This window comes from Salvelinus alpinus, chromosome 3 (assembly GCF_045679555.1).
Source record: "Salvelinus alpinus chromosome 3, SLU_Salpinus.1, whole genome shotgun sequence".
In the NCBI taxonomy this organism is placed as follows: Eukaryota; Metazoa; Chordata; class Actinopteri; order Salmoniformes; family Salmonidae; genus Salvelinus; species Salvelinus alpinus.
In genome coordinates, this window is record NC_092088.1 from 9170818 (window position 1) to 9272556 (window position 101739).

A 101739-nucleotide genomic window follows, 5' to 3' on the forward strand; every position below is an offset into this window, starting at 1 on the left:
GAGGTCAGAGACCTGACCATGTGGTGCAAGGACAACAACCTGTCCCTCAACGTGATCAAGACAAAGGAGATGATTGTGGACTACAGGAAAAGGAGGACCGAGCACGCCCCCATTCTCATCGACGGGGCTGCAGTGGAGCAGGTTGAGAGCTTCAAGGTCCTTGACATCCACATCACCAACAAACTAACATGGTCCAAGCACACCAAGACAGTCGTGAAGAGGGCACGACAAAACCTATTCCCCCTCAGGAGACTGAAAAGATTTGGCATAGGTCCTCAGATCCTCAAAAGGTTTTACAGCTGCACCATCGAGAGCATCCTGACGGGTTGCATCACTGCCTGGTATGGCAACTGCTCGGCCTCCGACCGCAAGGCACTACAGAACGTAGTGCGTACGGCCCAGTACATCACCGGGGCCAAGCTTCCTGCCATCCAGGACCTCTATACCAGGCGGTGTCAGAGGAAGGCCCTAAAAATTGTCAAAGACTCCAGCCACCCCAGTCATAGACTGTTCTCTCTGCTACCGCACAGCAAGCGGTACCGGAGCGCCAAGTCTAGGTCCAAGAGGTACCCCCTGTATATAGCCCCACTATTGTTATTTACTGCTGTGCCAGGGAGAGAGTCCAAACCCCTCCTCTGGTTCTCTGGTGTACATAATCAGAAGTATACTTGTTGAATCACACAAAATGTTAATAATCATTTTTAGTTATATGACATATGGTATGTAGGTTTAAGTGGAAGAATGACACCTCCTCTCCAACTCTACATGTACAGAATGTCTCCCTGGATACGTGTTGCCATGTAGAGGTCACTGGAGGTCACTGGTGGTTGAATCTACATAGCTGACATCAGACAGACTCGTAACTCTTCCCTCTTCCCTCTTCCTGTTAACTCCCACTGTGGAGGTTGTGGTTTGCACCTTCGGCATAATAATCACTACCCACTGGGCACATACGCCAATTCAACGTCTATTCCACTTTGGTTCAACGTAATTTCATTGAAATGACGTGGAAACAACGTTTATTCAACCAGTGGGTAGAGTTAACAATTTGTACAAAATATAAAACGAATAGCTTGATGAGTTGTTTTTGTTGTTCCAGCTTTGCTGACTTTTCAGTTGAAGTGTGCAAAGGGATTTTTTGTTATTGCTGAGCCTCCCCTTCATTCGCCATGCTCTACAGAGCGCGAATGGGGATAACTGGTCCCGTGTGGCTCAGTTGGTAGAGCATGGCGCTTGCAACGCCAGGGTTGTGGGTTCATTCCCCACGGGGGGACCAGGATGAAAATGTATGAACTTTCCAATTTGTAAGTCGCTCTGGATAAGAGCGTCAGCTAAATGACTTAAATGTAAATGTAAATGTAACTATTCGATACAGGCAATTTATGCCCTTATATGGTGTTTTCTTAAGGTCAAACAATAAAAAGCTCATATGGAATTCCTGTTATAAGGGGAAGGGCTTAAGGTGCAGACAGGAAGGGGGAGGCGGGGTTGGACTGCTCTATGGAAACCAAGCACCATGGCAACAGACGTGGGGTCAAAATGCCCTGTGATATTACAAACTTCAATTAAATTTGGTTCACTTTTCAAGTGTGATGGTTTTTACGACACTATTGTCACCGCTCTCTTAGCAAAGGCAATAAAACCTCTTAAACCAACCCTCAAAGCAAGCCTTGGTCAACAATGGCAAGGATATCTCATCTAATGAACAGAATAATATATTTTGTCTAATGAATAGAATAATATATCTCATCTAATGAATAGAATAATATATCTCATCTAATGAACAGAAAGGGGGCTCTTGTCTTTGAGTGCTGACAAGGCTGAGAAGAGGACAGGTCCATGAATGTTAAAGGAGATTTTCAGGTGTGGGCTTTTAAGTCATTAACTTCCAGACAGCCACAGCATTCATCATGCTGTGAAGACTGGAAATGTAATTCTGCACAAGAATCCATAAAATATAATTTTAATGCTAAATTGTATCAAATAAATAAGCTCTCTGTAAATTATATTTGAACATTTTGCTATTGCAGTCACATCCCCTTTCTGACATCCTGGAGAAATAGCCTATTATTGTGCATCACTTAGCTAACCCACCATCACTTAGCAAACCCACAATCACTTACCAAACCCACCATCACTTAGCAAACCCACCATCACTTACCAAGCCCACCATCACTTAGAAAACCCACCATCACTTACCAAACCCACCATCACTTAGCAAACCCACCATCACTTACCAAACCCACCATCACTTAGCAAACCCACCATCACCTAGAAAACCCACCATCACTTAGCAAACCCACCATCACTTACCGAACCCACCATCACTTAGCAAACCCACCATCACTTAGCAAACCAACCACCACTTAGCAAACCAACCATCACTTAGCAAACCTACCATCACTTAGCAAACCCACCAACACCTAGTAAACCCACCAACACTTATACTTTTATGTGGATGATGTTAAAAATATTTGTTGGTCTGATGTGATTAATGAGGAGCATCCAGACGCTGCACTTGATGAATTATTGAAATTGCTTCTTCCAATTATTGATGAACATGCACCTGTTAAAAAAATTACTTTTAGAACTGTTAAGGCTCCATGGATTGATGAGGAATTGAAAACTGTATGGTTGAAAGAGATTGGGCAAAGGAGTGGCTAATAAGTCTGGCTGCGCATCTGACTGGCTGACTTACTGCAAATTGAGAAATGATGTGACTAAACTCAACAAAAAGAAGAAGAAACTTTATTATGAAGCCAAGATCAATGATATAAAGAATGATGGGAAAAAAACTTTGGAGTACTTTAAATTAAATTGAATTATGATCAGAAAGACATATTCAACTCCATCTTTCATCGAATCAGATGACTTATTCATCACAAAACCATTTCATGTTGCCAATTCTTTTCATGGTTATTTCATAGGCAAAGTGGGCAAACTTAGGCAGGAAATGCCCACGACAAACAGTGAGCAATTAAATTATATATATAAAAAAACAAATAATGAAAGATAAGCAGTGCAAGTTAGAATTTTGTAAAATTAGTGTGGGAGAGGTGGGAAAATTATTGTTAACGATCAATAATGACAAACCTCCTGGCATTGACAACTTAGATGGAAAGCTACTGAGGATGGTAGCTGACTCTATAGCCACTCCTATCTGTCATATTTGTAATCTGAGCCTAGAGGAAAGTCTTTGTCCTCAGGCCTGGAGGGAAGCCAAAGTAATTCCGCTACCCAAGAGTGGTAAAGCGGACTTTACTGGTTCTAACAGCAGACCTATAAGCTTGCTGCCAGCTCTTAGCAAACTATTGGGTAAAATTGCGTTTGACTAAACACAATGCTCTTTCTCTGTAAACAAATTAACAACAGATTTTCAGCATGCTTATAGAGAAGGGCACTCAACATGTACTGCACTGACACAAATGACTGATGATTGGTTGAAGGAAATTGATAATAAGAAGATTGTGGGAGCTGTACTGTTAGATTTCAGTGTAGCCTTTGATATTATTGACCATAACCTTTTGTTGAAAAAACTTAAGTGCTATGGCTTTCAACCTCTGGCATATCGTGGATTCAGAGCTATCTCTCTAATAGAACTCAACGGGGTTTCCTTAATGGAAGCGTCTCTAATGTCAAACATGTAAAGTGTGGTGTACCGCAGGGCAGCTCTCTAGGCCCTCTACTCTTTTCTATTTTACCAATGACCTGCCACTGGCATTAAACAAAGCATGTGTGTCCATGTATGCGGATGATTCAACCATATACGCATCAGCAACAACAGCTAATGAAGTCACTGAAACCCTTAACAAAGAGTTGCAGTCTGTTTTGGAATGGGTGGCCAGTAATAAACTGGTCCTGAACATCTCTAAAACTAAGAGCATTGGATTTGGTACAAATCATTCCTTAAGTGCTAGACCTCAGCTGAAGCTGGTAATGAATGGTGTGGCTGTTGAACAAGTTGAGGAGACTAAATTACTTGGCGTTACCTTAGATTGTAAACTGTCATTGTCAAAACATATACAGTGGGGCAAAAAAGTATTTAGTCAGCCACCAATTGTGCAAGTTCTCCCACTTAAAAAGATGAGAGAGGCCTGTAATTTTCATCATAGGTACACTTCAACTATGACAGACAAAATGAGAGAAAAAAAATCCAGAAAATCACATTGTAGGATTTTTAATGAATTTATTTGCAAATTATGGTGGAAAATAAGTATTTGGTCAATAACAAAAGTTTCTCAATACTTTGTTATATACCCTTTGTTGGCAATGACAGAGGTCAAACGTTTTCTGTAAGTCTTCACAAGGTTTTCACACACTGTTGCTGGTATTTTGGCCCTTTCCTCCATGCAGATCTCCTCTAGAGCAGTGATGTTTTGGGGCTGTTGCTGGGCAACACGGACTTTCAACTCCCTCCAAAGATTTTCTATGGGGTTGAGATCTGGAGACTGGCTAGGCCACTCCAGGACCTTGAAATGCTTCTTACGAAGCCACTCCTTCGTTGCCCGGGCGGTGTGTTTGGGATCATTGTCATGCTGAAAGACCCAGCCACGTTTCATCTTCAATGCCCTTGCTGATGGAAGGAGGTTTTCACTCAAAATCTCACGATACATGGCCCCATTCATTCTGTCCTTTACACGGATCAGTCGTCCTGGTCCCTTTGCAGAAAAACAGCCCCAAAGCATGATGTTTCCATCCCCATGCTTCACAGTAGGTATGGTGTTCTTTGGATGCAACTCAGCATTCTTTGTCCTCCAAACACGACGAGTTGAGTTTTTACCAAAAAGTTCTATTTTGGTTTCATCTGACCATATGACATTCTCCCAATCTTCCTTCTGGATCCCCCAAATGCTCTCTAGCAAACTTCAGACGGGCCTGGACATGTACTGGCTTAAGCAGGGGGACACGTCTGGCACTGCAGGATTTGAGTCCCTGGCGGCGTAGTGTGTTACTGATGGTAGGCTTTGTTACTTTGGTCCCAGCTCTCTGCAGGTCATTCACTAGGTCCCCCCGTGTGGTTCTGGGATTTTTGCTCACCGTTCTTGTGATCATTTTGACCCCACGGGGTGAGATCTTGCGTGGAGCCCCAGATCGAGGGAGAAATGTCAGTGGTCTTGTATGTCTTCCATTTCCTAATAATTGCTCCCACAGTTGATTTCTTCAAACCAAGCTGCTTACCTATTGCAGATTCAGTCTTCCCAGCCTGGTGCAGGTCTACAATTTTGTTTCTGGTGTCCTTTGACAGCTCTTTGGTCTTGGCCATAGTGGAGTTTGGAGTGTGACTGTTTGAGGTTGTGGACAGGTGTCTTTTATACTGATAATGCTGCTGGTGATTCTCTGATCCACCTCTACGCAGACGACACTATTCTGTATACTTCTGGCCCTTCTTTTGACACTGTGTTAACAACCCTCCAGGCGAGCTTCAATGCCATACAACTCTCCTTCCGTGGCCTCCAATTGCTCTTAAATACAAGTAAAACTAAATGCATGCTCTTCAACCGATCGCTGCCTGCACCTGCCCGCCTGTCCAACATCACTACTCTGGACGGCTCTGACCTAGAATATGTGGACAACTACAAATACCTAGGTGTCTGGTTAGACTGTAAACTCTCCTTCCAGACTCACATCAAACATCTCCAATCCAAAGTTAAATCTAGAATTGGCTTCCTATTCCGCAACAAAGCATCCTTCACTCATGCTGCCAAACATACCCTTGTAAAACTGACCATCCTACCAATCCTCGACTTCGGTGATGTCATTTACAAAATAGCCTCCAAAACCCTACTCAATAAATTGGATGCAGTCTATCACAGTGCCATCCGTTTTGTCACCAAAGCCCCATATACTACCCACCACTGCGACCTGTACACTCTCGTTGGCTGGCCCTCGCTTCATACTCGTCGCCAAACCCACTGGTTCCAGGTCATCTACAAGACCCTGCTAGGTAAAGTCCCCCCTTATCTCAGCTCGCTGGTCACCATAGCAACACCTACCTGTAGCACGCGCTCCAGCAGGTTTATCTCTCTGGTCACCCCCAAAACCAATTCTTCCTTTGGCCGCCTCTCCTTCCAGTTCTCTGCTGCCAATGACTGGAACGAACTACAAAAATCTCTGAAACTGGAAACACTTATCTCCCTCACTAGCTTTAAGCACCAGCTGTCAGAGCAGCTCATAGATTACTGCACCTGTACATAGCCCATCTATAATTTTAGCCCAAACAACTACCTCTTTACCTACTGTATTTATTTATTTATTTTGCTCCTTTGCACCCCATTATTTCTGTCTCTACTTTGCGCTTTCTTCCACTGCAAACCAACCATTCCAGTGTTTTAAGTTTTATTTTACTTGCTGTGTTGTATTTACTTCGCCACCATGGCCTTTTTATATTTTTATTTATTTATACATATATTTGTTTGCCTTCACCTCCCTTATCTCACCTCACTTGCTCACATTGTATATAGACTTATTTTTTTTTCACTGTATCATTGACTATATGTTTGTTTTACTCCATGTGTAACTATGTGTTGTTGTATGTGTCGAACTGCCTTGCTTTATCTTGGCCAGGTCGCAATTGTAAATGAGAACGTGTTCTCAATTTGCCTACCTGGTTAAATAAAGGTTAAATAAAAATAAATAAAAAATAACAAGTTCAAACAGGTGCCATTAATACAGGTAACGAGTGGAGGACAGAGGAGCCTCTTAAAGAAGAAGTTACAGGTCTGTGAAAGCCAGAAATCTTGCTTGTTTGTAGGTGACCAAATACTTATTTTCCACCATAATTTGCAAATAAATTCATTAAAAATCCTACAATGTGATTTTCTGGATTTTTTTTTCTCATTTTGTCTGTCATAGTTGAAGTGTACCTATGATGAAAATTACAGGCCTCTCTCATCTTTTTAAGTGGGAGAACTTCCAAATTGGTGGCTGACTAAATACTTTTTTGCCCCACTGTACATCTGAAATTGCGCCCCTAGGAAGCTTGTTCAGCTCCGAGATGCTCTCTATAGCTGTATTCGCAGGCCTATGGGGAAATTCAGAGTTCCTAGTCTGGAGATAACAAAAAAAGTGTGATTGGGGTAGGTTGAACTTTTCCTGTAGCTGAGCAAAAGAGGCAAATGTATCATCAAAGAATAATTGGGCTAGTGAGGAGAGGCCTAGTGAGTGCCAGATGCCAAAAGCCCCATCATTCAAAGATGGAGGAAATAAAATTTTCTGATTGATTGGAACTGATAGAGAATAGCCTCGGAGGCTAAGGGCTAAACGGAACTGATTCCAAATTTTAAGAGACTGCTTTACAATTGGGTTGACACACCTTTTGCCTAGGGACACTGGGAGAGACGAGCACAACACAGAAGAAAGTGCAGCAGGTTTACACGATTCAGACTCCATCTGGACCCAGAGTGGTCTAGGGCCAGTAGGATCAGTCTGCAGCCAGTACAGAAGGGCTCTGAAATTTGCAGCCCAATAGTATGTCTGAAAATTTGGTAGAGCTAAACCCCCCAATGACCTAGGCTTCTGTAAATGTTTTCTACCAATCCGTGGTACCTTGCCATCCCAAATAAAATGCATGAATGTTTGATCCAGTGAAATAAAAAAAGATTTTGGAATAAAATGGGTAAACATTGAAATAAATATACAAATTTGGGCAACACACTCATTTTAATGACATTAATCCTTCCAATAAGAGAAAGAGGTAGCGAATTCCAAAAAGTAAAAGATTGTTTTAAACTGTCTGCTAGAGCAACAAAGTTTTCCTGAAACAAATTTGAATATTTCCTTGTCACTTTAACTCCCAAGTAGGTGAATTGATCCCGGACAATCCTAAACTGAGAACTTGTAAAAGAGCACTTTAAAGCAGCCTTGTTTACAGGAAAAAGCTCACTCTTGCCTAGATTCAGCTTGTACCCTGAGATTGATCCAAACGTTTTAAGAACAGATAAGGTGCGTGGCAATGAGGTATCAGGGTTAGAGATAAACAAAAGGAGGTCGTCCGCATATAGCGAGACTTTCTGCTCTAAGCCTGTCCTGATTATTCCTTGAATGGCATCATTAGAGCGTAGTGCAATGGCGAGAGGCTCGATTGCCAAAGCAAACAACAAGGGGGAGAGTGGACAACCCTGTCTAGATCCGCGGTGCAAGGGAAAATAGTCAGAGGACAAGTTGTTAGTCCGTACCGAAGCCATGGGGGGAAAATAAAGAATCTTTATCCACGCAATGAATTTGGGGCCAAAGCCAAATCTATAAAGGGCAGCTGTTAGGTAATCCCACTCAACGCGGTCAAACGCTTTTTCCGCATCAAGTGAGACCACCACCTCCGGGTCCTCCGACGCTGGGGAGTACAGTATATTCATAAGGCGCCTAATATTGAAAAACAAATGCCTATTTCTCACAAAGCCAGTCTGGTCAGAGTGTATTACTTGGTGCAGCGAGCCTTCCATACGGATGGCTAAAAGCTTGGCTAGGATTTTGTAATCACAGTTTAAAAGCGAGATTGGGCGATAGGATCCACATTCCAGGGGGTCTTTGTTTTTCTTTAATAGTAATGAAATTGAAGCCTGATAAAGACTAGGCGGTAGCTTGAGGTATTAAGGCACTCTGCAAATAGTCGAGACAAGAATGGACAAAGCAGACCAGAAACCGTCCTGTAAAATTCGGTTGGAAAACCGTCCGGACCCGGTGATTTACCACTTTTCATTGCGGATACTGCTGTTGCAATCTCCTCAGGTGTAAATTCTTCTTCTAGACAGTCATGGGAGTCTGTATCAATTGAAGGCATATTCAGGCCATTAAAGAATGAATCAATCAGCAAAGGGTCTTGAGGAGATTCAGAGGTGTATAGCGCAGAGCAAAATTGTTTGAATTGATCATTAATCTCTTTATGTATAACTGTGGTGGCACCAGACGGGGTCCTTATTTGTGGGATTAAACGTGAGGCCTCAGATTTACGGATCTGATGTGCAAGGAGTTTACTGGCCTTGTCGCCTTATTCATACACTCTGTACCGAGCTCGCAAGAGTAACTCTTCAGCTTGCCTGGTAGAAAGCTCATCAAATTCAGATTGGAGTAGTTGGCGCTCTTTATGTAGATCAGAGGAAGGATCCGTAGCATACTTCTCATCCAATGTGGCTATGGACTGGCTCAGGTCCCGAAGTCGCTGAGAGCGAACTCTGTTTTGGTTGGCTGTATAAGAAATAATTTGGCCACGTAGGTATGCTTTGAGAGACTCCCATATGGTAGAGCAGGATATACCTGGTGTTGAATTAGTTTCTAGGAATAAGGTGATTTCAGAAGAAATGAAATTGACAAACTCCTTATCTGAGAGAGAGTAAAATGGGGTTAAGACGCCATTGATAACACATAGGAGGTCGCTGGGGAAACTCTAGTTCAAGCACTAATGGTGAATGGTCAGAAATAACAATACTAACAATAAATAACAATAAAGTACACTGCCGAAGGTTAGGCAGAAGTTTTTTGTACAAAAAGAAGTAATCAATCCGGGAGTATGTTTAATGAACATGAGAATAAAAGGAATACTGTCTATATGTAGGATGTAAGAAACGCCAGGCCTCAAACATAGCATATTTCTGAAGAAAGGATTGAATAAGTAGGGCACATTTAGATGGGTCTGTAGTTGTTCGTGAGGACTTGTCAAGAACTGGGGACATTTTACAGTTGAAATCCCCCCCTAAAATCAACAAATGAGAATCTAAATTGGGTATAGCAGACAAAAAGGAAGAAATTAAACTTGTGTCATCCCAATTGGGAGCATAAACACTAGCCAAAACAAGAGGGGTAGAAAACAGTTTACCGGTTACTATGACGTATCGTCCCTTAGGATCAGCAATGACCTCAGAAGCTATCAACCAAAATGGCAGCACCTCTTGATTTACTATGAAAGTTAGAGTGGAACACTTGACCAAGCCAGTCCCTACGCATCCTAAAATGCTCACCAGTCCTCAAGTGAGTCTCTTGTAGAAATGCAACATTTGCATTCAAACCCTTTAAGTGTGTCAACACCCTCTTATGCTTCACCGGGTTATTAACCCCTTTGATGTTCCACGAAATGTACTTGATCGCATTATTTAGGCCCCTCTGGGCATTCCCGTTATACAACCCTGTCATTAGAGCATAGAATGGAAAAGCAATAAGCACCCAAAAACCCCAGAATAACTTGTCTCAGAGTAATAATGTACGGTGGTAGATGTTTGGAAAAAGTACAGGAAAAAAAACTAAAAAGACAGAATGACAACATTAGAACTGAACAATTCAACCCCCCCCCCCCAACCCCATCCCCCATCCCAGACAATACCTCCCCAAACGAGGTACAAGCCTAAATAGAACATGTTCTCTTCGCACAGTATGTCTGTGAGAGTGCGGTCTTAAACCTAAACCCACAGTCCCGCTCTTTAAAGTCGCGTTTTGTTAGTGGATCAAACAGCAAAAAGAGATGATATATATATATTTTTTATAAATAAAAGTGAATCCCTTGTGCAAACGAAATTACAGAAGCACCACTTGTAGATGTATATAATTATATTCCCAGTCTTATAACAGGCATTGAGAGAGAAAATAAATAAAATGTATAAAGGCTCTCAGCCAAAAACCTAATTTGAAGTAAGGAAATCGTAGTAAGACAATCAAAAATAATAATTATAATAATTATAATAGTTGTCTAGTTGACGCTGAGACAGCTTACAACCAAGACCAAAAAACTATGTGTGCGCAACGTTGAACGTTTGCTGGGCATAAATGACGCTCAAAACTTTTAAAATTGAAGTGAAGACCCCAAAAAACGTGTAGCCTCGGGAAACATTTACTGTTTACTGGGTCAATGCAAACGGATGCAGTAAACAAATAACCAAAAATATTTTGAGTCACTGAGACACTATGTAAACATACTGAATAGGTGAGCGAGACAGCCTAGAAACACAGGAGTTAAGTAAAACCTTAATACAATGAAATTAAAATGACTGAATGCTTGTAAGGCAAGCACACTAGATGATCAAAACATTAGATCACATCAAATAAGCCTGAATGGGTTCGCCAACTCCCCAACTATACAAGACAAGCATGTTATAACTAAACATAATTGTACCACAGGTGGGTTACTTACTATCCACAGTTCGCAAGCAACAGTTGCTGACCTGTGAGCAAGTTCAAGACTTCTTGATGTGACGTTGAATGTGAGACATAGCCTCATCCGGAGACTCAAATGTGTAGTCTTTACCATCATGAGATAGCCATAAACGGGCCGGGAATCGCAGTCCATACTTCACACCTGGATGGTCCCGAAGTAGTCATTTGGCCTGTCCGAAAGCTGCGGGCTGCCTGGAAATAGTGGGGGAGTAGTCCTGGTAGATGGAGAAGCTCTGTCCTTGAAAGCTCAGAGTGGTATTGCGGGCTCGTCGGAGAATCTCCATCTTCTCATGGAAAAAGTGCACTCGAAGAATTATGTCACGGGGCCTCTCACCATCCTGGGGCTTTGGGCGCAGCGACCGGTGGGCACGATTAATCAGGGGCTTTTCATCTAAGGCAAGAACATCCTTCAGCAGCCCAGAAACGAAATCCGTGGCGCGAGGCATTTCCGCCGACTCTGGGACCGATACAAGTCTCAGGTTGTTGCGGCGAGAGAATCCCTCTAAACTCACACAGCTCTCCTTCACCTTTTTCAAATCCGCAGCTAGGCGTTTCACGTCAGCCTCCAGGGATGTAGTTAAGTCGGAGACATTGGTAGCGGAGGTCTCCAGTGCTTCAATCGTTGTAGTGTGCAACTCTGTTGTTGTTTTGAGTGATGTGATTGCTGGCACCGTCTCGTTCAGCAGGATGGTTAGATCTGCTTTTAAAGTATCAGAAACCTCCTGTATTCGGGCCTCAATCGTAGCAACCACCTCCGTTTTCATTTCAACTATCTCAGAGCGTAGTAGTTTGATGGCCTTGAGAATGTTCATTTCAGTGCCGCCAGGCCAAGCCGCACCCCCGGGTAAAGTGTGAGTCCCTGGGCCCTCAGACTCAGGAGAGGGCGGTGATGAGAGTGGGTCTTGTAGGCCCGGGTTTTCTCAAAGTCATGCTTTTGGCCTTACGTTTCGTCGACATGCTGACATTCGGAAGCAAAGTAGTCTTGGTTTTTACGGAAAGGGATCACCAAACTAATATTTGAAAATAAATACGGTTCTGCTGCAAAATTCACACAAACTTTAAGAATACCGCGGGAGCAAACGGAAAACACGTCAGTCGCACATGGCGTCCCTCCAATCCCCCCTTGGGTCTTACTTTTATCCTGATAATATGAACTGGCCATGACTGACCCAGCAGACCCGGGCCAGCTGCGCGACACCATCTCCTCCCAAGGAGCCACCATTGGGAGGGACGAGGAACTGCTTCGTGGCCTCATGGAGGATGTCCAAACGTTGGCTGAACGCCATGACCGGGCATTGGACAGTTTGCTGGAGCAATTCTGCGGGTTGTCTGGGAGGTAGCCTACCAAGGTGGTAACCCCACAGCCCCTCAGTAACTCAGGGGTTCGCAGCGCCGTCTCATCGGCCACTCCACCTTCTCGGGAGCCCTGTTTACCACCCCCGGAATGCTTCAATGGAGAGTCGAGCACCTGTCGGGCGTTTGTAGCTCAGTGTGCCCTCATTTACGAGCTTCAGCCCTCCTCCTTCCCCTCGGATCGCTCCAAGATAGCCTACCTCATCACGCTGATATCTGGGAGGGCTCTCACCTGGACTACTGCTGTATGGGAACAGCAGCCGGCCATATGCGTTAGTCTGGAGCAGTTCATGGGAGAGGTGAAGAAGGTTTTTTACGCCCCGTTCTCCGGGAGAGAATGTGCCCGGAAGCTAATCCAGCTTCAGCAGGACTCCTGCAGTGACTATGCGGCTGACAATGCGGTGGATTTCCGCACACTGACAGCAGAGAGAGCTTGGACCCAGGAATAACTGTTCGATATGTTCCTGTACAGCGTCTCGGAGGAGGGCAAGGGGCGAGCTTGCTGCTCGGGGGTTACCTACGGATCTCGATTCCCTCATCACTTTGACCATCCGAATGGGCGACTACGGGAACGACGGAGGGAGAGGAAATTTGACTTCGCTCGCACGTCCAGGGCTTCCACCTTGCCTCCGAGTCATCCCGGAAGTCCCCGATGATCCCGTTGCCAAGAGAACCCGAGGCTTCCCAACCTTCCCCGAGAGTTGCCGAAGGCGACCGAGTCACAGCTTCCCGAGCGTATGCAACTAGGAAGAGCTGGGCTACCACCAGCGGAACGGCAATACAGGATCAACACAAAGAGTTGTATGTATTGCGGGACTCTTGGTCATTTTGTGGCCTCTTGTCCTTTAAAGTGGGTTCCCATGGCCGAGCAGCCAAACACAAGCCTAAGATCACCATGCGCTATGCCAAGCGTCGGCTGGAGTGGTGTAAAGCTCACTGCCATCGGACTCTGGAGCAGTGGAAACATGCTCTGTCAGTCCAACGGACGCATCTGGGTTTGGCGGATGCCAGGAGAATGCTACCTGCCGGAATGCGTAGTGCCAACTGTAAAGTTTGGTGGAGGTTGAATAAAGGTCTGGGGCTGTTTTTCATGGTTCGGGCTAGGCCCCTTAGTTCCAGTGAAGGGAAATCTCAATGCTACATTCAATGACATTCTAGACGATTCTGTGCTTCCAACTTTGTGGCAACAGAAGGCCCTTTCCTGTTTCAGCATGACAGTGCCCTCCGTGCACAAAGCGAGGTCCATACATAAATCGTTTGTTGAGATCGGTGTGGAAGAACTTGACGTCTAGAATGACTTAAATGACTTAAATGTAGAGGAAAGCCTTCCCAGACGAGTGGAGACTGTTATAGCAGCAAAGGGGAGTACCAACTCCATATTCATGCCCATGATTTTGGAATGAGATGTTCATCAAACTGTTGTCCACATACATTTGGTAATGTAGTGTAAATCATAAGGAATAAGGTTTTGAAGTGTCTGTCCTATATATAGGAGATATAAGAAAGCTACATAAGAAATACACATATTTAACCCTTTATTTTTGTTGGCACAAAACTACTTCCATACTTCATTCATTTTTTATACCGGTTACCTTCAGACGAGTCCTTTGAATAGCAAAACGGAGAACACCATTGTGTTCGTGAGAGTCTCATCTTTCCATAGAGTCTCATCTTTCCATAGAGTCTCATCTTTCCATAGAGTCTCATCTTTCCATAGAGTCTCATCTTTCCATAGAGTCTCATCTTTCCATAGAGTCTCATCTTTCCATAGAGTCTCATCTTTCCATAGAGTCTCATCTTTCCATAGAGTCTCATCTTTCCATAGAGTCTCATCTTTCCATAGAGTCTCATCTTTCCATAGAGTCTCATCTTTCCGTGTGAGTTTGTAGGCCAAACAGACGTTTTCATGAACAGAACGAGATTCGGGATGTCTCCTGGTCTGACTAACATCTCTGTAGCTATGTCACTTTCCACCACAGATGAGGAAAGCCACCCTAGGAGGATGTGGTGGATTGAGACGCAGCCCGTACAAAGAAAAAACTATATCGCTAGCTTAAACAAATGGATTTTAATGGGGATTTATTATGTTAAATAGATTGACACAGGTGCATCAGTTGACTTTTAAAGATTAATTAAGAAGATTGTATTGATAGGCCATGACGCTTGCAAGGCTGTTTAGTCTCAGCAGCCTGTGATTGGTAATTTCCAGTCATCGTCTCTCTGCTGCCATCCATAGCCCTACAGCAGTCTGACATAGCTTTGCAACCTGGTCTCAGAGCATTTCATATTATTCTGTACGTAAATCCGAGACAATCCATTTAGTATGATATGGTACGTTTGGTATGATTAAATAAGACAGATGGTTACTTAACCCTTTAAGCTAACCCATCCCCTAACCCTAACCTTAACCTAACTCCTAAACTTAACCCCAACCTTAACCCTAAGCCTAACCCTACCCTAGCTAACCTTAGTGAGCTAGCTAACGTTAGCCACCTGGCTAGAACTCATAACATTTCATATGTTTTGCAAATTTGTAATACCTCCTGAGTGGTGCAGAGGTCTAAGGCACTGCATCGCAGTGTGTCACTACAGCCTCGGGTTCGATCCCAGGCTGTGTCACAGCCAGCTGTGACCGGGAGACCTAGGAGGCAGCACACAATTGGCCCAGCGTCGTCCGGATTAGGAGAGGGTTTGGCCAGACGGAATTTCCCTGTCTCATTGTGCTCTAGTGACTCCTACTCCTCGAATTGTAATTCGTAACATATAATAAGAAATGGGTGATGGACATCCACAGATTAATACATACCATACGAAACGTAACATATCCTACTAAATAGAGTGTCTCGGATTTACGTACATAATAATGCAAAAAATGTTCTGAGACCAGGTTGAGCTGTTCGAGCGGATGTGTTATGAAATGACATAACACAGAGCCTTGTGGACCGCTGGTGCTAATAGCTCATTTAGATCTGTGTGGTTGATAATCCACCACTGGATTTGTCACATTCCGTCGCAGTAATTCATTTAAAAGACGTGTTTTACCGCTGGTCACGTGACCTGTCATGGCGGTACGTCCTGGTCACGTGACCTGTCAGGGCGGTACGTCCTGGTCACGTGACCTGTCAGGGCGGTACGTCCTGGTCACGTGACCTGTCAGGGCGGTACGTCCTGGTCACGAAGACACTGGACATCTGGACACTCACACACACACATTCGTGTTGTGTGTGTGTGTGTGTGTGTGTGTGTGTGTGTGTGTGTGTGTGTGTGTGTGTGTGTGTGTGTGTGTGTGTGTGTGTGTGTGTGTGTGTGTGTGTGTGTGTGTGTGTGTGTGTGTGTTGGGAGCTGTGGGGACTGGTCAGGGAGGATAGAGATAGCTAAGAAATGTATTTAATTCTGATAGAGAATTAAGGAACGCTACAAACAGGAAAGACCCTTTTCATACAGTTACAAAAGATGTTTGAGGACAGACAATATCCGTTTTTATATATAGCTAACTGACTCGTTTTCCCATAACGTGTTGTTTTATATTATAACCAATAATCTATAGCCTATAGTGTTCTGTATTTTTTTTCTCCGATTTTGCTAAGTGAGTGACTGGCTAAATGTTGGATTTAGATCAGAAATAGAAAGCCAGCCTAATCCCCTTTCCTCCTTCAGCTGTCTTGGTTTTGACTCATAATCAGACTAATGATGCCTTTGTGACGTATGATTCAGGGGTGTTAATAAGTGCGTGTGACTGCCTACACCCCTACGCTTTCCTGTACTTCTCTGGGCATTCATGACTGAGAGAATACTGACATTTTAGTCAAGAAAATGTCAAACACAAATTATGACAACTGTAAATATTTAATAAATAAAAAAAAGATTCATAACGCTATGTAAATTAAAGAATGTTATCGCCATTCTATAAAAACTATTAATGGTTAACAGAATACCCTCGGATTATATTTACACTTTGAATCTTTATACCATTATTATCAAAACCATGCAATTCTGTCTGTTTAATCATTTAAAAAAGTACATAATAACTTGTCAATCACATTTATATGCTGCCATTCAACAAACATACATTGAACATAAATTAACAGAGATTCAAAAATGTCTTTATACACTTGAATGGGCGTACATACTCGCAGTAAGTAACATATCAGGTGTAGGTTGTCTTGTTCATTGGTTATGACCCATGTCCAACACATCACAATGTCAACTTTTGCATTTAGAGTCTGCATTAACTGTAGTTAAAAAGACGTCTGAAAGTCAAACGCATAAACATGGTACAACATCAACACACCATCGTTGATTTTTCACCGAGCCACAAAATTGTTGCAGTGACATTCAGAAAATGTTCATTTCCAACTCTTGAGGGGGAAAATTGCAGTTTATAACATCAACAAAGCTCACCCACCCCACTTTTTAATAAACAGCTGAGGGATGGGGTTGGAGAAATGTAACCACTCTCAAATTCATAGACAGAGCTATGGATGCAAGGACTGACCATCCATTATATCAACATTAGTTTTACCTATGTTTTGGGACTAAATAGGGTTTGTTTACATTTACTTTGCTTACAATAATTGGACAATTATATTTTGGGTTCTCGTGGTGTGTGACAGTTGAACTAAGCTCATGATGGATTTCTAAGTTATATCATTCAAGAATCAATGGGTATATCTTTAATTTAAGTACAAAAATGGATGTAGCAACTGCTGATTGCCCCTTTAAGCAACACCTAACCATCATTCATTGTTCTGAGGGGTCATGTTTGGGCAACCATAGCACAACTAGCACAACCATAGAACTAACCATAGAACCATAGCATAACTAACCATAGAACTAACCATAGAACCATAGCATAACTAACCATAGAACTAACCATAGAACCATAGCATAACTAACCTTCAGACGAGCTTCAATGCCATACAACTCTCCTTCCGTGGCCTCCAACTGCTCTTAAATGCAAGTAAAACTAAATGCATGCTCTTCAACCGATCGCTGCCCACACCCACCCGCCAGTCTAGCATCACTACTCTGGACGGTTCTGACTTAGAATATGTGGACAACTACAAATACCTAGGTTTCTGGTTAGACTGTAAACTCTCCTTCCAGACTGACATTAAGCATCTCCAATCCAAAATTAAATCTAGAATCGGCTTCCTATTTCGTAACAAAGCCTCCTTCACTCATGCTGCCAAACATACCCTCGTAGAACTGACTATCCTACCGATCCTTGACTTCGGCGATGGCATTTACAGAATAGCCTCCAACACTCTACTCAGCAAATTAGATGCAGTCTATCACTGTGCCATCTGTTTTGTCACCAAAGCCCCATATACTACCCACCACTGCGACCTGTATGCTCTCGTTGGCTGGTCCTCGCTTCATATTCAAACACACTTCCTCCAGGTCATCTATAAGTCTTTGCTAGGTAAAGCCCCGCCTTTCCTCAGCTCACTGGTCACCATAGCAGCACCCACCTGTAGCACGCGCTCCAGCAGGTATATTTCACTGGTCACCCCCAAAGCCAATTCCTCCTCCTCCTCCTCTCCTTCCAGTTCTCTGCTGCCAATGATTGGAACGAACTGCAAAAATCACTGAAGCTGGAGACTCATATCTCCCTTACTAACTTTAAGCACCAGCTGTCAGAGCAGCTCACAGATCACTGCACCTGTACATAGCCCATCTGTAAATAGCCCATCCAACTACCTCATCCCCATACTGTTATTTATTTTGCTCCTTTGCACCCCAGTATCTCTACTTGCACGTTCATCTTCTGCACATCTATCACTCCAGTGTTTAATTGCTATATTGTAATTATTTTGCCACTACGGCCTATTTATTGCCTTACCTCCCTTATCCTACCTCATTTGCACATGCTGTATATAGACTTTTTCTATTGTATTATTGACTGTATGTTTGTTTACTCCATGTGTAACTCTGTGTTGTTGTTTGTGACGCACTGCTTTGCTTTATCTTGGCCAGGTCGCAGTTGTAAATGAGAACTTGTTCTCAACTAGCCTACCTGGTTAAATAAAGGTTAAATAAAAATGAAATTAAAAAATTAAAACTGGAAAATGCAACACCCCATAGTTGATTTTTGACAGAGCCACACCATTGTTGTAGTGACATTCTGTACAGGAATGTTTTAGTTCCATGCAACAGCTAACCACCATTGATTGCAGTGACATTCTGTACAGAAATGTTTTTGTTCCATGCAACAGCTAACCATCATTGTTGTAGTGACATTCTGTACAGAAATGTTTTTGTTCCATGCAACAGCTAACCATCATTGTTGTAGTGACATTCTGTACAGAAATGTTTTTTTTCCATGCAACAGCTAACCATCATTGTTGTAGTGACATTCTGTACAGAAATGTTTTTGTTCCATGCAACAGCTAACCATCATTGTTGTAGTGACATTCTGTACAGAAATGTTTTTGTTCCATGCAACAGCTAACCATCATTGTTGTAGTGACATTCTGTACAGAAATGTTTTTGTTCCATGCAACAGCTAACCACCATTGATTGCTGTGAGACATCATCACAAATAGCACAACTGGGAAAAGCCCAGAAGAAGAACCATATGGTCACGGACACAAAGCCAGTGACCATGGACTCACATTCAGATGGAAAGAGTGCTTCATATTTGTTTCATAATCAGACCTCTCCAATACCGTACCAGGGCTCTCCAACACAGATCCTGGAGAGCTGTAGGTTTTCCCTCCAACCCCAGTTGTAACTAACCTGATTCAGATTTTTCAACCAGCTAATTATTAGAATCAGGTGGCTAGATTAGGGTTGGAGCGAAAACCTACAGGAGGGTTACCCTCCAGTAACAGGGTTGGATTTAAAACCTACAGGAGGGTATCTCTCCAAGAACAGGGTTGGAGTTAAAACCTACAGGAGGGTGACTCTCCGGGAACAGGGTTGGAGTTAACTTACAGGAGGGTGACTCTCCGGGAACAGGGTTGGAGTTAAAACCTTACTGGAGGGTATCTCTCCAGGAACAGGGTTGGAGTTCAAACCTACAGGAGGGTTACCCTCCAGTAACAGGGTTGGAGTTAAAACCTACAGGAGGGTGTCTCTCCAAGAACAGGGTTGGAGTTAAAACCTACAGGAGGGTCTCTCTCCAGGAACAGGGCTGGAGTTAAAACCTACCGGAGGGTTACCCTCCAGTAACAGGGTTAGAGTTAAAACCTACAGGAGGGTGATTCTCCGGGAACAGGGTTGGAGTTAAAACCTACAGGAGGGTAGCTCTCCAGGAACAGGGTTGGAGTTAAAATCTACAGGAGGGTTTCTCTCCAGGAACAGGGTTGGAGTTAAAACCTACAGGAGGGTGACTCTCCGGGAACAGGGTTGGAGTTAACATACAGGAGGGTGACTCTCCAGGAACAGGGTTGGAGTTAAAACCTACAGGAGGGTATCTCTCCAGGAACAGGGTTGGAGTCCAAACCTACAGGAGGATTACCCTCCAGTAACAGGGTTGGAGTTCAAACCTACAGGAGGGTATCTCTCCAGGAACAGGGTTGGAGTTCAAACCTACAGGAGGGAGACTCTCCAGGAACAGGGTTGGAGAGCCCTGGTTTAGACTGTCTGAACATGCAAGATCTTGAGTAGAGGACCAGGCAAGCAGATACCATTGACCTAAGACTTTCTCAGTGTGGCAACTTCCACAATACCACAACAATAACACCATTTAGATGGCAACTCCCACAAAACCACAACAATAACACCATTTAGATGGCAACTCCCACAATACCACAACAATAACACCATTTAGATGGCAACTCCCACAAAACCACAACAATAACACCATTTAGATGGCAACTTCCACAATACCACAACAATAACACCATTTAGATGGCAACTCCCACAAAACCACAACAATAACACCATTTAGATGGCAACTCCCACAAAACCACAACAATAACACCATTTAGATGGCAACTCCCACAAAACCACAACAATAACACCATTTAGATGGCAACTCCCACAAAACCACAACAATAACACCATTTAGATGGCAACTCCCACAAAACCACAACAATAACACCATTTAGATGGCAACTTCCACAATACCACAACAATAACACCATTTAGATGGCAACTCCCACAAAACCACAACAATAACACCATTTAGATGGCAACTTCCACAATACCACAACAATAACACCATTTAGATGGCAACTTCCACAATACCACAACAATAACACCATTTAGATGGCAACTCCCACAAAACCACAACAATAACACCATTTAGATGGCAACTCCCACAATACCACAACAATAACACCATTTAGATGGCAACTCCCACAATACCACAACAATAACACCATTTAAATGGCAACTCCCAGAATACCACAACAATAACACCATTTAGATGGCAACTCCCACAATACCACAACAATAACACCATTTAAATGGCAACTCCCAGAATACCACAACAATAACACCATTTAGATGGCAACTCCCACAATACCACAACAATAACACCATTTAGATGGCAACTCCCACAATACCACAACAATAACACCATTTAGATGGCAACTCCCACAATACCACAACAATAACACCATTGTCACATTTAGATAACAGAGTGAGTCTTTTCAACCAGTTTGAGGGCCTGGTGCATCCCGTCGGCAGACAGCTTGCGGTTGATATTGCGGTAACGGCAGCGCAGCAGGTTGCTGTAGGTGGTCCTCAGGTCCCTGTTGAAGAAGGCGTAGATGAAAGGGTTGAGGAGGGAGTTGGCGTAGCCCAGCCACAACAGGGTCCTCTCCACCCACAAGGGCACACAGCTAGGGCAGTCCGCCCTGCAGATGAAGGGTCTGGCCGTGGACAGTAAGAAGAAAGGCATCCAGCAGACACTGAAGGCCCCTACCACGATCCCCAGGGTGGCTGCTGCCTTCTGCTCCCGCTTGAAGATGGACATGTTCCTCCGGTTGCTCCTCATGAGGCGCGAGAATCGCGTGCACTCCTCCACCTCCCTGTGGAGCCTCAGGGCGGCCGACACACAGTCCACGTTGTCCTCTTCCTCCTCCTGTTCCTCCATGGCTTCCTCCTCTTCCCCCCGCGCCTCCTCCTCCCTGACCCGCGGAAAGCCCGTGATGGTGTGCTTGGCGGCGCTGAGCTTGGCGGCGCGGTAGATGCGGTAGTACATAATGAGCATGACGGATACGGGGATGTAGAACGCCACTGAGGTGGAGTAGATGGTGTAACCAAAGTCCTGGCTGATCAGACACACCTTGTTGTCGTTTACGTTCTGGGCCCAGCCGAAGAGGGGGGGCAGGGTGATGGAGGCGGAGAGGAGCCACACGCACAGCACCATCTTGGCCATGCAACAGCCATTCTGCCTCATAGGGTAGGTCAGAGGCTTGGTTATGCCCAGGTACCTCAGAAAAAACAAACAAAAATACATATCATTAATTAGCTGCTAAACATAAACTGTTTATACATACAGAACATACTACTGTAAATACATTACATGAACAGAAAACAACTTCCAACAGAAAACAAACACTGGGGAGTTATTCACCCCAAATGAACTATAGCAATTATAATAAGATACTGTATAACAATGTTATTATAATGTAGCCTACTACTACAGCTAGGCTATACTTTTGAGAATGGAATTCTGAACACCTCACCCGCTTGTATTAATATTATTACAACAGGATAGGAGCCGAGTAGAGGGAGCAGCAGAGACAGGAGAGGAGCAGAGTAGAGGGAGCAGCAGAGACAGGAGAGGAGCAGAAGCAGGGGGGGGGGGTAGAGGGAGCAGCAGAGACAGGAGAGGAGCAGAAGCAGGGGGGGGAGTAGAGGGAGCAGCAGAGACAGGATAGGAGCCGAGTAGAGGGAGCAGCAGAGACAGGAGAGGAGCAGAAGCAGGGGGGGGGAGTAGAGGGAGCAGCAGAGACAGGATAGGAGCAGAAGCAGGGAGACAGAGTAGAGGGAGCAGCAGAGACAGGATAGGAGCAGAAGCAGGGAGACAAAGTAGAGGGAGCAGCAGAGACAGGAGAGGAGCAGAAGCAGGGAGACAGAGTAGAGGGAGCAGCAGAGACAGGATAGGAGCAGAAGCAGGGAGACAAAGTAGAGGGAGCAGCAGAGACAGGAGAGGAGCAGAAGCAGGGAGACAGAGTAGAGGGAGCAGCAGAGACAGGAGAGGAGCAGAGTAGAGGGAGCAGCAGAGACAGGAGAGGAGCAGAAGCAGGGAGACAGAGTAGAGGGAGCAGCAGAGACAGGATAGGAGCAGAAGCAGGGAGACAGAGTAGAGGGAGCAGCAGAGACAGGAGAGGAGCAGAGTAGAGGGAGCAGCAGAGACAGGAGAGGAGCAGAAGCAGGGAGACAGAGTAGAGGGAGCAGCAGAGACATAAAGGGCTCGATCCCGCTGCAGGGGGAAAATATGGTTCTGGAAGCGAAAGTGTTACCCACTCATTTTACTATGTAAATATGTATGATAGATTTTTTAAATATATATTTATTTATTTATTACATGAATTGGTGCACAACCCGTATGGGAATATTAACACACAATTTCATCAAGTAGCCTATGTGTGCACAAAACACAATTTTTATTTAACAAATTCAATGCAATTAACAATTAAATGCATAATTAACAATCATAACCAAACGGATTTAACCTTGTCAAACAACACAAAGAATGCACTTGTCCTTCTATGTAGGTAATAGCAGTGCTTCACCGGAGCTGGAGCAGAATACCGGCACTTCGAATGTTCTACTGCTTGAGCTCCTGTCCCTCTTATAGAATATCAGCTCAAAAGTATTGTGGAGCTCCTGCACCTAAATATAAACAGTACTGGCACCCAAAATCAGTACCCCTGTTGTGCCGAACATCTCCCCCCTGTCAGAACCCCCCCCCCCCCCCCCTTCGCGTTCTTCATTGCTGCGACTTGCTTGCTAGTTGAGATTTCTGCTCTTCGCTCCGTTGTCAGTTTAGCCTACATTACACTGATCTTAGTAGCAGAAAGCATTTTTGTCTGCAGTTTTCGGTTTGGCTATTTGTTTCAATATGCCCCCCCCCCCCCTTCAGCGCCCGTCCGCACCCGGGGGCGCCCCGTGCCATAGTTGTTCTGAAATGTTTATTGCTTGCCAACATTTTACTCCCTCCTCTGTTTAATATAACACACATGCCTTAATTATTAATTTCGGTTACCTATCCTGACGTGAAGTTTGTTCTCTAGAAAGTATTTGACTCTGATGTGTGCCATAGAGGGTATTTGACTCAAGCCACAAAATGAAGGAAATTAGAAGGGGTGGGTGATTCTGGCAGGAGGGATATTTTCGGCACGACACCCGCACCTATTTCAGTCCGTCAATCAAATCAAATCAAATGTTATTTGTCACATACACATGGTTAGCAGATGTTAATGCGAGTGTAGCGAAATGCTTGTGCTTCTAGTTCCGACCGTGCAGTAATATCTAACAAGTAATCTAACAATTTCACAACTACTACCTTATACACACACACGTGTAAAGGAATTAATAAGAATATGTACATAAAAATATATGAATGAGCGATGGTATAGAACGGCATAGGCAAGATGCAGTAGATGGTATAGAGTACAGTATATACATATGAGATGAGTAATGTAGGGTATGTAAACATTATATAAAGTGGCATTGTTTAAAGTGGCTAGTGATACATTTATTCACTGGGCAATAGGAGTTGGAACGGCACTTACCTGTCTATACTAATTACGCACAGCGTCATTATAGATGCAGTGCAACACATCACGTCCATGGCAATAAAAACATTGCAGAAGACTTGGCCAAAAACCCATTGCCCCCCAATAAGGTCCGTTATACTGACAAATGGCATAACTGCCAGCGCGATTGAAAGGTCGGCAACCGCCAGAGACACGATCAGATAGTTGGACGGCTGCCGCAACTTTTTCACGAAACACACCGAAATCACCACCAGCAAGTTCCCGCAGATAGTAAACAGCGTGAGCGTGCTGAGGATCGCTCCAATAAATACTTTCTCCACCTTGTCGTAGTTCCGAATTTGTTCCCCGCACATGGTGCCATTATCCATCAGCAGAGTTGAAGACTGCGAAGTGGCGGACACCGCCTCCACCGCCTCTTGAACAATCTTCAGCAAGTGTGGAACGAGCGCCTCCGAAATCATGTTAGTTGCACCAGGCTCTTCCGCTCTCTCTGTCGCGTAAGATCTCATGTTGCTGTGGTTTAAAGTTCCATTTGCATCCACGACCATGCTGGTTGATTTTTATCCATGAACATGCAACCCCGTAAAATGCCTACTCACAGACGTGCATGTGTGATGCAAATTGCTCTATTTTATGGACATTACTGAAAACGCACGGCGGAAAAATGTATACAAAATGTTTCTGCGGACATCTCTCACCTCTGGACGCCACCTAGAAATAACAGCTCCTGGGGGCATGTCAGCGCAATTATAGCTGAGTAACAAATGACATCCGAAACACCCTGAATATTGGAGTACTAGCAAATATATTTAAAACAATTTCAAATCTATCAATGATTTATTAGGGACATTAAATAAATATGTCATTGTCTGAATAGTCAACCAATCCAATGCGGCCACGGACAATTACGCATGGAGACACGGGGAACTGTATCCAAATACCTAATTTTATTGGCTGTAATAGAGTTTCAAAGTAGGCCTAATAAATGTGTAGGCTGCAATATGGCCACAAGAAATGCATATATAGCCTACTGTAGAACTTATTGGAGCGGTCGTGGTTAGCAGGTCTGGGAGACCCTGGATCGAGACCCCCGGCGTTACACTGTCGCTGTTCGCATATAATCGCTACGTTGGTGTCATAAGTAGGATGGAGCCCGTGAGGCCATGGTATGTACACGTCCATTTGAATTCGGATCACTTTTTGACAGCACCCCTTTTCATTTGAACCAAACCTTCCATACACATGTGCCCATTGTAGAAGTGGTGACTTTTTGTATGGCAAAACATCCAACAGATAAATGTGTTCAAAGTTGACTTTTTTTGAAAACCCCACCTGTAAAAAAAATAAAAATTGACTTATTGTATTTCTTTTTACCTTTAAAACGTCAATTAGGCCTATCTAAAAACGCGCAAACTCAGTTATTTTTTCATATTCGCAAATGTTGTAGCTTAAACCCTATTTTACACCATCTGAGGTTTTTCTGTCGTGCCCGCCATGGGTTGAGACACAACATGCTCTTGAATACAGGGTGGGTGTAATATTCTAACTGATAAACGTACTAAAATGGGAATAAATTGAAATGTGGCCTTTCAAATGGTACCACAAAGATGGTTGGAGGTGCACACATCAGAGAATTTTGACATGAATGGGAAAATATGTTGTTTTAAATCATACTGTCAATCCGCTGTTCCCAGCCTGTGAGGTTGGGTACTGGAACAGCAAAATAAATAATATTCGTGTAAATGTGCAAATATAGTACTGTAATCTGATCGACACCTGGTCACAGCCAAGTATGTCATGGGGTTATCATGTACTGACGTGTGTTTATATGACCTGTCCTGTATTATTCATAAGACTAAAGTCAAATCGGCCGATGTCTTACAATACCCAAGATTATACGTAGATGCTTTTTGGAGTCACTTTTCTATTATCCTCTCCACCTTGAGAAGTGCAAAACTATACATTTAGGGAAGGTATTCCCAAACAGGGATACGCGCAATGCCGTTGGGGGTACGCCAAATAAAAATGTGATTCACATTTTTTTTTTTATCATAATAATACATTTTTAAAATTGTCATTTTTTTCTTCTTCGCATTTTCAAAACATTTCATTTATATTTTACAACGGGGCTATACATTTTGGTGAGTTTTTTTTCTCGCCTGAGTAGCCTCGTTTCACTGCCAACAATACAATTAAACCATCTAGTGTTCAGCGAAATAATGACTCAATGTCATATGCAGGTAACCTAGTCAAATAATTAACATCCAATCACATTAACCTTTACTCTCTCGCGGGAATTACACTAACTGTCCGTATGTAGCCAAACGTAGCTGCTGCTCATGTTGGTATCTGTACTGATGGCGGAAAAGCCATGACAGGGAGACATACCGGAGTGGTAACGAGCTTGCAAGCAGTTGCTCCTGACACCACTTAGGTACACTGCAGCATCCACCGAGAGGCTCTTTCTGCCAAGGGAATGCCTGACAGCTTGAACAACGTTTTGAACACTACAGTGAAAATGGTTAACTTTGTTAAAGCAAGGCCCTTGAACTCTCGTGTATTTTCTGCAATGATATGGGCAGCGACCATGTAACGCTTTTACAACATACAGAAGTCCGCTGGTTATCAAGGGGCAAAGTATTGACACATTTTTTGAATTGAGAGACAAGCTTAAAGTTTTCTTTACTGACCATAATTTTCATTTGTCTGACCACTTGCATGATGACAAGTTTCTCACACGACTGGTCTATCTGGGTGATGTTTTTTCTCGTCTGAATGACTTGAATCTAGGATTACAGGTGTAACAGGGTTATATTGGTGATTCCCCTTGCCACTTTATTGTTAAGCCAATGGGTTTTTGGTTTTAGTTTTGTCTTGCCTTCAGCTACTCAACATGGCATCTTATTGGCTGGTTTGCGTAGCTTGCTTACGAGGGAGGATGTTTCAGTTAGAATCGTCCCAGTAAACAAGCACCAAACCAGCGGTAAGTTGTTGGTTGCAAAGCACTGTACGTCAAAAGTGATTTTTATACTCCCAAGGGATGATTTAAATGTACAATTTATATCAATTTGTTTGTAAATGTTATTCGAACATCACACATAAGATGCAGCGTTTTTTGGTGAATATTTGTTGTGCGTTTTGTTGTAGAGAATTCCCGCTAATACTAGCTAGCAACTTACTGTGTCTGGTGGGGGCGTTCGTATATTTGGTACAGTGCATGATTGCAGAGTTGGATGGTGAGCCGTGCATTGCATGACGTGCAATTTTGTGCTGTTTCTATCAGGTACATTGTTCAAAATATTATATTGTATATTGTAATTGTTGTATTATTTTGGTAACTACATTGCCCAATGAACAAGCACCAAACCAGGGTGCGTGAGTGCAGAGTTGGATGGTGAGCCGTGCATTGCATGACGTGCAATTTTGTGCTGTTCCTATCAGAATAAAGCTCCATGACTGGTGCTACAAGTTGGAGTTCGTGTCGATGATTAATTGTACACAACGCAAGAAGAGTACTGCTACACAGGGACTCTCCGTAACTATATTACATGTGTGGTACAAAATTGAGGCTATGATTAATAAGTTGGAGCTCTTCACTGTCTGCATTAACAAGGTCAGGTCTTTCCATCATTGTATGATTTTTTGTGTGCAAATAAACTCAAGCTTACGGACAATGTCAAAAGCGAAGCACCTGAGTGAGTTGGGTGCTCAATTACGCAGGTACTTTACAGAAACGGATGACACAAACAACTGGATTCGTTATCCCTTTCATGCCCTGCCTCCAGTCCACCTACCGATATCTGAACAAGAGCCTCATCAAATTGCAACAAGCGGTTCTGTGAAAATGTAATTTAATCAGAAACCACTGCCAGATTTCTGGAATGGGCTGCGCTCAGAGAAGCCTGCCTTGGCAAATTGTGTTGTTAAGACACTGATGCCCTTTGCAACCACATTCCTATGTGAGAGTGGATTCTCGGCCCTCACTAGCATGAAAACTAAATACAGGCACAGACTGTGTGTGGAAAAGGATTTAAGACTGAGACTCTCTCCAATACAACCCAACATTGCAGAGTTATGTGCATCCTTTCAAGCACACCCTTCTCATTAACCTGTGGTGAGTTATTCACTATTTTCGATTAACAAATAAGGTTTTATATGTAAGATGGTTAAATAAAGAGCAAAATTACTGATTATTATATTATTATTTGTGCCCTGGTCCTATAAGAGCTCTTTGTCACTTCCCACGAGCTGGGTTGTGACAAAAACTCACACTCATTCTTGTGTTTAATAAATGTATCGTATAGTGTGTGTGTGTGTGTGTGTGTGGCAGGCTTACAATGATGGCAAAAAACAACATTTGAGAGTGCGCTGACCCTGGTGCCAGAGGGGGTACGGCAGCTGGAGGTTGAATGTTTGAAGGGGTACGGGACTATAAAAAGTTTGGGAACCACTGATTTAGGAGATTATCACCAGATATAGGCAGTGACCATGGACCATTCAGCAGAATAGTTTTTGTTGAGGACAGTATATTACATAGTGCTATCATGTGGTCTTATTGGGTATCAATATTTGTCCTCGTGGCAAAGCTGTGATCAACTCTAAAGTCTATAGCTTGAGGGTATTTTGAAGACACTAATGACTACTCAAACCAACCATCATCTTCAATTTTAATACACTATTATCACTCCTGTGTTGGCTGGGGCTGCAGAGCAGAGCATCTTCCCAAATAAGATGCCAAGTGATGCTATATGAATTGTAACATTGTTACGTAGGACCCTTACACAGTGTTACATAGGACCTTGCTAGGGTATCAAGTTTCACCAGTTTAATCAGAAGGGCTACACAAAAAAGCTGACACAGAAGTTTTAAATGGAAAAAAAATCCCCACACAATAATAGGATATACATTTAATGTTATTTTATACTATAAAACATTATAACGTGTTTTAGATTTTTAAAAAGTATAATTTGCTTTTAATTAGGCTAAAGAACCGTAGGTTAAAGGAAAGGTTCACTCAATTTGAATATTATATTGTTTTTTGTGCATCTCTGAGTGATGTTCTATCGATTCCCTGGGTCATTTCATGTTTTCATGTGTATCTGAGTTATTGGCGTTCAAGCAGGCAGAGATCCGTCCGGTATGACGTAGCACTGTGATGAAGTAGATCTCACTACATTGGAAGTTAATAGGAATACGACTTTTAGATAGTTAAAGCATCTATCATACATAATACTGGCAGATGTTATAACGCAATCGGTTGTCTTCTCTCGAATGAGCCATTGATCATATTTTTTGCGATTATTCCTACCTTGAGAAATGTGTAATTTAATTGAGGGTCTAGCACATTTTTCTTATAGACTCCTTTCCAGTACAGTACACACGCACAGATGCACGCTACTCTTGGCGGCAGTAAGAAAGCCATCGCCAACTGCACCCATTCAACATAATCTAGATTAACGTTTTTATTACTTCTAAACTAAATAACTTTTTGGGGGGTTCTCAGCCACTTACAATGATATTTTGATTCTTGCTTGAACAGTCGCTAAGATTATACAGTGCCAGTCAAAAGTTTGGACACACCTACTCATTCAACGTTTTTTCTTAATTTTTTACTATTTTCTACATTGTAGAATAATAAACACATATGGAATCATGTAACAACCAAAAAAGTGTTAAACAAATCAAAATATGTGTTATATTTTAGATTCTTCAAAGTAGCCACCCTTTGCCTTGATGATAGCTTTGCACACTCTTGGCATTATCTCAACCAGCTTCACCTGGAATTCTTTTCCAACAGTCTTGAAGGAGTTAGCCCTTACACAGCCTTGAGGTGTGTTGGGTCATTGTCCTGTTGAAAAACAAATGATAGTCCCACTAAGCGCAAACCAGATAGGACGGCGTATTGCTGCAGAATGCTGTGGTAGCCATGCTGGTTAAGTGTGCCTTGAATTCTAAATAAATCACTGACAGTGTCACCAGCAAAGCACCCCCACACCATCACACCTCTTCCTCCATGATTCATGGTGGGAACCATACATGCGGAAATCATCCGTTCACCTACTCTGTGTCTCATAAAGACACGGCAGTTGGAATCAAAAAGCTCAAATTTGGACTCATCAGACCAAAGGACAGATTTCCACCAGTATAATGTCCATTGCTCGTGTTTCTTGGCCCAAGCAAGTCTCTTCTTACTGGTGTCCTTTAGTAGTGGTTTCTTTGCAGCAATTCAACCACGAAGGCCTAAATCACGCAGTCTCCTCTGAACAGTTGATGTTGAGATGTATGTTACTTGAACTCTGTGAAGCACTTATTTGGGCTGCAATCTGAGGCTGGCAACTCTAACTTCTCCTCTGCAGCAGAGGTAATTCTAGGTCTTCCTTTCCTGTGGTGGTCCTCGTGAGAGCCAGTTTCATCATAGCGCTTGATGGTTTTTGTGACTGCACTTGAAGAAACTTTCAAAGTTCTCAAAATGTTCCGCATTGGCTGACCTTCATGTCTTAAAGTAATGAGGGACTGTCATTTATCTTTGCTTATTTGAGCTGTTCTTGCCATAATATGGACTTGGTCTTTTACCAAATAGGGCTATCTGCAGTATACCACCCTTATTCCACAAATTCCACAAATGAACTTTTAACAAGGCACACCTGTTAATTGAAATGCATTCCAGGTGACTACATCATGAGCTGGTTGAGAGAATGCCAAGAGTGTGCAAAGCTGTCATCAAGGCAAAGTGTGGCTACTTTGAAGAATCTCAAAAATAAAATACATTTTGATTTGTTTAACACTTTTTTGGTTACTACATGATTCCATATGTGTTATTTCATAGTTTTGATGTCTTCACTATTATTCTACAATGTAGAAAATAGTAAAAAATTAGAAAATAATAAATAAAAAAATGACCTGGAACGAGCAGGTGTGTCCAAACTTTTGACTGGTACTGTATGTGGCAGGGTCTACAGACAACCTCGGATTACAAAGGGAAACACCTTCTTTGCCCGCTTTAAGGACAACACAGTACCATTGATGCGGCCCGCTCCCAAGGACTGTGGGCTCTCGCTTTCCGTGGCCGACGTAAGACATTTAAGCGTGTTAACCCTCGCAAGGCTGCCGGCCCAGACGACATCCCTAGCCACGTCCTCAGAGCATGCGCAGAACAGCTAGCTGGAGTGTTTACCGATATATTACATCTCTCCCTATCCCAGTCTGCTGTCCCCACTTGCTTCAAGACGTCCACCATTGTTCCTGAACCCAAGAAAGCAAAGGCAACTGAACTAAATTACTATCGCCCCGTAGCACTCAATTCTGTCATCATGAAATGCTTTGAGAGGCTAGTTAAGGATTATATCACCCCTACCTTACCTGACACCCTAGACCCACTTCAATTTGCTTACCGCCCCAATACATCCACAGACGATGCAATCACCATTGCACTGCACACTGCCCTATCCCATCTGGACAAGAGGAATACCTAGGTAAGAATGTTGTTCATTGACTACAGCTCAGCCTTCAACACCATAGTACCCTCCAAGCTCATCATCAAGCTTTGGGCCCTTGGTCTGAACCCCGCCCCGTGAAACTGGGTCCTGGAATTCCTGATGGGCCTCCCCCAGGTGGTGAAGGTAGGAAGGGTGCGTGCTCAGCCCCCTCCGGTACTCCCTGTTCACCCATGACCGAGAGGCCACACACGCCTCCAACTCAATCATCAAGTTTGCAGACGACACAACAGTAGTAGGCCTGATTACAAACAATGACGAGACAGCCTATGGGGAGGAGGAGAGGGCCCTGGCGGAGTGGTGCCAGGAAAATAACCACTCCCTTTACGTCAACAAAAAGAAGGAGCTGATCGTGGACTTCAGGAAAAAGCAGAGGGCGCATGCCCCTATCCACATCGACGGGACTGCAGTGGAGAAGGTGGAAAGCTTCAAGGTCCTCGGCATACACATCACTGACGATCTGAAATGGTCCACCCACACAGACAGTGTGGTGAAGAAGGCGCAACAGCGCTTCTTCAACCTCAGGAGGCTGAAGAAATGTGGCTTGGCCCTTAAGACCCTCACAAACTTATACAGATGCACAACTGAGAGCATTCTGTCGGGCTGTATCACCGCCTGGTACGACAACTGCACAGCCCGCAACCGCAAGGCTTACCAGACGGTGGTGCGGTCTGCCCAACGCATCTCCGGGGGCACACTGCCTGCCCTCCAGGACACCTAAAGCACCCGATGTCACAGGAAGGCCAAAAATATCATCAAGGACATCAACCACTCGAGCCACGGCCTGTTCATCCCGTTATCATGCAGAAGGTGAGGTCAGTACAGGTGCATCAAAGCTGGGACCGAGAGACTGAAAAACAACTTCAAGTCCAACAAACTGTTAAATAGCCATCACTAGCAGCTACCACCCGGTTACCCGACCCTGCACTTTAGAGGCTGCTGCCCTATATATATATATATATATATATATATATATATATAGACATGGAATCACTGGTCACTTTATTAATAATGGAACACTAGTCACTTTAATAATGTTTACATACTGCTTTACTCATCTCATATGTATATACTGTATTCTATTCTACTGTATTTTAGTCAATGCCACTCCGACATTGCTCGTCCTAATATTTATATATTTCTTAATTCCATTATTTTACTTTTAGATTTGTGTGTATTGTTGTGAATTGTTAGATATTACTTCACTGTTGGATCTAGTGTCACAAGCATGTTGATACACCCGCAATAACATCTTCTAAATTTGGTTATGTGACCAATAACATTTGATTTGATTATGGCAAAATCTACATTTAAGATGTTTAAAGTGTAATGCAGTTGATTCGCGATGATGACGAAACATTATATTTAAACAGGACATTCATACGCGCCTTAAAATCCAATTGTATTCCAAAAGTAGTGTGAAATGCACTGATAAGCAACATGTAAATAGAGACTAAGAACTCTACCCTGTTCCTCCACTAATTTGCTGCAATCGCAAACACAGAAAGGAGTATATTTGGCTGTCACTTTAGTCCAGGGTGCATTGCATGGTGCAGATGCCAGAGATATTATAGAAAGGAGATAAGAATTCAATGAATTATTGGAATTTGTAACGCCCTTCCCAGCAGACTGTTAACCACTCCTTGAAGGACAGTGCTCGTTGTCCCAGAATCGTAATGAAAGCACCGTCACCGTGCAGCCCATTGACGTAAAATGGGCAACGTTTCCTATCTCCTCAAAAGTATCTCTGCAGTTGCGAACGTCAAACTCAATTTGCAGGTTGAACATGGTGAGATTGTAGACGTCTAAATTAATAGTGCAGTTTGTTTAGGACATTTTATATCTAACGAGCTACGTTACATGCTGATATTGTCTTTGGTATTATTGTGTGTAGCTACGTTTGCTAGCTTTCTAACCAGTCAGCCCATAGAGCATTGCATTGTGGATGTTGTAGACGACTTGAGCTGTAACATATTTTCCACAATGATTTTCCATGTTGATACCAACCTTATTATAACTCCAAAATGAAACGTTTGTTCACAAAAAAAATATTGTTCTCACATATTAGTGTTATTGAACACTGTAAATTAAAGGGATTATTGGTTTGGGGTGGATTTTTCCTGTAATGGTTGTGTTAACATGGACTATATGGAATACAGTTTCGTGATATTAGAAGGGTATATAATGTTAAGGTCACAAAGGGCCTAGATCTCATTAATTCACCAGTGATGTTTGCTATTCAAATTAATGGCAGAGAGTTGACATGACAGCGCTAACAGAAAGGCGCTAGCTAGACTGAGTGTTCGTTACAAAACAAAATTACTTTGGGTTGTGTAAGTTTCTTTCTCTACGACCCACAGAGGGCGTTGCTGTGGCTTCATCACATTCACTTCTGTCATGGCTGCCGTAGCACTGGTACAGGGTGCGAGTAGGGGACTGGGACTCGAATTTTGCAGAAATATCTTAATAAACAAAGCCCCAGGAGCATTGATCGCGACATGCAGAAATCCGGACAATGCCGCGGAGTTGATGAGCTTAGTTGCGCAACACCCGGGAAAAGTGACAGTTCTGAAATTGGACGTAAACAGAGAAGATGACATCCAACGCGCGGCTGAACATGTTAAAAAGACATTCGGTAAAGTTGACCTGATCATCAACTCCTCAGCGATGCTTCATCCCTCTGGTAAAGGCGAGACCAGCCTGAAGGATGTTTCTGCACAGGTAAGCTAGCTAAATCGAGTCATGCGACGATCAGTGATGGAGCTGGTGAAAAGTGAAGCAAACGGCTTGTTGAACAGTTTAAGCTAAATCTGTGATTGGTAAATAGCTGGGCTATATTGGTAAATACATTTTTGAGAATTTGAAATCAATGACAGTTATTTTCTTGAAGAAAATTGTACAACTTTAATAGCCCATCAGAACCCATACTATATTTACTTATTGATTGTAAACAATGTCATTCAACATTCTTTACAACATGGTTAAAACTATCATGTGGATGTCACGGACTGGCAGTCCTTATATTGAGAATACTGTCTATGGATTTGAGAGGTGTTACATTTTTCCTAGCCCCATCCCTCAACTGTCTACTAAAACTGGTGTTTTTTTCAAATGTCAGACTCATTCATTGTTGTGTTTTTAGGGAATAATCTCAACGTTGACAACAAACACTGTGGGACCATTGGTGATGGCCAAGTACTTCGCTCCGCTATTGCAGAAGGGTAGTGGTGCATTTGGCCAGCAGCCGCCAGAGAAAGCCAAACAGCATAGTGGGATCATTGTCAACATCACTGCAAAAGTCGGATCCATTGGTGATAACGGTATGCATCATATGTATAATTTTGGAAGTCAATCCCATCAATCATAGATAGACTCATCTTAATTGATCGACATTTTAAAATATTAAACAAATCAAATACAAATCAAAAATCAAATGTTATTTGTCACATGCGTCGATTACAACAGGTGTAGACCTTACAGTGAGATGCTTACTTACAAGACCTTAACTAACAATGCAGTTTTAAGAAAATCCCCCAAAAAGTAAGAGATAAGAATAACTAGTAATTAAAGAGCAATAGCGGAGCTATATACAGGGGGTACCGGTACAGAGTCAATGTGTCAACGTGCGGGGGGCACCGGTGTCGAGGTAATTATGTACATGTAGGTAGAGTTATTAAAGTGGCTATGTATAGATAATAACAGAGAGTAGCAGCAGCGGGGTGGGGGGGGGGGGCACGGCAAATAGTCTGGGTAGCCATTTGATTAGCTGTTCAGGAGTCTTATGCCTTGGGGGTAGAAGCTGTTTAGAAGCCTCTTGGACCTAGACTTGGCGCTCCGGTACTGCTTGTCGTGCGGTAGCAGAGAGAACAGTCTATGACTAAGGTGGCTGGAGTCTTTGACCATTTTTAAGGCCTTCCTCTGACACCGCCTGGTATAGAGGTCCTGGATGGCAGGAAGCTTGGCCCCAGTGATGTACTGGGCCGTACGCTTGCGGTCGGAGGCCGAGCAGTTGCCATACCAGGCAGTGATGCAACCCGTCAGGATGCTCTCGATGGTGCAGCTGTAAAACCTTTTGAGGATCTGAGGACCCATGACAAATCTTTTCAGTCTCCTGAGGTGTAATAGGTTTTGTCGTGCACTCTTCACGACTGTCTTGGTGTGCTTGGACCATGTTAGTTTGTTGGTGATGTGGACACCAAGGAACTTGAAGCTCTCAACCTGCTCCACTACAGCCCCGTCGATGAGAATGGGGGCGTGCTCGGTCCTCCTTTTCCTTATGAATCATCCTTATGACTGATTTAAGTGTCTAATGGCTTCTATTTGACTTTCAAATTTGACTATTTCAAATGGAGTGCATTGATGTAGGCTAATATAATTTGACAGTTTTATCGACTTAAGTTTGTGGTTACACATTCACACATCAAGCAGTCTATACGTTTAAAAGCGAGGGGCATTATGTAACCTGCACATGGGCGTGGCCATTCAACTTGTAAGTTGAACAATTTCAGAATAAGTCTGTCTTGTCTGTCCATCTAGGTCTTGGCGGGTGGTACAGCTATAGGATGTCCAAAGCAGCACTCAACATGGCCACGCGTAACCTGTCCATCGAACTGGGGAGGAGCAGGCCCAGAGTGGTGTGTGTGTCCATGCATCCTGGCACAGTGAATACGGATTTGTCTCGCCCCTATCACAAGAATGTGCCCAAGGACAAGCTCTTCAGCACGGGCCACTCTGTGCACTGCCTCATGAGCATCATAGATAGCCTGAATATTGACAAAACAGGGAAAGCCTACAACTGGAATGGTTCAGAGCTGCCCTGGTGAAAAACAACAGTACGCATATTCCTCGACAAAGCTTACCAACCTCAGTCAACTCAGGTTTATCTTATATTCTGACCAACTGTACCAACTGTTAAATAAAGGTTAAATGTAAAAATCTAAATAAACTGTACCCAAAATAATGAGTTTCCGCAAATGGGGCTTTCCAAGAATGATGGTGGTATATTGTGTCCTAGAAGCTAGCATGAGAAAATAAAGAGATACTTTAGTGCTATTGTTTTACTTATATTACAATGTAATTATCTGTGTAAGATTCTTGGTAAAAAAGTGACAGTTAATACAGACACCTTCCTTCAACCCTTCAAATGGGGCTTCTTTTTTGTTGAAACAACGAAAGCAATAAAGAGAGATGTTAAAGAGTACTGTCAAATCCTTTTGAAAACGTGATCTGTTGCATTCTATGGGTGATGTGACACTTTGGAATGTTGCATTCTATGGGTGATGTGACACTTTGGAATGTTGCATTCTATGGGTGATGTGACACTTTGGAATGTTGCATTCTATGGGTGATGTGACACTTTGGAATAACTTTTTTTGTTAGTTCTGTGAGTTTGTTCAGGAGCTGCTGGTTATCAGGGTAATTAAACATCAAAGACAACATATCCTACTTGTTCCAAATATAAAGAACAGGCCAGTTGTTCCCAGGTCTCTCTACTACTTCATGCTTCTGGCCACTAGATGGTGTTAATATTCCAGTTTCTCCCAACACAAGTCACAATTCAGTTTACCAGGTGAAAGCCTACTCTACACCAAGCCTATTTGATACTCCAATCCTCATAGGCTACATGCTTATAGAGTCTCATTCACAAGACATTTGTGACGCAAATATGACAGGAACAGCACATACTGGTGGACATGTACACAACCGTTCAAAAGTTTGGGGTCACTAAGAAATGTCTTTGACAGAAAAACACATTTTTTGTCCATTAAAATAACATCAAATTGATCAGAAATACAGTGTAGACATTGTTAATGTTGTAAATGACTATTGTAGCTGTAAGTAAGTTTGTAAGTGACCCCAAACTTTTGAACAGTAGTGTAAATCCTACAAAGATTACGGACATGGACAAGACAAAGATAACATCTCTCCTAGGGTGAAAGTGATGATTAGAGTAAAACAAACTTTTTGATTTCAGCAGACACAAATAATAACCTTTCAGGCACATGTTACATAGTGCAGACAGAGCAATCCGATTATCACACACTGGTGTGCATATAGGCCGAGGGTCATTATAGCTTAAAAAAGAAAGAAAGTGGACTCGATGTACACGCCCCCGTGAAAATCAAATTAGGATAATAATAACAAATCCCCATTAAAAAAAAATCTGTCAGTTTAAGCTAGACATGAGCCCTATCTGCAGTGAAAGACAGAGTTAGAGCAGTGTTTGTCAGACCAGTAGGCATCCCGAAAATCGGTCTTCTCACGAACAATGTCTGTATCGCATAATATTATTATGACCTTGCTATGGAAAGACGAGACTGTCAAGAACACGATGATGTTCTCCGTTTTGATCTACGACCTCCACAAGTGTCAGGAGACTCTTCTGAAGTCGCCGATCTGCCAACCTCTGTCTGTAGTGTCCCAACAGTTTGGGCTACACACTAATATGTCCCCTCTTGTGGAAAGGTGAGACTAGAATGTCCACAGGCCTCACAAGACTCTCTAAAAGTCCCGCCCCCCCACCAGTTGTACAAATGTACAGAAGTATATATGGAGACTGTATAAGGGGTTAAATACATGTAATATAAAAAAATAAATCCTGATCTTTCTTATATCTCTCAGATATAGGACAGACACCAGAACAAACTTCCTTTAGATTTTTTTGGGGGGGACTATCTGTTGTTCCATATAGTGAATCTGTTAATCAATGCGTTTGTATGGGCTAATAGCAGTAAAGTAATTTTTCATCAAATAATTGTTATGGATTTTAAAGTCAATGTTCCCACGTTTCAGAGTAAACGCTGTAGTGTAGCCAAGGCTATATGTCGGCTCAATCGGAAATTGCCTTTAAAAACCTCAATGCCCATAATCTGTGATTAGATTAAAACCTGGCCCTTGTTTGGTTATTTCGTATTAGTAGCCTACACACAATTGCCGCTAAAAGATTCATTTGTAGGCAGAAGGCCTACAAAACATTTATAGTCTGCTAAATAAATAAACAACTGATTGAAATACTAAATGAACACTACTTTAAAATACATAATTTAACTACACAGTAATTAATCAGTCTCACAAACTACTGAAACTAGGGTATAGAGGGCTTTAGGACTTGGAACAGTTTCACTCATGAACCTGAGTAGCCTGTCCTCAGTAGCCTAGTTCTAATCATGACGCAAGTATATGAACAACAGGTTGGTCTGCAAGGCTATTACGCAACCATTTCCACTCTGAATATTTGACTGTACTGTCTGTTCACAGTAGACCTACGGCAAAAGTATAATAACTTCTTATAAATAGATATTCTGAAAATCATATCAACCTCGCCAGACCAAATGTTAGTGTGTGCCTAGATAAGAACCACCTAAAAGTAAATGTGAGGAACAATCCCATCAGTTTGTCCTAGGATAGTTTGTGCCAGAACAAAACAGAAGGTAATGATGACAACACCCAAAGATACACTGACAGTTTCGTCACTATATAGATTACAAAGTATCAATAACTCACCATTTACCTCTGACCCACAGAGATGCACAGGTGTAAACAAAAGCTTCATAATCACATGTGAAAAGCAAGATTTGGGAAAAACAACATGACATAGCGAGAAGTAAACAGCTTCTCCATCGGAGTCAGTTTTGACACATATAGGAAAATGTTCATCACAGCCGGTCATGCCCTCCACTTGGCTGTGTTTGTGTGTTATAAATCATGTCGACATTACTGTCTAGGCTACTAACAGCACTCATGACCATTGCTTAATGCATACCTATAAATATGGCAGAGCCATGGCTGAACGTTGCATCCAGAGGGAATAACATTTAATAATCAAACAATAATTAGATTATCCATTGCCTGGGCGACTGTTCTACTTTTTATGCATGTAAACCTGAATGCTTGGTTGTATTTTCTGTATAGAACAGGAGCGCATTGCCTGTGTCCCCTGGAGGGTAAACGGGTTCGAGGAGCCATTGTGTGTGACGTAACTAGCTAGCTAACAACCTGGCAGTTTGACTCCGACAGCGGACTGTAAAGTGGGAAAATGACCGACAGTGACCTAGACCAAACCGTGTTTTAGCGGATAGGTCTTCACACTTTTTATCAACAGAATAAAAGTTATCGGTACCAAGAGCGGATAAATATTTTCTACCATTTAAGAGCAATTTCATATGAAACACTTTTTTTTTTTATTGAGCGTGCGCACAGGGTTGCATTTTATCGCATGAGCGAATGTCAGCTATAGTGATAGCAGCTCGTTTCCTTTAGCTTGGTATCATCTTCTATCATACGTAGCTAGTTAGCTGCAACAATGGATAAAGCCAAATCAATTATCGATAAAAATGGGTCGGGATTGTGTTACGCCAATGGACTGCAAAGGGGGTTTCATTCTCAGGCTAGCAAAGGTGGATGCAATGCATACAATTCAAGTGGAAACTGTAGTGGCGGTACTAGCAACGTTGAACACTACCATTATCTGCATACCGATGACGTCGAAGCCAATGGGTCCTCCCCTGCGAAAAGATGCAGGTTACGAAGAAGAGTTGAATCAGTGAAGAAGAACAGACCACGTAAGTGTCGCTGTCAATGGGTTTTACAGGTGTAGATTTTGCATTTAGTAATTTTTGGGTTTACTCATCAAATGACACAATTACAATATGTTACATTAGGCTACATCAGGGGTTTTCAAATATTTTCCTCGGTTACCCCCCCCCCCAAGCCATTCCATCTATTTGAACTATTCCACTGCTATCACATTCACACCTGGTGCAACTTGTCAACTACTCAGCTAGCACTTAAATAGGTGAGCTAGTTCAGGGCAATAACATTGTGAACCGCCTGGGTGTCCCCGGGGAGATGTTTGAAAACCACTAGGTTACACGGGGTGGGTATAATTTGTGGAACGTTCCAACAATGTATGCAAAGTAGCATGATCAATTCACCTAGTTAGCTGACGAATAGGCATCAACTCACCACGTAGATTATTCTTAATGATTGTCCATAGGATACCAGAGTGAGGATAGACATTGTTCGGGAAAAACGTTACCAAATTGCCCACTCCCCAGTATCTTATTCTGCCGCTATACAACTTTGTATGCGTTGCATGTTGGCATGTAAATTATACCCACCCGGTTACACTGCATGCTGCAGGTAGTTGAATGTAGAGACGTTGCATAAGTCAGCTGGCCATAGCTATACAAGGAAGATACTGACATCTTGTATAATCATGTGTTTGCAAGGCAGCCACGGGGTATTGTACAGTATATACTGTAGGCCTATATTTTGTCTATCGCTAGGTAGTTGATGGAATCAAACGGTTTAAATAATCAGCTGTAGCCTACATTGTTGGCATTGTAATCGATGTGAAATGGCTAGCTAGTTAGCGGGGTGCGCGCTAATAGCGTTTCATTCGGTGACGTCTCGCTCTGAGACCTTGAAGTAGTTGTTCCCCTTGTTAGGCACGGGTCGTGGCTTTTGTGGAGCGATGGGTAACGATGCTTCGAGGGTGGCTGTTGTCGATGTGTGCAGAGGGTCCCTGCTTCGGGGCGAGGAGAGGTACTGTTATAGCAGCACAAGTTAACCAAGTCAAATTCCGGGTAGGCACTTCCGTGTAACCCATTGTAAATGTGCTTGGCGAATAAAGGCGATTCTGATTCAAGGGACTGCGACTATCATGACTGCTTTTGTCTGTCAGCAAACCATTCTATTAAACTATTTTTTTCTCATCTTAAGGAACATGTCCTGGATATTAGCTATTGTTAGTTCCAGCTACGTTGTTTTAGAAACTATGTGACTCCTTTTGTTTTTGCAATGGGTGCACCGTGATTGGTGTCTTCTCAGTCAGAAGTTGTGCTGAAATGGCTCCTGATAAGAAGGCTTGGCGTACTTCGGCCAATTAGCGGCCGCCCTCTGTCTCCGCAAGGCTGGGTTAAAGAGCCAGGACACCGCCCCCAAATGTACAAAATTCCCTTCCCTGGTTTCTAGGATGCTGTTCAAGAAGTTCAAACTTTTAGTCGAAGTCACAGTGCAAAAAAGTTGCATTTTCTTTGCTGTATAAACTGGGGAATCTAAAATATTTGTAAACACTGATCTTAACTTTGCATGCCTGTATTTTTTCGGGTATTAATAAGTGTTTTTGAATGCACCTGCGTGCATCACTATGAAGCTGAGAAATGTAAAGAAGCCAGGTAAGTTGTTTGCTATTGTTTACATGACAGTGGAATGTCAGACTCACGAAACTAGAACATTTGATGGGAATCGTGTAAAGTGTTAATTTGTCATCGTAGATTACACTTGTCACAAGTAGGGTACTTCTGAACTGCCATTATTGAACAACAATCTCTGTGACATTGTGAAACATTCTCTTCGGCGTTGTTGAGCTGAGTTTCTTTCTAGAAAAGACCTAGGGCAAGTTCAGCGGTCCACTGGCTTAGCATGCTAGTCGGCATTCCTCTGCTCCATCTCTAATTGTGTTAGACCTGAGAGAGAGAATTGTCTGCTGTGCCCTAGTTGTCGCGCCAGCCTGGTCTCATAGACTAGACGTAACATAGTAAATATAAATCCGAGATACTCAAATTAGTATGATATGTTACCTTTACATAAGACAAAAGGTTAATTAAGGCAAAAACGAAAGTAGGGTGGTTGGTCGAGAAGGGTACAATTGCGGTGCCCAATTCGAGGCATTCCTGCATCTGCAGCAACCCCTCATTATACTTTCATTGATCCATTTGTAAGTTAGCACAGGTGGGAGGTGGGGGCGCTCCAGTGAAGTAGGGGTCATTAATGCACAATCATGTTGGATGCCAGCTGTCAATAAACTCCACAGAAGAATGGGCGGGGGTGACAACAGTAGCGAGCCCTACACTGGTAGACAGTGTCCTTCACCCCCAACTGCCAGGTACTGTTTTCCCGCAATTCTCTTAACGGTGATGGCAGGTGTTTGGCAGGCGGCAGCGAATTACACAGTGTGTTAGCTTAGCCAGCTAGTCCAAAGGAGGACACTGGCAGGTGGGAGGCGGGGGTGACATAGTGTCGCTAACTATCAAGCTAGCTAGTACACCGTTTCGCTAACTATCAAGTGAGCGAATGCATTGTGTCGCTAGCTAGCACACAGTGTCGCTAATGATCACGCTAGCTAGCACACTGTGTCGCTAACTATCAAGCTAGCTAGCACACTGTGTCGCTAACTATCAAGCTAGCTAGCACACTGTCACCCTTGCCTCCCGTCTGCTGTGGTATTGAGAAGGGGGGGACAATGGGGTGCTGGGGGGGGGGCATTCATTCAGGAACCAATGGGATGGTCGAAGGGGTGGAGGGGTGTACTTGAAGGAACTAATGGGATGCTCGAGAGCGTTCCTGCAGATGCTTGATGCCCACATGCAGGAACGCCCTGAATTGCAGGCTGCAGTTGCACAAAATTGGGTTGGTCAGGAGTATAGCGCGAACGTCTAGCAACCCAAAGGTTGCATGTTTGAGTCTCATCATGGGGAAATTTAGGATTTTAGATGATTAGTAACTTTGCAACTATTTACTACTTTTGAGCTACTTTGCAAATACTTAGCATGTTAGCTAACCCTACCCCGAACCTTAACACTTTAGCCTAACTCTAACCTTAACCCCTAGCCTAGCTAATGTTAGCCACCTAGCTAACATCAAATTAAAATTTGTAACATATCATACATTTTGCAAATTTGTAGCATATTAATACATACAATATGAATTGTAACATATCATACTAATTGGAGTGTTCTCGGATTTCCATGTACTATGTTACGTCTACCCCTGAGTCCAGGTTGGTTGCAAGTCCCCCCTCTGTTTTTAGAGGAGGGGTTCCCAAACTTCCCAAACCTTCTAGCATTGGAAAACAACCCGCACCCCATGTCTATTTCTATGGGCACAAGCACTGCTCATGACACAAACTATTACCACCCGTCTTGTTGGCGAAGAAAAAATTTAGCAGGTTTTTAAAGCTTATTTTCTGCAATTCTAGAAATTTTGTCATGAGGTGCAGAGAACATTTAGCCGTTTTAAAGCTAATTTTGTTACAATTCTATACATTTTGCCATGTCTAATGTGTATTATGTGATATTTGAGTGGCTCAAACATTACAACAAAATCTATGGTCTAAAAAACTAGCGGTCGACCGATTATGATTTTTCAACGCCGATACCGATTATTGGAGGACCAAAAAAAAGCCGATACCGATTAATCGGCCGAATAAAAAAAAATAAAAAAAAAATAAAAAAAAATAATAATAAATGTTTATTTTTATTTTTTATAAATGTATTTTTTATTTGTAATAATGACAATTACAACAATACTGAATGAACACTTATTTTAACTTAATATAATACATCAATAAAATCAATTTAGCCTCAAATAAATAATGAAACATGTTCAATTTGGTTTAAATAATGCAAAAACAAAGTGTTGGAGAAGAAAGTAAAAGTGCAATATGTGCCATGTAAAAAAGCTAACGTTTAAGTTCCTTGCTCAGAACATGAGAACATATGAAAGCTGGTGGTTCCTTTTAACATGAGTCTTCAATATTCCCAGGTAAGAAGTTTTAGGTTGTAGTTATTATAGGAATTATAGGACTATTTCTCTCTATTTGACTATTGGATGTTCTTATAGGCACTTTAGTATTGCCAGTGTAACAGTATAGCTTCCGTCCCTCTCCTCGCTTCTACCTGGGCTCGAACCAGGAGCACATTGACAACAGCCACCCTCGAAGCAGCGTTACCCATGCAGAGCAAGGCGAATAACTACTCCAAGTCTCAGAGCGAGTGACGTTTGAAACGCTATTAGCGCGCACCCCGCTAACTAGCTAGCCATTTCACATCGGGTTACACCAGCCTAATCTCGGGAGTTGATAGGCTTGAAGTCATAAACAGCGCAATGCTTGAAGCATTGCGAAGAGCTGCTGGCAAAACGCACGAAAGTGCTGTTTGAATGAATGCTTACGAGCCTGCTGGTGTCTACCATCGCTCAGTCAGACTGCTCTATCAAATCATAGACTTAATTATAACATAATAACACACAGAAATACGAGCCTTAGGTCATTAATACGGTCGAATCCGGAAACTATCATCTCGAAAACAAAACATTTATTCTTTCAGTGAAATACAGAACCGTTCCGTATTTTATCTAACGGGTGGCATCCATAAGTCTAAATATTCCTGTTACATTGCACAACCTTCAATGTTATGTCATAATTACCTTCAATGTTATGTAAAACCTTCAATGTTATTTAAAATTCTGGCAAATTAATTTGCAATGAGCCAGGCGGCCCAAACTGTTGCATATACACTGACTCTGCGTGCAATGAACGCAAGAGAAGTGACACAATTTCACCTGGTTAATATCGCCTGCTAACCTGGATTTCTTTTAGCTAAATATGCAGGTTTAAAAATATATACTTCTGTGTATTGATTTTAAGAAAGGCATTGATATTTATGGTTAGGTACGCGTTGGAGCAACGCAGGACACGCTAGATAAACTAGTAATATCATCAACTATGTGTAGTTATAACTAGTGATTTTGATTGATTGTTTTTTTTAAAGATAAGTTTAATGCTAGCTAGCAACTTACCTTGGCTTCTTACTGCATTTGCGTAACAGGCAGGCTCCTCGTAAGGCAGGTGGTTAGAGCGTTGCACTAGTTAACCGTAAGGTTGCAAGATTGAATCCCTGAGCTGACAAGGTAAAAATCTGTCGTTCTGCCCCTGAACAAGGCAGTTAACCCACCGTTTCTAGGCCGTCATTGTAAAATAAGAATGTGTTCTTAACTGACTTGCCTAATTAAATAAAGGTGTAAACAAAAACAAAAAATCGATTTCCGATTAATCGGTCGACCTCTATAAAAAAACGTTAGCTGACATTGGCTAGTTGATTTTTGGTAAGTTATACATAGCTCTCTTAAGGTATGCAATTACTGACATGACAAGAGGATTCTACTGTTACAACTTTCAAGTGTAAATTGAAAGCCGGACTGAGTTCATTTAATGGGCGCGCCCCACAGTTTGGGAACCACTATTTTAGAGGTACCTCAATGAGATTTCAAGTGGAAGCTCCAATCCACACCAGCAGTTAATGTCTTGGTCTTTTCCAGTGTGTTATGGTATCAGTATTCCGATTAGGTTTTTGGAAAGAGCCTAATGTTCACAACAAAGCCTATATGTTGGTTAATAATTAATCCGGTGTTTCAAATCTCAATGGTGATCTTTGGTGCCATTTGATGGGTCTGACCCTGAGATTTTTCACATGCTGATGTTGTAATGCATACTTCAAGTTCACTGAAGCCATTTAAACCATCAACTATATTATTTTAACCACTAACTTTGTCTAATGCCATGCAGCATGTAGTCACATAAAAGGCATACGGGGTGGCAGGTAGTCTAGTGGTTAAGAGCGTTGCTGGTTGGAATCAACTAGTTGAAAAGTGTGTTGATGTGCCTGTGAGCAAGGCACATAATTCTAATAGCTCCTGTAAGTCGCTCTGGATAAGTGTCTGCTAAATTACTAAAATGTAAATACAAACTGAGGCTATAGATGACAATATCCGTAACACAAAATTTACCTGAATGGTGTGATCAATATCAGTGTAATTATAGAGATTTGAAATCAGCCCTGATTGACCTGAAGTGGTGTAGCCTATTACACAAGATTAAAATTGCACATTCAGCTTGGCAATGCCCTCAACATTCTTGCTGAGCTGTCATTTGGATAACCTCAAGTCTTAACATTTACCATTGATTATTATAGCTATAGGTTATCTTCCCCAGGGATATTGCATGAAGTACTGCATCAGTTGGTTAAAGAAAACACTCTTACAATTTGCCTACATCTCAGCTGGTAATGAATTGAACAATAAGCTACTTAAATATGCTGTAACTTTTTAGTATCAATGAATCATAACACCACAGCAGGTTATTTGGCAGCCACTGCAGAAAAATTCAAAATTAGACGCGTTTGGAAAACGTTTTGCTATAACCACAGAGTAGGCTAACCAATATAAAGGCTTTCTATAGAGCATCCAGGGAGTAGTGTGAAGTGGACACTGATCAGTTTAGCATTTTCCACACTAATGGTTAAGGTTAGGATTGGGTTTGGGGAAGCTGATCCTAGATCTGTAGTTAGGGGAAACTTCACCCAGGAGTGTGTATCTGACACAGTCAGTGAAGGAAGTGAGGGTGAACAGCCTGTTTTGAAAATGTGGTTATCTTTGTTTGCACAGAACAGCTCTCATAAAGAGAGATCCCAGATTAGAGACCAGGTACCATCGGTCAGGTACATTTTCTACCACTAGTTACAGTTCACAGATAGGTAACATGTTTTGTGGACACTGACACAGGTTTCACTGCTATGTGTAGGTCAATTTTACTTCGATTTTTTTTTATTTAACCTTTATTCACCAGGAAAAGCCCATTGAGAGGCACTGTTTTGAGACCTGTCCAAGAAGGCATTAGCAATCAAAACAACATTACACAATACAATCAACACAACAATATGATCCGGTGAAGGTTGGGTTCTGGTCTCTTGGTTTATAATGGAAATGAAGAGGAAGGTTGGAGTGTGGTGGACTACACCAGGGTTGAACTCCATTTAAATTCCAGTCAATTAAGAAAGTAAACCAAATTCCAACTCTTTTCTCACTCAGTCACTCACACAAAAGTCCTACAGCTGGACAGGGCAGGAGTCTCACTGGTGAGGTGACTTTCATGTGCTCCCTGAAAAAGTATGATTCTACTACCCCACCTGCCCCTAGCCCTGATAAAGAATGATTCTACTGCCCCTAGCCCTGATAAGGAATGATTCTACTACCCCACCTGCCCCTAGCCCTGATAAAGAATGATTCTACTGCCCCTAGCCCTGATAAGGAATGATTCTACTACCCCACCTGCCCCTAGCCCTGATAAAGATTGATTCTACTGCCCCTAGTCCTGATAAAGAATGATTCTACTACCCCACCTGCCCCTAGCCCTCATAAAGATTGATTATACTGCCCCTAGCCCTCATAAAGAATGATTCTACTACCCCACCTGCCCCTAGCCCTCATAAAGAATGATTCTACTGCCCCTAGCCCTGATAAAGAATGATTATACTACCCCACCTGCCCCTAGCCCTGATAAAGAATGATTCTACTACCCCACCTGCCCCTAGCCCTCATAAAGAATGATTCTACTACCCCACCTGCCCCTAGCCCTCATAAAGAATGATTCTACTACCCCACCTGCCCCTAGCCCTGATAAAGAATGATTCTACTACCCCACCTGCCCCTAGCCCTTCTCCCTGATAAAGAATGATTCCTCTACTCGGGAGGCTGGTTTGCCTCTCATCTAGTAATCCATCAAGCTAAGGAATGCTAGGTAGGCCCTGGTCTCATTCAGTCAGTTGTTAGGGTTATGTCCTTCAACCTAAGGAAAGCCCTAGTCTCATTCAGTCAGTTGTTAGGGTTATGTCCTTCAACCTAAGGAATGGTTGTAGCAGTAGACCTTGGTGTCACTATCAGTTGAAGGTTCACTTCCCAGATATGGCATAACCAGTTCTAGCAGATTGTTATATAATCACTTTATAGAGGTCTTGCACACTAATAAACTCTGAGAGTCATAATCTCAACGTGGACTTTGCCTCTTGTCAGGCAGTGACTCTCCTAAACCTAGATATGACATTTGACCAGCGAAGAGGCTGCTTTACAACAGAATAACTAGTCTACCAGCAAAGAGACCTCATTCTATGATGCATCTCAATGTAGGTTAGTCCCTGAAATATTTTTTATTTTACCTTTATTTAACTAGGCATGTCAGTTAAGAACAAATTCTCATTTTACAATGACGGCCTAGGAACAGTGGGCTAACTGCCTTGTTCAGGGGCAGAACGACAGCTCGGGGATTCGAACCTGCAACCTTTCGGTTACTAGTCCAACTCTCTAACCACTAGGCTACCCTAGGTAACCCTGTAATGCGCCCCCCCCCCCCCCCCGCCAAAAAAGAAAAACACAGCCGCTTCAGGCAAACTAGAAAATATTCATCTTGAAATAAGGTTTCCATGGAAACTTGAGCTCTCTCTGTTGTAGCTGTGGATTTAGCCTACGGTGGCTGGGTAGGCTACATGTGTTTTAAAAATCAAACATTTACTCCACCTATCTGCCTGGTCTGCATGCGTAAGCGGACAGATGTACAAATAACCTACTTAAAATGGCACCACCAGTCACTGAAATATCTCAAATAAGATGATGGGACACAATGTAGAGGCAAAATTAAAAAATACTGTCGCTGTCTTGCTTTCCAACTAAGTACATGGACAATTGGCGCAAACCTGGGCCTATCTATACCCTAGGGCCTTTGTCACAGTAAAGCTAATATTGATGATAGATCTAAGGCTAACCTAAGAAGACAGATATTGGACCCATTCCACCACCATGACTGGACTTGCCAGGAACAAGGAAATCTTCTCTCTCTTACGCAGAACTAGTTCACATCAGTCACATGGCCATCTGACCTGTGAAATAGGCCGGGTCACAGCTTCCTTGTGAGAGTATCATTGGATGGAAATCTCAAGTGTATTCCTATGACAACAGTTTCCTATTATGCGTGGTATTTTAGCTGACATTTAAATGCAGACAGACGGGTTATTTGCTGATGACTGGGTTGATGCTTTGACTCTTAGTAACACTTCAGTTTGCTGAAACAACAGGGAAACGACGTGGTAATAACACCTTCAATGATTTATGTATCAAATCAAATGTATCTCATGCTTTGCCTTGACAGCCTTCCCCTGGTTCGGGATGGACATCGGCGGTACTCTGGTGAAGCTGGTCTACTTCGAGCCTAAGGACATCACGGTGGAGGAGGAACAGGAAGAAGTGGAAAACCTGAAGAGCATCCGCCGCTACTTGACCTCCAACACGGCGTACGGGAAGACGGGTGTCCGAGACGTCCACCTGGAACTGAAGAACCTGACCATGTGTGGCCGGACGGGCAACCTGCACTTCATCCGTTTCCCCACGCAGGCCATGCACCGCTTCATCCAGATGGGAAGCGACAAGAACTTCTCCAGCCTTCACACCACGCTCTGCGCCACTGGCGGAGGGGCCTACAAGTTTGAGAATGACTTCAGAACGGTGAGTGATCGGGAGAATCTCCTTTTGGGCAAAAGACCGTCCTCGACTTCTCTGTCCTCTCTCCTCTGTGACACGGAGGCCGGTAAGTGGGGAAGGAGAGTGTCAATACGTTAGTTTAAAACAGTGGGCTCTGGACTTTTTGAGCCCTGTGCTTTACTGTACCAGTGTTGCAGAAACATGGTGTGCTGTCATAAACTTCACTGTGGTTCACTGTGCTTCTCTGTGGCCCCAGACCTGCTTTGTTATATAACCAGTCATTAACCCTGACTGCTGTTTGCTTTATGCACATGCTGAGATTTTACTCTGCATGATTTGCCTCACACCACTTTCTGTCTTTCTTTCACTCTCCCTACCATATTCCCACCTCCTCCCCCTCTACAGATGGCTGATTTAGAGCTGTTGAAGCTGGATGAGCTTGACTGTCTGATTCATGGCCTGCTCTATGTGGACTCCGTGAGCTTCAACGGCCACCCTCAATGTTACTACTTGGAGAACCCGTCAGACACCCAGAACAGTGTGAAGACACCGTGCAGTCTGGCCGACCCGTTCCCTATGCTGCTGGTCAACATTGGATCTGGGGTTAGCATCCTGGCTGTGTACTCCAAAGATGACTACAAACGGGTCACCGGTACCAGGTAAAGCACAGAGCAAAAAACAGACAGGGATTATATGTGACATTTTTAAAAGCCTTGAAGGTCAGCATTTATGGTAGTGTTTAAAATATGAAATGTTTAGGCTATTAAGGACAGTGCTGTTCACCAGTGCCAATTCAAAATCAATGTTATTTATCAGCAGTGAACTGGGTTTTCCCAGGTGAATGACCCAAATAAAGAGTTTTAAAGCATGGCGGGTGTCATTGCACAGAAAGGAACTGTAAAATCTTCATAAGAAGAGAGAATCATCAACAGAGATTACAGAGAAAAGCAATAATTTACCACTGCTGTGCGTCATTCGTCTTAAGCTTCTTTTTTTTTTTGTAGTTGAATAATAGTTAGACTACTTTATTGTTATTAGCAAGCCAGGTTGAACAACGTCTACGTCAGAATACGAAGTGCTTTATGTGCACCTTGTTCCCCAGACAGTAGGTACTGTCTGTCTGCTCGTTGCACAAGGACAGTCTATATTTACACCAGTTCAACCTTGGAACGTCTCTAAATAGAAAACGGTACTGGGGTGAACCAGAGCTCATGCTGGTATTTACAGTGCCTACAGATAATATTCATACCCCTTGACTTATTCCACGTTTTGTTGTGTTACAGCCTTGCCCATCTACACACAAATACCGCATAATAACAGTGAAAACAAGTTTTTAGAATTTTCTTTAGGATAATTTATTGAAAATGAAATACAGAGTATTCACACCCCTGAGTCAATACTTTGAGTCAACTTAGGTATGTCTGTATCAGCTTTGAGTCAGCTTAGGTATGTCTGCATCAGCTTTGAGTCAGCTTAGGTATGTCTGCATCAGCTTTGAGTCAGCTTAGGTATGTCTGTATCAGCTTTGAAACAGCTTAGGTATGTCTGTATCAGCTTTGCACATCTGGATTTGGGTATTTTCTCCCATTCTTCCTTGCAGATTTTATCAAGCTCTGTTAAGTTAGCTGGGGAGCGGGTGTGAACAGCAATCTTCAAGTCTTTCCACAGATTTTCAATGGGATTTTTTAGCTTTCAGTTAAAACGCCTTATGAAAGTATCCAGACGCCTTGACTTATTCCACATTTTGTTACAGCCTGTATTCAAAATGGATTAAATATATTTTTGTAATCTCACCCATCTACACACAATATCCCATAATGACTAAGTGAAAACATGTTTTAAAAATGTTAGCACATTTAAAAAAAATAATAATAATGAAATACAGATATATCTAATTTACATACGTATTATACACCCCTGAGTCAATACTTTGTAGAAGCACCTTATTGCAGCGACTACAGCTGTGAGTCTATCTGGGTAAGTCTCTAAGAGCTTTCCACACCTGGGTTGTGCAACATTGCCCATTTTTCTTTTCAAAATTCTTTAAGCGCTTTCAAATTGGTTGTTGATCATTGCTAGACAACCATTTTCAGGTCTTGCCATAGATTTTCAAGCAGATTTAAGTCAATACTGTAACTCGGACGCTCAGGACCATTTACTGTCATCTTGTAGATTTGGCCTTGTGTTTTAGGTTATTTTCCTGCTGAAATGTGAATTAATCTCCCAATGTCTGGTGGAAAGCACACTGAACCAGGTTTTCCTCTGTGATTTAGCCTATGCTTAGCTCCATTCCGTTCATTTCTTTTATCCTGAAAAACTCCCCAGTCCGATTATGAGCATACCCATAACATGATGCAACCACCACTATGGAAAGTGGTACACGGTAATGTGTTTTTTTGGATTTGCCCCAAACATAACACTTTGTATTCAGGACAAAAAGTTAGTTGCTTTTACACATTTTCTTGCAGTATTACTTTAGTGCCTTGTTGCAAATAGGATGCATTTTTTTGAATATTTGTACTCTGAACAGGTTTCTTTCTTTTCACTCTTTCATTTAGGTTAATATTGTGGAGTAGGTACAATGTTGTTGATCCATCCTCAGTTTTCTCCTATCACAGCCATTAAACTCTGTAACTGTTTATTAAAGTCACCATTGGCCTCATGGTGAAATCCATGAGCGGTTTCCTTCCTCTCCGGCAACTGAGTTAGAAAGGATGCCTGTATCTTTGTATTGACTGGGTCTATTGATTAGGGATGCAACGGTACAGTGGGCCCACGGTTCGGTATGTATCATGGTTTGTGGGCCACGGTACGGTTTCGGTGTCTTTATATTTAAGAAAAGTGTGCGCTTGTATGACTCGCATACAGAGGACGAGTTTGCAACACAGCTCTTCATCTCCCAATCCAGTACATAGCGAACCGTCACAGAGAGGTAGCTTCCAGTACATAGTGAACCGTCACAGAGAGGTAGCTTCCAGTACATAGTGAACCGTCAGAGAGAGGTAGCTTCCAGTACATAGTGAACCGTCACAGAGAGGTAGCTTCCAGTACATAGTGAACCGTCACAGAGAGGTAGCTTCCAGTACATAGTGAACCGGCACAGTGGGGTAGCTTCCACTACATAGTGAACCATCACAGAGAGGTAGCTTCCACTACATAGCGAACCGTCACAGAGAGGTAGCTTCCAGAACATAGTGAACCGTCACAGAGAGGTAGCTTCCAGTACATAGTGAACCGTCAGAGAGGTATCTTCCAGTACATAGTGAACCGTCAGAGAGGTAGCTTCCAGAACATAGTGAACCGTCACAGAGAGGTAGCTTCCAGTACATAGTGAACCGTCACAGAGAGGTAGCTTCCAGTACATAGTGAACCGTCACAGAGAGGTAGCTTCCACTACATAGCGAACCGTCACAGTGGGGTAGCTTCCAGTACATAGTGAACCATCACAGAGAGGTAGCTTCCAGTACATAGTGAACCGTCAGAGAGGTAGCTTCCAGTACGTAGTGAACCGTCACAGAGAGGTAGCTTCCAGTACATAGTGAACCATCACAGAGAGGTAGCTTCCAGTACATAGTGAACCGTCAGAGAGGTAGCTTCCAGAACATAGTGAACCGTCACAGTGAGGTAGCTTCCAGTACATAGTGAACCGTCAGAGAGGTAGCTTCCAGAACATAGTGAACCGTCACAGTGAGGTAGCTTCCAGTACATAGTGAACCGTCAGAGAGGTAGCTTCCAGTACATAGTGAACCGTCACAGTGAGGTAGCTTCCAGTACATAGTGAACCGTCAGAGAGGTAGCTTCCAGTACATAGTGAACCGTCACAGAGAGGTAGCTTCCAGTACATAGTGAACCGTCACAGTGGGGTAGCTTCCAGTACATAGTGAACCGTCAGAGAGGTAGCTTCCAGTACATAGTGAACCGTCAGAGAGGTAGCTTCCAGAACATAGTGAACCGTCACAGAGAGGTAGCTTCCAGTACATAGTGAACCGTCACAGAGAGGTAGCTTCCAGAACATAGTGAACCGTCACAGTGAGGTAGCTTCCAGTACATAGTGAACCGTCACAGAGAGGTAGCTTCCACTACATAGTGAACCGTAACATAGTGAACAAGAGGTAGCTTCCAGTACATAGTGAACCGTCACAGTGAGGTAGCTTCCAGTACATAGTGAACCGTCACAGAGAGGTAGCTTCCAGTACATAGTGAACCGTCACAGTGAGGTAGCTTTGAGTTGCTCTGGAGGTCCAACTATCAGTGGAGAGCGCTAGATAGGGTGTCTGTGTCAATTCCTTTTCAATGTCTCTCTGTGATGTTTCATAGAGTTTGGGAATTACTTTGCTGCTGAATTATGTGCGGGAGGGGACATTGTAACCCGGTTTAAAAAAGAAATCATCAAGTGACGAAATCCCGAGTCAGTCACCACCGAACAGGGCTGCAAATCTTTGGCTATGTATACTCCCACTGCTTTCGATTATTTCTTTATGTTTTTCTGAATTTGTAGCAAATTGTTGATGGAAGGCAGCAGGGAGAGATTGTTGTGTTTTGGCTAACGAGTGGACTCTCCTTGCTCCAGTTCCAGCTCCACCTGCAAGGGATACGGCCGGGTGAGGGCCACGTAAATGACATGTTAGAAGTGTTTCCACTCGAGTAGCCGACAGTGGCAAAGTAACGCTTGCAGACTGTACTTTGTTTGTTTACGGTCTTCTTACCCTCGTCGTCGTATTGAACGCTGAATCCAAAATGTTCCCACACAGTGGATTTGAAAGACGGAGGTGACTCTTCAAATGTGCTTCTCTCCATTGTCACGTTGGAGCTGAGAGAATATTTGTTTTTAGTTTCTTCATGGGGCCCCTTTAGGGAGGTTTCCTCATGAGATGTCATTGCAAATCGTCCATTGGTTGTTTAATGGGGAGCGGGTTGCGGTCACTGTGGTTGCCACATTTTGAGACATTGCTGTGGAGTAAAGTTTGTCAGCCCTCAGGAGCTCCCTAACGGCCTGGGGCCCCAAACAGTTGCCTGCCAAGCCTGTTCACAAGCTGCGCGTCTGGTTCTGTGGATCTGAATATACAACGTGTATTCAGAGTCCATGCAACTTATTATGTGACTTGTTAAGCACATTTTTACTCCTGAACTTATTAAGGCTTTCCATAACTTTAGGGGTTGAATACTTATTGACTCAAGACATTTCAGCTTTTAATTTGTAATGAATTCCACTTTGACATTATGGGGTATTGTGTGTAGGCCAGTGATGAAAAAAATCTCAATTGAATCCATTTTAAATTCAGGCTGTAACACGACATGTGGACAATCATTTCTGAAGGCACTGTAGCTCTTTTAAAGAAGGATAACTTGGCTGGATTGGTAAAAGTGTTTGGGTAACCAAGGAGAGCCGACCCAGGTCATTGTGACAGTTCCTGGTGGCCTTGTGACAGTTCCTGGTGGCCTTGTGACAGTTCCTGGTGGCCTTGTGACCGTTCCTGAGGCCTTGTGACAGTTCCTGGTGGCCTTGTGACCGTTCCTGAGGCCTTGTGACCGTTCCTGAGGCCTTGTGACCGTTCCTGGTGGCCTTGGGGTCAGCTTATGGGACCTGTTCTGCCTACCTCCACTAACTCTCCCTGTCTCAGGCTGAGAAGAGACTTCTTTTTAGGCCTCTGCTGTAAATTAATTTAGGACCCCTTTCAATGACCCTTCCCCAGCATAAGGGATGAAACCCTAACTTTAAGCACGCATGGGTGTAACTACAAAATGTCACACATTTCCCATTCATGTCAATGCATTCAAGTATAATGTGCATGTCTCAGGTTAGGTTTCAACCTTGAGTGGAAAAATACTTCCTGGTCCTGAGGCTTTTGCTGGAGAGTCTTTTCCATAGAATAAGAAATCAGAATACTTCATTTAATACGATCTCTATGGTCCATTCAGTTTCCTTGAAGCTGCCTCTCCTCTCCCTTTCTTGGCTCTGTTTCAACAATCTCTTCTCTGTGTCCTCCTCTCTGTCTGGGTGGGGGTACGTTCCTGGGCCTAATCCCTTTTCTGTGACCTCCTCTCTGTCTGGGTGGGGGTACGTTTCTGGGCTTAATCCTTTCTCTGTGAGCTCCTCTCTGTCTTGGTGGGGGTACGTTCCTGGGCCTAATCCCTTTTCTGTGTCCTCCTCTCAATCTTGGTGGGGGTACGTTCCTGGGCCTAATCCCTTCTCTGTGTCCTCCTCTCAGTCTTGGTGGGGGTACGTTCCTGGGCCTGTGCTGCTTGCTGACGGGGTGTGAGACGTTTGAAGAGGCACTGGATATGGCTAGCAGAGGGGACAGCAGCAATGTGGACAAGCTGGTGAAGGATATCTACGGAGGAGACTATGAGCGTTTCAGCCTCCAAGGATCTGCTGTGGCCTCAAGGTGAGCAAAGGACCACTCAGTACTGGGGCATTATACTGGATATACCATGATAATATATATACCATTCTATCTACCATGATAATATACACTGAGTGTACAAAACATTAAGAACACCTGCTCTTTCCATAACAGACTGACCAGGTGAATCCAGGTGAACGCTATGATCCCTTATTGATGTGTACTTGTTAAATCCACTTCATCAGTGTAGCTGAAGGAGAGGAGACGGTTTTAAGAAAGATTGTTCCGTTTTAAGACCATTGAGACATGGATTATGTATGTCTACCATTCAGAGGTGAATGGGCAAGGTAAAACATGTAAGTGGTATGGTAGTAGGTGCCAGTCGCACTGGTTCGTGTCAAGAGCTTTAACGCTGCCTCGTTTTTCATGTTCATCAGTTTCCTGTGTTTATCAAGAATGGTCCACCACCCAAAGGACATCCAGCCAACTTGACACAACTGTGGGAAGCAGTGGAGTCCACATGGGCCAGCATCCCTGTGGAACGCTTTCAACACCTTGTAGAGTCCATGTCCTGGTGTATTGAGGCTGTTCTGAGGGCAAAAGGGAGAGGTGCAACTCAATATTAGGAAGGAGTTCCTAATGTTTTTTTACACTCCGTGAATGATGAGCTATATCTACCACTTAATATACACTCGGTGGCCAGTTTATTAGGTACACCCATCTAGTACCGGGTTGGATCCTCCTGTAGCCATGAACGGCTACAGCTGGTCAGAAACAATGTTCAGATACAGTATGACGTTCAAACGTTGCTCAATTGGTATCAAGGGACCTAACTTGTGCCAGGAAAACATTCCTCACACCATTACACCACTGCCACCAGCCTGTACCGTTGACACTAGTCAGGCTGGGTCCATGGACTCACGCTGCTTACGCCAAATACTGACTCTGCCATCAGCATGACGCAACAGGAACCGGGATTCAGCGGATCAGGCGATTGTTTTTCCACTCCTCAGTTGTCCAGTGTTGGTGATCACGTGTCCACTGGAGCCGCTTCTTCTTCTTGTTATTAGCCGATAGGAGTGCAATCCTGTGTGGTCGTCTGCTGCAGTAGCCCATCTGTGACAAGGACTGACAAGTTGTGCATTCCCGAAATGCCGTTTTGCACACCACTGTTGTACTGCGCCGTTATTTACCTGTTTGTTTGTGGCCCGCCTGTTAGCTTACATGATTCTTGCCATTCTTCTCACCAACGAGCTGTTTTCACCCACAGGACTGCTACTGACTGGATGTTTTTTGTTTGTCGCATCATTCTCAGGAAACCCTAGACACGTTGTGCGTGAAAAGCCCAGGATGCCGTCCGTTTCTGAGATACTGGAACCGTCACGTGACTATCGTACCACGCTCAACCGCTTAGTTCACTGGTTTTTCCCCATTCTAACGTTCAGTTGAACAGTAACTGAATGCCTTGATGCCTGTCTGCCTGTAGGAGTGAACCATTGTCATGAACGGGGTGGTGTATCTAATAAACTGCTCACTGAGTGTGTATATATAAAGCAGGCAGACAGGCAGGCATGAAGTCATTCCGTTACGTTAGGTCCATTGATACCATTTGTGCAATGTTTCAATGCCCAGAAGAATTGTCTGGTCTTGGAGGCAAAGGTGGTCCGACCCGGTACTAGCCACTGAGTGTGTATACCATTTATATCTACCATGATTATATATAGATATATCTATATCTACTATGATAATATATATTTATATCTACTATGATAATATATGTTGGGGTTAATTCCATTTAAATTCCAGTAAATTCAGGTAATACACTGAAATTCCACTTCTCTTCAATGCTTCAATGAGGAAAATGTGGTATTGGATTTTGGTTTACTTTCTGAATTTAAATGGGATTGATATGTAATTGACCCCAACCCTGATATGTACCATTATATCATCATTATTAACATAATTATGATGATGAACATTATGCTATATCTACCACGATAAACCGGCCAGTCATGCCTTCACATTTATGTGGAATTATGTAGGCTTTTATTCGTAAGAGGATGGCACATGAAACACACTTTGTAATATAATTTTCAAAGAGCTCATTCTGAAAATATGCCATACTGAGATTGTTTTTTTTGAAATATATACTTATTTTGGGGTATTTAAATTCTTGTTTCTTAGAAATGCAGGGGTATTTTCTAATGGAGCATTGGTACCGAAGAGCTCCGATGAGAAAAGGTGCTCCTACATACAGCCACAATAGTACAGTAATCCTGCAACTAATCCTGAATGAATTCTTGGTAATAATTCAGTATGTGAGAAATCTCATTGTAATTAATTACCAATGGTTACCCAGTATTAAGTGGTTTATTACGGTAGTTAATGAACTGTTAAAGCAGGTACACAGATATAAGGCGCAATGTACAGGTAACTGCCAAAACAATGGACACACTTGAGTAAATGAGGGATCGGTGTATTGAAAGCAGGTGCTTCCACACAGCTGTGATTCCCGAGATTAAACAATTTAAATACCATCACGCTTAGGGGTCATGTGTAACAATGCTGGGCTGGCCATTATTTTGGCTACCATGGTTATGCCCTCATAGGATGACAATCCACGGGGCACGAGTGGTCACTGAATGGTTTGTTGCGCATGAAAAAAAACTATGTAAACCATATGCCCTGGCCGTCTCAGTCGCCAGATCTCAACCTAATTAAAACACTAAATGGGAGATTCTGGAACGGCGCCTGAGGCAGCGTTTTCCACCACCATCAACAAAACACCAAATTATGGAATTTCTGGTGGAAGAATGGCGTTGCATCCCTCCAATAGAGTTTCAGACACTTGTAGAATCTATGCTGAGGTGCTTTGAAGATGTTCTGTCTTGTGGAGGCCCAACACCCTATTCAGAAACTTTATGTTGGTGTTTCCTTTATTTTGGCAGTTACCTGTTGGTGCAGTAACACATCAGTGTCCTTGTCCCAGAAGTGATCTTTATCACCGGCCTCGGCCTTATGGTAGATGTTCAATTCCCTTCAATTTTTAACACAACAATCTTATTTGGTATTAGGGTTGCGAAATTCCTGGAACTACCAATAAATTCCCTGGTTTTCTAGAAATCCTGGTCAGAGAATTACGGATTTGCTGCTTATTCCCTCCTGATTCTGGGAATCGTCCACTTGTGCAACCCTAATTGGTATTGTTTAAATTAAAGACATTTTTGTCGATTTTTCATGTAAGCACCTTTTTTTTAAATAAGAGCTTCCTTTCTGATTCTTCTGTTGTTTTTCTGTTCTGGGGTGACCTTTTAACATACAGCTTTGGCCACATGATGAGCAAAGAGAAACGAGACTCCATCAGCAAAGAGGACCTGGCCCGGGCTATGCTGGTTACCATCACCAATAACATAGGCTCCATCGCACGCATGTGTGCCGTCAACGAGGTAACCAGGCACGCATTCTCCATACAGTTTGCATAATTACATATTAACATTAATTCACTCATTTACACTATATATATAAAAAAGTATGTGGACACGCCTTCAAATGAGTGGATTTGGCTATTTCAGCCACACCCGTTGTTGACATGTGTATAAAATTGACCACACAGTCATGCAATCTCCATAGACAAACATTAGCAGTAGAATGGCCTTACTAAGGAGCTCAGTGACTTTCAACCTGGCACTGTCATAGGATGCCACCTTTCCAACAAGTCAGTTTGTCAAATTTCTGCCCTGCTAGAGCTCCCCAGTCAACTGTAAGTGCTGTTATTGATGAAGTGGAAACGTCTAAGAGCAACAACGGCTCAGCCCCGAAGTGGTAGGCCACACAAGCTCACAGAACGGGACCGCCGAGTGCTGAAGCTCGTAGTAGCATGTGAAAATCGTCTGTCCTCGGTTGCAACACTCACTATTGAGTTCAAAACTGCCTCTGGAAGCAACGTCAGCACATTAACTGTTAGTCGGGAGCTTCATGAAATGGGTTTCCATGGCCGAGCAGCTGCACACAAGCCTAAGATCATCATGCGCAATACCAAGCGTCGGCTGCTGTGGTGTGAAGCTCACCGCTATTGGTCTCTGGAGCAGTGGAAACGTGTTCTCTAGAGTAATGATTCATGCTTCATCATCTGGCAGTCAGACGAACGAATCTGGGTTTGGCATATAGTGCCAACTGTAAAGGTTGGTGGAGGAGGAATAATGGTCTGGGTCTGTTTTTCATGGTTCAGGTTAGGCCCCTTAGATCCAGTGAAGGGAATTCTGAACGCTACAGCATACAATGACATTCTAGATGATTCTGTGCTTCCAACTTTCTGGCAACAGTTTGGGGAAGGCCTTTTCCTGTTTCAGCATGACAATGTCCCCGTGCACAAAGCGAGGTCCATACAGAAATGGTTTGTCAAGACACCTTTGGGATGAATTGGGAACGCCAACTGCGAGCAAGGCCTAATCGCCCAATATCAGTGCCCGACCTCACTAATGCTCTTGTGGCTGAATGCAAGTTCCCACAGCAATGTTCCATCAACTAGTGGGAAGCCTTCCCAGAAGAGTGGAGGCTGTTATAGCAGCAAAGGGGGGACCAACTCCATATTAATGCCCATGGTTTTGGAATGAGAAGTTCGACGAGCAGGTGTCCACATACTTTTGGTCATGTAGTGTATGTTTTCACGAGAAGTAGTTGTTTAAAGGTATTATTTGAATTTCCATGTTTAGTACAATTACCAGAAACTCTTAACCCAGAGCAACCACATATATTAACCACATATATTAGTCATTTGGGTGGTTTTCTGTATGCGCTCAGCTTCTTCACAGTGTTGCCTTGTGGCATGGGGATCAAGCAGCATTGTACAGGGCTATCAAAGAGCACAGATCACCGCCATCAACTGGCCCGTAGACGGTTTCCCAAAGCAGGAACTATAGAATAGTTCATTGCCAAACAACAATGGTTGATAGGAACTTGTTTTTAGCGTCACTGATAGTACAGACAGGACAATCAGTATAAGGCAGCTTAGTTCTACAGGGACACAGCAGTACAGATATACTGTATGTAGCATTTCAAGGTCCATCTGACTTCTCAGCTCTGGCGTTTTGTAAATTGATTCACATTGAGTACAGGGCCGATGACATACAGCGGACTCCTGTCTTTTAGCTCCACCTTGTGGTCATAATGAGTATTTTCCTTGCAATGTTGCTGCAGTATTACGTGAGTGTACTTCTCTGTGTGTTTTGTAATATCAGTTTGTCAAAATAACTTGAATCATCTCAAAGAAAACATGTTGTTAAAATGTTGACCGTTCCTGTTGTTATGATTCAGAACTGTTAATCTGTGTTTTGCAGGATTATTGGTTTTATAATGGGCTTCTTGGTGGAAAACGAATGAATTGGATACGTGAACTATTTTACTACCATGATCTTTTCGCTTTCAGAAAATCGAGAGAGTTGTGTTTGTTGGGAATTTCTTACGGATCAACACCGTGTCTACTAAGCTGCTGGCCTACGCCATGGACTTCTGGTCCAACGGACAACTGAAGGCCTTGTTCTTAGAACACGAGGTACAACACTTGATTTGAGTTGGACTTAAGAGATTCTGTCAGACTGGATGTTAACAAAGCTGTCAACTCTACTCCATAGCTCCCAGATTCCATAATCAATTTCCTTGATTCCATTCATGAGTATTGTAATAGTACTCGTACTGTATTTGAGTAGTCGTAATAATACTATGTTTACCACGTTGTATGTTTTCTGTAGGGCTATTTTGGAGCGGTTGGGGCATTACTGGAGCTGTTGAAGACGTCTGAGGAGCCGTGAAGACATGCCCATGTCGTCTGAGGAGCCGTGAAGACATGCCCATGTCGTCTGAGGAGCCGTGAAGACATGCCCATGTCGTCTGAGGAGCCGTGAAGACATGCCCATGTCGTCTGAGGAGCCGTGAAGACATGCCCATGTCGTCTGAGGAGCCGTGAAGACATGCCCATGTCGTCTGAGGAGCCGTGAAGACATGCCCATGTCGTCTGAGGAGCCGTGAAGACATGCCCATGTCGTCTGAGGAGCCGTGAAGACATGCCCATGTCGTCTGAGGAGCCGTGAAGACATGCCCATGTCGTCTGAGGAGCCGTGAAGACATGCCCATGTCGTCTGAGGAGCCGTGAAGACATGCCCATGTCGTCTGAGGAGCCGTGAAGACATGCCCATGTCGTCTGAGGAGCCGTGAAGACATGCCCATGTCGTCTGAGGAGCCGTGAAGACATGCCCATGTCGTCTGAGGAGCCGTGAAGACATGCCCATGTCGTCTGAGGAGCCGTGAAGACATGCCCATGTCGTCTGAGGAGCCGTGAAGACATGCCCATGTCGTCTGAGGAGCCGTGAAGACATGCCCATGTCGTCTGAGGAGCCGTGAAGACATGCCCATGTCGTCTGAGGAGCCGTGAAGACATGCCCATGTCGTCTGAGGAGCCGTGAAGACATGCCCATGTCGTCTGAGGAGCCGTGAAGACATGCCCATGTCGTCTGAGGAGCCGTGAAGACATGCCCATGTCGTCTGAGGAGCCGTGAAGACATGCCCATGTCGTCTGAGGAGCCGTGAAGACATGCCCATGTCGTCTGAGGAGCCATGAAGACATGCCCATGTTGTCTGTATAGAAGCTGCTGAAAGGTTTTCACGGAAGCCACCACAAGAAACTGGGAAAAAACTGGGAAAAGCCATTTAATAATTTAACTGTAAATATCCTTTCACTCCCTCCCCTAAAGTCCCCTCAAATAGAGGTTTTAATATAACTAATGTAATGTCACATGTCATGAACCCTGGGTGGCAGGTAAATGCTAAGGATCACAGAAACTGTGTTTTGTTTTTAGCACTGTGTGTAAATACCTATTTGTGTAGTTCTAGGGTGCACTAAAGCCAAAACCTGCTGAGATTTGACTTGTGTTGACAGTCCAGTTACGTCTGAGGTATAGAGGAAAATTAGCTTATGTTCTGTCCAGCTATGTACAAAAAACAAAATGGCAGACAGGGGGAAAGGGTTTAGTTTCATTCGTATCAAATGAAGGGACCAAGAGGCTGTTTCATCATCATCATGGGCCGGCCCTTTAATTAAGCGTGTCACACCAAGGCTCCACTCTCCGTTCGCCTGTGGCACACACCCATCATCATAGCTTTATTATCAGCATGGTTAACAGTGATGGGAGTGTTTTTCAAAAAAAAACATTGGTTACACAACCTCCTCAAACTCTCTTTTTAGTGATGGAGTTCTGTGATCTGCTAGTATGACAGTCACTTTTGCAAGATATGTCGTGATCTTGGTACTTTGGTTGTTTTTTCGAAGATGCTGCACTACAGAGCTGAATTATGAGTCTGCCTTTCCTCACTAAGAAAGTGCCTCATCCTCTCCTAACCCTGGCCCATGATGACACACACTCTACAGCCAGTCATGCTGTAGAATTGCCTTGTGTTTGAATTGCCTAGTAAGGACTTTTTGGTGTTTTTTGATCTATTGTAGTTGTAAGAAAGGTACATAACTACTGCCAGCAGTTAATCTATATAGGGATTTAAGAGATTTGTCTTCCTGTGTCTGTGGGAGTTCCTCACCCAGTACAAAGGGTCCATTACCTGCAGTTTGGACAGGAAGTCTCTCTTTTGGCCCCCAAAGTAATTCCCATAGCTGCTATTAGTACTTGTTCTAGTCATCAGTTAAAACTATTCAATGTGAATGTGCTTGTAACTAAAAGATTGAAGGACCACCACAAGGCATGTATTACCTGTTGGCCTAGGTATTTCAAACGGAAGCATTAACAGTGTTGTCCGGGTTTGGCCGGTGTAGGCCGTCATTGTAAATAAGAATTTTTTTCTTAACTGACTTGCCTAGTTAAATAAAGGTTAAATAAAATTTGAAATAAATAAAAAATTAACTGAGCAACAAGTAGTCAAAAGAAACATAAATGTATTTCATCCATCAACTTCTAAATTGCTTTGTTAGAATAATACTGTTGCATCTAATGTCTCAACCTTTGGCATTACGACGTCACAGAATGTTCTGTCGTTCCTTTTCGTTCCTTCGCTCCATGTTGGTTAATTGCCTCATCCGGTCAGGTGCCACTCTGTTGTTAAACTGGGTAGCAGTTCACTTACTGGCTACTCGGTGCCATCCTCTTCTCAACTCAACCCTATGTGTTGCCTTTGTGTTGTTTTTAGTGGAAATAAACTGAACAAAAATATATAAACGCAACATCCAGGCTGTATCACAATTGGCCCAGCGTTGTCAGGGTTTGGCCGGTGTAGGCCGTCATTGTACATAAGAATTTGTCCTTAACTGACTTGCCTAGTTAAATAAAGGTTAAATTATAAATCTAGTAATAATTAGTGTTGAGCTAATTTCATTTTTTTCATGAGCTAAAATAAAAGATCCTAGAAATGTTCCGTACGCACAAAAGGATTACTTCTCTCAAATTTTGAACAAATTTCTTTACATCCCTGTTAGTGAGCATTTCTCCTTTTGCCAAGGTAATCCATCCACCTGACAGATGTGGCATATCAAGAAGCTGATTAAACAGCATGATCATTACACAAGTGCACCTCGTGCTGGGAACAATAAAAGGCCACTATAAAATGTGCAGTTTTGTCACATGACACAACACCACAGATGTCTCAAGTTTTGAGGGAGCTTGCAATTGGTATGCCGACTGCAAGACTGTCCACCAGAGCTGTTTCCAGATAATTGAATGTTCATTTCTCTACCATAAGCCACCTCCAACGTCGTTGTAGAGAATTTGGCAGTACATGCGACTGGCCTCTCAACGTGTATGACGTGTGGGCGATGAGTTTGCTGACATCAACGTTGTGAACAGAGTGCCCCATGGTGGCAGTGGGGTTATGGTATGGTTAGGCATAAGCTACAGACAACGAATACATTTGCATTTTATCAATGGCAATTTGAATAAACAGAGATATCGTGACGAGATCCTGAAGCCCATTGTCGTGCCATTTATCCGCCGCCGTCATGTTTCAGCATAATGCACTGTCCCATGTCGCAAGGATCTGTACACAATTCCTGGAAGCTGAAGATGTCCCAGTTCTTCCATGGCCTGCATACTCGCCAGACATGTCACCCATTGATCATGTTTGGGATGCTCTGGATCGACATGTACGACAGCGTGTTCCAGTTCCCGGCAATATCCAACAACTTTTCACGGCCATTGAAGAGGAATGGGACAACATTCGGTGGTCACACCAGATACTGACTGGTTTTCTGATCCACGCCCCTACCTTTTTTCTTTTAAAGACCAACAGATTCATATCTGTATTCCCAGTCATGCGAAATCCATAGATTAGGGCCTAATTTATTTATTTCAATTGACTGATTTCCTTATATGAACTGCAGCTCAGTAAAATGTTAGAAATGTGTTGCATGTTGTGTTTTATGTTTTTGTTCAGTGTACATGTGTGTGCCATACATTTTCTTCATTTTTGGGGGGGTCTTTTCATATAAGGTGTTTACGCATCAGTGTGGCTGTTTGTGAAGGCTCCAGTTAGGCCTATTTTAAAATCAGAGCCCCACTGCAGCCAGCTGCCACATTGAGTTCAGCCAGGTTAGTACATTTCATTCATCAGCATGGGTATTCTGACTTTGTTGTGATTTTTTTTGTGTGAAAAAAAAAAAAAAAGAATATATTTTTTGTATTAATATTTTGACTTTTTTTTATTTAATTTTTGATTTTTGTGGTTGTATGTATTATTTGTTGTTCTATAGCCAGTCTGCTCTGAGAGTTATTCCAAGTACCCCCTGTTCCCAAACTTTGCATGTATGTTCTTATGATTTGAATTAGACCTTACATTAGCCCCTGGTACTAGTCTGGATCAGTGGCTAAACCTTGGATTACCATTTCGTTATGTATTACCCCCAATAGCTTTTCAAATGTATTTTAAAAGTATGTCCCAATTTTACATGTGTGTATCACAACTACTGATAAGATGAAATGAAGTGATGAAACACCTCAAGTCTCTAAACCAAGGGTGTCAAACTCATTCCACGGAGGGCCTCATGTCTTCTGGTTTTTCCTTTTAAATGTTGACCTAGACAACCCAGGTGAGGGGAGTTCTTTACTAATTAGTGACTTTAATTCATCAATCAAGTACAAGGGAGGAGCGAAAACCCCGCAGACACTCGGCCCTCTGTGGAATGAGTTTGACGCATGCTCTAAACAATGTCCTGGAAAGATGTCTGTAACTGAAGTCCCTGTGCTGTGAGAAGGCAGTATTAGGAAATTACGTTTCTCTTTGCTTCCAAAGCTCTAATTTGTTGAGTCTAGTTTAAATATAAAGTATTTTTCCTTTTTCAGTGGTCCATATGTTAAATACATGTATTAGTCACACCTGAAGACCACCTACAAGTCTAGTATTGAAGCATTGTGACTACGTGACGGCCCTTCAAGTTAGCGTTTTAGTATGTTAGTCTGGCTCAATACGAAGCTCCTCTTCCTCAGTGTTTACACACTGTGTTTGCGTCTCGTGACTTGAGCCATCAAACCTGTGTTATGTAAGTGCTCTGTTTGTACAGTATTGTGTACAGAGATATTGCTTGCCACAGCACAAGGACAGCAATTACTTCTTGCCCATACTAAAGTGCTATTGAGTGATTGGCATTAAAGCAGAAGTCTTCGTTTTCCCTTACCAGCTCATTACAGTGTTGTTAATGAACAGGAGTTTGATCTCTGATCACAGAGAACATGCTATGCAGTAGCTCTCTTCGGTATAATGTCCTAGCAATGCTGCAAACTCTGCCAATAACCCAAAATGAGTAAGTGGTTGTTCAAAGCTGTTTTGAATTGTTAAGAATTATGCAAAATTTGCTCTGAGAATCTGGTTTTATCTTGAGTGACTTTCTTCTGCTCGAGTCCTGCTGAATTTGAAATAAAACAGAATTTTATTCTGGAAGGTTTTAGAGGATGGACCTTCTATCATCGATCTGAATGTACACGGAGACCTATAAATATATCCACCAGCAATCTCTACTAATGAAATGTCTAACCAGATGGTTATTTACGGTGTGTAAGGCTGCGTTTATACAGGCAGCCCAATTCTGATCTTTTGCCCAATTATTGGCAAAAGAGCTGATCTGATTGGTCAAAAGACCAATTTAGTGGAAAAAGATCAGAATTGGGCTGCCTGTGTAAATGCAGGCTTAGTGCTTAACTCTCTTGCTTAAGAAAAATGACAAGAAAAGGAACACAAAATATTGTGTGCAATGTGTACCTACTGAAATTGACATTTTGTTTCTAAAAGGAATAAAATTGTACAGCTATAGAGATGTCAATTGGTGATTTTTGATGCTGTCAGGGAGAGGGAGGGGGGGGGGGGGGGGTTTGGTGATTCTTGATGTTGTCAGGGAGAGGGGGGTTTGTGATTGTTGATGCTGTCAGGGAGAGGGAGGGGTTTGGTGATTCTTGATGCTGTCAGGGAGAGGGGGGGTTTGGTGATTGTTGATGTTGTCAGGGAGAGGGGGGTTTGTGATTGTTGATGCTGTCAGGGAGAGGGAGGGGTTTGGTGATTCTTGATGCTGTCAGGGAGAGGGGGGGTTTGGTGATTGTTGATGCTGTCAGGGAGAGGGGGGTTTGTGATTGTTGATGCTGTCAGGGAGAGGGAGGGGTTTGGTGATTCTTGATGCTGTCAGGGAGAGGGGGGTTTTTTCAAATGGGAAAACATTTGTGGAGATATTAGGTGTTGGTTGCAACCTATAAGCATAATCACATTTCTTCTCAGAGTATCAAAAAATACAGTTTCTTGCTTCTGTATTTCTACACTTCTGTTTTGTAGTCTTCGAGAAGTATGTTGATTTTGGGGAAATGTAGTTTTACGTTTTTGTACAAGTGAATTCAGAAAGAGTGGGACATCACAAACTGGGACAGCTTAAACCTGGTGGGTTTATTTCTGAATAGTTTACGCAGGGCTCTGGTTCTTGTAGTACTGTTACTAGTGCATCTCTGTCTTCTGAGTGACATCTATCCAACATATCAGCCCAACACATGATGCACTTCTGAAATCCTCAGATGTTTCCTAATCACACAAACTGGTATTGAATTGGGGTACAATTAGGACTATAATAATGGTATCCCAGTTTATGTAAGCTGCTGTCCCAGTCTACCAAATGCAAACTGATAATATGGATTGTGACTCCGTGTACACAAATAGGTGTGTCGTGCCTCCTGTGAATATGATAGCATTATTTTGTGTGATTATAGGAAACACCTTGAGGATTCCCGAAATGTGTTGTGCTATGTTGGATAGGTGTCTGAAGAGATTAGAGGACAGATATCCAGAAAGTGTCCTATTTTTATTCTCAATTCAGCCTCAATTCGGTATTTGACGTTCTCGTCTTGCTCTGTGAGTTGGCCAGTTGAAAAAAGGCCAAAAGCCAAAACGTTTTGCTTTTAACAAAGAATCTTTTTTTATTTCATTCCATTGTCCGCCAAGAGTTGCTGAATCTCTTCTCTACTTCAGTTGGTCAATGCAACGCTACAACAGAAGATGTCATTCCATGAGTCAACAGGAAGCAACCAACAGGAAGAACTTATCACGCAGCAACAGGCTAGCTCTAGATTTCTTCAAACACTACTAACGGGAGATTTATTACATGCACCTGTGTGTTAAAACAAACTTGCAACCAAAAACCCACAAGAATAAACCTGCAGATCAGGTGATCTTGCATCTTTTACCATGTCAAACATGTTACCGTAGATACCAAACATCTACGTCTAGGTTCTCTACTCCCGCCCCCAATGAAATATCGCCCTTTCGGGAACCGTGAAAAAAAGAGGCTGGTAATTAATCAAACAATTATTGTAAGAATATAGGATTATATTTCATACAAACATTTAATCTTATACAATTATTTCATCTTAAATGTCAACACAATTATAATATAATTATGACACATTAGAATATAATTTGTCATTTTAAATACTTTGTTTAGACTAATTTAATGAAAACAGATTATATTAACTCAATAATTTGGCTTGATTTAGTTACCAGTTTTATATTTAGACAGTTAAGGGATACTTCCTGCTGTAATGAAACTGGCACGGAGTAGGCCTCGAACCCTCGACCTTCTAGCCCGAAGTCCAGCGCGCTATCGACTGTGCCCCCAAAAGCATGCTCATGCGGCAGAATCAATATCCGTGCTTATAAACCCAGGGTCGTTACACTACTTTTGATAGTTAAAGTATAGTAGGAAAGATAGCAACACAACTTTACATTCAGAAAATGTGTAAATCAGAGAGAATTACACATCAGCCCACTAAGGTTTCCCAAACTCAGTCTGAGGGCACCCCCTGGATGCACGTTTTGTTTTTGCCCTAGCACTACACAGCTGATTCAAATAGCCAACTCATCATCAAGCTTTGTTTATTTGAATCAGCTGTGTTGAAAAGGGTTGCAACCTTACAATTTAACCCAGTAAATCTTGGGAGTCATTTGAAACTTTACTAATTTCACAAGGGAAATACAAAATAATCCAACAATAAATGAGTTATACCTTTTCCTCGAGTGTGTCTTTATTCTGCATTTTGTTTGATTTCCCCTGAAAATTATAGCAGCAAATGTAGGACTGCTGGTGATCTGGCCCATTACTCTATGCAACTGATTATTGCATTTCTTTGGTAGCCTAAGCCCCATCCTACATAGCCATAATTGCCTGGACTGTATGCACAGCATTATATAATAATGTCTGTTCTATTTTCAGGTCATCACCAAAATATACACTACCGGTCAAATGTTTTTGAACACCTACTCATTGAAGGGTTTTTCTTTATTTTTACTATTTTCTACATTGTAGATTATGAAATAACACATATGGAATCATGTAGTAACCAAAAAAGTGTTAAACAAATCCAAATACATTTTATATTTGAGATTCTTCAAAGTAGCCACCCTTTGCCTTGATGACAGCTTTGCACACTCTTGGCATTCTCTCAACCAGCTTCACCTGGAATGATTTTCCAACAGTCTTGAAGGAGTTCCCACATATGCTGAGCACTTGTTGGTTGCTTTTCCTTCACTCTGCGGTCTCGACTCATCCCAAACCATCTCAATTTGGTTGAGGTCGGGGGATTGTGGAGGCCAGGTCATCTGATGCAGCACTCTATCACTCTCCTTCTTGGATAAAGAAAAACCTTTGAATGAGTAGGTGTTCTAAAACTTTTGACCGGTAGTGTATGTTCATCTCTCAAAGGGTGCTGTCAGATCATGAAGCAATTGGGACCATTGTCACAACAACCAGCAGAACTGAAGCATGTCTCAGAGACAAGTTTCTGAACATGTTTGTTTTGGTGACAGTGTTGCTGGGTCCGTTTGTCAAATGTGCTCCAAATATCTTCCAGACTACTGCCGTTTACTTCTAATAAAATAATTTGTATTCTCTTACATCCTGTGTTTTGAAGATTCCTATGGTAGTGTGCTGTCATATATACTGTGCATTCGGAAAGTATTCAGACCCCTTGACTTTTTCCACATTTTGCTACGTTACAGCCTTATTCTACAATGTATTAAATACATTTTTTCCCTCGTCAATCTACACACAATAACCCATAATGACAAAGCGAAAACAGGTTTTTAGAAATAGTTAAAAAACAGAAATATCTTATTTACATAAGTATTCAGACCCTTTGCTATGAGATTTCGAAATTGAGCTCAAGTGCATCCTGTTTCCATTGACTATCCGTGAGATGTTTTTACAACCTGATTGGAGTCCACCTGTGGTAAATTCAATTGGCTGGACATGATTTGGAGAGACACACACCTGTCTATATGAGCTCCCACAGTTGACATTGCATGTCAGAGCAAAAACCAAGCCATGAGGTTGACGGAATTGTCCGTAGATCTCTGAGACAGGATTGTGTCGAGGCACAGATCTGGGGAAGGGTACCAAAACATTTCTGCAGCATTGAAGGTCCCCAAGAACACAGTGACCTCCATCCTCCGACTCCAATGTGTTGGCGGAAACACAGTTCAACTGACAACCGAGGTCAGCCTGCAGGCACCCAGCCCACCACATGGAGTCGCTAGAGCACGATGAACCAAGTAAAGCCCCCCCCGGTCAAACCCTCCCCTAACCCGGACGACGCTGGGCTAATTGTGTGCCGCCATATGGGACTCCCAGTCATGGCCAGTTGTGACACAGCCCCACTACAGCCTGGGATCAAACCCCAGGCTGTAGTAACACTGCAATGCAGTGCCGTAGACCGCTGCGCCACTCAGGAGGCCCCTGGCCTCCATCATTCTTAAATGGAAGAAGTTTGAAACTACCAAGACTCTTCCTACAGCTGGCCACCCGGCCAAACTGAGCAACCGGGGAGAAGGGCCTTTGTCAGGAAGGTGACAAAGAACCCTATAGTCACTCTGACAGAGCTCCAGAGTTCCTCTGTGGAGATGGGAGAACCTTCCGGAAGGACAACCACCTCTGCAGCACTCCACCAATCAGGCCTTTATGGTAGAGTGGCCAGACGGAAGCCACTCCTCAGTAAAAGGCACATGACAGCCCACTTGGAGTTTGCCAAAAGGCACCTAAAGGACTCTCAGACCATGAGAAACAAGATTCTCTGGTCTGATGAAACCACAAATAAACTCTCTGGCCTGAATGCCAAGCATTACGTCTGGAGAAAACCAGGCACCGTTCATCACCATCCCTACGGTGAAGCATAGTGGTGGCAGCATGTTACAGGATCGAGGGAAAGTTGAACGGAGCAAATTACAGAGAGATCCTTGATGAAAACCTGCTCCAGAGTGCTTAGGACCTCAGACTGGGGCGAAGGTTCACCTTCCAACAGGACAATGACCCTAAGCACACAGCCAAGACAATGCAAGAGTGGCTTCGGGACTAGTCTCTGAATGTCCTTGACTGGCCCAAACAAAGCCCGTACTTGAACCCGATCGAACATCTCTGGAGAGACCTGAAAATGGCTGTGCAGCGACACTCCCCATCCAACCTGACAGAGCTTGAAAGGATCTGCAGAGAAGAATGGGAGAAACTCCAAATACAGGTGAGGCAAGCTTGTAGTGTCATACCCAAGAACACTCGAGGCTGTAATCACTGCCAAAGGTGCTTCAACAAAGTATTGAGTAAAGGGTCTGAATACTTACGTAATATATATATATTTTTTAAATAAATTTGATAACATTTCTAAAAACCTGTTTTTGCTTTGTCATTATGGGGTATTGTGTGTAGGTTGATGAGGGAGGGGGGGAATGATTTCAATCCATTTTAGAATAAGGCTGTAACGTAACAATGTGGGAAAAGTGAAGGGGTCTGAATACTTTCCGAATACACCGTATAGGCATTGACTTCAGAACCATGGATAGCACCGGGTCATTTGAAAGTGGTTTCTACAGAACGTACTGAGGACTCCCAGCCACACTTTTGCCTCTACACATGAAATAGTTTCTTTCTATATAAGCCAATATGAAAACAACTAGGCCTGCAGTGTATTGCATTGTGGCCAATGGAATGGGTGGAGAAAAAAGCCAGCAACACTCCATATTATTCAGAGCCTCATATACTGTATCCATTCTACAGACCCTACTGAGTATTCCCTATAATACTTTAACTGTGGCACCCAGAATAGTTTGTGCTGTATAAGCCAATATGTATTCCATATATATATATATATACAGTATATATACACACAGTATATATACACACAGTTGAAGTGTACATACACCTTAGCCAAATACATTTAAACTCAGTTTTTCACAATTCCTGACATTTAATCCAAGTAAAAATTCCCTGTTTTAGGTCAGTTAGGATCACCACTTTATTTTAAGAATGTGAAATGTCATGATAATATTACAGAGAATTATTTATTTCAGCTTTAATTTCTTTTTGGAGCAGTGACTTCTTCCTTGCTGAGCGGCCTTTCAGGTTATTTCGATATAGGACTTGTTTTACTGTGGATATAGATACTTTTGTACCTGTTTCCTCCAGCATCTTCACAAGGTCCTTTGCTGTTGTTCTGGGATTGATTTGCATCTCTAGGAGACAGAACACGTCTCCTTCCTGAGCGGTATGATGGCTGCGTGGTCCCATGGTGTTTATACTTGCGTACTATTGTTTGTACAGATGAACATGGTACCTTCAAGCGTTGGACCAGACTTGTGGAGGTCTACAATTTTTTTTCTGAGGTCTTGGCTGATTTCTTTTGATTTTCCCATTATGTCAAGCAAAGAGGCACTGAGTTTGAAGGTAGGCCTTGAAATACATCCACAGGTACACCTCTAATTGACTCAAATTATGTCAATTAGCCTATCAGAAGCTTCTAAAGCCATGACATAATTTTCTGGAATTTTCCAAGCTTTTTAAAGGCACAGTCAACTTAGTGTATGTAAACTTCTGACCCACTGGAATTGTAATACAGTGAATTATAAGTGAAATAATCTGTCTGTAAACAATTGTTGGAAAAATTACTTGTGTCATGCACATAGTAGATGTCCTAACCTACTTGCCAAAACTATAGTTTGTTAACAAGACATTTGTGGAGTGGTTGAAAAACGTGTTTTAATGACTCCAACCTAAGTGTATGTAAACTTCCAACTTCAACTGTATATACAGTATATATATATTTTTTAATATTTTTTTAAACTTTAATTTAGACAGGGGCTCACTATTGAGACCAGGGTCTCATTCTCAGCCCTGTGAACATGAAAACACAATTGAACCTTTATTTAACTAGGCAAGTCAGTTAAGAACAAATTATTATTTACGATGACGGCCTACCCCGGATGACACTGGGCCAAATGTGTGTCGCCCTATGGGACTCCCAGTCACGGCCGGGTGTAATACAGCCTGGATTCAAACCAGGGACTGTAGTGATGCCTCTTGCACTAAGATGCAGCGCCTTAGACCGCTGTGCCACTCGGGAGCACGAGTATACAGCCAGTACAGAGAGAGGGTCTGCAAAATTGTTGGATCTCTAATTAATACAGGAGCTGAGGTACTGCTTTTTATTTATTTTTTTAAGTTGCCAATGCTGGGCCCTTCTGGTATTCAGAGACTCCCATACATAAAAGTTATATATATCCATATATATCAAATAATGTGATTTAAAAATATATGATCATATTTAAAACCCATGCAGTGCTGTGAACAAGTATTTGCCACTTTCTAAATTTTCTCTAATGCATATTTTTGACACTGAATGTTATCAGATCTTCAACCAAAACCTAATACTACAGTAGATAAAGGAAACCTGAGTGAACAAATAACACAACAATTACATACTTATTTCATGAACAAAGTTATGCAACACCCAATGCCCCTGTGTGAAAAAGTAATTGCTCGCTTTACACTCGATAACTGGTTGTGCCACCTTTAGCTGCAATGACTCCAACCAAACGCTTCCTGTAGTTGTTGATCAGTCTCTCACGTCGCTGTGGAGGGATTTTGGCCCACTCTTCAATGCAGAATTGCTGTAACTCAGCGACATTTGTGGGTTTTCAAGCATGAACTACTCGTTTTAAGTCCTGCCACAACATCTCAATTGGGATTAGGTCTGGACTTTGACTAGGTCATTACAAAACTTCAAATGTGTTGCTTTTTTAAAAATGTTAATTTAGACTTGATTGTGTGTTTGGGATCATTGTCTTGCTGCATGACTCAGCTGCACTTCAGTTTCAGCTCACAGACAGATGGCCTGACATTCTCCTGTAGAATTATTTGATACAGAGCAGAATTCATGGTTCCTTCTATTAAGGCAAGTTGTCCAGGTCCTGAGACAGCAAAGCATCCCCAAACCATCACGCTACCACCACCATGATTGACCGTTGTTATGAAGTTCTTACTCTGGAATGCAGTGTTTGGTTTTCGCCAATAATGTGACCCATGTCATCCAAAAAGTTATACTTTTGAATCATCTTCACATAGAACCTTCTTCCAAGAGTCTTGGTGATCATCCAGGTGCTTGCTCTAGCACTAGATCAATAGGGTCTGTAGAATATTGTTTTTTTTAACATAAATTTTAAGCACCATTTCTCAATGTGCTCCACCTTTTATAATATTATATATTTTGTATAAAGTAGCAATTTTCTTTAACTTAGATTCTTCCCCTGATGTACTTATAATTTTGTGACATTATTTTGACATTATGCACTATGCAAAGCTGCAGAAATGATTGATTTCGTCTCATACACATAGCGTTTTACCACAGACTTTTATTTTGAAGGCAAAAACGGAAAGCCGGTATTCTTAATGTTGCTGCTGGGACACTAATGTTGCTGCCATAACGCTAATATAGTTAGCTGCGTGTTCACATTTTCTAACTAATCTAAAATATGTGCCATTTACTACGCAGGATTTGAGCCATACCGATAGTTTGCTACACCTTCTCCACAAAACTGCCTTTGATCAATCGTATAGTTGCAAGCCATGAGTTCCAACAACGTTTCCCTGTCAAAAGGTAAATATGCCATGCTAACTAGCAAACAAGTTGAAGCTAGCTTATATTAGCTAGCTTCACAGCTAGCTAGCTAACGTTACGTACTTAGCTACGAAAACTGTTGTTATTTAGCAATATTTCAGAAAAATTTGAGCTAGTTTATGACATTGGTTAATGTAATCTGTAAATGTTTTGACGATGGCATAATAGATAGATAGATCATTTCGTAAGACTGCGACCTTGACTTGTTGCCTCCTGTTTTGGCTAGCCAGGCAGTTACTAAAGAGTTCACACAACCCTTTTCCCATAAAAAAAATATTAAAGCGCTAGAACTGATGCGTGTCAAGAAATAACTGCGACAAAACGCTCTGGAAAACTGTTAAAATTTACTCTCGATGAACTCGCTCGGAAGAGGTGGTTTTAACTAAATTATTATTTTATTTCGACTTTGTTTATGGAAAACCGTATCAAGCGAGTTAAGGGTTTTGCTGCGCCATTGGATATTTGAGGTGGAAGTTATGGAACTCCCTCTTGTGCTTCTATTATGGGGAAAAGTTCACAATGAAACGGACATTAAATAAGGGCAATGATACATTTGCATCTGGCCATCACATTAATTTCGATGCCATTCTAGGCTATAATAGCCTGCATTTGATACAATAAATATGTTGGAATGGCGAAGTCACCAGAGTCATACATTGCAAATCAATTTTTGGCGCTTGTGTATCCTACCTGGAGCTGGCAAAGGATTTAATAATTAGCCTATAACTTCAGTTTATTGCTTATTGCTGTTGTAGCCTTCTGTTATTATGCGATTATTAATGCCCAAGTTTAGTTCATTCAATTGGAAGTTATCAATTGTGATCATGGTCACAGCTCGCCTCTATTGCAATTTGCCGATCAGCTGTTAAAATGGTTGCATTAGATTGACAGAAAAAAGTCAGTCAGATTAGGCTAAAGTAAAAAGCCAAACACAGGCTGTTGACAAGTTTATTCAGTTCATATTCATATTTGATTCAATGATTGAAATTAAGACCCCATCATCAGTAGGCTATTCCAGCGTTAATTTATAGGCTATTAGGCAATACAAGCACTTCTTACCTCGAAATCGCCTTGCTATTCAGGTTGAATAAATGAGTCTGTCAATTTGGTACATGTTTCAGTTTAGTTAACACCTTGCCTATACTATTGTAGGCTATCTCAGGGTTTCCCAAAATCTGACCTGAGATTTCGAGATCCTCTGTCCTGAGACCCAAACTCATCACTAAAACTCTCCTGTAGGATGTAATTATACTTATGCGCAAAAAGGATTACGGTTAAATCGACATCCATTGATGGAAAATGATGTGGCGAATTATCTTTTCTCCTGCAACATTTAGCATTTCATGTCGCTACGGGTTACGTCGACATTCCTTCTTAATTTCGCTCGATAACGTTATAGAAAAAGGGGTTCATATGAGGCCGAGAAAAGTATTTCTCTGTAAGGCAGGGTTTCCCAAACTATGGGTCGTGACTTGATTTTAAATGGGGTCGCGAGAGAAAATGTGTGCATGGTTCATAGAACCGGGCTCATGCCTGTATCCTGTAGCTTTTATATGTGGTTGTAATAAACAGAGCTGTTTCTGTTTTCTTCCAACAAATGTGTCTCTTTTGAATGGTTTATGCTACAAAATATTATGACCCCATAACTGAAAGGTAAGACTCTCAGGAACATATACATACACACTCTACTGTGCCGACAACTCATTACAACTGAGTGCACAAGACCAGGCAATAAATCAGACTGGGGGGAAATATAACTTCTACACAGAAGATCTTACCACGTCATCTTCTGAACCTCCCAATACATTTCAGATGCATTTCAGATTGAAATACTGTCAATAATACCAGGAGCCTGCCTCCCGAGTGGCGCAGCGGTCTAAGACACTGCATTGCAGTGCTTGAGGCGTCACTACAGACCCGGGTTCGATCCCAGCCTGTGTCGCAACCGGGAGACCCATGAGGCGGTGCACAATTGGCCCAGCGTCATCCGGGTTAGGGGAGGGTTTGACCGGCCGGGATGTCCTTGTCCCATCGAGCTCTAGCAGCTGGCTTCCGAGTTAAGCGAGCAGTGTGTCAAGAAGCAGTGCGGCTAGGCAGGGTCGTGTTTCGGTGGACGCGTGTCTCTCGACATTCACCTCTCCCGAGTCTGTACGTGAGTTGCAGCAATGGGACAAGACTGTAACTACCAATTGGATGTCACGAAATTGGGGAGAAAAATTGGTAATAAAATAAAAATACCAGTAGCCACAGCAGCCATTATGGAATGGCACATTGCGTTGAACAAAGGAGCTGATTGGCTGACCCTGCCATTCCAAAATGGCTGCGGTGGCTACTGGTAACTAGCATGAGGATGAAAAGGGCAGTTTTCCAGGAAAACTAGCAGTATTTCAATCTTCTCGATGTATCAGTGTGGATAAAGATAAAATGTGGAGTACAATGGCATGTCCCATCCCTGCATTGAGGTGTTTTTCATCCCCTATCTCACACCGGCTCCACAGTGTCCTAATGATTGCGTTCCGACCTCCGTGCATCTCCGTGTAAACAAGCATAACGGAAGGGCGGGTATCTTCTGGCAAGCAGCCACCATTCCATTCCATTAAATGTATCAACGTTAAAGCAACAAAATGTGACAACTGCACGGTATGGATTCTTTACAGAGGCAATGCAATACATTAGAATGTATTCTTCTTATTAAAGTGTGGTTGGAGCCCTACCTAAACTAGATACTGGATCAGAGTCTTAAGTATATTTTTTTTAACATTTATTTAACTAGGCAAGTCAGTTAAGAACAAATTATTATTTACAATGACGGCCAACCAAAAGGCCTCCCGTGGGATGGGCTGGGATTAAAAATGTAGGACAAAACACACATCACGACAAGAGAGACCACACAACACTACAAAAAGAGAGACCTAAGACAACCATACAGCATGGCAGCAACACATGACAACAACACGGTAGTAACACAACAAGGCAGCAGAACAACATGGTAGCAACACAAAACATGGTACAAACAGGTAGATACACCAAAACATCACGCAAAGCAGCCTGTCTTAAGTTTCTGTTTTTTGATTTACAGCTGAATTGGTGGCAGCCATCGGCGTGACTGCAGGTGCTACAGCTGCGGGCATCCTCCTCTTCCAGTACTTCTCCAAGGGGTCAGGGGTCAAGCCCAAGGTCAACCTGGACCTGCAGAAAGACGACCCCAAAGTGGTGCATGCTTTTGACATGGAAGATCTCGGGGACAAGGCGGTGTACTGCAGGTGTTGGAGGTCCAAGAAGGTAGGCTCGCTGTCGATCTGATACTCTCTGTTTGATTTAGGTTTGATGGAAATTAAGCAGAGAGAAGTATTAAGACTTGGCTCCTATACATGAGTCATGTCTTAACCACTAGAAATACATAGACACGGCATTGCAAGATGCGGTTGTGAGGAATCAGCCAATTAAAACAGACTGTAGGCTAGTAAGGCTAGTAGTTATTACTTGCATTTTTGAGCAGGAACAAGGCAAGGAATTTTAAGATGTATTTAGTGTATTCTAACAACTTCTCTGGCCCTAGTTTCCCTACTGCGATGGCGCTCATGCTAAACATAACGAGGAGACGGGGGATAACGTCGGTCCCCTCATCATGAAGCGAAAGGAGGCCTGAACAATCAATCAATCATCCATCCATTTGATTCCATGACTGCCGCTGCTAACATACGGACGCCAACAAGTGCTCTTCACTACAGAAAGGATGGCAGAGGTTTACTTGACACGTGTACACTTGGTATTTACTCTGAAATTAAACGGGAACAGTCATTACGTTACTCTATGTTAATAACCAAATAATCACTTTTTTTGGTTGTAATTTATTGATTGATCGAAGCAACACTTATCACAGGACCAAACAGTTATACAATATTGTTGAAATGACTTGTAATAATACCTAGAATGATGGTAGATAATTTCAGTGTGATTATCGAGGAAACAGGGCTGTGAATGTACTGTAATATAAAGTGCAGGGCTGGTTGTGTTTATTTAATTGAGCTTTGGCCTCTGTGCGTTATGTGATTTTCAGAATGCAAAGACTTGCTTGTATGTTTGATCAATGTCTGCCTTCCTTTTTTATTTTATATACCATAGAGATGTATCGAGAGATGTATCGACATCACAACGCTGTATCCGTCCCATTATGGCGTCTGTGTTTAAGCATGGGCAGCGCCATTGAGGCCATCTCCATTTTGAAGTAGTTAATTTTCTTCTTCTACTACTTCTATGAGTTAGTAAACAAACTGAAACTGAAACTGATAGTCCCATCTGGAGGGTGTTGTTTGAACAGGTATAATAAAGTCCAGGTTGGTGATTTTACTGCCACCTGCAATTCTGGAATGTTTACTCCCGAGTATAATTCATTGGCTGATCCATCCTCATGACTTGGATGGAATTATGTGATCCTTCCTTAACCCATAGGAAGTCGACTACTCCAAAATGGTGAAAGTCCTCAATGGCGCTGCCCATGCTTAAACAGGCTTTTGGAATACAAGAGTCCTCTATCATTCTGTATGGTTGATACTCAGGAGTTTTTCCTGACCACGGGACCTGATCAGGGATATCTCTGGACCTTTTTATTGGAAGCCATAACTAGGTACTTTACATAGTTGTAGTCCATATAATCATAACTAGGGCCCAGAGTTTTTCCATGGTCAGGTCATGTGGTTAGGAAAAACGTCTGGTCCTACTGAAGCGTTGTCAGGGAAACGGTGAGGTTTGATTTGATTGTTTTTGATTCAACTTGTGAAATCAAATTGTGTAAATGGTTTCAATTTTCAATGGATTTGGGAGATAAAGGTTCTGCAGGTTTCTTAGTTGGAGATGAATCATTGGGAAGGATTGCTTTGTTGCCCAAAGTGTGTTAATGTTGACGCAAAAAGTCTAAACTTGTTCTATACTACATACCAATTGGATTCCTGGGTTGTGTTCAGTAGGCAAGAAACATTTGTGGAATGTAGTGAAACTAGGAGGTAGCCGACTTGAACATGATAAATACTCCGTTTTTAAAAAGGTTTCGCTACGGTTTACCCTACTGAACACAGCCCTGTACTAAACACGTTTAGTAGCTGAATCTGAACTTTTCATGCAGCACTTCTGCCAACCAGCTTATTCATTCACACCCAAGGGGTGCACATTTTGTTTTTTGCCCTAGCATTGCACAGCTGAATCAAATAATGAACTTAACATCAAGCTTAGATTATTTGAATAAGCTGTGTAGTGCCAGGGCAAAAAACAAAATGTGCACCCGGTGGGGGTAAGAATGTGTAGGTAGTGTGTACTGTCTGTGTGACCTCTGATTTCCACAATATGTGATTTCATCCAAATCCATCACTTATCTATCAATAAAAAACCAATATCGATGTTCATCTAGTGCTCTAGACAGTGTGTTATTTTCCAAATGCTGTGAGCCACTTCACACCAAAGTAATGTATTAGATTGATTTTAATTGAAAGGTTCAATCAAAGGGATTTAATGGAAAGAATATGAAGCATATTCCTCTCCCCAAAAGGTGTGCTCATTCACAACTCCATCTCTGGCTGATGTGTAGGCAAAAGGGTGTGCTCATTCACAACTCCATCTCTGGTGATGTGTAGGCAAAAGGGTGTTCTCATTCACTACTCCATCTCTGGCTGATGTGTAGGCAAAAGGGTGTGCTCATTCACAACTCCATCTCTGGCTGATGTGTAGGCAAAAGGTGTGCTCATTCACAACTCCATCTCTGGCTGATGTGTAGGCAAAAGGTGTTCTCATTCACAACTCCATCTCTGGTGATGTGTAGGCAAAAGGTGTTCTCATTCACAACTCCATCTCTGGCTGATGTGTAGGCAAAAGGTGTGCTCATTCACAACTCCATCTCTGGTGATGTGTAGGCAAAAGGTGTTCTCATTCACTACTCCATCTCTGGCTGATGTGTAGGCAAAAAGGTGTTCTCATTCACTACTCCATCTCTGGCTGATGTGTAGGCAAAAGGTGTTCTCATTCACTACTCCATCTCTGGCTGATGTGTAGGCAAAAGGTGTGCTCATTCACAACTCCATCTCTGGCCGATGTGTAGGCAAAAGGTGTGCTCATTCACAACTCCATCTCTGGCCGATGTGTAGGCAAAAGGTGTGCTCATTCACAACTCCATCTCTGGCCGATGTGTAGGCAAAAGGGTGTTCTCATTCACAACTCCATCTCTGGCTGATGTGTAGGCAAAAGGTGTTCTCATTCACTACTCCATCTCTGGCTGATGTGTAGGCAAAAGGTGATGCAGACCTGGATCAAATTCGTTCAAATGTGTTGCACTTTATTAGGTATGCCTTGGTAGCCTACAATCATTACAATGGAAATAGATGTGAAAGTGGAGTCTTGCCTTGACGACCAGTTTCAAAACCAAGGACAGCAACAATTTCTTTTGACCTATGATTTGAAACTTATTGATTCACTTTTAAATCTCTCTATTTCTGTGTGTGTGCGATTTTGGGCATGGCATGCATGGGTAAATCTGAACACTGTCTTTTTTATTTTATTTTTTATTTTTTTTACAGTTGGTGGAAGTTGAAATATAATTAATGGTATAACGGTTAATGATAACTACAGATGGTGTTAATTCAAGGGTCTGTATATCCAACCTTTAATGGTGCCCCTCTTAGATTCATTTAGATAGGATAACCAAATATTACATTTTTTTGTTTAACCTTTTGTTTAACTAGGCAAGTCAGTTAAGAACACATTCTTATTTATAATGATCGCCTACCGGGGAACGACAGATTTTTACCTTGTCAGCTCGGGGATTCGATCTAGCAACCTTTCGGTTACTGGTCCAAAGCTCTAACCATTAGGCTACCTAAATCAGATCAATTAATTATTCTAGTAATTCATCAGTAAATGATCTTGAATATTAATTAGCCAAAAGTCACAACGTCATTGCGTTGTCGACAAGGAACCTGCAAGTAAGCATTTCGCTGGACAATGTATACCATGCATATCCCGTACATATGACTAATACAACTTGAAACTTGAATTAAAGGGTAACTACACTCAAAAATCTAAATGTCTTAGGTTTTTGCCCAGACCTCAAACGTGGTCTGCTGATGTGGTTTAAGCATTGTTGTGGACAATGATGTTGTTTTTCTGTCTTTCTATTGAAAAAGTGTGACTGAGTGTGAAAATCAGATTTTTTTCAGGGGGGAAATCAGAAACCTGTGAATTTCTGACTCGGTTGACAGGGTCATTTATCTATTATTTCAATAGTAAGTTTACTGTTAGCCAACTGCACAGACCTGACTGAAAGACCAACATGGGATTGATCATTTTAGGTCATCAGAGTGTATGTCACTGTTTGTGACAGATTTTTCCACACAGGGCACAATTCCTTGACCGGGCAGGCCGTATATCGGAGTGCGTGGACATCGACTCTAGGCGGTTAAGGACAGAGCCATAGATACGATATCTGTAAATGCCTTTGGCGTGATCTTATCACCACAATGGTGGAATTGTGTTTTACTGTCTTCTAAGAGCTCTCAATTCTCAAAAATCAGGAAGCAGAACTGTCTAGATCCGGTGACAAAGCAGAACGAAGTATTTACCTGCTGCTAAGGATGTAGCATGTGACACATTTTTATGTTTCTATAGTCGGACAGGATTTAGAGATGGATCGTTGACAATTGACATTGTCTGTCCACGTAAATCGTTTTTTGTTTTCTTATGAACTTTGAACTCTAGTTGAATCGATTTAGTGACTTATGTATTTCCAGTGGTATCTGGGTAAAGTGCTGCTCTTTGGACTTTTAGATTCTACTAAGCTTATAGGCATAGTTACTCTCTCCAGTCCATCTATGGACATTCTCTCTTCGTCCTGAATACTGCTAATAACACACTAGTAGTCTATACGGCTCCACTTTTAACCACATGGAGGCTCATTGAGATGCACCCTGTCCTTTGGTACAGACCTGCTGAGTACCACTAATGATATTCTTGTGAGTGATTGATAGTTGTTAATTATAGCCGGACAAAGTGTGTTACATAATGGATGATAAGTGTATCTATACTGTAACCACGTTTGCTTCATTTTGTATTGCATATTTACATTTAATGGAACAATTACGGCCGCAATTAATGTCCATGAGTCATTCTACTGTCCAGTCTCTCTTTGGGAAAGGCTGTTCTAGTTCTGGTTATTATAGTTCTAGTTCTGGTTATTATAGTTCTAGTTCTGGTTATTATAGTTCTGGTTATTATAGTTCTAGTTCTGGTTATTATAGTTCTGGTTATTATAGTTCTAGTTCTGGTTATTATAGTTCTGGTTATTATAGTTCTAGTTCTGGTTATTATAGTTCTGGTTATAGTTCTAGTTCTGGTTATTATAGTTCTGGTTATTATAGTTCTAGTTCTGGTTATTATAGTTCTGGTTATAGTTCTAGTTCTGGTTATTATAGTTCTAGTTCTGGTTATTATAGTTCTGGTTATAGTTCTAGTTCTGGTTATTATAGTTCTGGTTATTATTGTTCTAGTTCTGGTTATTATAGTTCTGGTTATTATTGTTCTAGTTCTGGTTATTATAGTTCTGGTTATTATAGTTCTAGTTCTGGTTATTATAGTTCTGGTTATAGTTCTAGTTCTGGTTATTATAGTTCTGGTTATTATAGTTCTAGTTCTGGTTATTATAGTTCTGGTTATAGTTCTAGTTCTGGTTATTATAGTTCTAGTTCTGGTTATTATAGTTCTGGTTATAGTTCTAGTTCTGGTTATTATAGTTCTGGTTATTATAGTTCTAGTTCTGGTTATTATAGTTCTGGTTATAGTTCTAGTTCTGGTTATTATAGTTCTGGTTATTATAGTTCTAGTTCTGGTTATTATAGTTCTGGTTATAGTTCTAGTTCTGGTTATTATAGTTCTAGTTCTGGTTATTATAGTTCTGGTTATAGTTCTAGTTCTGGTTATTATAGTTCTGGTTATTATTGTTCTAGTTCTGGTTATTATAGTTCTGGTTATTATTGTTCTAGTTCTGGTTATTATAGTTCTGGTTATTATAGTTCTAGTTCTGGTTATTATAGTTCTGGTTATAGTTCTAGTTCTGGTTATTATAGTTCTGGTTATTATAGTTCTAGTTCTGGTTATTATAGTTCTGGTTATAGTTCTAGTTCTGGTTATTATAGTTCTAGTTCTGGTTATTATAGTTCTGGTTATAGTTCTAGTTCTGGTTATTATAGTTCTGGTTATTATAGTTCTAGTTCTGGTTCTGGTTATTATAGTTCAAGTTCTGGTTATTATAGTTCTGGTTATTATAGTTCTGGTTATTATAGGTCTAGTTATTATAGTTCTAGTTCTGGTTATTATAGTTCTGGTTCTGATTATTATAGTTCTGTTATTATAGTTCTGGTTCTTGTTATTATAGTTCTGGTTAAATTTAATGAAATACTCAAGAGTAATGGACAACTGGAATCTTACGATCAAATTTGATGTCATTGTCAAATGTCATGTATTCCAAAGTGCTTTCATTTGACACTGTTGTTGTTCGATGGCTCAGCTCACTCTAACAGCACAAATAAACCACAAATTAGAAGGAGGAATTGGATGGACATATAGTTGGAGGCGGCGTTGCAGGTAAAGCTCGAAGAAAGGTTATTTATTGGTTGATTATTGGTCCAATGTTGATACAGTTTTATTGATGTTAGACAAAATATGTAAAAAATAAAAAAATAAAAAAAGTAAAATCATAAACAAATGGAACAATGTTCAAAATTGTAAAAAAAAATCTACTACAACCAAATATTTTACAGAAACATACAGAAAAGACATCCTGATTTGCAACGTTCAACATGTTCATCTCAGAACTATGTCTGCCACTTGTTCCATTCAAAACATTTTAAAGCTTTTACTATTAATTCATTTTCTCCTATTAATTAGAAACACAATTCCAATATAATTACTGAATTAAGAGATTCATTATCAAATATATATATTGTTTTATTTAACTAGGCAAGTCAGTTAAGAACAAATTCTTATTTTACAATGACAGCCTACCCCGGGCCAAGCCCTCCCCTGTCCCGGATGACACTGGGCCAATTGTGCGCCACCTTATTGGACTCCCGATTACGGCCGGTTGTGATACAGCCCGTAATCGAACCAGGGTCTGTAGTGACGCCTCTAGCACTGAGATGCAGTGCCTTAGACCGCTGTGCCACTCGGGAGCCACAAATATGAGGGAATAAAATTACTACTGAATCACACTGAGAATATTACTACTGTTTTGACATTGCTATTGAGCGTACGCAGTATGGAGGAGTAGGGTTTTATTCTGGTGACATAATGATCGACGCTTGACTGCCATTTGACAAATACAAATATTTTCCATAATAAACTCACAATGTGAGTAGGCTACCTACATGATATCTGCCAGCTGTTGGCTAGAGAGCACGTGCCAAGACCAGAGTGGACACATTGAACTTTAGATTTTTATTTGGGTTTATGAAAACTTATGTGAAAAAGTACATTTTGTGTACACTATGTCAGTGCTTCCCAACCCTTGTCCTCCAGTACCCCAACAGTAAACAGGACTGGTCCTCCAGTACCCCCAACAGTAAACAGGACTGGTCCTCCAGTACCCCCAACAGTAAACAGGACTGGTCCTCCAGTATCCCCAACAGGAAACAGGACTGGTCCTCCAGTATCCCCAAAAGTAAACAGGACTGGTCCTCCAGTATCCCCAACAGGAAACAGGACTGGTCCTCCAGTATCCCCAACAGGAAACAGGACCGGTCCTCCAGTATCCCCAACAGGAAACAGGACCAGTCCTTCAGTATCCCCAACAGGAAACAGGACTGGTCCTCCAGTATCCCCAACAGTAAACATTTTTATTGTAACCCAAGCAGTTTCTGCTTGTCAACTAATCATCAAGCCTTAATGAGTTGAATGAGGTGTGTTTGTCCAGTGCTACAATGAAAATGTGTACTGTTGGGGGTACTGAAGGACTGGTCCCGTGTACTGTTGTGGGTACTCTGGGGGTACTGAAGGACCAGGGTTGGGAAACACTGCATGTCATCACACACTGATTTTGTCCGCAACAAGTCATTCTGGTGGAAACACACCACTGGTGGAAAAATGCACTTATTTTCTTTATGCTGCAGAATATTCACATGAAAATCTGTCACCAATTGGATGGAAACCGAGCTAGTAAGGTACTTATTTGTTACCCAGAAATGACTTGACATTCATATAAAAACGGTTGCATTTAGTCTCTACTATCTATATACAGCTGCTTCTCTAGAAATGATCTTCAACCTTCTCAACAGAAACCTCCTCTGTCAAATGACAGTATTCCTCCCATCCCTAACCAGCCTTAACCGTGTCGCTAACCCGTTCCCTAACCTGACTCACTAACTTGGCTTTAGCTCGGTCTCCATGGAGAAGACTGGACAACGGTCTGTTTCCAACAGCAACCTGCTGTGTGTGTAAACATGACACCTAACTGAGATGCTTCCAGTTGAAGAGATTGAACGGGATCTTAAACACTTACAAATTCGTAACATACCATATGAATTGCAGAAAGAAAATGAAAATTCAAGACGTAACATATCACACGAAATGGGTGACGTTGTACACAATTGTGCACAATTTTCAGGGACCCGTTTTGGCTCGTGAGCACTACATTTTAAACTACAGTCTGAAATGATACAACGCCTTTATAGCATCTCTTTAAGTGGGAATCAGGAAGTAAGTGCCATCAGGCTAACTGAGTCTACAAAGGGCAGTTGACTTGAGCCGAGTCAGTAAGGGAGGCAGTAGAACGTCAGTATAAAACAGATCGGGCGGTGTGGCCCAAGCCACCTAGTGAAGGACAAGAAGAACAGGCACAGAAGTCTGGTTGCACAAAGTCAAGTGAAGGAGGGATGAAAGCATGAATGGATGGACGGATGGATGGATGGATGAATAGATAGACGGATGGATGGATTGGATGAAAGCATGGATGGATGATTATAAAAAAGGGACGGGGGGCCCTGGTTCAGTTAGTTGGGATGGTGAGGGTCAGGGTGGATCGCTTAGGGGTAAGAGGTCAGAGGTTAAGGTTAAAGGTCATCAGTGGAAGTCTGGTTTGTGAGGGAAGGTGCATCCTGTTTGTCTAATGGTGACGTTGGCAGCGTAGTGTCCTGCTTTCACACATTGTTCCAATGTCTTATCCTGGACCAACTCTGACAGGAATCCTCCTACAAAGGCATCACCGGCTCCATTTGTGTCCACAATGTCCTTCTGCTCAATCTGCAGAGCTTGGAACGTCTCCAACTTGTCACCTCCTTTGGTCATGATGGTTTCGTCCTTCCCCTGAGTAAAGACAACAATTCTCGGTCTCTTCTTGTTGACTCTGGGCAGAGTCTGGGCCTTCTTAGCATTCTCCTTAATGTCCTCTGTCTCAAAGCCTTGCTCTTTTGAAAATGTGGCTGCCTCTGTCTCATTGCCGAACAGCATGTCTACGTAGGGCATGACCTCCATGAGGGCATCTTTGAAGTACTGGCAGATGAAGGGAGCAGAGAGGTTCAGAGTGAACAGCTTGTTGGTCTCAGATGCGTGTTTGGCTACTTTCAGTATGGACTCCAGAGACACCGTCAGGAAGAAGCCAGCGATATAAAATACTTTGGTTTTCTCCACCAATTTCCAGTTCTCCTTCAAGTCCAGATGTTTGTCCTTCTTATAATAGTTAGCTGCTGCTAGATTAGCCACCATAGACCTGTTGTCCCCGGTGATGCACACGGCGCAGGTCCCTGTAGGCTCTTCTGTCTGCTCATAGTAGTGGGTGTCCACGTGGACCTCCTCTGCCTTCTGCTTCAGAATCTCCCCAAACTTGTCCTCCCCGATACAGCCGAAGAATGTACACACCTTGTGGGGCTCCTGGATCATCCACTGGGCGACCTTTATAGAATTCTGAGTAGATCCTCCGGCATGATATTCTACTTTGAACTTGAAAATCTCTTCAAACAATGCTTTGTGCTTGTCCTCCGCCAGAATCTGGTCGTTGGCCTTCAAACTGTACTTTTCCAGGAAGTCCTTGTCCACAACGGCTGAGATGTCTAGAAGGGGGTTCCCCATCCCGAACAGAGAATTAGGGCTGAGTTTGGTCAGGGTTTTCCTCTCTGGAATTTTCCTCTTAGGAGTGTTCCTCTCTGGAGTTTTCTTCATTTTCTTGGCTCTGGGTTCACCTGATGCCATGGTTCTGAAGGAGCACACTGCAACCTCCTTGAGTAAAGATAGGGATATCAAAATATTTTAACATTATTATTGAGTATATTTTGCAGAACATTATCTCAGAGCATATAGAAAGTCACACATGATCTGTGAATAGATTCCGCATATCTTGTACCCAAATGCAAAACATTACAGGCATTATTTAACAGCCAAAGTCAGCAAAAAAAGGAATTTCATACCTTTTTCAAAGTGTAAAAGTTCTGTCACACTCTCCCCTTTTTGTATTCAACCCAATTTAAATGATTTATAATTTTCCAGCAAAGTAATTTATCAACTGTCTGAAAGAAACTCCAATTCCCTTTGGAGTTTCACTAAATCAGAGGCCCGCCCAGGAGCGCAGACATTGAGCTGGCGTCATGGGACCGGCCCTTTCTGCTCCTCGGAATAAAACCCCCACCGTGGGAATTTATCTTCAGACCAGCTTACCTCGATTACCACGAGAGGGCTGAGGTTTTGAAGAGAGACCATAAACCTGAGTATAAGCTAAGGTTTGTGAAGGATGGTTTTGTTCTCTTTTTAACAAAAATATATGCCTTATAGAAATAGGACATGTTAATCACAAAACATAGCGTGACTGCAGAAAAGCTGTTGGTAATCTAGGGTGTCGACTGTGCAAACCACAAGGTTGAGACAAGATGGAAAAATGCTGAATAACAAGAAAACAGGAACTGAGCAGTGTAGCCACTGACAAATCAGCTCAAGCTTCACAACAAACACTTCCGGATATCTGGATCCTGAGTGCTGTGGGGCTGGGACCAGTCTGGGCACCACCGATAGGCTAGCAAGTTTAAACCACGCTAAGCCTCTACTGTGACAGGCCAACTCTAAAGTTGGAACTACATCTGTCACAGTATAAAAGAAGATGTCTGTTCTATTTCAGTCAGTTCCCGTATATACAACCCGTATATATGAAAATTGCATTTACCATTTATCGCTTATGTTAAATAAAAATACTTAAAGTATATTCGGTGACTCTGAATCACATTTTATCCTGATACCAGATTCGATTGACGCAACCTTTTACAGGTTTGAGTAGATTGCTGAATCTTTTAACCATACCACGTGGTTACTCTTAGACTATTGATACCGACAGAATAAGAACAAATCTTTGATGCTAATTACTAGTCTGCAGCTAGGAATTCGGTATCATTGAACGCGAAGACCGGCAACCGCCGCAACATCTATTCTATAACAACATCACTGAACGTTACTCTGAACTATCCATTCTAACCACAGCAGAGAGAGAGCGAGAGAGAGAGAGAGAAAGTGGACAAACTCTCGAACAGAAACAAACTTTCCAACAGCGATCAAGACGACACACTGAGCGTAAATATATATATTGATTGCAATTATTCCTGAATGAGTGATCGTTCATGTGCAAAGGATTAGCATTCAATTGTTATAATTATCAACTTTGTAGTGTCTCTTATCTTTCGCGCCCTTCTCAGTCCCTTTGTCCACCAAGCCGCCATGCCGGTTTAGCCCACTAGGACACATTCCCCTATCATTTCCTTGTAACCATATCTACTTGTTTGTTTATGCATTTCTGTGAATTACTTCGTAAATAAAGGATATAAGACAATTGATGTATAGATGACTCATAGTGAAGACTGGGTTCGTGCAAATAACCAACAATTTACGACGTTTGGAATGAGACTAACGTGAGGTAAATAATAATTCATTAATTTGAAGACTAATTGGTCAGATATTAAAATATCTGAAGAATTATATTAGGAAAATTATAACTTTGTAATCTGAATATTTTCCTTGGTGCCCCGACTTCCTAGTTAATTACAGTTACATGATTAATCAGTTTAATCGCGTAATAATAATTACAGAGAGTTATTTGATAAGTCTTCAGTTTTAATGATGCCAAAGACACGACACAACCTTTTAAGTTGTTTCGGAGGGGATCAATCTCTGTAATGACCCTGTGTTGTAAATTATATTTGACTGGACTGCCTTTTTGTAATCCTAAAAACACTACTTTACCAGCGCCATCCAATACGGACCAAACACACACAACACAATCAATATCTACATGTGTGAGCACTCTGTTCTTCTTATTCTTTTGATTCCTTTATTTCCATTCTCTCTTGTTTTTCTGTGTATATCTTTCTCTCTCCTCGTAAGAGGATTTCTCCGTTGGCCACCTTTTGAAATGATTCTTGCCGGCTCCTTTATATTTCCCAGTGACCGAGTACGAGCCAGAAGCCTGGTTTGGCCTCTGTCCGCTCACCTTCGACGAGCAGATCTATGTACTCTGCATTGGAGAGTGGGTTGGGTTTCGAAGCAATCTCTTTCAGTTTGGCTAAATACTTTGCTGATTCCTCAATAAGAGACGATACTACATCCTACAGATCTTCCTACTCCTCTTCTAGATTTGCGATTAACTGCTTCTACCTCCAAGCCATTAGACTCCTGAACAGCTAATCAAAGGGCTACCCAGACCCCGCTTCTATGCTGCTGCTACTCTCTGTTTATTATCTATGCATAGTCACTTTAACTCTACCTACATGTGCATATTGCTATTGTTATTTTACTGCTGCTGTTTAATTATTTGTTACTTTTATTTTGTATTTTGTTTTTACTATAAACATTTTTCTTAACTTCTTAAAGTATTGTTGGTTAAGGGCTTGTAAGAAAGCATTTCACTGTAAGCATTTCACCTGTTGTATTCATGTGACAAATAAAATGTAATTTGATTTTAAAAAATTACATCTTAGCCTTTGCAGCATTCTGGAACTTTTCTTTCATGTCATCCACGGTCCGCTTTTCTCTAACCATTTTATAGTCCCATTTGTACTTCTGAATCCACTCATATTTCCCTGAACGTACTGTGCAGAGTCCGTCGGTCATTGCCCAACAGTCTTTCTCGTCATCATCATTTGGTATGTAACAGGGGTAGTGACCGCAGTCTAGGCAGTTACTGTACAGCATGAATTTCTTTAGAAATAGACAAGGCTTTAATATCTATCTATCTATATAGATATCTATCTATGTAAACTTCCGACTTCAACTGTGTGTATATATATACAGAGTCATTAAAACCTGTACAACCTCCCCATTTTTCCTCCAAACATAACAATGGTCATTATGGCCAAACAGTTTTATTTTTGTTTCATCAGACCAGAGGACATTTCTCCAAAAAGTACAATCTTTGTCCCCATGTGCAGTTGCAAACCGTAGTCTGCCTTTTTTATGGCAGTTTTGGAGCAGTGGCTTCTTCCTTGCTGAGCGGCCTTTCAAGTTATGTCGATATAGGACTCGTTTTACTGTGGATATAGATACTTTGTACCTGTTTCCTCCAGCATCTTCACACGGTCCTTTGCTGTTGTTCTGGGATTGATTTGCACTTTTTGCACCAAAGTACGTTCATCTCTAGGAGACAGAACGCGTCTCCTTCCTGAGCGGCATGACGGCTGCGTGGTCCCATGGTGTTTATACTTGCGTACTATTGTTTGTACAGATGAACGTGGTACCTTCAGGAGTTTGGAAATTGCTCCCAAGGATGAACCAGACTTGTGTAGGTCTACACTTGTTTTTCTGAAGTCTTGGCTAACTTCTTTTGGTTTTCTCATGATGTCAAGCAAAGAGGCACTGAGTTTGAAGGTAGGCCTTGAAATACATCCACAGGTACACCTCCAATTGACTCAAATGATGTCAGTTATCCTATCAGAAGCTTCTAAAGCCATGACATAATTTTCTGGAATTTTCCAAGCTGTTTAAAGTCACAGCCTTTGTAAACTTCTGACCCACTGGAATTGTGATACAGTGAATTATAAGTGAAATAATCTGTCTGTAAATAATTGTTGGAAAAATTACTTGTGTCATGCACAAAGTAGATTTCCTAACCGACTTGCCAAAACTATAGTTTGTTAACAAGAAAATTGTGGAGTGGTAGAAAAACGAGTTTTAATGACTCCAACCAAAGTGTATGTAAACTTACGACTTCAACTGTATACTTGTGAGAAACAGGTTTTGGTGTATTTCATTCCATTTACAAGTTTGTCAGTTTTAGTCATTGTCTTCTGTTTGGAGCGCACCTGTCAATGTTGAGTAAGGACGCGCACCTGATACGCATAGAAGTAGACCTATAGACTACCTGGCGTATAAATGTGCCCATTTGGAGATCTGATCGTATTTCTGATTGGCTTAATGCACCGCCACTAATGAGCTGTGGATCTTCTCAAAGTACTGTTTTCTTCACCTCAAACATCAAGCAAACAAAGTCTGTTTTTACATCGATTTAGAACTACAGTAATTCATCAATGTATTTGAAAAATCTTTCCAGCTTTCTCCCTTTCAATAACCACTCAGCGTGAAAGGGAACAATGTCATGCTCTTATCCAGTGGAAACGTCATGAAATAGGCCTGTGTGATTACAAATAGCCTACAGCTGTGTCTGTCCAGAGCTCACTGGCTCAGGAAACTCTGAAGGCCCAGAATATTTTACACAATGTTGCAAGGAGCTTCAGGCAGACCCAAGTTAATAGTTGACACATTTTTTTAAAGTTTGTTGCAGATAGGCCACGCATGTAGCTCAGTTGGTAGAGCATGGCACCGGGGTTGTGGGTTCAATTCCCATGGGGGACCAGTATTAAAAAAGTATACAAATATATGTTGCTCTAGACAAGAGTGTCTGGTAAATGTCTAGATTATATATTTTTATCAGGATATTGTCTACCTGCAGGCTGCAATGTTTTTATTTGTTGGATTTATGTAGGCTATTTTCACATCACTGGCAATGGCAATAGAAGTTACTTTTTAGGTTTGTATCATATCATTCAATGATTTTGAGATCCAAAGACCTTATTATAAATGAAATGAAACTGTTCTACGAAAATGTGCATATGAAAACCATAACTGGCACGAAGATCGGTAGAAATTGTGAGATAAATTGGCAGGCTGACTCGCCCTTTAACCTATTACCTGCAACTTCATGAGAGTAATGGCAGAAACTGAGAGTCACAATTAAGGTAGTTAATTGGGGCCACTTGGCACACGTCTACAGGTAGAGGAAACAAAGGACTGATGAGTGTGGTGGTGGGGGGGAGGGGTCTTATAAGGCTTGGTAAATCAGTTTGAAGGTCACATTGTGAGCACCACAACATAATTAACTAAATGAACATATGAAGATTTGAAGTAGACTATTTATTTTGCAATCCCAATTTTTCAGCAGCCACCCAGGGTCACAGACACCACCCAGTACCACAGACACCACCCGGTACCACAGACACCACCTGGGGTCACAGACACCACCCAGTACCACAGACACCACCCAGGGCCACAGACACCACCCAGTACCACAGACACCACCCAGTACCACATACACCACCCAGGGCCACAGACACCACCCAGTACCACAGACACCACCCAGTACCACAGACACCACCCAGGGTCACAGACACCACCCAGGGTCACAGACACCACCCGGTACCACAGACACCACCCGGTACCACAGACACCACCCAGTACCACAGACACCACCCAGTACCACAGACACCACCCAGGGTCACAGACACCACCCGGTACCACAGACACCACCCAGGGTCACAGACACCACCCAGGGTCACAGACACCACCCATGGCCACAGACACCACCCAGGGCCACAGACACCACCCATGGCCACAGACACTACCCAGTTCCACAGACACCACCCAGTACCACAGACACCACCCGGTACCACAGACACCACCCGGTACCACAGACACCACCCAGGGTCACAGACACCACCCAGGGTCACAGACACCACCCGGTACCACAGACACCACCCGGTACCACAGACACCACCCGGTACCACAGACACCACCCAGGGTCACAGACACCACCCAGTACCACAGACACCACCCAGGGTCACATACACCACCCAGGGTCACAGACACCACCCAGGGCCACAGACACCACCCAGGGCCACAGACACCACCCAGGGTCACAGACACCACCCAGTACCACAGACACCACCCAGTACCACAGACACCACCCAGTGCCACAGACACCACCCAGTGCCACAGACACTACCCTGGGTCACAGACACCACCCAGTACCACAGACACCACCCAGTACCACAGACACCACCCAGTACCACAGACACCACCCAGTACCACAGACACCACCCAGGGTCACAGACACCACCCAGTATCCTACAGACACCACCCAGGGCCACAGACACCACCCGATACCACAGACACCACCCAGTACCACAGACACCACCCAGGGTCTCAGACACCACCCGATACCACAGACACCACCCAGGGCCACAGACACCACCCAGTACCACAGACACCACCCAGTACCAGACACCAGCTCTAACACCCTTCACCTGTCTCATCCCAGGGGCTTTCGCCTGATGCAATGTTCAATGTTCCGTGCCAGCAAATGAAAGCTACATTAGTAGGATACAAGCCTGTCATTAACGTGAAAGATAACCTTAATTAAAGAGAAAATATATTGAGTAACTTGCAAAATAAGAATGGAATATAGAATAAATTATTGTTGACTTGGTTAGTACAGAAATTGTTTTTTTCTGCCTTAGAAAATGTGTCTTCTATGTTGTGAGCAACAGGGTCAGCCGCTGAATGGAGAGCTATTTTTGGGGTTAAGTGCCTTGCTCAAGGGCACAATGGTAGTGGATGGTGGTAATAACCTGACACCAGCAGCCCTCCAGTAGCCAGTTCAGTAAGGGGTTGGGAAATAGGAATACAGTAGTAGGCTACAACAAAATGTAGTTTAAGAGGGAGTATCACTCTCAACCAGCATGACCACTGTATGACAATCTAGTTGCTGCAAGCCTTCCCCTCCCTCAGAAACACACCATGAAATTGAAGGAAAAAAACACATAAAAAAAAACAAGTCTTTCAAGTTGGCCTGTTGGAAGAAGGTAGGGCAAGACTTCGGCACAACTTACATCAACATGGTGCAATTAAGTTTTGTTTATTGGAGCTCTCTTTTTTTTCATAAATCAGATGACTACAGCAGGTGGAGACTCCTTTACCCTGATTAGTTTGTGAATGAACAATTTTAATCTGCCAAGGCCACTATTGGCCCAATCCCAGACCTCAGATGCTTTTATCCAAAGTGACATGCAGTACGTGTGCATACATTTTAATATGGGTGGCCCCAGCAAGTAAACCCACAACCCTGGTGTTGCAAGGTGCCATGCTCTACCAACAAATTAGAATACTACTGAATAGAGGTCAAGATTTCCAGGATGTTGTCTGTCTGCCATCCAGTAGACCAATGCACCTTCACTGGCCAGTCATCCCAACCCTAACCTGAGAACACCTGCATCCCTGCACCATGAAAGCCAGGGCCTCAGGTGGAGGCAGTAGTACTCTCACATACAGTACACCAAGGGAGCAATATTGAACCCATATATTTTGAACTGCATTAAAAATGTAGTACCAATGGTGTTTCAATGGGCGAGCATTTGGGCTGCAGTACCACCTTGATTCAGTACATTGGGGCTTCTGTTCTTTAGAAATGTCCCCAAATCAGATATACGGAATTGCCAAAAAATGTAAAGATAAAAAATGTTGGTTTAAATACATTAAAAAATATATATAAATTAGAAAAAATATGAAAATTAAAAACAATACTATAAAAAAATACAATAATAATAATCAAAATAACAACAAAAAACGAAATACTAACCAAAGAAAATATATATATATATTGGGAATTGCATTCAAAGACACTAGATGGAGCAATTGGTCCTAAAATAAATCTCAGAGGCTTCATCCTCTTAAACAATATTAATTCCCAGTGCAATAAGAAAATAACATTGGTATTATGTTTTAAGGGTCAAGTCAAAATAGTTTACATTCAGTATTACTGTTTACTATGACTAGTCTGGCCACACAGAATGGAGAAGCTTTGGTGTGTCATGTGTGATGTAGTACACACACGATAGTGTTCATGAATCAACTAATCACTTAGTTAAAAGATCTTCTGAAATCCCAGTGCAGAATACTATCATGCGTTACACACGTAACTCAAACTATTATGGAAATTGAGGATTTTCATGTCAATGAAAGATCTTTTGCTGAACTCATTTTAGGATGACAACATGACGGCCCCTTAATCCCAATGGGCCCGTTTTCACAAAGACTCTCTACTGTAGGAGTGCTGATCTAGGATCAGTTTTCTCTTCTAATTCGTAATGAATTGTGTATTTTCATTTAACTAGGCAAGTCAGTTAAGAACACATTCTTATTTACAATGACGGCCTACCAAAAGGCCTCCTGCTGGGGCGGGGGCTTGGATTAAAAATAAAAATAAATTAAATTATAATATAGGACAAAACACACATCATGACAAGAGAAACAACACTACACTACATAAGGAGAGACCTAAGACAACATAGCATGGTAACAATACAACATGACAACATGGTAGCAACACAACATAACAACATGGTAGCAGCACAAAACAGGGTACAAACATTGTTCGTCACAGACAACAGCACAAAGGGCAAGAAGGTAGAGACAACAATATATCACGCAGAGCAGCCACAGCTGTCAGTAAGAGTGTCCATGATTGAGTCTTTGAATGAAGAGATTGAGATAGTTTGAGTGTTTGTTGCAGCTCGTTCTAGTCGCTAGCTACAGCAAACTGAAAAGACGAGCGACCCAGGGATGTGTGTGCTTTGGGGACCTTTAACAGAATGTGACTGGCAGAACGAGTGTTTTATGTGGAGAATGATGGCTGCAGTAGATATCTCAGATAGGGGGGAGTGAGGCCTAAGAGGGTTTTATAAATAAGCATCAACCAGGGGGTCTTGCGACGGGTATACAGAGATGACCAGTTTACAGATGAGTATAGAGTGCAGTGATGTGTCGTATAAGAAGTATTGGTGGCAAATCTGATGTCTGGATGGTAAAGAACATCTAGCCGCTCGAGAGCACCCTTACCTGCCGATCTATAAATTACGTCTCCATAATCTAGCATGGGTAGGATGGTCATCTGAATCAGGGTTAGTTTGGCAGCTTGGTTGAAAGAGGAGTGATTACGATAGAGGAAACCAAATCTAGATGTAGCTTTAGCCTGCAGATTTGATATGTGCTGAGAGAAGGACAGTGTACCGTCTAGCCATACTCCCAAGTACTTGTATAAGGTGACTACCTTCAGCTCTAAACCCTCAGAGGTAGTAATCACACCGGTGGGGAGAGGGGTATTCTTCTTACCAAACCACATTACAATTTGTAAGTCGCTCTGGATAAGAGCGTCTGCTAAATGACTTAAATGTAAAATTTAAATGTTTTGGAGGTGTTCAAGGTTAAGGGCAGAGAAAGCTTGTTGGACACTAAGAGAGGTTTGTTGTAGAGCGTTTTACACAAAATCCGGAGAGGGGCCAGTTGAGTATAAGACTGTATTATCTGCATATAAATGGATGAGAGAGCTTCCTACTGCCTGAGCTATGTTGTTGATGTAAATTGAGAAAAGCTTGGGGCCTAGGATCGAGCCTTGGGGTATACCTTTGGTGACAGGCAGTGGCTGAGACAGCAGATGTTCTGACTTTATACACTGCACTCTTTCAGAGAAGTAGTTAGCAAACCAGGCCAAAGACCCCTCAGAGACACCAATACTCCTTAGCCGGCCCAAAGAATGCAATGGTTTACTGGATTTGGCTAAGTCTTTAGCCAAGTCATAAAAATAGCAGCACAACGTTGCTTAGAATCAAGGGCAATGGTGACATCATTGAGGACCTTTAAGATTGCAGTGACACATCTGAGCGGAAACCAGATTTCATACCAGAGAGAATACTATAGACATCAAGAAAGCCAGTCAGTTGATTATTGAAAAGTTTTTCCAACACTTTTGATAAACAGTGCAAAATAGAAATATGCCTATAACAGTTAGGTTTAGCTTGATCTCCCCCTTTAAATGAAGGACAAACTGTGGCTGCCTTCCAAGCAATGGGAACCTCCCCAGAGAGGAGAGACAGGTTAAAAAGGTCAGAGATAGGCTTGGTGATGATAGGGGCAGCAACGTTAAAGAAAGTATCTAAACCATCTGACCCAGATGGGGTCAAGTTTAAGGAGCTCCTTTAGCACCTCGGACTCAATGACCGGCTGCAGGGAGAAACTTTGTAGCAGGGCAGGGGAAAAAGAGGCTGGAGCATCGGGTCTAGTTGCATTAGAAGGGGTGGGAGATGAGGAAATGTTGGACGGGAAAGGAGGCATGGCTGAGTCAAATAGGAATCCTGACTGATTGCTGATTGCCTGCAATGACAACAAGCTCAGTCCGATGATGCTGTGACACACCGCCCCAGACCATGACGGACCCTCCACCTCCAAATCGATCCCGCTCCAGAGTACAGGCCTCGGTGTAACGCTCATTCCTTCGATGATAAACGCAAATCTGAATATCAACCCTGGTGGGACAAAACCACGACTCGTCAGTGAAGAGCAGTCCTCATGCTTCCTTGCAGCATGCCTAAGGCACGTTCACGCAGATGAGCAGGGACCCTGGGCATCTTTCTTTTGGTGTTTTTCAGAGTTAGTAGAAAGGTCTCTTTTAGTGTCCTAAGTTTTCATAACTGTGACCTTAATTGCCTACCGTATGTAAGCTGTTATTGTCTTAACGACCGTTCCACAGGTGCATGTTCATTAATTGTTTATGGTTCATTGAACAAGCATGGGAAACAGTGTTTAAACCCTTTACAATGAAGATCTGTGAAGTTATTTGGATTTTTACAAATTATCTTTGAGAGACAGGGTCCTGAAAAAGGGACGTTTTCTTTTTTTGCTGAGTTTAGGTTGCCTAGCCACCCTGAGTATTCTAAATAAAGCAAATTTGATCAAATTCACATTTTCCTCTTAACACAAATAAATAAGCCTATTTTAGGCTATAAATACATAGCTTAGGCTATAAATACATGACGTTACTGCTTCTTTTCCCCTGGCCAGAGGGGACCAGAGTGCATAGGCTTCTCTCGGTTCTCTGCAGCTGTGGTTGTGTTCATTAGGCTACAGTTGATCAGACTGAAGCACAGATTAATTGTGCACAAGTTGACAAACAATGAAGCGAATCAAAAGTGTTAGGGCAAATGCCAGCTCACCCTGCTGTACAATAGATGGAAATAAATCTCCACATAATGCTACAAATTAAGAAACATATGTTACAAATGATAAACTCAACGTATGCTACAAATGAAGAAACGTAACGTATGCTACAAATGAAGAAACGTAACGTTCGCTACAAATGAAGAAATGTAACGTAGGCTACAAATGAAGAAATGTATGCTACAAATTATAAACGTATGCTACAAATGATAAACGTATGCTACAAATGAAGAAATGTATGCTACAAATTAAGAAACGTATGCTACAAATGAAGAAATGTATGCTACAAATGATAAACGTATGCTACAAATGAAGAAACGTAACGTTCGCTACAAATGAAGAAATGTAACGTATGCTACAAATGATAAACGTATGCTACAAATGATAAACGTATGCTACAAATGAAGAAATGTATGCTACAAATTAAGAAACGTATGCTACAAATTAAGAAACGTATGCTACAAATTAAGAAACGTAACGTATGCTACAAATAATAAACGCAACGTATGCTACAAAATGAATAAACGTAACGTGTGCTACAAATGAAGAAACGTATGCTACAAATGAAGAAATGTATGCTACAAATGATAAACGTATGCTACAAATGACAAACGTATGCTACAAATGATAAACGTATGCTACAAATGACAAACGTATGCTACAAATGAAGAAACGTATGCTACAAATGATAAACGTATGCTACAAATTAAGAAACGTATGCTACAAATGATAAACGTATGCTACAAATGATAAACGTATTCTACAAATGATAAACATAATGTGTGCTACAAATGAAGAAACGTATGCTACAAATTTAGAAACGTATGCTACAAATTAAGAAACGTATGCTACAAATGATAAACGTATGCTACAAATGATAAACGTATTCTACAAATGATAAACATAATGTGTGCTACAAATGAAGAAATGTATGCTACAAATGAAGAAACGTATGCTACAAATTAAGAAATGTATGCTACAAATGAAGAAATGTATGCTACAAATTAAGAAACTAAATCTATGGCCAAACCCTACTGTACCTCAGAGCATGGAGAAGACTTGGGAGGGGGGGGGTGTTGTATATCACTTGGACACCTAAATGTATGTCGTATATAATAGATAAGCTGGCCAAGAAAACTCAGCAGAAAAGAGAATATTGATCTAAACCAGATGTTCCTTGCCTATATAAACTCAAATGTATTTGTGTCTAAGAGAGTCCAATGCTGGCTGCGTCCAGAAAAGGTCTCCCCTGCGCAGGTCACTATTGAATAAAGCCTGGGTGAATGATTAGCAGTTTTCTCGACTACAAGAACAGATTTTTTCAACAACACTAGTCTTTTTTCTTTTGTCCACTCTGGTCTCCCAGGGCCTGGCTGTCCTCTAGTCCACTCTGGTCTCCCAGGGCCTGGCTGTCCTCTAGTCCACTCTGGTCTCCCAGGGCCTGGCTGTACTCTAGTCCACTCTGGTCTCCCAGGGTCTGGCTGTCCTCTAGTCCACTCTGGTCTCCCAGGGTCTGGCTGTCCTCTAGTCCACGCTGGTCTCCCAGGGCCAGGCTGTCCTCTAGTCCACTCTGGTCTCCCAGGGCCTGGCTGTCCTCTAGTCCACTCTGGTCTCCCAGGGCCTGGCTGTCCTCTAGTCCACTCTGGTCTCCCAGGGCCTGGCTGTACTCTAGTCCACTCTGGTCTCCCAGGGTCTGGCTGTCCTCTAGTCCACTCTGGTCTCCCAGGGCCAGGCTGTCCTCTAGTCCACTCTGGTCTCCCAGGGCCAGGCTGTCCTCTAGTCCACTCTGGTCTCCCAGGGCTTGGCTGTCCTCTAGTCCACTCTGGTCTCCCAAGGCCTGACTGTCCTCTAGTCCACTCTGGTCTCC

General features: G+C 42.4%; 5 protein-coding genes across 8 annotated transcripts; 3 read left to right on the top strand and 2 right to left on the bottom strand.

The window, feature by feature from the left end:
* Positions 1-16301: 16301 nt before the first annotated feature.
* On the bottom strand, positions 16302-24871 carry LOC139569975 (5-hydroxytryptamine receptor 7-like). The gene is made up of 2 exons (XM_071391382.1): positions 24189-24871; positions 16302-21878 (listed from the first exon to the last, which is right to left on the bottom strand). The coding sequence occupies exons 1-2, from the start codon at positions 24719-24721 to the stop codon at positions 21071-21073; spliced, it is 1341 nt and encodes a 446-aa protein (XP_071247483.1). The 5' UTR covers positions 24722-24871; the 3' UTR covers positions 16302-21070.
* Positions 24872-33289: 8418 nt separating this feature from the next.
* Positions 33290-36864, top strand: LOC139569976 (C-signal). Its single transcript, XM_071391383.1, has 4 exons — positions 33290-33455; positions 34027-34387; positions 34809-34986; positions 36203-36864. Exons 2-4 carry the CDS (start codon positions 34064-34066, stop codon positions 36487-36489), a joined length of 789 nt encoding a protein of 262 aa, XP_071247484.1. The 5' UTR covers positions 33290-33455; positions 34027-34063; the 3' UTR covers positions 36490-36864.
* A 2807-nt stretch (positions 36865-39671) lies between these two features.
* LOC139569977 (pantothenate kinase 1-like) lies at positions 39672-67392 on the top strand. 4 transcript variants are annotated; one of them, XM_071391384.1, is made up of 8 exons: positions 39672-40227; positions 49425-49777; positions 50159-50412; positions 55963-56139; positions 58282-58338; positions 59420-59543; positions 61523-61648; positions 61845-67392. In XM_071391384.1, exons 1-8 carry the CDS (start codon positions 39969-39971, stop codon positions 61902-61904), a joined length of 1410 nt encoding a protein of 469 aa, XP_071247485.1. In that variant the 5' UTR covers positions 39672-39968; the 3' UTR covers positions 61905-67392. The 4 variants fall into 4 exon arrangements, with proteins under 4 accessions (XP_071247485.1, XP_071247486.1, XP_071247487.1 ...); XM_071391386.1 differs by lacking the exon at positions 39672-40227 and adding an exon at positions 41577-41844; XM_071391385.1 differs by lacking the exon at positions 58282-58338 and having other exon boundaries at positions 39674-40227.
* A 7900-nt stretch (positions 67393-75292) lies between these two features.
* LOC139569978 (CDGSH iron-sulfur domain-containing protein 1-like) lies at positions 75293-80950 on the top strand. The gene is made up of 3 exons (XM_071391388.1): positions 75293-75530; positions 78631-78833; positions 79111-80950. Exons 1-3 carry the CDS (start codon positions 75500-75502, stop codon positions 79198-79200), a joined length of 324 nt encoding a protein of 107 aa, XP_071247489.1. The 5' UTR covers positions 75293-75499; the 3' UTR covers positions 79201-80950.
* Positions 80951-85172: 4222 nt separating this feature from the next.
* On the bottom strand, positions 85173-89434 carry LOC139569979 (adenosine kinase-like). The gene has a single exon (XM_071391390.1). The coding sequence runs from the start codon at positions 88767-88769 to the stop codon at positions 87645-87647; it is 1125 nt and encodes a 374-aa protein (XP_071247491.1). The 5' UTR covers positions 88770-89434; the 3' UTR covers positions 85173-87644.
* Between the last annotated feature and the right edge of the window lie 12305 nt (positions 89435-101739).

What these genes read in the sequence shown, in the direction of transcription:
- LOC139569975 (XM_071391382.1), bottom strand. Translation starts at nt 24,721, where the DNA reads ATGGTCGTGGATGCAAATGGAACTTTAAACCACAGCAACATGAGATCT. An exon ending in TGCGTAATTAGTATAGACAG is followed by an intron (nt 21,879 to 24,188) that starts GTAAGTGCCGTT and finishes GTTTTTTCTGAG; the next exon opens with GTACCTGGGCATAACCAAGC.
- LOC139569976 (XM_071391383.1), top strand. Translation starts at nt 34,064, where the DNA reads ATGGCTGCCGTAGCACTGGTACAGGGTGCGAGTAGGGGACTGGGACTC. An exon ending in TGAAGGATGTTTCTGCACAG is followed by an intron (nt 34,388 to 34,808) that starts GTAAGCTAGCTA and finishes TTGTGTTTTTAG; the next exon opens with GGAATAATCTCAACGTTGAC. An exon ending in CGGATCCATTGGTGATAACG is followed by an intron (nt 34,987 to 36,202) that starts GTATGCATCATA and finishes CTGTCCATCTAG; the next exon opens with GTCTTGGCGGGTGGTACAGC.
- LOC139569977 (XM_071391384.1), top strand. Translation starts at nt 39,969, where the DNA reads ATGGATAAAGCCAAATCAATTATCGATAAAAATGGGTCGGGATTGTGT. An exon ending in AGTGAAGAAGAACAGACCAC is followed by an intron (nt 40,228 to 49,424) that starts GTAAGTGTCGCT and finishes TTGCCTTGACAG; the next exon opens with CCTTCCCCTGGTTCGGGATG. An exon ending in AAGAGCTCCGATGAGAAAAG is followed by an intron (nt 58,339 to 59,419) that starts GTGCTCCTACAT and finishes TTTAACATACAG; the next exon opens with CTTTGGCCACATGATGAGCA.
- LOC139569978 (XM_071391388.1), top strand. Translation starts at nt 75,500, where the DNA reads ATGAGTTCCAACAACGTTTCCCTGTCAAAAG. An exon ending in CAACGTTTCCCTGTCAAAAG is followed by an intron (nt 75,531 to 78,630) that starts GTAAATATGCCA and finishes TTTGATTTACAG; the next exon opens with CTGAATTGGTGGCAGCCATC. An exon ending in GGTGTTGGAGGTCCAAGAAG is followed by an intron (nt 78,834 to 79,110) that starts GTAGGCTCGCTG and finishes CTCTGGCCCTAG; the next exon opens with TTTCCCTACTGCGATGGCGC.
- LOC139569979 (XM_071391390.1), bottom strand. Translation starts at nt 88,769, where the DNA reads ATGGCATCAGGTGAACCCAGAGCCAAGAAAATGAAGAAAACTCCAGAG.